The sequence below is a fragment of the Pteronotus mesoamericanus genome, unplaced genomic scaffold, assembly GCF_021234165.1.
Source record: "Pteronotus mesoamericanus isolate MK-2021 breed Mesoamerican mustached bat unplaced genomic scaffold, CSHL_Meso_final contig_74, whole genome shotgun sequence".
NCBI classification, from domain to species: domain Eukaryota; kingdom Metazoa; phylum Chordata; class Mammalia; order Chiroptera; family Mormoopidae; genus Pteronotus; species Pteronotus mesoamericanus.
In genome coordinates, this window is record NW_026555247.1 from 1,879,556 (window position 1) to 2,023,734 (window position 144,179).

General features: G+C 35.6%; 2 protein-coding genes and 1 non-coding gene across 4 annotated transcripts; 1 reads left to right on the top strand and 2 right to left on the bottom strand.

Annotated features, from left to right (window-relative positions):
• Positions 1–9,364: 9,364 nt before the first annotated feature.
• Positions 9,365–51,619, bottom strand: NDC80 (NDC80 kinetochore complex component). The gene is made up of 16 exons (XM_054583823.1): positions 51,510–51,619; positions 49,966–50,043; positions 47,048–47,171; positions 46,777–46,949; positions 46,021–46,123; positions 43,921–44,010; positions 41,657–41,750; positions 40,291–40,397; positions 39,414–39,558; positions 36,512–36,717; positions 28,529–28,681; positions 26,283–26,372; positions 17,980–18,072; positions 16,607–16,737; positions 13,641–13,743; positions 9,365–9,502 (listed from the first exon to the last, which is right to left on the bottom strand). Exons 1-16 carry the CDS (start codon positions 51,608–51,610, stop codon positions 9,365–9,367), a joined length of 1,929 nt encoding a protein of 642 aa, XP_054439798.1. The 5' UTR covers positions 51,611–51,619.
• Positions 51,620–52,513: 894 nt separating this feature from the next.
• METTL4 (methyltransferase 4, N6-adenosine) lies at positions 52,514–107,383 on the top strand. Of its 2 annotated transcripts, XM_054583415.1 has the most exons (9): positions 52,514–52,564; positions 54,410–54,810; positions 55,968–56,030; positions 79,941–80,310; positions 81,114–81,183; positions 97,274–97,448; positions 100,272–100,378; positions 100,763–100,842; positions 107,040–107,383. In XM_054583415.1, the coding sequence occupies exons 2-9, from the start codon at positions 54,415–54,417 to the stop codon at positions 107,183–107,185; spliced, it is 1,407 nt and encodes a 468-aa protein (XP_054439390.1). In that variant the 5' UTR covers positions 52,514–52,564; positions 54,410–54,414; the 3' UTR covers positions 107,186–107,383. The 2 variants fall into 2 exon arrangements, with proteins under 2 accessions (XP_054439390.1, XP_054439392.1); XM_054583417.1 differs by lacking the exon at positions 100,763–100,842.
• Positions 107,384–131,486: 24,103 nt separating this feature from the next.
• Positions 131,487–131,642, bottom strand: LOC129078928 (U1 spliceosomal RNA). The gene has a single exon (XR_008530005.1). It is a non-coding gene; the product is annotated as a U1 spliceosomal RNA (small nuclear RNA).
• Positions 131,643–144,179: the final 12,537 nt, after the last annotated feature.

The window sequence follows — 144,179 nt, forward strand, 5'->3', positions numbered from 1 at the left end:
CTCTCAAACTGTTTAAAAAATTCAGTAGGAGGGATGGCTCCCAGTCACACTGTATGAGGCCAGCATTACCCTGATTCCAGAAGCAGAGAAAGATATTTACAGAAAAAGAAAATTATAGGCCAATATCCCTGAAGAACATAAATGATAAAATCTTCAATAAAATATAAGCAAAAACAGATCCAGCAATGATGGGGGTATCCCATCCCTGTGGAGTCCCCCTTGGTCACCATGGATGGAGGGAAAATAAAATAAGTCATTCCAGACACTTCTCGGTCTGTCAGGGAAAAAGGGTGGCAATTCCCTCTATTGGAGAATGCCCCAAATCCTTCTTTTGGGTGGCTTTTATTGAGAATGATATGTGCAGAGGTATACAGCATGCATGCAAAGCTCATCAATCAATGTCAAAAGGCTGTGATTGAAGTAACGCAGAGATTTGCCACAGGTCAGGGTCTAGTAGACAGGGTGGTGCCTATTCGGCCCTGAAACCTGAGCGGCTGATCACATTCTATGCTCGAACCCAAACATTGGTACTCATTAACTCGAGGACATTCTTAGCAAAGTAGGTTTCATAGGATTTAATGCATTTCTTTTCCAGGCCTAATTTCCCCTGGGGAAAACTGCCCAATCCAGTTTAGGGCTGTACCTGCCTTTAGTATTGTTTCACTGACCCGGTCAGGCTGTGGGCAGAGAAGCCAAGAGATAAAGAGATTTCTTTCATATAGAATGAGGACTCCAGTCATAACAAAGCCAAGGGGTAAGGGTATTTTGTCTCTTCTCCGTGTCCCCCAAGTCCTTCCCTTAGAGCCCCCATGTGACTGTGCCTGTCTTAGGTTGCCTCTGTCATCAAGAGGTCTTACCCATCATTGACTAACCAGCCATCCTCTGGGGCCAAGCAGGGTGATGTGAGGGAGCAGCCCCTGCCAGGGGAACAGGTTTGTCTCCTCAGTGGCCTATTTTCCCAAGGGCTTCTTGCTCAGCTCCAGCCTGGGGGCCCTCTTGCCTGTCGGTGAGGCTATAGTTCCTGAAACCAGGCAGGATGGTTCCTTACCCAGCAATACATTAAACAGACTATACACCATGATCAAGTGGGATTTATTCCTGGGACACAAGGTGGGTTCAATATCTGCAAATCAATTAATGTGACATGACACATAAGTAAAATGAAGGCTAAAAATCATACAATCATATTAATAGATGCAGGAAAGCATTTGACAAAATCCAGCATCCATTTATGATACAGATTCTCAGCAAAGTGGGAATAGAGAAAGCATATCTTAACATAATAAAGGCCATATATGATAAATTCATAGCCAATATCATATTTAACAGGGAATATGAGGGGGACATCCCCCCAAAAACTGGAATTATCTTCTGCAGGTTGGGTGCCTTTAGTACAGGCTTCCCCTGCTAGGTGAGGGTTCTAGGAACCCACCTGTATCAGTGCACAAGCTGGCTTTGTTGTGAGAGACTGTGCTCAGCTTCAGTGGATTTTTTTTTTTGAAGATTCTTTCAACATGTATGCCCATTTCATGATGTGTGATTTATGAGCACATCTGCCCATGCTGTGCTGAGTGTTCAGTATTTTTAGACCAAAACCAGGATGACCCTCCATTTCCCCAACTCCCCATTCATCTGATCCCACCCTGAGTGTCTTTTTTGTTTGTTTCCTCGGGTGAAAAATGTCCTCAAATGGGAATGTTTTGCTGATGTGGAAGAGGTGAAAGAAAAATTGCAGAAGCGCTAAAAGGCATTCAAATTGGAGGTCAAAAACTGTTTTGAGCAGTGGAAAAAGCATCTCAAGTGATGTATTGAATCAAATAGAGAGTGCTTTGAAGGTGATTGAAGTTTAAGGTAAGTATACGTACACAATTTTTATAAATTCCATTTTTTGGTTTCCCTCTTGCAGCTGAAAATGTTTTCTTTAAGATAAGGAATAACACAAGGATCTCCACTTTCACCACTGGTATTGGGAGTTCTAGGCACAGCCACCAGATAAGAAAAATAAAGAAAGAAAAGCTACCCAAACTGGAAAAGAAGAAGTCAAACTATCATTATTTGCAGATGACATGATACTATAAAGAGAGAACCCCAAAGATTCTACCAAAAAAACCCTATTTTGACTGAAAAATTCAGTAAAGTAGCAGGATACAAATTCATATTCAGAAATAGATTATATTTTTATATACCAGTAACAAACAGGGTAGGGATTGATTGCAGGGTGAGGGGTGGGTGGGGCAGGGTAGAGCAATGGGAGAAAGTTGGGACAGCTGTAATCGAACAACAATTAAAAAAATAAAACAATCTTATTTACAATTGTATAAAAAAAAACCTAGGAATTTAATCAAGGATGTAAAAGACTGGTATTCAGAAAATTATAAGACACTGAAGAAAGAAATTGAAGATACAAAATTGAGAGTATATACCGTGCTCATGTATAAGAAGAATTAACATCATTAAAATGTCTATATCATCCAAAGCATTCTATAGATTCAATGCAATCCCTACTAAAATACCAATGGCATTTTTTCACAGAACTAGAACAATTTAATGGACCACCAAAGGCCCTGAATAGCCATATCGATCTTCAGAAAGGAGAAAGTTAGAGGTATTACATTATTATCAAACTATACAATATGGCTATAGTAATGAAAACATCATGGTACTGACATACAAATACATCATAAAACATGACATAAAAACAATGGAACAGAATAGAGAGCTCAGAAATAAAACCTTGCCTATATGGCCAATTAATCTATGAAAAAGGAGAAAAGAATATACAATGGGGTAAAAACAGTGTCTTCAACAAATGGTATTGGGGAAACTGGACAGATATATACAAAAAAATGAAACAAGACTATTTTTAAAAAACACTGCATATAAAAATAAACTCAAAATGAATTAAAGACTTAAATGTAAGACTCAAAACCATAAAACACTTAGAAGAAAACTTAGGCATAGTCTCTCTGACATTGCTCTCAGTAATACTTTTATGGAAAAATCTCATAGGGCAAGGGATACAAAAGAAAAAAAAAATAAACAAACGGGACTCCAAGAAAAAGTTTTTGCTCAAGAAAGGAAACCATCAATGACACAAAAAGGTAACCTATGAATCAGAGAAAATATTTGCCAATGATGCCTCCAATAAGGGGTTAATAATAAATTTATAAAGAACTCATACAACTTAACACCAAAAAGACAATCCAACTAAAAAATGCACAGAGGACCTGAATAGACATTTTTCTAAAGGGGACATATGGATGGCCAATAGACGTATGGAAAGATGCTCAACATCAGTAATCAAGGGAATGCAAATTAAAACCACAATGAGATATCACCTCACACCTGTCAGAATGGCTATCATCAATAAATCAACAAAAAACAAGTGCTGGTGAGGATATAGAGAAAAGGGAACTTCCATGAACTGTTGGTAGGAATGCAGATTGGTGGAGCCACTATCGAAAACAGTATGGGTGTTCCCAAAATTGAAAATAGAACTATCTTTAACCCAGCAATTTCACTTCTGGGTATTTCTCTGAAGAAATTGAAAGCACTAATTTAAAAATATATATGCATCTCTATGTTCACTGCAGCATTATTTCAATGACAAAGATATGGAAGCAACTTAAATACCCATCAATAGACTAAATAGATTTTTAAAAAATGGCATATTACTCAGCCATAAAAAAGAACAAATCCTATCACTGCAACAAAATGAATGAAACTAGACAGTATTATGCTAAGTGAAATAAGTCAAAGACAAATACCATATAATTTCACTTATGTATGTGAAATGTAAAAAACAAAATAAACAAAACAGAAATAGACCATAGATACAGAAAATAAATCATTGCTTGCCAGGTAGGAGGCATGAAGGGTTGGTTGGGTGATAAAGGTGAGGAGATTGAAAAGTATAAATTAGCAGTTACAAAACAGTTACAGGGATGTAAAGTACAGCATAGGAAACATAATAAAACATATTGTAATAGCTGTATGGTTTAAGGTGGATATTAGATTTATTGAGGGCTCACTCTGTAAGTTGTGTAAATGTCTAACCACTATGTTGTATACATGAATTAGTATAATTGTAAATGAAATATAAACTTAATGTATATCACTTATGTACAATACAGTTCATAATACTGTATTGTATATTTGATAGTTGCCATAAGTAGATCTTAAACATTTTCATTACAAGATAAAAAAATCTAAATATTGTGGTGAAGTACATTAACTAGACTGATTGTTGTTATTCATCTTTTTTAAATCCTCACCTAAGGATATGTTTTTTTTTTTATTGATTTTAGAGAGATGGGGGAGAGACAGAGAAAACAGAAGAGGCAGGGGAGAGAGAGAGAGAAAGAGAGGAGAAACATCAATCAGTTGCCTCCCATACCCTCCCTTTTCCCAGACGGGATTGAACCCACAGTGTGGGTATGTGCTCTGACTGGGAATTGAACCCATGACCTTTTGGTGTACGGGATGCTCTCCAATCATCAGAGCCACCTAGCCAGGGCTCATTCATTTTTTTAATATATACAAATATTAAATCATTACATTATATATCTGAAACTAATATAATGCTGTATATCAATAAAAATCATTTTTTGATATTTATGATGGTAACATCATAATAATAATTTATTCGAGACATAGATGTTAAAACCAGTAGGAGAAAGTTTGATCAGAATACTATATTTTGTCTCAAAGTATCCCCCCCACTTAATTATAAGGGGGGAAATAGTAACCTTGCAGATACCACCAAAATGAAGTGATTATGGTTAACATAAATGGGACCAAAAAACATGTACCTGTTGATGCAATGTGCTAAAAAGAATGTGACATCACTTCTTTGATATCCTCAGAGAATACATACCCTATCTAATCAACACATTAAACCAAAACCGGGCCCAATCTATAAATTACTAAAGTGTTAAAAAATACCAAGGTCATAAATGTTAAAAACAGAGTGAGGGAACTCTTCTGGCATGAAGGAGATTAAAGAGATTTGACAACTAAATGAAATGTGTGATCTTGGAATCTAGTCCTGGACCAAGAAAAGAATCCTAATAAAGGATATTATTGGAACAATTGACAAAATTTGAGTAATTTTTGTAGATTAAGTACTAAAGTACTGACACTAATTTCCTGCTTTGATAATTGTCCTGTGGTTATGTAAGAGATTTGCACTGTTTTTAGGAAATATACACTGAAGAATTTAGAGGTAAAGGGGTATAAAGTCTGTAATTTACTCAAAAACCAGTCAAGATAGATAGATGGGGAGGTAGGCCAGGGGGAGAAAATGGTAAATAAATGTAGTAACATATGAGTTAGGAAATGGACAGGGAGAATTTGTATTAGTTTTACAACTTTTAAAAATCAAATTGTTTCAAAATTTAAAAAAAGAAAATTTATTTCTGTAAAGACTTAAAATAGTAACATTGAAAGGTAAAATAAGAGATAAAAATAACTGGGGAGAGGTTGATTTAATCAGACACAGGCTCAAACATAAGATAAACAATACATAATTGATGCCCCTAAATGGAACTAGAAACTATGATAACCCAACTATTCTATGACAACTCAAAGTGCTGTGGAGGTAGATTTTAATAAGGTAAAACTTCTGGTCATCAGGTTATCAACCATCTAATGCTTTGAAGTAATAGTTTGGAAGCAGTTCTATCATTGGAAGCATTTAGACAAGAGCTAACTAACCATGTACAAAAAATTCATGAGAGTCCCTGCCCAGGTACTCCCTTGGTGAGAGCATTGTCCCAATACACCACGGTTCAGGTTCAATCTCTGGTCAGGGCACGTACAAGAAGCAACCAATGAATGAATAAGTGGAACAACAAATTCATGTTTCTTTTTCTCTCAAATCAATAAATACAAAAAATTTTTAAAATGCCATGAGAGGTATTCCTTACTGAGTGGTTGAAGTGTATTATCTAAAACGTTTTCTAACTCTTAGGATTCTTGGAATTTTTAACTGATATCTACCTCAATGGTGTTAGTTCTGAGGATAAAGCATATCCCTGGGAATTCAGAAGAAAAATTGTAGGTTGAGGTAAAAAAAAGTAAGTGAAAAATGCCCTGTATATACACTAATCACTTTTGTTTCTTGAACATGTTCCAAGTTCACTTTGTTATCACTTTGAACTTAGTATAATTTTCCTGTCATTCCTAAATTCACTATTAAATAGTATTACATTACAGAGAGTATTTAACTAGTGTTGACTTTTTTCTTTTAAAGTAATGCATCACAAATTTCAATGGGCAAACAGCCTGGGGACCTTTTTAAAATGCAGATTTGGATTCTAATTTTCATTCAGTAGTCAAAACTATAAAATTTCTAGAGTAAAACAGGTGGAAATCAGAGATTTTGGCAAAGATTTCTTGGGCATGGCAAAGATTCCTTAAATATTACACAAAACACTGGAAGTATAAAAAGCAATAAATTGAGCTTCGTCAAAATTTAAAACTTGCTCTTCAAAAGACACTATTAAGAAAATGAAAAGGTGAATCACAGACTGGGAGATATTTACAAAACATGTATCAAAGTACTTTTATCTAGAATATATAAAAACTCCTGCCAATCAGTAATAAGAAACAATCCAGTAAAAATATGGGCAGATATTTGAAGAGACATTTTCCCATAAAGATATACGAGGGACCCACCCCGCCAAAAAATCCAGAATTATCTTTAGGAGGGCGGGCTTGTAGTACCGGTTTCCCGAGCTAGGTGAGTGAGCATTCTAGGAATCCATCTGGATCAGTGTACCAGTTGGCTTTGTTGTGAGAGGTTGTGTTCAGCTTCAGTGAATTTTGAAGACTTTTGACACATTTGTCCATTTCATGATCAATGATTTATGAGCGCACCTGCCTGCATCTCGCTGAGTGTTCAGCATTTTTTGAACAAAAACAGCATGACCCTCATAGCCCACCCTCTCTGTTCACCTGGTCTCGCCCTGAGAGACTGTGTTTTTTTCCTTGGATGAAAAAAGTCCTCAAAGGGAAATGTTTTGCTGATGTGGAAGAGGTGAAATAAAAAACGGCAGAAGCACTAAAAGGCGTCAAAATCAACAAGTTCAAAAACTGTTTTGAGCAGTGAAAAAAAGTCTCGATAGGTGTATTGCATCAAATAGACAGCACTTTGAAAGTGACTGAAGTATAAACATGTAAGAATACACAATTTTTTATAAAGAAATTCCTGTTTTTGGGGGTCCCCTCTCATATGACTGACAAATAAGGACATGAAGATGCTTAACACCGCTGGTCATTAGGGAAATATGAGTTAATATTACAATAAGATAGGACCACACACACTTAGGATGGCTAAAATTAAGGAGACTGATCACAACAAGAGTGGGCAAAGATGTGGAGCAACTGGAACTCTCATACACTGCGGACAGAAACATGTATCACCATTTTAGAATACATTTTGTTTTATGAAAGTTAAATATGTGCCTAACCTATTTGAATGAGTCATTCCACTCACAGGTGTTTACTCAAGCGAAATAAAAATTAAGGTGGATCTTCCTAGCAATTTAGACCTGTCTAAAACACTTGTACATCAATGTTCACAATGACTTTATAAAGCCAAAAGCTTTATAAACGACTCAAATGTCAATCAACAGTAAATTGATATATTCATATAATGGGACACTACTCAGCAGTAATAAGGAATGAATTACTGATATACAGTGCAATATGGACCACAAAATATTTATAAAGAAGCCATGCAAGTGTACATGCTATATTTTACTCATATAAAATTCTAGAAAATGCAAACAAATTTATAGTAACAGAAAGGAGATCAAGCACTTGCCTGGAAATGGGTGTGGGACAGGTGTCAGGTGGGGCAAGATAAAAGATTGCAAAGGGCATGAGGAAACTTTTAGTGATGATATACTAGATCTACCGTGATTTTATGCGAGTATGTGCATATATATGTCAAAACCTATGAAAAGTTTAAATATGTACAGTTTAAATCAATACACTATAAAAGTGCAGATTCTGATTTAGTAGATTTGGGATGGGGCCAAGAGTCTGTGTTAACAAGCATCCGAGTGATGCTGATGGTGTTTCCATACGTTTTGAGTGGCAAACTTTGAGTAGTCTTTATTTTGTCATAGATATAACTGAGTACACAGTAAATACATATTGTGCCATATTGAATAGTGCAGATAAAATCCACCATTAGAGGAAGTCCAAGAGGATGTCAGTAGTCAAGATTCTTGAATACTTTGGAAATTATTCATCTTGTCCAATCTGCTAGATATCTCCAACTATGACCCATCTGCACTTTCAGACTGACTGCTCCCCCTCGTAAAGCTTTGCTGGAATTCCAGTTAAGTTTGTATAGTGTATTTCATTTTATCATGCTTTTGAGTTGCATCAGAGTTGAAATAAAGTTTAAAGAATAGAGTTCAACCGAAGGCAGCTGTACGTTAAATTTAAGGAGCTTCCTAACAATTTAGACTTGCCTAAAAATCTCATATTGTAACACAACTTCATCATCCAGCATATTCATATTTCACAGCTCTTGTGGTTGTCCTCAGGATTATGTACTAAGTCAAGTAAGTTCCAGTGTGGCTTTGATCACTAACAGCTGAGATAAATCAGAACTTTTCTAGGAATGAACTCTCATCTCTAAAATGTGGAGGTTGAACTTTATTATATTATTTCTTCTGATTCTTACATTCCGTATTCTTCAGCTTATTTCAGAGTAAAGATGGCAAGAAGCCAGAACTTTAGCTTCTTGGCTCTGAATAAGGAGTGGGTTAAACGACAGGTCCAGAGTCATTAAAAAGTTTTTTAGTTGGACAGTACCAACCCTGCATAGTTTGCACCAGGGACTGGCTTTTTTTTTTTTGGTAAAGGGCCAGAATAATACACATTTTTGATGCTGCAGGCCATATGGTCTCTGTTGTATACTAAGCACTGCCTGTAGTATGAAAGAAGTCATAAACAATATATCAATGAATGGGTGTGACCATATTTGGCCCACAGTCAGTTTGCTGACTCTTGGTTTAGATCAAAATACCTTTCTAGTCATCTGAAGATAGGCAGAAAATCAAGAAAAAACTTTACTGATAACATTTTATTAACTCTGTGTACATAAAATAACTGGTCCTCACATCTAAAGACAACAAACCAACAAATTTTCATAATGTCAGGTTATATATATCCTTTAAGTTAATCAACTAGATATATAAAAGCTATTTCACAGGCATGGGAAGAAGTGTTCATAGAGACTTCGTTGTAAGAAGAGGTATAGAATGATAGAGATTTTTCAAATCTACAAGGGACATTTCAAAATTTACACTGTTTACAAAGTTCTTGCTTGGATAACATTTTATCTTCATTCATCAGAAGACTTAATTAGAGCAGCTTTCTTCTTATACTTTTCTCCAATCTCTCTAATATTTTCCAAGAGATCTTCAGACACATAGTCTTCATACTCTCTATCAACTTTAGCAATCTGTTCCTCCAGGTGTTTCTGGTGGAAAAAATGAGCAATTGTTAATGTAAAAACATAAATTTACAGACAAGAGTACATCATTTGTAAGAAAAGGATTAAAAGAAATGCTCTTACATCCATCTTGGAGAACACTTTGGGCTCCTTCCAAATCACATCCTCTTTTCTCCCCAGAGTCAACCCACTCTCCTAAATGCTCTTCTTTTGTTTATAACACACACACACACACACACACACACACACACACACACACACACACACACACACACTCTCTCTCTCTCTCTCTCTCTCTCTCTCTCTCTCTCTCTCTCGTACAGATGCATGTAACTCTAAATAATACAGTTTAGTGGAACCTGGTTTCAACCTTTGTATTTATTGAATATATTAAATGTAATGGTCTATGACTTTTTTTCAGCCATTTTAAGATTCATTCATGTTAATACATACCACTAGTTAATTCATGTATTCTATACAGTATTCTATTGAATGAATATGCCATTTATTTAACCACTTTACTGTTAATGAATTCTTTCTTAAGATTTTATTTATTTATTTTTAGAGGGGAAGGGAAGGAGAAAGAAAGGGAGAGAAACATCACTCTGTGGTTGCCTCTCATGCACCCTCTACTCGGGACCTGGTCCACAACCCAGGCATGTGCCCTGACCGGTAACTGAACTGGTGACCGTTTGGTTTGCAGGCTGGCACTCAGTCCACTTAGCTGCACCAGCCAGGCCTGTTAATTAATTTTTGTTTGTTCCCAGGCATGGTAGGCTGAGTAGAAGCCTCTCCAAAGATGTCCATGTTCTAATCCCCAGAACCTGTGAATGTGTTATCTTACACAGCAAAAGAAACTTTGCAGGTGTATGTTAAGGGTTAGGGTTAGGGTTAGGATTATAAGAAAAGATTATTCTGTGTTACATTGGCAGGTTCAACATAATCACAACGGTCCTTGGAAGAGGGAATAAGTGGTGTGACAATTAGAGAGAAGATCTAAAGACAGAAGTCAGAGGATCGGAGATGCTGTGTTAGGAGGAAGAGGCCATGAGCCAAGGACTGCAGGTGGCCTATAGAAGGACCACAGTCAGAGGCTCCAGTTTATACTTCTGACCACCAGAAATAAAAGAAATAAATTTGTGGTGCTTTAAACTATTTAATTGATGATAATTTGTTATGGCACGAATAGGAAACTAATATACCAGGTTATGTTATTTTACTATTTCAAATTTAGTAATATAAGAAAGCACAACAAATTAGGTGGCTTACAACAACAGAAATTTATGCTCTCACAGTTCTGGAGCTAGGTCTAAAATCAAGTTGTTGACAGGGCTATGTTCTTGCTGAAGGTTTCTAGGGAAGAATTCTTCTTTGCCTCTTCTAGCTTCTACCAGTTATCCTTGGCACTCCTTAGTTTGCAGCTACATCACTGTATTTCTGCCTGTATCTCCACATGGACTTTCTATAGGATACCAGTCACTGGATTTTAGACCTACCCTAACCTAGTGTGACTGCATCTTAACTAAGTATATTCACAAGGACTTTATTTCCAAATAAGGTCACACTATGAGATTTCAGATAGACAGGTATTTTTGGGGTATACTGTTTAATCCAGTACAGTACTCCAGCAGTGTAAAAATTTAATTAAATACCTAGAGTGAAACTGCATAGCTTTATTAGGGATTGCCAAATTGTTCTCTAAAATTGTTACATCAATTTATAATCCCAGCAATATAAATGAGAATTCTCATTTTTGTAATTCTTGCTGGCAAATAATATTATTAAAATTTAATCTATTGCCAATTTATTGAGGGTGGGAATGGTATATCTTTTCACATGTTTTTGGCCACATTAGGTCTTTGTGAAATTCCCATTCAAGTCTTTGGCCCACTTTTGTATTTATTTTTCAGAGATTATATGTATCTAGATCCTTTACCAGTTGTTTAAAAATAACATCTTCTACCATTTTATTATCTTTCTACTCTCTTTCTATGTCTTTTGATGTAGAGATCTTAATTTTAATAAAGTTGAATTTAATTGAATAATTCATCTTTTTCCTCCTCTATTCTATAATACTATCTCTCATACGTCAGTTTCCTGTCTATGCTCAATCACCTGTCTCTGGACTCTAAGCCAGTGAGGCTGGTTTGTATGTATGAATACTACAATGTGTTGGTTAATTTTGCTTTATAATAATTTTTGGAACATCTAAACAGAAAAAAAAAAAAAAAAAGATTTTGTGTCCCTCAGGGAAGTAGGAGCCCAGAAGAGGAGTCAGTGACCTTTTTCTACAAAGGGCTAAGTAATAAGTATTTTATTTTAGGCTCTGCGGCCTGAAATATACCAGATGGCCTTTGTAGCACCTGTTGAGCCCTGGTGTTGTAGTGGGAAAGCAGCCATAGACAGTATGAAAGTGAAATGAAGTGGCTGTGTTCCAATAAAACTTTATTCACAAAATTCAGCTGTGGGCACAATCTGGCCTGCAGGCTGTAGTTTGTTGTCTCCTGGTCTAGAACATCAAGCTATATATAGGACCTATATATAGCTCCATCAGGAACTGCTCAAAGAAACACACTGTCCCATGGAAAATACAACATCTGAAGACACCATCAGATCCAAATTCCTGTTTTCTTTAGTACAACTTCATCACTCATAAAATTTCTCCACATTAGGTTTTAATGATAATTGATTAACTTTCTATGCTCTTTCTATACGTTACTGGCTAATTGTGAATCTTGCATTGTGCAAAGTAAATGCTCAGTAAATGTTGAATTCAGTCTGATCTTCTTGAACAACATTAAACTATACAGTAAGTAATTAAAAAAGTAATAATAGCCCTGCCTGGTGTGGCTCAATGGATTGAGTGCTGGCCTGTGAACTAGAGGGTCATCAGTTTAATTTCCAGTCAGGGCACATGCCTGGGTGGAGGGCCAGGTCACGTCTCCAGTAGGGGGTACATGAAAGGCAACCACACATTGATGTTTTTCCCCCTCTACAAGTAAATAAATAAAATCTTTAAAAAAAGTAATAATAATCTATCATTAGAATTTCAAATATAATTTTGTATTAACTGATTAAAACTTTAATAATTGTGCCTACCTTTCACATAAATCCATAGTAATAAATCACTACTGGATTAACACCACTAAGGACAGACTAATAATTATCTATAACAAAGGTACAAAGAATGTTGGCAATTATTTAGTATAATCCTTTCATTTTACAGATGAAGAAAGACCAAAAAGAAGTCAAATGATACATACAAGCAGACTTTCTCATTCTAAGCCAACAGTTGTATATTATGAATGAACATTTCACAAGCTATTACAAACCATACATGGGAGAATGAGAAAGTAATCAACCACTCAAATCATTTTCTAGTCTGTGGTTGAAAAAGGATTCATTAACGGTTATAGGGCCAATAAGTGGCTGAATTAGGAGAAGTGGGTAGAACCCAGGTTTTCTGAGGTATCCAAGGTGCTTTTCTTAGTTTTTACTAGTAAGCAGTGAAGAGCACTGGCAAATAAGAAAACAACAGATCAATGTCTTTCAGGAAAGATTAGGAAAAGTAGGGTATGCTCTGCTTTCAATATATGGAAGTCTATTAATGTAATATAATGAGCCTTCTTTTCTTAAACCATTCAAAACTGGAAATTTATTACCTGATAAATTACCTAGGAATTATGGAGTTTAGCAATTACCTTAGCTGTTGGGTTCTGTAGAGATGGTTGGAAGAATACTTTTATTGTTAAACTTTCAAGCTATACGTAAGGTGAGCATAAGGAAAACATCAGATTTCAGAAATACTGATTCTGTGTTTATATGAACTTAACAGAATGGAGGAGTATTTGTCATAACATGCTCTTTCATCTGAATGAAATCTTAACTGTATTACAATGTTTGCAGTATGTAGAACAAGGTTTGGCACCACATTCTATGCTGTAATAATCATTGTTTGTTGTTTATGTGAACAAAACAGGTTACTTTGTAAGATGCGTAAGTGTCCCCTTATACCACTCTTAGACAGGATTCTTCTGATAAATTTATACTAGATCATAGTTCCCATAGAAATAAAATTTATCATTTGATTTCTGTTGAAACAAAACAGAAATATATCAAAGTTTTAAAAGCTTTCTTAGAATGTAGAAAAGACCTTCACACTTACCTCCACAGACCCTACATGTGTAGCAACCATCTCTAAAAGACACTGCAAGTTATTTCCCACTTTTCGTCTTTCTTCAGTTGTGGTCTGTACAACTAGTTGGTATCTGTAGGATAAAAACTCTTGTTTGAGTTGTCTAGAGAAAAAACTTAGTATATCACCTCTAGTTAGTTTACTTGTCCTTTTCATATCCAACAAAACCAGGCTGTGATGGGGAAATGTGCTGCTTGTTATATGTATAATTAATTCACAGAGGTGCAGCTTTCAATCATTATACAGAAATAAAAACATTTTCAAATATCCTTTGTAAGTAACAAAACAAAACAGTAACAACAAATTGTTCTTTAACATACAAAGCTTGGAAGCAAATGGTCTTACCTGAGTCTCCAAAAGGATTGTACGCTTAATTGTTGATCTAATCTTTTCTTATGATTATCATGCATAATAGCTTTTATAGTAAAAATTCCTCTTTACATATGTTTTTGGGGGCAGAAATTAAATACACTTGAATGGAAGAGTAGGAGTCTTGTTTGAGATATTCAAATTCAAAACAAAAACTGAGAGCCAAAAAAAATCTTCAAACAAATTTTCCATATCTAGGCTACAAATAAGAAAATGAAGGACTGTGATTTTCTTAAGAGTTGTGCTTTCAATCTTAGAGTAAGATTTTTTAAAAGTTATTTGAAGGCCACTTGAGACTTAGAGAACCTGTGAATTAACTAATAAATGTATTGGCTTTATATACGTTGCACTAGAGAATTATACACATAAAGGCAGAATATTCTATAAGGAAGGAATGTCACTATTTTTAGCTACATTTATGATGTATCTAAAATGTTTCCTAAGAAAGTTTTAAAATAAGGGAAACCAAAAGGGAAAACTTGACAACGCATAATTTGATAATAAAGAACTTCTAAAAAAGTAACATAGTGTCCAGTTACTTCTGATAAAGCTTGTTTGGAAACATGTATTTGTTTCAACTGGATATATTAGGTAGCAATTTGAATATACTGCAAATTTTAATTTGTTTATGCCAGTTTCCTCGAGAAATGTTATGTGAATGCATACACTCAGCAGAATCCAAATGCAAAGCAATATATGAAACACAAAACACAAAATATAAGCATATACCTGACAGGGGCACTGGCTCCCTTAGTTCTTTAAATATGTGATGAGTCACATGCATCCATATCTGGTGTTACAATTTTCTATTTAATTTCAGATAAACCTCCTTCTACCTCTTCTCCTTAATTCTCAAGCTACAACCCTCTGAATACCCATTTCCCCATACAAACTTTAGGTCTTTTTAAGGTAGAGTATAATACTTACTGTAGTATTTAGGTATTTCTTAAAATATTTAACATGTTTACAATTGTGCTAACATTTTCATTGGGTTCCAGTCTTTGTTGATGAGTCACTGACAAAGTTTTGGAGAGCTGGGCCCCGATCATAATTTTCCCATAAGTCCTGTGATTTTTACTGCAGATTTTTTTTCATAGTGAAATGGGGTATAGACTGAGGGACCCTCAAAGCCCCCATAGCCCTTGGTTGGGGGATGGGAGGAGCACATGATATGATTTAAGATACTTTTCATAACAAAGGCAAAATAATAGCTGTGCTACCACCTAGGGGCAAGGTAGGCATAACTTTCAGGATATATCCTTACTCATGGTGTAGCCAGGAAGGTGGTCCCTCTCGATCACTGAGTCACTGTTGCCCTGACTGGGAATGGCAGCCGAAAAAATGTAAACTATACAGGGAAACTGGCAAATGTAGCTCATTGTGGAAAAAGTCGAAAAAAAGGTCATGCAGAAGGCTCTGGGTCAGAATTTAAAACTAATGGCAAGTAGCCACAAGGAAAGCCAGGATGAAGGGGTGTAAACAAGGCATGCTGTCAATAGGGAAATAGGAGCCATGCAAGAAAAAGGAAAGCCATGAGGCAGCTTATAGTAAGGGTAAAGGCATGCTGCCAGTAATAAGATAGGAGCCACGTAGGCTATAGAAGCCGGTCTGCCATGGGCTAGTAAGAAAGCAGGCATGCTGCTTTAATCATGCCCGCCCTAGCTGACTCCAAAGCCACCAAGGATCCTGCCTTGCAAAATGCTGACCCTCTGCCTTACAAACTCAGACTGTATCTGGACTCTTGAAACTTGTGTCTTTCCTGGACTTCACCATAATCCAGTGCACCAGGACATGTGTATTCCTGGAATATAACATGGAGGCTAGTGACAATGTACCCCAGATTATGAAGAAAAAAGCTGCTGTGAGGTTGTTTGCACAGCTGGCTTAAAATAAGAAAATGGGGAACTTTTGGAGCTTTTGGTTTACAGCCTTTTGGGAAACAAGGGAAGTGCTGGGTTTCGTGGGAAAGGAGGACTCTGAGCATAAGTGCTCTGAGTGCCCCCAAGGTCGGTATATAGTAAATAAAAACCTGTCCCTTCCAGCATTAATTGTTGGGTCATTCACCAAGGTACCACGCAGACATGACTGTTTGCTTGATTACAATAGTGTAGTGAATATTACGAAGGCACATGATGTGTTATAGCAGATTGACTCTATAATTTATAGTAAAATTACAGTTTATATATACCTAATATCTAGGAACTATATCTTAAAAATATGAGCTTCGTGGAGTTTATTAAAGCTTAGTGAAACTTTATTAAAATTTGCTAATAAAGAGCCAAAGTTATTTGAATTGTCTCAAAATTTTATGTTGTTTTCAGGGACTAAAAACCATTTATTAACTAGATCTAAAAATGAAGGGGCAATAGCTATAATAGCAGCAAAATGTATTTGTCTAGGGAAAGTACCTTCATATTATAAGCTATTCTGCTAAAGTTCTATTTACCACTCCCTCAACAACCAACACCTCTATAACACATATTAAAGCAAATAAACACAGATCTAGTTCTGTAGAATGTTAAATAAACTGAAAGTAAACATTATAAATCTTGGTGAGATGGACTTACTCCTGCTGAATAGAATCTAATTCATTCATAGCTTCACTGAGGCCCTCAGTAACAGCACTCTCCAGCATGTGCTTGTGTTTCTCCAAGGACTCCAGCTCATTGGCACATTTATTGTCCTCTTCCTCAGCTTCCTATCAGAATAGAGTCATGGTTATATATTATTTTGATATTCACCTTCTATATAATTCAGGTAGATTTTAAAAACTTTATGTAAGCATTTAAAAAAAATCAGGTTGTATCATCATTTGTATTCTCAGGATGATTACTGCTTTACATGTAAATGATATTAAATTAAGATACTCCTCCAAGAACCTTATACTATAAACACAAATGTGACTTTGCAATAGACTTGTATAAAATTCATTCAGCAGTGTTTTCAAGTCGGTACCAAGAGATATTTTATGATACTCTGATTTAAGATTTTTCCATGAACATCAAAGATGCTTTTTTATAGGTCAAAATGTGGGTAACTTTCACACTACCATTATTTCACACATGTATTAATTATGTACAGGCAGGTAGCCCAAATTCATCAATTCTTAGGTTTCTCAAGATGAAATAGAAAAGTCTTTTACTTTCACTTAAGTGCTTTAAAGAAAAAAAACTCAAGTGTTGTCATAGAGGACATATGAAAAAACAAAAATGATTACTAAAGGCCTCATAGTTCACATGTAGATCATATTATCATAGTGTATTTTCTAAAGATTTCACACTGCTTAAAAAAATGTATATGTCCTAAATATACAGGTCAGTAGAAAAGTTTCAATTCCTAATACCTTGTTGGTGTAACTAAGTAAAAAGTATTGTTGTGGTTAAAATTTTCACATAAATTGTGTAAGTGGTAATAAATAGTCATTCAAGTACTTCCCTAAGTATATGCTGGCCAGAAAGTGGATAGGAGGTGGTGGGGAATGAATCTTATTATTTTACCCATATTCTAGATACCATGTAAATGACCTTTGGAATTTGGCCAGGATAGTCAGTTTGCAATGATACTTTATATGCAATTACATACAAAAGGCCTTATTGGATAAGCTTTAGAAGTACATAAGACTAAGTGTCCATAAAAAGGTAGAAGAAATTATGTTTATAACATATTTCGGTCTTATAAGGATACTAAATCACATATAGAAGTATAAAAAATTAGTAAAAGAGTGAACATATTCTATGGTAAAATAGCCAAAGTCCAGAAATAGTCCCTTAAAAGAACAAATGAAAAAGCTCCTCACAATAAATTTTGAAATAGAAGACAAAACTAAAACACAAGTTGTAGGATATAGCTTAAATATTTCAGTTTGATGTCAGAACTGGTACCTAATCAATCAATTATGACAGTTTTGGCTAACTTATATAAACTGTGGCAAAGTTCTTACCTTAATCTTTTGTTGGTGGAGATCATCCAGCTTTTGAATTTCTTCTTTCAGACTTCTTACACTTCTCCTACTTTCTGTTATCATTGTATTTAACTTGGGAAATAAAGCTTTGGGTGAGAAATTGTAACTATACATAAAAAAATTTTTAACAAGTTATTTAACTTTTATATTAACCGACTAAATAAACCATGCTATTTCTTCTAGTTCTTTTGGACACTTATTATTTATCTTAAAAATTTACTATTCCCCAAATAGGAGTTAATTTTAAGAAAACTTCTAATTAATGTTTAAATGCAGAGTGGTATAGTAGGTCATTAGTTAGGAATCAAATGTATGGCTTAATTTTCAGTAAAATAAAGATACTATCATGTTTTTCCATTAGTAGCTATGGGAATACCTTTAAGCTCTCACATACATTATATAAATATCATGTACTATGTTTTTATACTAATGTATTAATATATATTATTTTTACTCTCTAGTTTCTTTAGACTTTAGTTATCTAGCTTTCCATTTATGTTCGCTTTCTGGGATATTAAAGAAAACTATTCATATGGATTTTATTAGGTAACATTTGCTAATTGGTTATAGTCAATGCATTCTTCCAAAGAGTAACCAAATTTAATCTTGTGCTTTAAGATCTGTTAAAACTAAAACTGAAGTAAAGGTGTTTCTACAGCTCATTTCATGTTGGTAAGTGCTGATAACAGGTGATATTAGTAATACAGAATGTGTCTCAGCTAGATCAAAAGGAAAATATTTCCCGCAGGAAACAGAACATAGTAAAAGGTATAAACTGACATCTTTAAAAAGATGATTCTAGATATACATAAAATTTTTTAAATTATATATACGTTTTGGGAAAACTTTAGTGAAGGTATTATTATTTAGCAAAAGACAGGATGGTAAAAGGCCTACACTTTTTAAAGAAAGTTGCATATTCTTTTCATTCAATTATCAAAAGTCCCTTGTAAGGGACATTCCTATTTTACAAGTGAGAAGAGTGGGCTGGAAAGAATGCTATTTACCCACGATCATGCAACTAGCATATACGCAGAACTAAAACCTAGATGTTCTTACACTAAGGACATTTTCTATGTCACCTGTCGTTTCAGTTATTTTAAAGAACAGACTTACTGAAGCTATAAACTTTGTTTTCATTCTAAAGATATTTTACTTCTAAAGTAATTACTAAGTTAAACTAGTTGTTTCATTAAATTCATCCACAATAAGGCCAATGGACACCCAAATTACCAGAACTTCCACTGCACTCTCATGGTAGGTCAAAATAATGTTTACTTATCTTCAACGAGCTTTTATTTTCCATGTCAGCTTCACTACAGTTTCATCAATTAATTAAACATTCTGATTTCTGGCCAGGATGAAGGCATAGGTAAATATACTTTCCCTCCTTGCACAATCAAAAGAAGGACAACAAATTTTAAAACAAAAAATAACCAGAACTTCCAGAAAATCAAACTGTGTGGAAGTCCAACAAAGGCACTAAAGAAGAAACATTCATCCAGATGGGTAGGAGGGGCAGAGACTGGCAGCTAGGGTGGAGAGGACACCCAGCAAGGCAGCAACTGGAGGACTAGGTGGGCAAGGTGGCAGCTGGTGGACCTGCTGTCCCACATTTGCATGCAGATGAACTGGGAGGAACAGCTGGGTAGTGAGAGACACATCACAACCCAGGGTTCCAACACAGGAAAAGAAATCCTCAAAACCTCTGGCTGTAAAACTCTGGGGGATGTGGCAGCAGGAGAAACTCCCAGCCTCACAAGAAAGTTTGTTGGAGAGACGACAGGGTCCCGGATCGTACACAACCCATCCACCCAGGAATTAGCAGCAGAAGGGCCCAATTTGCTTGTGGGTAGTGGGGGAAGTGACTGAAAACCCACTGAGAGCTGAGCAACTGTCATTGTTCCCTCTTAGACCTCTCCCCCACACACAGCATCACAAGGCAGGCTTGGTTGCCCCACCCTAGCAAATACCTAAGGCTCCACCCCTTCCAACGGTAACAGGCACAGTGAGAAAAATAAATATGGCTCAAATGAAAGAACAGGTCAAAGCTCCAAAAACAGAACTAAGAGATGAAGAGATAGCGATAGCCAACCTATCAGATGCATAGTTCAAAACACTGGTAATTAGGATGGTCACTGAATTGGTTGAGTATGGTTACAAAATGGAAAAAGTGAAGGCTATGCAAAGTGAAATAGAAAAAATACAGGGAACCAACAGTAAAGGAAGGAAACCAGGAGTCAAATCAATGATTTGGAGCAGAAGGAAGGGATAAACATGCAACCAGAAGAGAATGAAAAAACAAGAATTCAAAAAAATGAGGGGAGGCTTAGGAACCTCTGGGACAACTTTAAACATTCCAACATCTGAATCATGGGATTCAGGTGCCAGAGGGAGAAAAGGAAGAGCAAGAAATTGAAAACTTATTTGAACAAATAATGAAGGAGAACTTCCCCAATCAGGCAAAAGAAACAGACTTCCAGGAGATGTGGGGAGCTCAGAGAGTCCCAAAGAAGTTGGACCCAAGGAAGCAGACACCAAGGCACATCATAATTACACTACCCAAGATTAAAGGTAAGGGGAGAATCTTGAAAACAGCAAGAGAAAAGAAGACAGTTATCTACCTACAAAGGAGTTCCCATTAGATTATCAGCTGATTTCTCAAAAGAAACCTTGCAGGCAAGAAGGGGCTGGCAAGAAGTATTCAAAGTCAGGAAAGGCAAGGACCAACATCCAAGATTACTCTATCCAGTAAAGTTATCATTTAGAATGGAAGAACAGGTTGAAGTACTTCCCAGATAAGGTCAAGTGAAAAAAGTTCATCATCACCAAGCCTTTATTATATAAAATGTTAAAGGGACTTATCTAAGTAAAAGAAGATAAAAAATTATGAACAGCAAAATGATAACACACCCACAACCATTAATAACTGAACCTAAAGCAAAAACAAAAACAAACTAAGCAAACAACTAGAACAGGAACAGAATCACAGAAATGGAGATTAGCTGGGAGAGGGAGGGGGGAGAATGGGGTAAAAGTACAGGGAATAAGAAGCATAAATAGTAGGTACAAAATAGACCTTAAGGGGAGGTTAAGAATAGAGTAAATGGAGAAGCCAAAGAACTTATATGTGCGACCCATGGACATGAACTAAGGGTGGGGGGAAATGTTGGTGGGAGGGGGGTGCAGGACTGGGGAATAAAGGAGAGAAAAAAATAGGACAACAGTAATAGCATAATCAAGAAAATATATTAAAACAAATTTCCCTACCCGATTATGAAAATCGACATTTCCATTGTGGTAAACAGGAAAAATTAAAGAAAATAATGATCATTAATGATAATTTTGAAACCAAAAATAACCACTACTAGTATTTGGCATACTTCCTCTAGTCTTTCTTTCTTTTTTGTTTCTTCCTCCATTTCTTTCTTTCATTCAGTAAAGAGCTCTAAAGTTGCTTATAAGAAAAGAAGATAGAGCCACCAGACTAGAATTCTAGGACCTCTTGCTTCCAACCAACCAAGGTACTTGTATGAGACCTTTCCTTCTTATTTCCAGTCAGTTTCAGAATACAGGACACCCATTTTCCCTATGAAGAGAAGCACCCTTCCAGCTCTCCTCTCGATTCTATGCTTTCATATTTCTTCATGGAGTATATTCATATTGGTCAATCCCTTTTGCTCTTATTTTTTATTTTTTAACTTTACCTTCTTGCTCTTGAACCCTCCCTCTTATCTTTGTAATTAAACCCCCAAAACAAAACCTCAAAAAAACAAAAACTTCTCCCATGTACCACTAACTATAGTTTCATCTCCTTTTCTTAGAGAGAAATATTTATTATAGTTTAATATGCAGTAGTCCACAAAGAGTAGTCTTTTCATAGTATAGTATCTTCCATCTTCTACCATTTAAGATTTGATGCAGTTAATATGCTTTCTGGCTCCTCTGCTTTTGCAAATGTCACTAGTAACCATCTTAATGACTAAAGCCAACAAGCAACTTTCAGAGCCAATCTCATTTGACCCCTGAGTAATATCTGATGACTCCTTTCTGAAATCCCCTTCCTTGATTTTTAAGACCATGTAAACTCCTGGTTTCCTCTTCAAGTTTTGGGAGGTCCTTCTAATTCTTCCTCATAAGTTTCTTTTTCTCTGCTTGTGCTTTGGATGTGGATGTTCTCTCAGGATTCTGATCTTGGCTATATTCTCACTTGCTCACTTGGGAGAGCTCTCTCTCTCATTCTCACAACTGGGAGATCTCCTGGCTTAAGTAGCTGCATACTAAGAAATATCTGTATCTATCTGTATCTCCAACCTCCAACCGCCTATTGGACATTCTCCATTTTGGTGTCCCAGAAATCTAAAACCCAGCCTGAAATTCTCTTTCATAACTTTCTCTTGTATTCTTCATCAAGGTTCTAGAATATCACCACTGACAAAGATCCTCTCCTTGACAAAATTATTTATGCTCTCAACTTTCTTCTCAACTAGGCTGACTTTTGAGCTTCATGTTTGTCTCTGTATTGTCTAACTTTAGCAAGAATGCTGCTTAGTTATTTGAACCAGAATCCCCTCATCTTCACTATCTGATCAAGTCCTCATCGTCCAGTCCCCCTTAATGTTCTTGCCTTCAGTAAGAACTCTGTTAGGTTGGTTTAGCCAGAATCTTTCTTAATCCTGAGTTTCCCCTCAGTAATTTTCTACCCATTGAACTCTACTTTGCTCCTTGGCTATAAATTCCCACTTTTCTTTGTTGTTATTTGGTTGAGTCCAATTTCTCTTGCCTTCTACAAAACTCCAATGTAATAGTCCCCCTTGAATAAAGTCTGCCTTACTATCCTTAACAAGTATCATGCATAATTTTTCAACACCATATACCAAAGCTAGAGACCTAAACATTTTAAATTTCTCTCTTCCTTAAACTTTACATCCAAACAAACCCCTAAATTAGGTTGTTTCGATCTTTAAATCTCTTTTCATCTTCACTACAATAGCCTTTGTTTCAGCCCTTACCATTTAGTTTACTGTGAGGTCTCTTAATTGTGTGTCTCTACTCTTCAATATGGCAACACTGATTGAAAAGTTTTCAATGGTCCCCACTGCCTATAGAATAAAAATTCAGCCAGTAAGCAAGAAGTGATAAGCCCCTTCATAATTAGGTCCTTATTACTCCAGGCTTCCCCCTCATTCTTATACTCATGGTAATTCACTAACGTGCTATGCTCTTTGATCTCTGGACTTTCAGGGGGCTGTGCGTGTGTATCCTTCTGTGTAGTCCACTGGTCAATTCCTACGCGTTATTCACACTCAGCTCAACTACCACTTCCATCAGAAAAAGCCTTGTGCTTATTTTACATAGGTATATTATGAGAATCCACAGCATGCTGTATTTATACTACAAAAATATTATCATGAAAGTTAATGTTGTCAGGCCCTCCTTCCCACCTGAAATAGAGTTCACAAAGGCAGATACTGCATCACCAACATCAATTACAACAACACCAGATACACAGCACGCTCTCAAAAAAAATTGCAATAAATTTCAGTTGCTAATATTTAAACTTTACAGAAGTGTAACTGGTTAAATTTTCTTTCGTAATGTCTTTTAAGGTTGTGGTATGAGGGTCATAAGAGCCTTATAAATGAAATTTTTCAAAGATTTGTGTTTATACTGTACTACTTTGTAACTCAAATAAATTCCCTCTACCTTTGTAATATATTGATTTCTAATTTGCATTTTCCTATTTTTTCTTAAACAATTTTGGCAATTATTTTAAAGCACTTTTCAGATTGATTAGTTTTATTACTCTAATTTATTGATTTGTTTAAACTTTACTATTTCAAATTGGTATTTTACCTTATGCTATCTTAACTTGGTTAAACAGATTATCAAGTTGAAAAAATAGCTTTAGTCTTTAGTCTCTAAAGCATGACATTACTGACCGCTTTTCCCTCCAGTTTTATTGAGATATAATGTATAATGGTGTATAGATTTAGGGTACACAACACAATGATTTGATAGATTCATGTATTGTGAAATGGTTACATTTTGTCTACCTCCAACTATTTTGTCTACCTCCTTGACATATTTTTCCCAAAATCTTCTTCTTTTTCCAAGCCCTTAAGTGTTGTTCCTTCTCAAGATTCAATCCTCTGCCACATCCCTGTACACAGTCTCCCTAAGAAATATCACTCATACATATTCAACTATCACGTATATGCCAAAGACCCTGATACCTGTATTTTTGGACTCGATCTCTTTCTTATGTTCCGAATCTATTGCTTCAACTTCCTTTTGGATGTCTATGTTCCCGAAATAGCAAGCTCAACATCTTTAGCACTGTTCTGGCCACCCCAGCATTCACTTTTCTTCTGCTAGGTTGTCCACACTATGAAAATTTAAGTCACTGTTGATATTTCTCTTAGGTTTTACATTCAGCCATTAAATGCTTGGGTTCTACCTTCTTAACATTTCCTAAACCTGTCCCCTTCCTTCCATTTCTACTACAATATGTTAACCTCTTAACAATTTTAGCTGCTTCTCCTCTAACTCACTTTTCTCAATGCTCAAATGATTTTGAGCATTGAGAAAAAAAATAAAAAAATACAAATCTGATTAGCATAACTGTATATTAGTTTTTCCCCTCCAAATGGGAATTTATATTTCATGTCAACTTCAGTTATCTTTGGAACATTAACCAGCCCACAGTAGGCACCTTATAATCCTCACTCCTCTTCAGTTTTCTTTCATATAGACTTCAAAAAGTTTCAGTGTAAATTTGAAAGATATTGCAGTCATGAGATTTCTATCGCTTGCAATCCACTTGTTGAGTCTCTTGGTTTGGTGCACATCACAACAAAAGAAAGGTATTAAACTGAAGCAGGCTACAATAAAAAATCCAACTTAAACAACCACAATGTCTACAAAACATCTGTCAAAGCAGTCCTAATTCCTTATATTCTCTCTGTACTGTAATGTTACAGAAACCCCAAATTATAACAACATTGTATTATGAAACTCCTCACATGTTACAACTCTTTCAATATTTTTTGAGTGGAAAAATTCTTTCTAATACAAAGTAAGTCTTAACAGAATTTGTTAACATTAAAAAATGTGATTTACTTGCATTTGTGAAATACCATAGGCTTTATTTCCAGATGAGAATAAATAAATAAGTTTCTGTCCTGAGAAAACATAGGATTTCTTTTATACAGTAGTTCCCCTTTATCCGTGAGGGATAAGTTCTATGATCCCCAGTGGATCCCTGAAACCACGGATGGTACCGAACCCTACATATACTTACTTGAACACAAGCACTGCAATACTACAGCAGTCAATCTGATAACTGAGATGGCTACTATGCGACTAAACTGGTGGGTAGTGTATAAAAGTGTGGATAGGTTGTTCAAAGGGATGATTGACATCCTGCGTGGGATGGAACAAGATGTCTTGAAATTTCACCAAGCAATTCAGAACATGTCATTTAAAACTTTTTCTGGAATTTTCCATTTAATATTTCTGGACTGCAGTTGACTAGGGGTAACTAAAACTGTAGAGAGCAAAACTGCAGAGGGTGGGGCTGGCAACTGTCTCGAAATCTGTTAGCCAGACACATCAGTTCTTGGAGAGCTGAACTAACTAGGTTTTTCCTTTAAGTATTTACTGTCATAATAACAATACCTTTTGTTTGTATTACAGTAGCTTCTTAATTTTCCTTAATAAATTATAATAATGCTTACTCTAAAAGTTATTAAATACAATAGTAATGTTCTCTTTCAGGGATATTGTTGTTCACAGAAGCAGGAACTTTCTAAAAACTACTTTTGGAAACAGACTATCACAGACATTTAAATTGAAGTCTCCCTGAATTCTTCCATCCACAATGAAAAATTTGGTAAGAAGAAATTTCTTAACCTATCATAGCTAGTTAGCTTCTAAAGCCAAATGATACATACCTACTTTTATGGCAGCCACCTCAAATCCCTTTTAGCATAAAAAGGAATGTTATTAAAATATCTCAAGATCAAGGAGGAAATTCTCCATTAAAAACAAGGAAATTTAATCAGTTACATATATATCCTTTCATTATCAATGATATGTGAAGTGTAGGATGTTTAAGTTACTTGAAAAATTACTTCAAATGTTACTAATTCAAGGGTATTCTCAACTCTCATTTTTAATATTTTATTAAGAATTCCTTAGTAAATTAGAAACCACAAACTACATGCAATTTGAAGTTAAAAAATATTTTTTGCTTTTAATGACTCTGTTTTGTTACTTACTTGTTCTAAAGTATCATCTAATCCCATTTTTTTATTTAGAGCTTTATTACTTTCTTCTTCAGTTTGGTTCAAGAGTTCCTTGAGTGGTACCTAGAAAATACAGAGGAATGTGGGTTACATATGACATATGTAATTACAAAGTTTCTCTCATGAGGCATCTACATAATGTGATAGGAGGAACCACTTTTGGAGGAAAAAAATGAATCTGTGATAGTTTGAATCTAAATTAACATATTACCAATAAAAAATAAAACTATTTTAATGTAATTTTTATAACTATAGAATGTAACTTGCTTTTGGTTTTGAATACATGCAAAATCCTAGACTTGCGTATCTGTTCTGGAAATCCACTGCTATTATTTAAACATTTTATAAATATACTCAGCTTAATGCAGTCTCAAAAACAATTTATATGTTTTATGCTATAGATGTATCATTTTTTCTTAATCTTTTTCAGCTGTTTAGCCTTATAATTACTTGCTTGTACTTCTTTTTCTTTTTTGCTATTCATTGTAACTCTATTGTAATAACAAAGACTAGCAGGGACTGGTTGAATAAGTCATGTAACAGAAGACTCAGGCTGCAAAAGAAATGAGGAACAATTTCAACATACTACTGTAGAGGGATTCTTGGGGTAAATTATTCTCTGAATAAAGCAAGGCAGGTGTCCAGGATAAGTAAATGTTTACCAGTTTGTTTAAATAAGGATATAACTCAGGAACATAGAGCAAGGTATTTGGGAAGGGGTATGGAGCTTCCATGTTCTCTGAGCTTTGCCATTCTCCTTGCATCTCCACATATTCACCAACCTACAAGCTCTTACATTCTTGTATTTCTTATGTTTTTCTGCTATTTTCCTAATCTTATTTCAACAAATAACTTCATTGCCTCTCATTATTATTACTTTTTTAAATTGAGGTAAAACTTATACATTAAAATGGCTAAACTGAAATAATTAAGGCAAAATAAATTTAATGTAAAATTAACTTTCAAAGTGTACAATCCAGAGGCATTTAGTAATTCACAATGTTGTATAACCATCACCTCTAGTTCCAAAACATTTCCATCACTTCAGAAGAAAACCCTGTACGTTACTGTTTTCAGTAGACCTTTTGAAATTATTGGTGAGTTTTAACTTGGGCTGCTGTGTTTGAAAGATGTAATATCCTTTTTAACTTTTCTCCAAGTACTACTTATAAGAGTTGGCATGGTACCTTCTTGATGCTATTTGCTTTTTTATTGTTCTATTATTATATAATACAATTTCCAGAGATAATTGAAAAATGTTTTCTTTTCTGAGCATATGTATTCTTTATGTAATGGATGATCTTTTCTACAGTGGTTTCATTCACATACATATTTTCTTACACTAGTCATGTCCAACTACTCAAAATGATTCAGTAAAAGACTAAATGTTTACTGGGTGCATTTTTTTGGATAGAAAATGAGTCTTGCTTAATTTAATCCAAGTCTATCAACCAATAAACTGTAATCTCTGGGAAGACAGGGACTGTATCTTTCTGGATATTTTATTTCTAGCACCTAGCTAAGATGGAATGTATATCCTAAATTTATTAAAGACATAAATAGTTCTTAAGGGAAAAATATATAGCTTTAGCATTGAACTTTTCAAATTAAAAAATTAGGTATTTTGAAAACTAGTATTTTTGGAGGGCCACAAAAACATTGAAATTTATAAATAACAGAGAAGTTGTAATATGACAATTAAAAAATTTTCTTCCCCACATTATATCCATGGACATATTTAATTAGGTACAGATTTCTCATCATTGATTGCTGAAGTCACTTAATGCTCTATTATATTTCATGTGTTCACATGTGTCTTTGTGCCTGAAACTCTTTCTCATAGACCACCCCCATAAATCTTTCAAGGTTCATTGCAGGTTTGCCATCGCTGTGCATGCTTTTCTCTCAATTCTGGGAAGAACTGATCTTGTTAACATACCCTATAAAGACTTCTTCTAATAAAGCACAGGTTTTTTTTTTTTTTTTTTTTTTTGAACCAGATAGTTAAATAGATAAAATAGAGAGGAAGACATAATTCTAAGAGGACGGTACAACAGAGAGAAAATTTCTACTACCAAGAAGAAAGATGAAAACTTTGTGTTTTATTTTTACGTTTAGTGCTAAGTAATAGGCATGCTAAAGTTTAAACTTTTAATTATAGACATATGAATCAGACATCATATAATTTGAAAACCTTTGAAGCATTCATGATTACTTACATAAACTTGAGCTCTGTATTTGACAAGGCAGTTGGCACCAGCTTCAGGATTAAACTTAATTTCAAAGTCGTAACCTTTGGAATTCTCAGCACCCTTAGGTATAAGTTTTAATTTTCTAGCCAACTTGTGATACTCTGCTAATTGTGTTTCAATCTATAACAATAGAACAAAAAAATCAAACAGCCCCACTACAAATGGTTTCCAATCAGCATTTCTGTAATTTTACACAAAATTATATTGTCTGTATTTTTAGCAGGTTAACAATTTAGTATTTTTTAGTAGTAAGAATGGCAGTTTTAAAATACAAAGCATAAAAGACTTTATTCATACTAAATTTGTAGGATAATCATAAGGCTATAATTAATAAGCAATATATTACTGTTATTCCATTTATCTGACAAATAGTTTGGAAATAGAGTCCACACATAAGTATTAATAAAAATTCACACTCTTCACTTTAAAAATAACTTAAAGAACCAGTAAGTAGAACAAACATTAAGAAAAAATATGAAGCAAACCAAACTGAGGTACATATAGTCAAACTACTGAAAACCAAAGATAGTATCTTGCCAATATTTTGTTAAGGATTTTTATTTCTGTGACATATATTTGTTCATCACCACTACTTGAATATAAGCTCCATGAAAGTAGCTGAATTCCCAGTCTACAGAATAGTACTTGGCATACAGTAGATATCTAATATTTCATTAAAGAAATAAATCTGTAGCACCTAGGCAATTTATTTTCATACTGCTTCCTCCATTTAATACATACTTAGTTTTTCACTGCTGTTACCCATCTATAAAAATGAATATTTTGAGTGAAAGAATGTAATGGCAAAAGTACCCATCGGAACTTGCTTAAATAATTTGCCATTTCCAAAAATTTATTAGTTCTACTTAATTACTAAATTTAAGATTTCTTCTTAATGAATCAGGAAATCATCTCAACTACTAAAATTTGTTATATCATAGCTTATCATAGCTTTCTAGGGACTAGTAAGATTTATAGGTCCATTTGTCCTTGTACTAAATGGCCCTAGGGGTAGTTTCTTTTGCCATTTTCTAGCATTTAATTTATCTAATGAAAACAGCTTTCACAAGTCCATGTACTATATCATGCCTAAATGCAGGGACAGCAAATATGTGGTAAACGTGTCTTTACTTTCTCTTTTCCATAACCCATTCAGATAGTAAAAACTGATCATACCTTTCCTGATGAATTTAAATGCACTCTTGATGTCTATCTCAAAGAAGAGCCCAGAAGGCTATCACCAGTCAGAGGAGGCATATAGAATAAAAATTAGCTCAGAAAAAAATGATGAATGAAATATGTGTATTGAATTTTTGCATTTTCCCACCATTCATACTGTCTCTCTTATTTGCTACCTAAGAGCTTTGTTCTCAGTGTCCATGGATCTATTCTGGCTCCTCATTAGGCCACTGCTTATCTACTCCCCAGATTATTTTCTCCTTTCAGCCTGGTCCTCCAAATCAAAAGTAGCATTCTTTTTAGTACAGCTAGTTTAGCTAGTTAAACTCAGAGTTTACCTAGTCTAGAGATTCCTAACTTCTCCTTTCCCACATGGTATTTGAAAGATAAAAAATGCTCATTAATAACTGTTGAAGTAATTCACTTCGGATTCACCAATCTAGTTTAACCAAATTTCATTTTATGAATAAGGAAACTAAAGCAATGAGGAATTAGATGACACACTGAAGTGACACAGGCATGAGGTGGCAAATCCAGGGCTAACGCAACGGCTTACCAAATTCTATGTTCAAAAACTTTAGGGATCACCACCACAGGCTATTTCTTTTAAATGCATATTTTTCTCCTTAATACATGAAGACAGAGATTACCTAGAGAGTTAGGAGGATGAGGGAGTACAGATAGTTAAGGCCAAAGGTGGAGGAAATGCTTATTTTTCATAATGAACTGTCTATTCCATATTAAGAATTACATATATAGGTGTTAAAATACATATTTCTAATAATGAAACTATTATTGAAGTTAAGAAACTTATTAAGAAACTATTTGTACTATACTTAAAATATACTATATAATGTGATCAGGATGAAAAAGCAGTATTATCCCCCATAGACAAACATAACTGCATTTGAGTTACTTTCTCATTTTAACAATGGTGATAAATATATATAAGAAAAATTGTGCTAAGGAAACTGCTGGATGTAATAGAATAAAACAACGCCATTACTTTTGGACCCAAAGACAGCGACTAATACTGCCCTGACTGGTGTGGTTCAGTGGGTTGGGTATTGCCCTGCAAACTGAAAGGTTGATGGTTCGATTCCCAGTAGGGCTCATGCCTGGGCTGTGGGCCAGGTCCCCAGTTGGGAGCATGCAAGAGGCAATCGATCTATGCTTCTCTCACACATGGATGGTTCTCTCTCTCCCTTCCCCTCTCACTAAAAATAAAAATCTTAAAAAAAAAACACCCCAAAACACAAACCTGAAATATTAGTGTAAAAAACCTCAAATCAAAATTAAATATGAAACTCTCAAAAATAGAGGCTTTAAAAGACAGGCTTTCTTTTCTTTTCCTTAAAAAAAATTTTTAGAATTGAAAGAATCAACATGGCGAAGGAGAGGGAGTGACACTGATCTGCTCCCAGGACCATCCTGGAATTACAACTAAATTGTGGAGAAATCACCTGGAACAAAAGACTGAACAATAGTAAGAGAGGAGACTTATAATCTCGGACAGACAGGAGAACCAGCTTTAGCACAACCCAACTGGTAAGGAGTGGGGTAGAGACTCGAGAAAGTGGGTGGGGCGCCCATAGGAGGCAGCACCAGATGGATATTGAAACGGCCAGTTGGATCCCCCGGAGAAGTGCAGAGTCTAAACCATAAGCGGGGATCTCCAGCCTACAGCACTACAGCCCCCAAAATACACAGAAAACAGCCAGCTGCAAAAGGGGTAGGGTTGGTCTCTGCCAGAGACAGGCAGCTGGAGATGCAAAGATCCTTTTAAAGGACCAACGCTTAAATTTTTATTTGCAGCCACTTACCCTGGTTTCTGGCAAAGGCGGGGGCAGAGTGGGCTAGAGACACCTGAGGAAAGACTGTGGAAGGAGGCTTTGTGGAGAGAACTGAGAGAGCACCTGGTGGGATCCTGGTGTTGACTCATCCCCCATGTGGCAACAGCCATCTTGCTTAGAGAGACCATGTCCCTGAGTGGCAACAGCGTGAAAGGACACAATAACCCTGTACCCAGGAGGGGCTCAGCCCTGGCCCACTCGTGCTAAAGCCTCATTGCTAAACACAGCGTGGCAGTCACATATAGATGATCTCAGGCTAAACAGGGTGCAGAGTGGCCTAGTGACACTTGAGGAGAGACTGGAGATGGAGGCTTTGGGGATAGAATGGAAAGAGTAGCTGGGGGGTTCCAGGTGCTGACTCCTCCCCCATATGGCAGCAGCCATCTGACTCAGGCACACCACTCGCTTGAGCGGAACCAGTGTGAGAGGACCCAATAACCCGCGCCCCCCCCCCCCGCAAGGTGGGACTCTGCCCCACTCTGTGGTGCCTAAAGCCTGACAGCTGAGTGCAGAGGAACAAGATTCACAGCTGAAGGAAGAAGACAGCCACAGATAGATTCCTGGAAGTCTCAAACAGACTGCCTAAGGTCACACAGGGACAACATCTGACATCATCAGAGGCAGATCCAGAAAGAGAAAACAACTGTCTCTTGTCATAGAAGTTAACATCACAAAGTCAGGAAATCAAGACAGATCAATTTAAGCAAAAGCAAAAAAAAGAAGAGGCTCACGAATAATGGGAAGAAAAAGAAACACCCACCAAATTGAAGGGAAAGGAGGAATCCCCAGAAAAACTAAATGAAATACAGGAAAGTAACTATCAGACACTGAGTTCAAAACAACGGTTCTAAGGAAGCTCAATGAGCTCAGTGAGCTGAGAGAGATTTACCAAAAACTACAGGGAAACTAGGAAGAACTTACCGCAAACTATATCACCATGAAAAAGGACATAGAAACTATCAACAGGCAAGAAGAAATGAATAATACAATTTCTGAATTGAAGAACACAGTAGAAGGAATCAAAAGCAGGCTAGATGAAGCACAGGGTCGATCACAGAGCTGGAGGTCAAGGTAGATAAAACCTCCTAGAAAGAGCAAGAAAATGAAAAAAGACTCAAAAATAATAAAGAGGCATTTAGGGAAATGCAGGACAACCTGAAATGTAATATCTGCATAATATGGATACCAGTAGGAGAAGAAGAGGAGCAAGGGATAGAGAATGTGTTGGAAAAAGTAATGATGGAAAACTTCTCTAACTGGAGGAGGAAAAAAAGTCACACAAGTCCGGGAAGCAGAGAGGGTCCCATTCAAGAGGAACCCAATGAGGCCCACTCCAAAACACATCGTCATTAAAATGGCAAATATCAATGACAGAGAGAGAATCCTAAAGGCAGCAAGAGAGAAAAAGTAGTAACATATAAGGGAGCCCTGGTATGGCTAGCAGCTGACTTCTCAACAGAAACACTACAAGCCAGGAGGGAATGGCAAGAAATATTCCAAGTCATGACAAGCAAAGGCCTGCAACGAAGACTGCTCTCCCCAGCAAGGCTCTCAATTAAAATGGAAGGAGAAATAAGGTGTTTCCCAGACAAAAGAAGGCTAAAATAATACACCTCCACCAAACCAGCACTGCAAAACATGCTAAAGGAACTACTTTAAGAAGATGGAGAAAAAGAGTCTCTGAATACCCAGTTCTTTTCACAGTCACCAATCCTTGATATTACAAATAGTTTTAATACTTCTTATTATGACATGATATGATGTATTTTAATTGTTCCTTTATTATTTGTTGAAACTAAACCTGTTTTTGTATATTTCTTGCCTATTTCTATTATTTTTAAAAAAGCTTTAAATGACTTTTTGGTATTCTTTATCCATTTTTTGATTGTTTATAGGATTCCCCCCCACCAACCCCAAAAAACTATAAACCCTTTTCTAGATGTGTTGCAAATACTTTCCTAATTTATTACTTGTCCTTCAAGTTTTTTTACATGTTTATTACTATATAGTCTTAAATGTTTAATATAGTCATATTGTCAGTATTTTATATCAGGGTAAGAAAAATATTATTTTGTATTTTCTCCTAAAACTCCTTAGATTTTACATATTGATTTTTAATTCTCCTGAATGTTTCTTGTATGTGTGAAATAGGGCTCTATATTGTTTTATTTCAAGTAATAGTGGTCTATGCACCTTATCTGTTGAATAAGCCTTATTTTCCCCATTGATCTGAAATATTGAGTCATATATTACATTGTTAGACAGTTATATATGTTTGTTTCTAGAATGCTCATTTTATTTCATTGATCTACTTGATTATTTCTGTGCTAGTGTTATGTTGTTTTAATTGCTGAGACTTTATAATGGATTTAAATATTTAAATATTTTATAATGAATTTTGACATTTAAAATAACAAATAAATAAAATGAATCTGCATTTAAAAAAATAAAGAAAGAAGAAACTCCTACCTTTTGCTACAACATGTATGGAACTGGAGAATATTATGCTAAGTGAAATAAGCCAGTTGGTGAAAGACAAATACCATATGATCTCACCTGTAAGTGAAATCTATTCAACAAAATAAATTAACGAACAAAATAAACCACAGATGTGGAAACATGGAGCAGACTGAAAGTGACCAGAGATGATGGGGAAGGAGGACAATGGTGGAAAGAAGTGACTAGACAAAGAACATGTATGAATGACCCATGAACATGGACAACAGAGTGGGAACTGACCGTGGGAGAGGGTGGCAGGGTGGGATGGGTGGAGGGGGGGAAACAGGGAAAAACTCAGACAACTGTAATAGAATCAACATGACTTAAAAACAAAAAGTTAAAAGAAGTTTTATATAAGTTTTCTTAGGAATGCAAATAGTGTATATAGCAGAAAAGATTGCTGTGAAACTCACAGGAAAAATGTCCCCAGACAACCTATTAATTTATTATATTGTTTTAGAATACATTGGTGTCATGTACATTATAATGCTGAAAAGTTCATATACACTGAATGTTACATGAAAAAAAGGCAGAAGTATAGAACATTTATAAAACTGCCAATAATAATAAGGATAAATTTTGTCTAGAAATTCTTATGGTGAGTAAGCCCACTTTCTCAGCAATATTGGCTACAATGATAATGTACTATCTATAAGATTAAAATGAAGTCAAATAATTTGGTTTTGATGGAGATCACCACTATAAGTGAAACTGACAGAAACTTCTGAATCCTCTTATTGCATCTGACAATGCTAAGTAATTTCTATTCTTTTGACCTCTCTGGATAATCCTAGTTTCCTTTTAGGTCTGTCTTAGAGAACCTTTATCTGTCCAAGGTGTGTTCCCAGAGTTCTATCTTCCTATGTATTCTTCCTTGGTAAATTCATGTACCCCTGGTGGTTTCAATCACAACATTACTGAATACTGATTTTTACTGAATCTGCATTACAAAGCCAGATGATCCAGACCCATATAACAATAGCCTATTAGATATTTTCACTCGGATGCCCAATGAACACAACAGATCTGGCAGACCATCTCCATTCCTGACCTGCGACTTCTCTTTTATTTCAGGGTGATGAGTAGTACCACTCTTGCTCAATCATCGAAGCCAGACACTGTGACTGCTTCCCCTTTCTCTCAGCTCTTTTTCACTCTACTTCCTAGGTAGTCAGAATCTACCCACTTTGAATCTTCACTAGCATTATCCAAATTCAGCTTGTAATTTCTCACAATATTACTGCCACAGATTATTATTTGACTGTTTTGCTACCTTCTAATATATTTTTCACATTACCAAAACTGACATTTTTCTGAAATGTGATCATACCTTTTTAAAAATTTTAAGGGCTTCTTAAGAGTTTTTCAGGATAAAGTCCAAACTGCTAAATATGAGAAGAATCTTTACTGTTTCATGATCATCTCTTGAGCCTCATCTGTTTCTGTGTCCCCCTCACAGCATCAGCTATATGAAATGCTTAGGATACCAGAGTGCATCATGCTATTTTCTGTGTTCCCATATACTCTTTGCTGACTGTCCCTAATCTTGTCATGTTAACTCTTCCTTAGACTTTCCAAATCAGTTCAGGTGTTACCTCTTTGAGGAAGCCTTTCTAAAAACCACCATAGCCACCCTGGCTGGTGTGGCTCAGTTGACTGGCGCATCATCCTATACACCAAAAGGTTGTGGGTTCAATTCCTGGTCAGGGCACATATCTAGGCTGCGGATTTGATCCCAAGTTGGGGAGCCTACAAGAGGCTGTCAATTGATGTTTTTTTTCCCCCCTTTCTCTCTCTCCCCCTTCCCCTTCCTCTAAAAGCAATGAAAAAAAATGTCCTTGGGTAAGGATAAACAAAAACAAAACCCTCCCACCATATCCATCTCCCTACATAATGCACCCTAAATCTGGGTTAGATATACTACATGCTTCCTCAGTACCTTATGTAAATACCTATTAGAGGTCTGATCCCATGGTAGAAAAATATCTACTACAACAGGTTAGAAGTTTCTTGAGGGGAAAAAAGATAAGTTTTTTTGTTTTTATTTCCTCCATGCCCAGCATGATGAGTTGTACACAGAAGAAGTTAAATACATGTTTCAGTAGTTAATAGGTAAATTAAGAGGCGACTCATCATCTTCTAGAAAAAAGGCGTGGGACTTACAAAAATTATTCTCATGGTCTGAGAAACTTGCTTATTTTGTGGTTTACTGTTTGAAAACAACATCTACCTTAAATTTGACTGAAAGAAATTGGGATGTTACTGAATTGACATAAAGGGATGAGTGTGTTTCACTAAAATGTCAAAGCTAAAAATTTTACCTCTTTAGCCAATTTACTCTACACAATCAGTTCTTAAGTAGGACAGACCCTTACACAGGTCTGTTCTGGTGAGCGGCAGCTCTGGAAACACTACATACCGCCTCTTTGCCTCTGGCATATTTTAGCTCCTCATTCCACAACTGTTGTTGTTCATCCTCCAGGTCCTTGGTTAATTTATTAATGGTCTGCTGCAATTCATTTCTTTCATGATTTATTCTCTCAATGTCTGCAACTGAGTACTTCTGGTTATCAACAATATTCTGTAATCTAACATTCTCCTGTTTCATTGTTTCACATTCTAGTTCTGCATCAAGGAAAAAAAAACAAACTTGTTAAATTCTTACAATTCCTATAAAGAAATTATGCCATTATTTAACACACTCAATTAAGGTGTCTAAATATGCAAGTTATATACATGTATAATTTTCTCTTTTGACCCCACTCTGTTGATAACATTCTTGAAAGATGACAGTTTTATATGAACCTTATTTCCCTACTGCCATACTATGACTTTCAGAAAGTGCTACATGAAAAAATATGACCCTATACATAATGATTACAATTAAGAATTGTTACACTTAAAAGGGATAGTCTGTCAATATTCAGTTCAAATACTTTTAATACTGCTACACAATTTTCTGCAATAAGCTAGGAAACCCAAGAATTTTTCACAAACAAAAATATTTGTATTAAAATACATTAGTTTTTTCTTATTCCATTACATTTCAGTGGTTTTATCAGATATTACATAACCATAGAGATTAGGTTCTTGCTTTGTCTATTTCCCAAAATTTGTAATCAAGAATGACTATATTGTACCAAGAAAATATGGGACATACAAACAGCAAATCATTATGCAAAGAGGAAGTTATACAACTTGAAATATTTTGGGTTATACAGGATAGTGTTTTCTAACTTTCTGTGACTCACTGTTTATAAAGAATATGACAGCATTTTTGAGCAGGCTGGATAAATGGATGAGGATGCTCATGACACAAAGGGCCAAGAGAAATCATCGAAGGCTGAAAGGATCCAAATCTTGGCTTTGTTATAACTAATTGTAGCAGTGTTGTCAGAAGGCACTGCATCTGAACTCATAGATTAATTGTGGGCTTAGGTAAAATTTTATACAGGAGTCTACACAAAATAATCTGAAATGTACAATATCTATACAGTTTAGGTATGTCTCATTCGCTTTTGGACATGAATGGCTTTCAAAAATCCAGAAAGTTAAAATACCCAGAATGAAACCATCTTCGATTAAGAGTTGTCAAATCATTGTCTCAAACTAAATCATTCTGGGATGCAAATGATTGCTGAAGTACTTCCCTCTTACTAGGTTTGCAATTTTGGAAAAAAATTCTCACACAAAAAATAGGAGAATGAAAATTCTTGATTAAATACCAATAAAGAAGATAGAATGTTAATATTATAAAGTATTGATTTAATTGCATGATAAACATTGCTATAGTAAGAAATTAGTCTAGGATTCCTTGTAATGATGGAGAACAAGTATTAGGGACCAAGTGTGAACAAACTATTCAAAGAGTTGGTTTAGAGCAAATCTAGTATTATATAGAGTTATTTGGGGAAAAAGATTCAGCCAATCCCCCCAAAAATTATTATCCTTGACACATGGTCAATATTCCACAGGGTAAGAGTTAAATCAGGATGACAGCTAAGGTGGGGAGGTTAGGGGATGGAGGGATTGAGCAAAGAGAAAAAAGGACTCATGGACATGAATAATAGTGTGGTTGGTGATTGGGGGGTAGGGGCAGGGGGTATAATGGGACTGAATGGGAATGGAAAAAAAATACAATGAAACAAAACAAAACAAAACACAACAGTTAAATATTCTAAGGACAACCTACACAACTCCTATGTGGGACAGACACAGCCTTTAAAATCCAAAAATAAAATTGAAGCAGGCAAAGACCTGGGAAAATAGTAGAGTAGGTCCATATAGTTACTTACTTTGTAACTACTGTCCAGTGGCCCTGAGATTTGTAGTAACTTTCTTTGCTTTCCTTCTGGCATTAGAGAAGTATTGATCCAATCATATACAATAGGATTTTCGGTGTGTTATGATTAAGATCGATGTGTTTATGAAAACAAGGCTACGAATACACAGGCTACAAACAAGCTTTCTGTAGTTGGGCTCCTGCTTCATAAGAATTGTAGTACTTGCATCTTCTCATCATATTTTCTGTCAGCTTAAGCTGCTGAGTAGGAAGGAGGTAGTGATGGAGGGTAAGAGAATTATAGTACACTGAGGCTAGCAGTGGTTTAAGAATTTGGCTATTAATTACAAGGTGGAATAGAACATATATTTATAGGTAGGCAGGATATGTTCCTAGGTTAGGTCCCTTTTGGCTTCAAAAAGCCAGGTGCCTGAAAATGTTAGAAGGTATAGTAGGTTGAAGAATGGCCAGCCAAAGATATGAAGCCCTAATCCCTGGAGTTTGTAAACATTACGTTCTTTGGAAAAGGGGATTTTTTGCAGATATGATTAAGATGTGATCTATGTGGGCCCTAAATGTTGTCAAAAATGTCCTTAAGGATAGATGAAAAAAGAAACTAACACAGACATAAGAGAGACAGACACACAGAGAAGGTAATGTGAGAATGGAGGCAGAGATTGCGGTGACATGGCCACAAGCACAGGAATGCTATCAGACACTAGAAGCTGGAAAAGGCAAGGAATGGATTCCCCTCCATGGTCCTTGGAGCAAGTTGTTCCTGCCAGATTTCAAACTTCTAGCCTTTAGAACTGTGAATGAATAAACTTTTGTTGTTTTCAGCCACCAAGTTCATGGTAGTTTGTTATAGCAGCCTCAAAAAACTACTACAGAAAGCACTGAAAACTTGGTAGCCTGTTTAGCTATTTACCACTAAAGGAAAAATGATATAGATGACAAAGGTGTCTCTTTGTATGTGATAAATCCCACACAGGTCCCCATCTCATTCTGAATAACCTCTTTTAGCATTAGTGGTGCTTACCTATTCTAGTAATATCATCCTCGAGACCATTCAACTTCTGGTCCAGAATGGCTGAATGAGACTCCAAATTGCTCATGTATGCCTGATATTTTTGAACATCTGCTTGTAAGGAAGCTTTCAGTTTTCTCAATGTCTCCAAACGATTCTTTAAAATAAAAGAACATTAAATTAGTTATTCTCATCAATAATATTTCCACACTTTAGTTGAAATTAAAGCAAGATTACTTAAATTTATCTTAGAGAAAGGTAAATTAGAGTTTCTCTTTCATTTTTAGAGCCAGGGGACTTTACTGTTATTATGTAATTAAGATGTACTTTTTACGAAGTCATTTTGGGATAGAAAAAGTCAAGAGCCAGAGTGAAAAAGCACAAACATTTAAAATCTGTTATTTTACAGAACAGTCTAGGTGCTTCAATAATACACAAAATAAAATTAGATATCTGAATACTATCATTTAGCTTTTAGAATGTTCTTAGAATACAATGTATAGAATATAAACCCTTTTATTACCATTTCTTTTCCATTAACTACAAAACTCAGGGCTCTTGTAAATAGTACTCCCTCGAGGTATATAACATAGGGACCTGGTTCAAAATCTTTTCTGTCTTATGTAAATAGGTAGGACTCTTTCATCATATTCTGAACATCATTAGTCCAATACTGATAGATCACAAGGGAAAACAAAGCTCCAGAGACTCTAAACATGTTTTCACTGGGAGTTTTGTCCTATATAAAAAAAATCCTACTTTTAAGAAATTTATTTTGTTACTCTATTTTCTAAAAAATTTTAATAGCTGACAGTCAATAAGGAGACCCAATAGTCCAAAAGAGCTACGTAAATGTATAAGCTTATTGAAGATAAGCATGTTTACTAACCGGTTCTTTTTCTCTTTCTTGTTCCAATCTTGCAATCTGTTCATTCAGTGCTTTGTTTTTTGCTGCTAATGATTCCAGCTTGAAAGCATCTACATTAAATAAATCCTCTGGAGACAAAACCCAAAAACGTCGTAAGATCTCAAATCTGCCTAGAACATTGTTCCCCAGGTTTCTCCCATTGCTCTCACTTCCTTTTGGTTTCTGGCAAAACACTATCAGTGAAGGACATCTACCCTCTCTAAAATAGCAAATGATTCTTTCTTCACTATACTCTCTACCTCCTTGTCCTGCTTTATTTTTCTGCGTGGCACTTAGCACCCCTGACTTATAGTTGTTCATTTGATTATTGTCTCTGTCTAAAAGAATATAAACTCATAGGGCAGGAATTTTTATCACTTATTCATTACTGTATCCTCAGTGTCTAAATGGTAGCTGGCACAGAATAGGTATAGACTAAATATATACAATTAATGATGAATTTTAAAAAGAAATACCAAAGGACTCATCTATAGACGCTTTCTGTATTAGGTCACTATGAATTTTCCTCTTATAAAACATCATTTACTTTGCTCCCTTTCTCATGTGGAGAAGCTGAAATTACCCTGGTTACTCTTTAGGAAGGCACATCCCATGGGAACATAAAGGACTGTTTTCATCTTTTCTGCCAAAAGTGGCAAGGCAATATTTTCCTGTTTTGATTGATTTTATTGTCTTTGGAGGAAGAGCTATAAACAAATTGATCTACTTTACCCACTACTCTGGCATTTTATAAACAATGCTATTTCAATAAAAGAAATAAAAATCTAAAACTATACCTCTGGAACATTTTAGAGTTAGCCAGTAAGTACTGAATGTCACTAGATTATAGTTGAGTAGAAACATTTTTCTTTGGAAATATAATGGTCTGTTAACTTTGTTACCAATTTTGAAAGTGGCCTTAGGTCTTTTGACTAATTGGTGCTTTAATTTCTCAAATAGTAAAGCAAAGATATCACAGAAATAATTTCCTCCAAGAGGAATTACACTTGCTGATTATCTTCTGTGCTCCTGGTAGTGTGTTTGATACTTTATGTATGGCCATCTCATCTTGCAAAACTTTGTTAACAAGTAGTTTGCAAGGTCAGATAGCCAGTAAGGGGAAATGCCTAGGGTCTGACTCCAAATCAGTATTCTTTTTGCTTAATTGTTATGTCTCCTCACAAAAACAAACAAACAAAAAAAACAATGAAAATAAAAATCAGTAAGCATCCAAATGAATTTAAAGTCAGTAGTTTATATAAACACTGGGTAGCATAAGCTAAGCTACAACTCCATGGGCTGAGTTAAATAAATGACCAAAAGCAAACACATGAGGAATAACACTTACTCAGCTTTGACTGCAACTCTGCATTCATCTCCTCAAAGCTGTCAGCACCAGTCATGAAACTCTCATAGCATTTTATGGTGTAGTCCAAAAACAACTGATTGGGTTAAGCAGATTTAAAGACAAAACAATGATTCTCTATTTAATTTGTTTCACTTTTCTAAGTGGGAGTTTAAATCTGAATTTAAAAAAAACTCCAGAATACTAAATAGCTATATGAACTTCTACAAATGAGACACAAATGTGGGGTATATCATTAATTACGCTGCACAAATTTAGCCTGCTGCTTCTAATACTGAGGATAAAAAAAAAAATTAAATTTGGATAAAGGTGATATTTAATAAACAGTAAAACAAACCCCGTATCTTCAGAATTTGAGGTCCTACAAGAAAGCTTATTAATTCATTCTAAAATTCACAATTCAACAAAAAAATGCACAAACATTTATTTTTAGGGATAATCTACTTTATTAAAAAAATGAATCACTAATCATATAACTCCAGTTAAACTCACAAAGTCTAGTTGTGAAAACCAGAAATTACTGTATTTTGCTGCGTATAATGTGCTCCCACATTTCTGTGCATATTATAGACAGGATTATTACACCCATGACTTGCAAGTATTTTACCCATGTATAATGTGCATTCCTTATTTTTCCCTCAAATATTTGGGCAAAAAGTATGCACTACACATGGCAAAGTACTGTAATTAATAAAGGTTATAATTTCATTGTAACTTCAGATTAAAAAATGGCATGATTGGTAGAGATCTAAACAGTAGAATACTATCCTTACTTAAATACTTAATATTTATCCAGGAGAAAGTAACAATATATTTTGCAGTTATACGTTATTTTGGTCACAGAGGATGCATACTTTGTTAGGAGTTAAGGATGGCTGATCATAATTTTCCATAGCCTAGATGAAGTAGATATCCCTCAAGACAAACCAATTCCCTTTGCACTGATTCTGTGCTAAGCAAGCTTCTTATTATTTGGTTGATATGAAAGGAGTATTCTGAATAGGCAGAATATGTATTCCTGTAACTAAATAGGTGTAACACTCGTGGTAAATTAATATATTTTCATTTTACATCAGGTAAGTCTCTTGTGAATTCAATGAGAATGAATCAGTTTCCTTAAGCTTGGTCAAATTTGATATTTCAGATTAAAAAAAACAACATAAAAGAGTTCTGAACCCCACAAAGCAGAAGCTCAGAATCTGTTCAAGTTAAATACTCTGATAATTTTCTAAAAATAGCACTTTGTGGTTAACAAAGTACTTCTCTACATATTGACATTTGAAATAATAGCTAAAATAACAAGTATAACTTTTACTGGTTTAACCTTTAAAATAAATGTCAAAAATATAATATTTAGTAAGTGTTGTATTTACATTTGGGTGAAATCTGAGATACAAATAAATCCAATCCAGTACACACATTACAACTTGAGAGAACAGGGATCACAGCTGAAGTAGTAAAGGGGCATCGTTTTTGTTTTTGCTGCTTTTTTTAAAAGCAAGGATATCATGTCAGTCAGTTGATAGGAACTATTTCCCAGGTAGGAATAAAAAACATCTTTGAACTATTTCCCAGTTAGTAATAAAAAAGATGAGCCTGAAGTTATTTCTACATTCTTTTTATGAAAAATGCTCCGAAGAGTGATGTTATGAATTAGAGCACATAATGGGATAATGGTTTTTCTTCTTAGGCCTCTGTGTGGTGAGAGGTGTTTTACGCATGCCATGGGACATTAATGTTTAATCTCAACATTATAAATTTATTCCTTAGAGCTGTTTGCTCCATTTGGATACATGAATTTGTGTGTTTTAGGAAATAGGGTTAGGCTACTTACAAATTTTGGGCTCTGATAAGTGTGGTTTGGGAACCAATTTCAATTACCAGTTTACTTTTGGAAGTGGTCACTCTAAGTGGCGATATGTCTGACTGGGAGTCGAACTAGCGACCCTTTGATTTGCAGGTGGGCACTCAATCCGCTGAGCCACACCAGCCAGAGCCAATTGCCTTCCATTTTTTTATTTACTTAGTTAACATTTTCAAGTTTCTTCCCCTAGTTAATTTCAGGAAGTTACAATGTGACTCTAAGAGTAAATCCACTTACCACCTTTTTTTTAAAAAAAACTAATTTTAGAAGTGTTTTAGGAAGCAAAAAGAAAGCTCTACAAAAGAACATATTAACTTCAATAGTGACACATTCAGTTAATAATATCAAGATAAACACTAACGTTTATGGTAATGAAAGGTACCTTATTATACATAATTCCATCTTCAGTTTCTTCTCCCCAAGGCTGGCCATCATCAAATAAAGGTGAGCTCTCTTTCATGGCAGTATGTAACTAATTAGTACACAAGCAACATATTAAGTTTATGAGAAAAACACAAAGCCCTCAAGTTTTGTCCACTGTTTTTAGTCATTTTTAGATGCATTTACATTACTGCATGCTTGAAAGTCTGTTCAGAGATTATTGTATTGAGCTTTAAAACATAATCCTTTAGCTATTTTAGTAACTAAATCCTTTAGGATTAAAAAAGGATGGGTTTCATATTTAGTTCTATTCTATAGAGGAAAAAATGCTGATCTTTACTCTATTAACCCACTGAAAGCATATACACACATTTTAACGCAACTCTTTGAGATTCCAAAACATAAAAGGTGAACCAATAGTAATTACTTCTCCTTTATATAAACTCAATTTTAGTGCTCAAAAGTTACCTACTGACTCCTTCAGTATGTACAAATATGAAATTTAGATTGAATTTTACAATATAAAATCTTCAAAAATACAATTGTTTAAACTTCAAAGTGATTACAGATAATGATAACATTCAGATGTTTATAATTTCTAAGTTAAAAGAAAAATGGCTAAAAGTTTTTAAGGCATAGTAATTCCCTTTGGAATACTGTTTTTATAACTTGTTTTAAAAATATAACTTTTCATATTAAAATAATTAGAAAACTTAAGTGAAATTGCTCTAAATGTGAAGATATAAATGTATATCTAATATAAGGATCATTAAGCTTCTAAGAAAAAGACTATGCATTAGGTGTGTAAAAGAAGGTGGTTTCTGCTGAAAATATTTCATTAAATTTTCATATTGTAAGGATCAATATAAGAATCCTGCGTGAGGAGTCTCTCATTGATTCTTAAATTGCTATAGTTCAGTTTTACCACCTCAAGCAAACCAACCTATGAAGGAGGGAATTTCAACTTATATATAATAGACTTGGAGGCATCTCAAAAGCCCACTTGCTGATAGAAGCCAGAGTAGGTATTCGCAGACTTCCTGTAATGACTGTGAAAAATGCTATCTCCCAACCATATGACAATGACATAAACTGCTTAGGCTAAAGAAGAGTAAAGCATTATAGCAACAAGGGTATCTGGTGGTGCTAGCAGAGAGGTGATTATCCAATGTACATGGGTATCACAGAGGAGAAACAAACTGAATACATAAATGCTATATAAAGTTCAATAGAACTTGAGTTGCATTAGTGAACTGGGATATTGGATTTCTACTCCTTTTTAACAGTTGGGTGTATTGAACACAGCAGAATGTCTACTGGGTCAAAATCTATCCACCTAGTGCCTGACTACATTTAGTTAAGAGCTAGCTGATGGGCAAGAGAATGCCAAAGGGACAATATTGGTTTTAAGGATTTACCCTACACCAAATAGGGTAAAAAACTCAGAAGCTATAAAAATAAACTGTATTAGACTATATAAAAATTTACGCTTCTGAACAGTCAAAATACAGCACATGGAAAAAGAGGGAAAAAAATATTTGCACCATACACATAAGAGCTAATTCCTCCAATTAGACTACTGGAGCTATTTGTTGAGGAGCTTTTAACTAGTACAAGTTTTCTGGAGAGGAATTTGACAACATGCATCGAAAGTTTAAAAAATATACATAATTTTCACAGCAAAAATATACCTCAAGGAAATGTTTTAAGTTGTCTCTGAGCTGTGGGATATGGGTACCTCACTTTCCGTGTATACTTTCCTGCATCTTCAAAACTTTTTGAAATAAGTATGAATTTTAATTTAGAAAAGGGAAAGAAATAAATATTACAGGGGAAAAAATCTCCTATTGACTCACTTTCTTGAGCTGTAAAACCTCAAGAAAATCTTGAGGTTTTTCCTTGATAATGTGGTACTTCCTACCCCTCACCTCTGGAACCATGATTTACAGTTTAAAGAATTTAAAATCAGGTATGCTTTGAAAAATGAAAACTGATGTAGACTTTAGATAACTGGTAAAAGCAAGATTAGGAGAGAAATAGAAATACCTTGAGGGGAAAAAATGTTTTCTATGTATACATTTAAAAATGAAAAATCAAATACCTTGATGCAGTCTATTAGCCAAACCAAGGCTGCCACAATGTGAGGCCATGTATGAGGGGCCCCCACTGTATACATGGAGCTTTTGGATAATGCAAAAGGATACCTATAAAAATTAGAAAAAATAAACTAATTTAATAAATTGAGTTTGTAACAGTGATGTCTAAATTAAGCAATAAAATATATTTAAAAACTTCCACATATACGCCAACAGCCTTCACTTGTTTAGAAGATCTTTATTGAGATTCTATCCCTAGTCTCTTACTCTCAAAGGATTTTGTATATTTTTTTGGTTTCTTCTCTGCAGATTACTGGGTATATATATCCCCTATGCTGCAGAACGTGATTTACAACCAATATGCTGAACTTCTCTCCTAAAAGATGGTCTGTTTTCTCAAATTAAATGTACCCCAAATAAACCATATGTACACAACTCCTCATCCTCAAATCCATTCTTCCCTCTGTGTTTACAAAGCTTTTTAACTTCATCTCACCCCACTTTCACCAGGCCTTCAGTCCTGTCTTTTTTGCCTTTATGAACTCTGTGGTATCCAGCCCATCCTATTTATTCTTTATCATTTCAGTAGTTGAAGGCCTTCAGACCTATCATCTGTAGTTAGGTGAAAACCTCCAAAGAGTCGTTCAAGTTATCCTACATATGTTGCCCATAGTGATCTTAAAATATATTATTTCTCTTAAGTTTGATTCTTCTGTGTTCCAACATTCTGTCTAGTCTAATAAGAAACATAGTATACTAACCCAAGTCCTTTAAAGATTCTTGGAACCTCTTCTTCAAACTTTGTGTCAGGAAATTCATACGAAGGACAAAGGAAGCCATATAGAAAAGTGAAGATCTTTAGGAAGTCTTTAACAGAAGGAGCTTGAAGAGATTTCATGGACACACTATATGCATAACCGTTTTCTGTAAGAAACTACAATAATTTTTATTAAATACCAAACATTTTATGATAGAAAAATTATTGAAAATACTAAGGAAACACAATTCAGACTATTTAAAATTATAAAATACCTCACAGAGTAGTCGAATACACTGCTGAATGAATGCTTTGTCATTAAGTGGTCTTGGGTCCTTGATTTTTTCAGAACAGGAAAATATTCCAAATTGACTATTCCGGGATCCAGTTCCACTAGTTCTGGAAACATTTTTAAAAACCAGTCAAAACTATTTCCTTCTGTGGTCAAGTCTACATTATTTCAAGGTGATTTTATATTTTAACGTAAGTATCAAACATTAAAGTTTAACAATTCTTTAATTTTTATTTAAGCAAACAGAATTCTCTTTAAACAGAAAAAAAGAGCAAATAACGAAGAGTAAACTATTTTAAAAAATACACTTCTGGTGCTTTGCATTAGATCTGTCCTCTAAGTATGTGCATTTTGAGTCCACTAGATCTTCTGCACGAACTGTTCTCCAAGCCTATTCAATAACCTAAGTCCCTTCACCATCCTATTTTCTCCTCCATGAAGGCTCCTTCACTCCCAATCCCTGTATTTGCCATTATTTCTTATGGAAAGACTGCCATTGAGATGTTAAATAGGTTGTGCATACTTTTATCGCTGAACATTTTAATGTCATGCAATATTATGTATCTGATTGTTAATCTACCATAAATATGTTGTGATTTTTTTAGTCATTAATGGCTATAGCATATAAGTTCCATTCCAAGCCTGTCTCCCAAAAAAGTAACTAATTTATTTAAATCTTTAGCATGGTTTCTTTTTCCTACCTATGTGATCCAATTAGCTCACCATTGTAGTTTATTAAACTATAACTTTCTTTAATGGACAGATGCCACAAAACTGAGTTACAGTTGGCTCTCCATATCTGTGGGTTCCACATCCACAGATTCAACCAACCGTGGATAGACAATATTAACAACAAAAAAGTTATGTTGTTGACGACATGTACTATGTAGTTAGGTTTATGATGGTTGTGTCTGTACTGAATACGTACGGATTTTTTTCTCATTGTCTCTAAACAATATGGTATGGCAACTATTTACACATTATACTGTATTAGGTCCTATAAATAACCTAGAGATTTTTAAAGTATACGAGAGGATATGTGTGGGTCATATGCAAATACCATGAAATTTTGTATAGGGGACTTGAACATATGCAGATTTTGGTATATGTAGGGGCTCCTGAAACAAATATCCAGAGGATACCTAGGGATGACTGTACGATGAACTTTGCTGTGATATCTGAACCATGTTCATCAAAACTTCATTTTTCCCTGTGAGTTTGCCTGCTGTATTCAAGTTCTCTCTTGCCCAGGTTCTAAAGTTCTTTTAGCTTATGTCCTCACACTCCACTGTCCTAATTAGCTAATTTGTTCCCTTCAGAACTTGCTAATTTGAGAACCACTTTTCTCTGTACTGCTATTGCTTAACCCCTAATACACATATAGTCTCAGCTCTTACTCTACACTAAACTATATTAATAGATACCTTTTTCGAATTATAAGAGAATTTCCCAGTCAAAATACTGCATCATTAACTTATACTTTAAGAGCGTAGGATCTAGTACAAGGGTCTGATAAATTCTATTACTAGTTGTATGACCTCGGGTAAATTAAATTCTCTGCGCTTCAATCTCCTTATTTGTAAAATGGAGACAATAATAATACCTTACAGGACAGTTCTGAGGACTGATTAAAAGAGTTAATATAAATAAAGCACTTAAAACAATGTTTGGTTTATAAAAGTATTCTGCAAATGCTAGACTTTATAATTATCACTAACTCTGAAGTTCAACTCTGAGATAAAAGCTACATTACAAAAATGCCTGGAGATTTTTCATCAAATGGAAAAAGTTTAATTTGGTTTCACGGCCAAGACTTTTCCTAAGATAACAAATATTTCATCTCTAAATACTTTCAAAACAATTGAACAAACAGATTTATCTTAAAACATAGTTATATTTTGTTTTGGTGAAATAAAAAAAATTATTTTCTCAATTTTGGGGTTGAACATTTCTTTAAAAAATCTACTTTACTGAGGTGCAATTTTCTTAGAAAAAAATGTGCAGTTTAATGAGGTTTAACAATATATACACTTGTGTAATCTCTACCACAATAAGATTGAACATTTCTATCATCCCCAAAGTCTTATACTTCTCATTTAGTCAATCCTGCTCCACCTTCAGGTCACGCAACCAATAATCTACTTTAGACAATGGCTCTCAAAGTGTGACCTAGGAAATATGAAAAGCCAAAAGTATTTTTATAAAAAAATTAAGATGTTACTTGCCCCATTCCCTCATGATTTTACAGTGGAGTATCTAGAGGCTGGCTGTATGGTGTACGATATTGTAAAAGATTAAATGCAGAAGCAGATATGAGAATTTAGCTCTCTTCTCTTAAGTCAGACATTAATGAGATTCGCAAAAATGTAAAACAATGATACTCTTCTTATTGAAATAGTTTTGCTTTGAATTTTTTAAAAATTAAAAGCATGTTCTTTATGTTATCATGTAATATGTTGTTATTTTAAATTGAATTAATACATATTTTAAAGTTTCCTCAGTTTTGATTTCTAATATGGTTAATAACAACAGGTAGTACAGCCCACAAAACAAAAGGTCTTTGGAGTCCTTAATATTTAAGTATATAAAAAAGTCTAGGCTTAAAATATTGAACTAGATGATGGTTCCTCCTAATTGTAAATGCTATGATTCCATGGTATCTGAAAACTAGGTATAGAATTTTTAGTTAACTATTTACTTGTAACAATGAAATAGTCTGATTGTGCTGATATGTCTTTAGCATATTGTAAAGCAGATATAACCATTTAAACAAAGGAAAACTAGATTAAAACTTTCTCTTGAAAGGGACTATGCTATCTAATTTTTTGTACCCAGAGAGCATTTAGCCCAATTCATGGCTTTAAGAATCCCTTCATTAGAACTAATGAAAAAGATCATTACCTTTTACCAAATACAGAGACTTTTCTTTCAGATGTAGGCTTGTTTATGTTCAATTTTCCGAAGGCTGGTTTCTCTTTGCTTTAAGAGGGGAGGAAAACAACCTCTTTAAAATATTAGTTCAAGAAACTTTTGGAAATATGTCAGAACCAAACATTTTCCCTATTACCTACAAAAATAATTCAAAATTATGAACACAGTTACACTTAATATAAATCATCTAAATTACAGACCCAAAACATTGACAATTGGAAGCCTTTTTGCTTCCAATACGAGTCAAGACAAATCTTTTGGCATATGTAATATACAACAATACAAATAATTTTTCTTCGGAATAAAAATATATAAATATTTCAAATTTCTAAAAATAGAGGCTCATACTATGTAACTGTAATTTAAAAACAGTTAGCAAGAAAAACTTACACCTTGTGTTAAACAAAAAATGTTAACTTAATGGCTGAAAGTCTTTTTTAAAAGAAAAGATTTATTAGGCCATTGCAAGCAAAAATGTCCAGGTCCTTGGCCATGAAATCTTAACCACCAGCAGTATGGCAAGGTAAAAAGACAACATGTCTTATGTCCTGGAGTTAAGCTATTTTATACATCAAATGTAGGGGTGGGGAGTGGGAGATGTAAGCTGTTCTGAAAAATTTTACATTAGCTATAGACATAATTGGGGGAGAAGCTGAAGTGGGGCTACCTCTGGGATAGGTGCGGAGTTTATAAGGAAGAAGTGTCCACTCCTGTGGCTGAGCTGTGGGCAACAGAATAAAAAGTTTATGTGTAAATAACAAGTAGAGGCTCCTGGGGTTCTACGGCACCTGGCTATTGTCTCTTTTAGATATTCACAATAATGGCCATCTGGAAGTTAATCCTAATTCCAACAGGTATACAGAAATGTGAACAGTATTTTGTTAGAGCGGGCCTGCAGCTATTAACAGGTTAACAGTCTCTTCTCTCACTCTGAGGCCACTATAAGCTGTAATTTTATTTCAGAATTTTTTTGTCACTTGGTGTAAGAAAAGTATCGATACAGCCCTACAGTAACTTACTAAGAGCCCACTCTTAATTGGACGAAAATGACTCATAGGTGAAAACTATGATAGTAAGTTCGTTACCCAGGGAATCTTGAGAAAATACGTTTGGAGAAGTGGTGTTCTGTAGGCTGCTACTCAACTGCAGCTTATCATCAGTGCAAAAAATTCCTTTCAGAACTTTGGTAGTTGAATACATCTTAGTAAATTGAAAGTTATTGCACAGAGCCTGCTCAAACAAGCAGTTCTAGAGTAAAGAAGGAAAAAAGAAAGAGTGCTGAAGGGAGTTAATTTTAGGAGTTGCCTTGCAAAAGACATGACTTTGGAAATTTAAGGATCAAATGAGATAAAACACAACACCTAGTAATAGGCCCACTTTTAACATTCATTGACTCAAATTAGGTTACCACGCAGAACAGGCAAGATTCATCACGACATCACTCATGTTACAGCTTTGTATTAACTACCTTTAAAGATTTTTTTGTCCAAGATGAGAAAGCACGAAGTACTTACGTTTGAGGGGTATAAAGGCCTTGTTTATTGAAGTCTTGGGATCTTAACTCCTGCATAGAGAGGCGGCCAGCACCACCGGTAGACACTGAACTGCGTTTCATGCTTATGACCTGTATTCATGAATTCAGTATTAAAAAATCTTTTCAGGCGGCACTACTAAGCACCAACTATTATCTTTATCCTCAAACAGAAAGGAAGCTAATTCTATTGTTTCTTCAGGATAATCTTTTCCCTGAAGTTAATCCTAAATTCCCACAAAAATACAGGAATCTGAGCAGCCTTTTGTTAGCTCGTCTATAATATTACCAGGCTAACTGTTCTCTTTCTCTCCCTCTCTGGCGGCTGTAATTTAATTGGGAACATCTCAGAATTTTTTTCTTCTTGGTTTGAGCATCTATTTCTTCTTCAATATATGCTTCTGCATTAATCTACTTTTACAGTCTAACCCATGTGCCCACTCCTAATCAATACCTGAAATGTACTCTTAAGATTAAGACTTTCAGATGTACTTACACGGACACTAGAATGTTACACTAGTATCTCAAATACACCAAACAGTTCCTATCCCTGCTCCAATCAATTCTTCCTCCTCTCTGGTATCCAGCCTCTCTTCTTCCCTTCAGCGTCCCCCAAGTCTTCCCCTTTCCCTTTTTCTGGTAGAAATTTACTGGACTCCGGGAAACCAGCGCCTTGCAGATTCGGCCCGGACGTTAAAACGTTGGCCCTGAGGGCCTCTAAGTTGTGGGCACTCGTCGCCTTCTCCCTCCACACCAGTACTGCCGCCATAGAATTAACCCGAAGTAATTATTTACCTTCTTCCAGTTTCCTGACACGATCCAGAAATCGAATTTCCGTAATCCGGGCAATCACCCGCTTGACAGGGTGGCATCAGCCAAAACACCAACTCCTTGGTCCACCCGCCAGCGCCGTTAGAATTTTAAAAATTTCCGCTGATGTGACGTCATCACGCGCGAGGTGCTCGCGCGTGCGCATTTCTTACGGGGAGCTGCTCGTCGCCGGAAATCTGCCCGTGTCGCGCCCTGCTCTTTTTCCGGGTACGTTGATGTCTCCTAGGCACTGTAAGCGTGCCCCTGCGAAGTCTGGTCCAAACCCTAAGTTTATCTCTGAAACGCGAACCCTCTAAGTCGCTACGGAACGGGCAAATTGCACTAAGTGCCCAGGAAATGCTTTGTCCGTACAGCAACATGGCCGCGCCTGTTAACTCTTAGAAAAGGAGAATTTTTTTCTTTTGGGCTGAGAGGGGTGTCTTTCTTGACCACTGTTTAGATGGGTGCTGTTTCATGATGCAAGTCGGGGAAGGCGGCTTGCACTTTTCTGACATGGGAAGCGGTGGGGTTCGAAACAGTGACTGCAGATTTTGGACGCAGTCGGTTCCGAACATCGCGGTGGTGTGGCCGACGCTAAGGTTCGGGCTCAGAATTTGCTGTCTAGGATTTTACGACCTTCTAGTCTAGTGGTGTCCTGTGAGAAGGACGAATCCAATGGTTAGGGGTAGGGCTGGTGTGAAGCAGAGAAGTAGCAGAGAGGTTCAGTGAGCATAGTTTGCTTTGCTAAATAAAATCGGACACTCGCGCTTCCGCGAGTTTGAACTCAGAGACAAACACTGCCTAATACCTAAAGAGAGGTGGGGGTGGAAGAAGAGCTCAGAGCCAAAGTCGGGATACCTGGATCTTGTATCAATTGTACCAGCCTAGCCTAGAGTTCTAATTTTGGGCACGCCATTCCTCCTGAGTTTCAGTCTTCCTATCTAAATTTCTAGCTCTCACTAGCCATTGCAGGACCTCCTCACCACGAGTGGCGATTCTGAAGGGAGAACCAATACCAGCATTACTATCACCAGTAGCGTTTATTTGAGCAATTGCTTTGTGTCAGGCACTGCACAGCACTTTATGTTGATCGTCTCATTAAATTCTTTAAACTGCTCTCTACGATGTAATAAAAAATGGTGAAATTGTGACTCGGTGGGATCAGATAGCTTGTCCATGGTAATAAAGCTAACACATGGAGTTAGACTAAATGATACTAGTATTAACTGTGCTGAGTCACTTATGTATTTCTTAGTCTGCCCTCGTCTTAAAGTGCTCCACTACACTAGATTTAGTAAGCGATATCCAGAACTGAAAACCATCTTTGAAAAAGGATTAGGAAGTTCTGAAAAACCTAGTTGTTGGAGGGGGACTGCTCAGAATCAATACACATCTAGACTCTGTAACCTTGCAATTTTGCTATAGTTTAGTGCTTCTAATGTGCTGTTAAAATTGCATCTTGCTTTGCTTTTACCCTTTTTTATACTTCATTGGTACCAGTGATTAAGTAGGGCAATGATATTGGAGAATGGGTTGATTTACTATGGCAAATGTAGTTTGAGAAAACAAGAGCTGACATGCTAATAACTCCTGGAAATTGTGACCTTATGTAGGTTTATCTCATTAAAAAGGGTAGATTCACATAGGGAAAACAATATTCTTTGCTTTGACAGGACACTTTGTTAAGGATTCATTGACTGTCTCTTGGAAGATGTAGACTTAGTGGCAAGATCCAAGTACCAAGCAGGGCCCAGGAAGACAGGAGGATCAAATTTGGATTCAAGAAATTAGATCAGGTTTTAATACTCTTTGGCCAAGTTGGCTGGAAGTTTCAAATTAATCAACCCTGAAATTAAAAGTTTATATGAAAACTATAATTTTCCTTAGACCTGCTATATATCATAAATATTAAGTTCTCTCATGTGTGCATGTCAAGTTTATTTACTTGCACATCAAATCTACCCTTGTGTATGAAGTACATTTTTATTGAAATATAGGGCATCTAAGAACTTGATGTGGAAAGTTGGGTTTTACTTCTGATCTCTAATTCCCAGTTTTGTTTTGTTTTTCAAGAAAGAATGTCTGTGGTGCATCAGCTGTCACCAGGATGGTTACTGGATCATCTTTCTTTCATTAACAAGATAAACTATCGAGTTCACCAGCATCATGAGCCTTGTTGCAGTACAAATGAGCCCACTACGTCTGTCCACCTTGATTCCCTTCATGTGGATTCTATGTCTTCTTTTGGATCCTCTGCTAAATTTATTGTTTCTGAGTCTACTGCTAAGCCAGAGAATGATGATAGGGGAAATTGTGAAGCATTCATAAAAAGATATATTTTTCGGTCTGAATTGTTTGATATCACTAAACCTCATATAATTTCAGCTATTCACAAGGAATGCCAACAAAGTAATGAAAAGGAAGATCTAATGAATGGTATTAAAAAAGAAATCTCCATTTCTACTTTTAGGAAGGTAGAAACTTTTAAGAAATTTTTATATTTCTACAGAAAACAGAAGAAATTTGTTTTTCTAATATCTCAGCTATCTTGTGATTTACTAAGTATTAAGAATAAAGCATAAGAATCAATAAAGCATAAGAAGGCTTTAGTATATCTAGAGTAATTTTTAATTCTTTGCTAACAATCTTTGCTATATGAAAAGTAGTAATTTATTACATTGTTATAGGTTCCTGAAGTAGAATTTTTATATTCTTGTGATTTTTTTGTACATATTTTTTTCTATTTCAGCAACTATTTATTGTCTGCTATATGCCAGGCACAGAAAAGAATATTTCTGCACTTTCAGTAATATAGTATGTAGGTAATTTATCATTACTACTACAAATTCAGGCAAATAATAGCCCGCAGTTGTAAAGGATTTTACTAAGTATGGACATTGTATTTTAATGTTTAGATATTTTAGTATTAGGTTTTTTAATGTTTAGGTATCTTATATTGGGTAAGTTTCTCATTTTAATATGGAAAAATAGGGATGAGCATATGTAATGAATGTTATCTTGACAAACAGCTTATTTCTGATATGCTATGGCAGATTGTACAATTAGCTTCACCTTAAGTCCATTTATTAAAAATACGTAGTTCCTGCACTGTATTTCACTGTCTTACATGTTTTTTGCTACGCAGTTATTAGATATATTTGATTTGTACCTACCCTCAAATCAGTCATAAACAACTATTAAAAATATATTGGGAAATTTTTAGGTGATAGTACATGTACGATAGTTCAGTACTCTTCAGAAATGAAGTTCAGAATAATTATACCATATATGTCAACTGATGACACTGATGACTAATTATACAATTTCACAGTTTTCTTGTGTTCCATCGATGTCAGTGCTACATTTTATCAGTTGGTACTATTTCTTACTAATAGCAGATACGGCTGAAGTGACCTTTTGTCACCTATTAAATTTGTAGTAAAAGTAATAATTATTATTATTTGGGAAAACTTTGGTACTTTTTATCAATACCCTCTGCACTGATTTTGTCCTTAATAGTCAATTATTACCTCTTAAAGGCCAAGATGCACAATATGGAAAATGATAAATTCAAAATAAGAATATTATGATAAGTAACAATATAATTTTCTCTCTGTAATTTACTCTTTAGAAGCGTAAAAGGTGTGTCAGTTTCAATCAAGGTGAATTGGATGCTATGGAATACCATGAAAAGGTAAGGTGTGAAATGTTCATTGTTGACACTATTAGATTAATGTGAAGTGTAAATAAATAGACAGTATAAATAGGGATGTTCTTAAAACTCAAGCAATCATTTGATCAAGGTTAGAATTTAATAGTGGAGTTGATTGTTCATTGTTAATTTTATAGTAATGAACAATTTAAACTAGTTTTTATTAAAACTTCATATACTCCTATTTTATATGTTTATATGTAGGTAAACGTAGGCTATATTGGTTTAAGTTTAGAAATTTTATAAGTTATAAAAAAGCCTATTGTCCATAGCTAAAACATCTTAGAAAAGAGGGGCAAAAGAAAGCACGAATAATGTGAAGGATGTATTTCTGGAACTTAAAGTAAATAAGATCCAGGAGTTAAAGAAATGAGAGAAAACAGAGGGCACACAAGCTTAACTCTCTAAGGAACACCTTTTATTGAAAGGGGAAATGGTGTTGAAATTTGGCTTAGGAGGCATGATAGTAAGTACAGTTTTGGACATATTGAATTAATATTATGGAAAGACAATAGATTTTTTCCTATCTTTTTTGTGGTAAAATATACATAAGAAAATCTACTGGTTTAACCTTTTTTAGATGTATAATTCAGCCTTAATTACATTCACACTGTTGTGCTATCATCACCACCATCCATCTCCAACCTTTTTATCAATCCAAATAGAATCTGTATCTGTCATCCCATTCCCCACTCTCCCTATCCCCTGGAAACCTCTGTTCTGTTCTCTGTCTCTATGAATTTGCCCATTTTAGTTGTTTCATATAAGGGGAACCATACAATATTTATCTTTCTGTATATATATGATTTATTTCACTTAGTATAATGTCTACAAGGTTTATCTATATTGCAGCATGTATCAGAATTTCATTCCTTTTTAAGGTTGAGTAATATTTTATTGTGTGTATATACTACATTTTATTTATCCATTCATTTGTTCATTTGAGTTGTTTCCACCTTTTAGTTATTGTGAATAATAGTGTTATGAGTATTGGTGTATAAATATGTATTTGAGTCCCTGCTTTCAATTCTTTTGAGTACATACCAAGAAGTAGAATTGCTGGATCATATAGTAATTTTATGTTTTAACTTTTTGAAGAACTGTCAGACTATTTTCTACAGCAGCTACACCATCTTCCATTCCCACCAGCAATGCACAAGGGTTCCAGTTTCTGCACATTTTCACCAACACTTGCTCTTTCCTTTTTAATACTAGCCTTCTTAATGGGTGTGGACTGGTAGCTCATTATGGTTTTCATTAATACATTGGATTTTAAATGTATTGACTGTAGCTAAATATATAAATGTTAAATCCTTCAGTGCGAAAAGTCCACTATGTTTTGTTAATTTTGGAAATACACTTATTGCCTGGAAATGCCACTTGAAAGATTAAAGTGTGGACATATGCAAAAATTCAGGGTCTGATATCATACAAGAAAGATTAATAATTTTACTTTAAGATGTTAAATGGAATTAGGAAACAGAATTTAAATTCACATGTATTTTGATTGTTAAATTCTTTTGGCTATTAATGATAGCTATAAATTATGAAACAGTTGTATGCTATAGAATGTAATCAAATTCTTAAAAAGTCAGAATAGAATACCTACAAAATCTAATGTAGAGCTCTTTTAGTTTCAGTAGCAAATTTGAATAAACGTACTATTTGGCCATTTTATTATCAATTAAAATTTTATAGAAATTAGAATTTCTATCTGCTGTAATGTAATGTTCAGGAATTAACAATTAAAAAAGTCCATATAAAAACTATTAGATATGTAGGTAACTTTAAGGAACATGTATTATGGAAAAGCCTAGAGCAGAACTTGCCTTCACTGAATCTATCTGTGCCTCTCACTTTCTTCCAATGTAAGTTCCCTTATTCATTTATTCATTACTCGCTCATTCATTATTTAAAATTAAATCAATATAATTTATTTAAAAATATTTGTTGAATACCAACTGTATACAAACTGTGTCAGCCCTAGGACTTCAAAAGATTGTATCTACTGATTAGCACATTAGAAATAGATAATTTTTTTTTACCAAAAAATTTATTTCAAATCTGAATGTAGTAAGAGAGGCATTAAAAAATCACAAGGATTATTCAAAAAGTAAAAGTCCACCTCCATTTGAAGAGAACCAGAAAATAACATATCCCATCACTACAGTTCTGTGTTAAGGCATGTGACACAAGATTTGCTTCTTTAACCAGGGAACACTAACAATAATAATAACAACAATAACAAGGGTCTATTAATTATTAGTAATCAATTTATGATTTGAGAGCAATATCTAGAGAACTTTGATTATGAAACAGGAAAGTTTTCTCTTCAATTATGGCTGACATTCAATATTAGTTTCATGTGCCAAGTTTTAATATGGCTCTAAAGTAGAGACGAAGAGTTTGGATCTTAAAAAACATAGAAGGCCAGTTTAAAGGGTTATTGTGGTAAATGCTGAGTTCTTAGGGATATAGCTTGAAATGATATAAAAGATTGAATTGTAAAATTAGATTCACAAAGATCAGGGATGTTATCAAGATTTATACCACACTAACAATTTCAAGGAGACAGGAGTCCTAAGCACAGGGAAGGATGCAGGTGTCTGGGACAGCCAGCATCCCTCCCCAGGCCCTTCTGTGCAATGTTAGTACAGCTCTGGCTTGGCTTTGACATATGAGCTTTACGGGATGCCTGCAGGAGCATTACATAAAAAGAGGTAGTTTTGTTGTGAAACATCTCCATTTTCTTTTACACAGATGGTTATATAGCTTATGTGATATTTTCTAGGTAACTATGCCCCATAAGTTCACATATTTCCAAGTTTAATACAAGCAATCCTAGACAAACCAGATATATGTACTAAAAATTTCCTAGGTATAAAAATTTTCCCACTAGTAAATACCACTACTGTCTTTGCCAGGAATTCTGTCTTTAGAAAGTTCAAGAGGTTTTTATGTATCTTTCCTTCCAGGTGCATCCTACAGCAAAAGGAGAAAATGACTTGTAGGTCTACAACGAACATTTTCCTTTCTAGAAATAGATAATTTTGCCTGTTTCCCCACATCCTTACCATCATAGTTATTGTTTTTGATCTTTGCCACTATAAGTAAAAATAGTATTTTAGTATGGTTTTTATTTTATTATGAGTGTAATTAAGCATTTTTACATATGTTTAAAATTCATTGGTATTTTTTTCAGGTGACTGTTGGTTTCTTTTGCATGCTTAAAAAATTGGGTTGCTGTCTTTTTTACTAATTTTAGAAGCTTTTAATATGTTAGGGAAGTTAGCTCTTTGTCTATGATATAAATTGTAAATATATTTCCCATTTTGTCATTTAAATTTTAATTATGATTTTTTTTGTTTTTTGCCATACAGATAATATTGTATTTTATTTAGTCAAATTTATTTATTTTGTTCTTTTATGACTTCTGAATTTTTGAGCAATAATTAGGTATTCCTCTTAAGGTTTTAAAATAATTTCCCTATGTTTTCTTCTAGAACATTTATGGGTTTATTTCATATTTATATCTTTGGTTCATTTGGGTTTTGCCTGATGTGAAGTGTGGTCTATGGATCCAATGTTGTTTTTTTTCCAGATCACTAATTCCATTTGTTCCACCGTCATTTATTTTTTTTCTTGCTGAGTTGAGATGCTAGATGTACTAAATTTGCATAGGTATTTGAATTTATTTCTGGAGCTTAAGTCTTAATTAATTTGTTTGTCTATGTATTTGCCACTCTCCTTTGAGATTTTGCAATATGAATGTTTTAATGTGGTAGTACTTGTCCCCCTGCCACATCTTCTCATTGCTTTTCTTTTACAGAATTTTCCTGGCTTTAAAAAAGAAAATCCCCATTTGAGTTTCAGGATTGATATTAATGTTTTGTTAGGAAAAAAAATATTGAAATTTTTATGGCATCCAGTTAAATTTATAAATTAGATTAAAGGAATTATTGACATCTTTAAGATGTTGATGATCCTGTCTCTAAACATGAATGTGTCTTTCCATTGTTCCAGTTTCTGTTATCATTCTGTAAAATTTTCTTTATAAAGGTCTTGCAAATTTACTGTTGCAGTTAATTTTTGTTTTACTGAATTGCATGTGTTTTCCAGGTAATAACTTTGACTCATGCAAGGAGTAATAGTTTTATTTATAACCTCCTAATTAATTATATCTCTAATTGATTTCTCTTTTCTAATTATATGGGCTGGAAAATATGATACAATATTAAATAATATTTATAAGAGGAGCTATCCTTGTTTTTTAACTGACTTATTGGAGATGATTTCCTCATGAAGTATGATTCCATTGATAGTTTTTGGACTGAGTTAGAAATAGCAAGAAGTTTACATCTATTCTTATTTATTTAGTGTTATTATCAAACATGGTGATTGAATTTTATCACATGTTTTTTAAGCATTAATGGAGATTGAATAGGTGACTTTTCTCCTGATACTTTATTTTTTTCTCACATATAACCGTCCCAGCATTTATTTGTAGTATGTATTCCACATGACAATGATGTATTATTTTTAAAATATTTTACTGGATTTTATTAGCTAGTATTTTATTTGGGACAGTCATAAGTGAGATTGGTCTTTTTTTTATATATATAATTATTTACAGGTAATTACATATATTAGTGTAGGAAATTGCAATCCTTTTTTCCTCCCCACTTCTCTGGAGTAATCTCTTTAAAAGTTTGGCACAGCTTCCCTTTGTATCCATCTCAGTGTGTTGCTTTTTGTGGTGATACTTCCTTGACATTTTCTTTTGCCCCTTTGGAAATCAATTTTAGATTAAAAATTTTTCTTTCGTAGTCAATCTTGGTAAATTGTATTATTTTAAAATATTATCTATTTGACTCAATTTTCAAATTTATTTATGCAGTCTGTTTCTGTGGTTATTTTGCCTTCATTATTTATGTTGAATATTTACTTTTTTTTCAGATTTGTAATATGCTGTTTTATTTTCCCTTAAATGTTTTTTAATTTTATTTTTTAATTACATTCAATATTATTTTGTATTAATTTCATATGTACAGTGTAATGGTTAAACAATTATATAACTTACAAGTGGTTCCTCCCAGTAATTCAAGTACCTGTCTGGCACCATTTATAGTTATTACAATATTATTGACTATATTCCCTATGCTGAACTTTACATCCCCTTGACTATTTTGTGACTGCTAATTTGTATTACTTTTTTAAAATTATTGTTCAATTACAGTTGTCTTCCATTTTCCCCCAGTTACTTTACCTTTCCCTACCCATCCTGACCTCCCATATTCAATTCCTCCCCCTCTCCACATTGTCTTCATCCATAGGTCCTTATACATGTTCCTTGGTGACTCTTCCCCTACTTTGCCCTCTTCTTCCCCTCCCTCTCTCCTCTGGTTAATGTCAGTTTGTTCTTTATTTCCCTGTCTCTGGTTCTATTTTGCTCACTCATTTGTTTTGTTAATTAGGTTTCACTTACAGGTGAGATCACATGGTGTTTGTCTTTCATTGCCTGGCTTATTTCATTTAGCATAATGTTCTCCAGTTCCATCCATGATGTTTTGAAAGGTTGGAGTTCCTTCTTTTCTTTCTGCTGTGTAGTGTTCCATTATGTAAATGTACTACAGTTTTTTGATCCACTCATTTACTGATGGGGCACTTAGACTGTTACTAGCACTTGGTTATTTTAAATTGTGCTGCTGTGAACATTGGGGTGAATAGGTTCTTTTGAATTAGTGTTTCTGCGATTCTTAGGGGATTGCTGGATGGAAAGTCAGTTGCATTTTTAGTTTTTTGAGGAAATTCATACTGTTTTCCACATGGCTGCACCAGTCTGTATTACCACCAACAGTGTAGTAGGGTTCCCTTTTCTCCACAACCTCACCAGCAATTGTTTATTGATTTATTTATGATGGCCATTCTGACCATTGTGAAGTGGTATCTCATTGTGGTTTTAATTTACTCTCTTTCTTGATAGATTAGCTAATGGTTTTATCTAATTCATTAGCTATTTTTGAAATTAATTTATTCTTTAAATTTTCTGACTCATTTCTGCTTTAATTTGTCTTTATTTTTTCTGACTCTCTGAGTTATCTCTTTTAAAATTAAATTTATTGGGGTGACATTGGTTATTAAAATTATATAGGTTTCAAGTATACAATCCTATGATATGTCATCTGTATGTTGCATTTTGTGCCCATCACCCAAAGTCAAATCTTTTTTCCATCACCATATGTTTGACTCCATTTACTGTGTACTGTCCCACCGTCCCCTCTTCCTGTGGTAACCAGCGTATTGCTGTTTCTGTGAATTACAGGTTTTTCTTCTTTTTTGTTCATGAGTTGCCTTCAATTTTATACCCTGGATATGAATGAAATCATATGGTTCTTAACTTTTTCTATAGGACTTACTTTGCTTAGTGTGATACTCTCAAAATCCATCTATGTTGTTGCAAATGGCAGTATTTCATCTTCTTTTGGCTGAGTAGTATTCCATTGTATACATGTACCACATCTTCTTTATCAAGTCATCTATCAAAGTACATTTAGGTTGGTTTTCCTGGTGTTGGCCATTGTGAATGATGCAGTGAATGTAGGAGTGCATATATGTTTGTAAATAAATGTTTTCAGATTTTTCAGATACCCTGAACAGGGATTGCTGAGCCATATAGTAACTCTATTCTTAATTTTTTATGGAGCCTCCAGACTTTTTCATAGTGGTTATACCATTTTACACCAGAAGTGAACAAGGGTTCCTTTTTCACCACAACCTCTCTAACACTTGTTATTACTTGTCTTGTTGATAATAACCATTCTAACAGATGTGAGGTGGCAGCAGGGAATCCTTTGGTGGGTTATAGCTGTTCAAATAGTTGAGACTACAAGGGAGAGACTGAGGGGGCCTCTCACGTCACTGTTTCTCTGATATCACCTGAGCTGTATTAGTTCATTTCTGTTGTTTTCTTTTTTTGCCCACAGACGTATTCAATGTTATGAATTTTTCTCTGGACATAGTAGCATCCCATAGGTTCTGACGTATTTTAATTATAATGATACGAAATTTCATAGAAATACGGTTTTTTATGAGATTTGCTTAAGTGTTATTTGTAATAGAGTTTTAAAATCTCATGTTGGAGTGGTATTGCTGGATTGATGGTAATTCTTTACTTAGTTCTATAAAAAATGCAAAATTATTTATCAAAGTGTTGTACTGTTTTTCATTTCCCACCAGCAATGTATGAGAGTTCCATTTGCTTCATATCCTTGCTAGCACTGATATCCTCAGGTTTGGATTTTAAGAATACTAGTAAGTATGTAGTGGTATCTTATTGAGGTTTTAATTTGCTTAATGACTAACAGTGTTGAGAATCTTCATTTTCTAATTGACATCCATATACATTCTTTGTAGAAGTTTGTGTAGATTCAGTGTCTTTTTTTTTTCCTCTGGAATATTTGATATAATTCACCAGTGAAGTTATCTAGGCCTGGAGTTTCATTTTAGGGAAGGTGTTTAGTAACAAAATTAGGTTCTATAGATAACGGATTTTTCAGGTTTTCTGTTTACCGGTTATGTTGATTTTGGCAAGTTGCACTTTCCAAGAAATTTGTCCTTTTATCCCAAGTTCTCAAATTTTTTGGCATGAAGTTATTCACAGAATTCTCTTATGATGCTTTTAATGTCTGTAGAATCTGGTGAATGTGAAAACCTCTTTCATGCCTGATAATAATGATTTTTTTTATAGTTAGGTGCTATTTTGTTGATTTTTTTAAATTTTATTTTCAAAGAACCAGCTTTTTTTTTTTTTTTTGGCAGTTTCTTATTGGGGTAAAGTGTTCATAACATAAAATTTACTTTAGCCATTTTTAGGTATACAACTTAGTGGCACCAAGTACATTCACATTGTTATACAATTATCACCATTATTCATCTCTAGAACTATTTTATCATCCCAAGTTGGAACTTTACCCATTAAGCAATAATGCCCCAGCTCCTCTTGCCCCTAAATGCCACATATTGTTTGTCTGTTCATTTGTTTTTGACCTTTGGGTTGTTTCCACCTTTAGGTTATTGTGAATTATGCTGAAATAAATATGAGTGTATAAATACCAGTTTGAGTTCTTGATTTTAGTTATTTTGGGAATATATGCAGAAGTGGAATTACTGGATCATATAATAATTCTATTTTTAATTTTTTAGGAAGTACCATATTATCTTCCATGATGGTTGTACTGGAAAGGAAAAAAAAACTCAACTTTTTCCTTTCTATGTAGATAGAGGAAACCCAGATCTTTCCTACAATGTTTTTCTTCCTTGTGAGTCTTCTTTACTACTCATATGGAACACTTCTAACACTTCTGGTCACCAAATGTGTGGAGGTATTTTTCCTACACTAAACAATTTTCTTTGGCACCATCTTGGTGTTCAAGAATTCAACTCAGTTCTGACACTCCATCTATAGATAGCATCAGATTCCATAAATTAAGGGATCAGTCCCACAATCCCTAAAGGTGCCAGTCGCAAGCCCAAGTTTTCATTTGTGCTTCTGATCAATCTGCTATAGATTGTAGGTTCCCACAATCCCCCTCCTTAGATTTGATTAGTTTAATAGAGCAGGTCACAGAACTCAGGGAAATACTTAAGTTTACCAGTTTATTAAAGGATATGATAAAGGATGCAGATGAACAGCCCAATGAAAAGACATAGGGTAAGGTCTGGGAGGGTCCTGGTGCAAGAGCTTCTGACCTTGTGTTGTTGTGGTATGTTATCCTTCCTGTATGGGTATGCTCACCAACCTGGAATCTCCCTGAACTGTGTACTATGGGAATTTTAAGGATGTTTTCTCATGTACACATGATCAATTATAAACTCCATTTCTAGCCCTTTCCTCTCTCTTGATAAGCTGGAGTGGGGTGCTGAAAATTTCAAGCTTTAAATCATGGCTTGTTCTTTCTGGTGATCAGCGCCCATCCAAGAGTAGTCCAGGAGCCCATTTAGGGTCGCCTTATTAGAACAAAAGATGTTCCTAATGCAGTTATCACTTAGGAATTTACAAGCGTTTTTAGGAGCACTGTGTGAGGGACAGGGTCAAAGACAAATACTAGAATAAAAGATGCTCCTAGTGTTCTTATAAGAGAGTAGTTCTGTGCCAGCAACCTGAAGCAGAGACCAATATATACACTCTGTTATTTCACATGCATCATTTCACTTTCCCACCAGCAGAGCACAAGGGTTCCAATTTCTCCACATCCTCGTCAACACTTGTTGTTTTCTTTTTTTTTTTAAATAGCCATTTTTAATAGCCACCCTAATGGGTGTGAGTGGTATCTCATTGTGGTTTTCACTTGCATTTCCCTAATGGTTTGTGATATTGAGCGTCTTTTGTTGTGCTCTTGACCATTCGTTTATCTTTGGAAAAATGTGTGTTTACATCCTTTGCTCATTTCAAAGTTGGGTTTGTTTTTTGTTTGAGTTTTAGAAGTTTTCAAATATATTTTTGGGTATAAATTTTTTATCAGACACATGATTTCATATCAAGTATATTCAAAGAACCAGCTTTTAATGCAGTTAACGTTTTTACTGTTTTCTGTTTTGTTGTTATCTGCTCTTTTTTATTTTCTTCCTTTTGGTTTACTTTGTTCTACTTTTTCTCACTTCCTAAAGTGGAACCTTAGGTCAGTGAATTTAGATCTTTTTTCTTTTCTAATATAAGCACCTAAGTTGTAGGTTCTTTTGAATCACTGCTTTCATTGCATTCCACATATTTTGATACATATTTTATATTTTCACTTTCATTCACTTCCAGATATTTTCTAATTTTCCTTGTGATTTAATTTTGACCTACGCGAATTATTTAGAAGTGTGCTATTTCATTGCCAGAGGATTATATCTGTATCTTCTTGTTATCAATTCTAAATCTGTTGGGTTATAAGATTATACTCTGATGATTTCAGTCCTTTTAAGTTTCTTGAGTCTTGTTTTATGGTCCAGCATATGACTTACCTTTGTGAGTATACCATGTGCTGTTTTTAAATCATTTTGTATAGCTTTTTGAATATGTATCATATAGTTGTTTGATGAAGTATTCTGTGAATATCAGAGAAAGTTGGTTGATGGTATTGTCCAGAACTTTTGTCTTTAGAGATTTTTGGTTTAATTTGTTTATCAATTGTTGGGTAGATTTTTTTAGGTGAGTTTAGAATTGTGTTTAGTCTAAGGCTGATGTTCTCTTTTACTGATTCAAGATCTGTGATCTACCTAATACCCTGTCAAGAACTGACACAGGTGTGAGCTTTTCCCCTATTTGGAAGCTAACAAGTTAGATGTGAGATTTTATTTAAATAAGGATTTTTTTTCCTTCCTGCATATGTGCTTTATGTTCATGGATTTTTCCTTGTACTCCAGGTCCCATGGCGACGATGCTGGCAGCCTTGTGGGATGCTGTGAGTGCAGTAGATTTGATTCATGGCTAAAGAACCCAAGCTTAGGGAACCCCAATCTTTTAAATGGGTTACAAGCAGATTTGGTCAACCTTTTCCCCAGAAGGAGCCTTTACTAACCTGAACAGCAAATATATCTGCCCTCTGACTTGGAGGGAGACTTAATCTTCATCTTCTGTGCTATACAAATGTCCCTGAAAATATATTCTGGAACAGAATTGCTTCTGCTCACATTGGGAGACTCATGGTGAATTGTCTCCCAATTGCTGGGTGAATCTTAAGTTTTCCTATCTGAGTGGTGAAAACAGGCACAATTTTTGGTCTTGTGGGAGCTCCAGGCACTGTTTCTTCTTCATCCTTTCTGGTGGTCCTTTTCCTGGCCTCAAATAATTCCCTTGCACATTTTTGGTGATCACTACTTAGAGCAATTTCTCTACTGCGACTATGTGCAAATCTATGAAATTTTCTCTCTGTGCAGTTTTTTTTTTTTTTTTTTTTAATCTGTGGTACTCTGTCCTGTGAACTCTTATTGTCCTGACCACTCCAAATTCTCAGCTCAGTCTCCTTACCTGTGGATTTCTTCTAGGTTCTGCCCAGATTCCTCCTTCCCGTGGCCTGGAAACTCTCCGGGCAGTCTGTAGGGGCAGCCATAGGGTTTACCTATGATTTCTTTCACTGTCCTTTGTTGCCTTAGAGTCTTGAAAGTTGCTGTCACTGTTACTTCATCTTGGCTGTAGGTGGAAGTCTCTGGCTGTTTTAACATTTTCTCTTTATCATAGATTTTCAGCAGTTTGAGTATTGTATTCCTTTGAGTAGTTGCTGCCTTCTCCTCCTCCTCCTCCTCTACCTCCTCCCTTCGTTGAGCTTCTTGGATCTGTGATTTCATAGTCTTCAGCAAATTTAGAAATTTTTGTCCATTACTTCCTCAAGTATTTTTTCTCTTACCTTATTTTGGACACTTTTATCGTGGTGTTTTTAAGTGCATCAAACTCTTCATCAGTGTAATTTGCTGTTAATTACTCTAGTGTATTTTTTATTTCCATATTGTAGTTTTTTTTCTCTAGACACTCAATTTGATCTTTTTAAAATAGTTTCCATGTCTCTTATGTGCTCGTTTTTTCTTTACATTTTGAACATATGGATATGATTATAAGTGCCTTAATATCTTTCTCTCTTTTTTTTCTAATCTTTTTTTAAATGAGCTGCAAGTAAACTGACCCAACTTTTCCCACTTTGTATCATCTGTGTCATTCCTATGTGTTTCTGTTGCGCGACTTATCCTCTTATAATGTGTTGTATTTTCCTACTTTTTTATATGCCTGGTAATTTTTTATTCTTTGTAAGGCATTTCAATTTTAGGTTGTTGGATATTGGATATTTTCATATTCTTATAAATATTGTTGAGCTTTGTTCTTGGATAAAGTTACTCTGAAATTGGTTTATTCTTTTGAGACTTCCTGTAAGTTTGTTTAGTTAGGACCAGCGCAGAATTTAGAGGGTTTTTTTTTTTTTTAACCGTTATTGAGGCAATATCTGTGAATAATGAGATTTTTCATTTTGGGAGCACTAACTGTTCCAGGCCTGTGTGAACTCTGAGGGTTGTTCTCTGATCACTTTTGGACCTTTTCTGATGTTGGGTAGTTTCATCACATGTATATGCTGATCATTACTCAGATGGAAACTTGACCCTTTTGCAGCTTTTAAAACCTCTCTCTCTATGTAGTTCTCTTATTTTGGAATCCTATGCTGCATACTCTACCTGCTTGGCCTTTTCAGATTCCCAGCTTTCTCTCTTCAAGACTCAAGGAGACTGTTGGACTCTGAATGAGTAAAAAGTAGTTTTTAGAAGTAGCTTCAGATGTAATGTACTCCATCTTGTCCAGAAGTAGATATTGGCTTTTATTTTTATAATTATTGTAGTTGTATTGTTACAAAACTTGTTTATATATTCATTGTATAGTTACTTTTTTAATAATTTAAGATATTTTATAAAATCAAAGATATGTTTATTTTCAAATTAAGTCACTAGAAAAATTTAAGATTAAGCCTTGTGATTTTAAACTTAATTCTTTTTATAGATTAGAGATTACACTTTTTTCTAGAAAAATTATCAAATTCACTTTATAACTTAAAAGTATATTTTCTTATATATACTGTTTTGTCATTTGTTTATGAATAAATTTAATATATTAGCTTATTTTAAAAATGTTTCTATATTTTTATATTATTACGAACTCTTTCAACTGATTTCTGCAAAAGGAAATAGAACAAGATTATTTTAGAAAAATCAGATGACACAAAAGTAAAATGCAAAAAGAAATTTACAGTACTACTATACAACTTAGCAACAAATAAATTTTAGCTTCTTTATTTATCCATTATATCCCAAAGTATGTTTCAGCTATATTAAATTTTAACTATTTTTTCTCGGTGACATTTATATTTCTTCAAAAATATACATAAAACATTTTTAGTTTATATATGTCATAATGAAGAGAATATCAGATCTGATCCACTACCACATTAAAACACATAGAGAAAAATCCTTATGAACAACAGAGGTAATTAAAGGAAAATTAAATGTCAATACACAATATGCTTAGAAATGAATTTGAGTGTTCAAAATTCATTGGAGGATGACATGATAATTTTGTGCTACAGAATCCACTAGTGATTGTTTTCCTTCATTTTCTTTTTTACATTTTTTTAGCTCTCTGAATATGTCTGAATAATAAGATTTTGAGTGTCTTCACTGTTCTATACCCTCTATCCCAGAGGGCAGGCAAGAAATAAGAGGAGAAATTGACTTATAAAAAAACTTACATTTATTTATTTATTTATATTGAATTTATTGTTGTGACACTGGTTAACAAAATTATACTGGTTTCAGGTGCACAGTTCCACAACACATCATCTGTATACTGTATTGTGTGTTCACCACCCCAAGTCAAGACTCCCTCTAGCACCATTTATCCCACTTAAACTCTTTTTCACCTCTCTCCATCCCACAATCCGGCAAGTCACCACACTGTTTTTTATGTCCATGAGTTTTTTCTCTTTTTAAAATTTTTGTTCAATCCCTCCACAGCCCACATTTTTAGCCTCTCTCTATGAGTTTGTCACTATTTTGCCTGTTAGTTCATTTTGTTCATTTGATTCCACATATAAGTACTTGTCTTTCTCTGATATACTTATTTTACTTAGCATAATGCTCTCCAGGTCCACCCATGCTGTCACAAATGGCAACATTTCCTTCGTTTTTATGGCTGAATAGTATTGCATTGTGTAAATTTACCACAGCTTTTTTATCCACTCATCTACTGGTGGACACTTGGGCTCCTTCTAAATCTTGGCTATTATAAATAATGCTGCAATGAACACAGAGGTGCATATAATCTTTTGAATTAATGTTTTGGGTTTCTTTGGAGGAACACCTAGAAGTGGCATTGCTGGGTCATAAGGCAGTTCCATTTTTAATTTTTTGAGGTACCTCCATACCACTTTCCACTGAGGCTGCACCAATCTGCATTTCCTCCAATAGTGCACAAGGATTCTCATTTCTCCACATCCCTTGCCAACACTTGTTTGTTGATTTATTGATGATAGTCATTCTGACAGGTGTGAGGTGATATCTCATTATAACTTTAATTTGCATTTCTCTGATGATTAGTGACATTGAGCATCTTTTCATATACCTATTGGTCATCTCTATGTCCTCTTTGGAGAAGTGTCTGTTTATTGCCCATATTTTAATTAGATTCTTTGTATTTTTGATGTTAAGTTTTCTGAATTCATTGATGAATATGTTTTCCCATTTAGTGGGTTGTCTTTTCATTTTGTTGAGTGTTACCTTTGTTGTGCAAAAACTTTTTAGTTTGGTATAGTTCAATTTGTCTATTTTTTTTCTGTTTTCCTTGCCTGAAAGGAATGTCAGAAAAAATATTGCTACATAACATGTCTTAAATTTTACTGTCTTTATTTCCTTCAGGGATTTTTATGGTTTCAGGTCTCACATTTATATATTTAATTAATTTTGTTTATCTTTTCAAAGAACCAGCTCTTGGATTCATTGATCTTTTATATTGTTTTTTAGATTTTGTTTCATTTCTTTCTGCTTTGCTCTATATTATTTCCTCCCTTCTACTCATGTTGGGCTTTGTTTTTTGTTCTTATTCAAGTTCCTTTCAGTGTCAAGTCAGATTGTTTATTTGAGCTTTTTCTTGTTTTTTGAGATAGACTTATAGTGCTATAAATTTCCCTCTTAGAATTGCTTTCACAGTGTCCCACAGCTTTTGGATTGTTGTATCCTCATTTTCATTTTTTTCAAGGTATCTTTTGATTTCTTCCTTGATCTTGTTGACCCATGGATTTTTTTCTCAATTTAATTATTAATTTTTTCAAATACATTTGTCTCTGCCTACCCCCCTCCACTTTCCCTTGCCTCCTTCCTCCTTCCCTCCCTCAGCTCTTCCCCTTTGGTTTTGTCCATGAGTCTTTGCTATATGTTCCTTGACTTTCCCCTTCCCTTCCTTTTCCCCGCCCCCCCCCCCCTCCTTCCCTCTTGTCTCTATTGATTTCTTTTCCTTTCAGTGTTGCTGGTCTTTTTTTCCTTGCATCTTTGTACTGTTGGTTAGGTTCCACTTATAGGTGAGATCATATGGTATTTGTCTTTTGCCCCCTGGCTTATTTCGCTTAGCATAATGCTCTCCAGTTCCATCCATGCTGTCGCGAAGTTTAGTAGTTCTTTTTTCCTTTCTGCTGTGTAGTATTCCATTGTGTATATGTACCATCACTTTTTGATCCAGTCATCTACTGATGGGCATTTAGGTTGCTTCCAGTACTTGGCTATTGTAAATTGTGCTGCAATGAACATTGGGCTGCATAGGTTCTTTTGTATTGGCGTTTTGGTATTCTTAGGGTGTAGTCCCAGCAGGGGAATCACTGGATCAAAAGGCAGTTCCATTTTCAGCTTTTTGAGGAAATTCCACACTGCTTTCCACAATGGCTGCACCAGTCTGCATTCCCACCAACAGTGTACTAGGGTTCCCTTTTCTCCACAGCGTCGCCAGCACCTGTTGTTTGTTGATCTGTTTATGATGGCCATTCTGACTGGTGTGAAGTGGTACCTCATGGTGGTTTTGATCTGCATTTCTCTGATGGCTAGTGATGTTGAGCATCCTTTCAAATGCCTCTGGGCCCTCTGTATCTCCTCCTTGGAAAAGCGTCTGCCCAGGTCCTTTGCCCATTTTTTGATTGGATCGTTTGTCTTCTTGGAGTGGAGTCGAGTGAGTTCTTTATATATCTTGGAAATCAAACCTCTATCTGATGTATCATTAGTGAAAATATTTTCCCATATGGTTGGCTCCCTTTTCATTTTGCTGATGTTTTCTTTAGCCATGCAGAAGCTTCTTATTTTGATGAGGTCCCACTTGTTTCTTCTTTCCTTTATGTCCCTTGCTTTATGAGACATATCAGTGAAAAAATTGCTGCGTGGGATATCTGAGAGTTTCCTGCCAATGTTCTCCTCTAGGACTTTGATGGTGTTGCGACTTATATTTAAGTCTTTTATCCATCTTGAGTTTATTTTTGTGTATGGTGTTAGCTGATGATCCAATTTCAATTTTTTGCATGTAGCCGTCCAGCTCTCCCAACACCATTTGTTGAAGAGGCTATTATTGCTCCATTTTATGCTTCTGCCCCCTTTGTCAATATGATCGTATTGGAAGACCCATGGATTAATAAAACATTATTTAGCTTCCATGTCTGCATGTTTTTCAGTGTTCTTGTGATTGATTTCTAGTTTCATAGCATTGTGGTCAGAGAAGATGCTTGATATGATTCCAGTCATCTTAAATTTATTGAGACATGTTTTGTGTTCTAAGATGTGGTCTACCCTAGAAAACATTCCATGTGTACTTGAAAAGTATGTATATTCTGCTGCTTTGGGATGAAATGCTCTGAAGGTATCAATTAAATCCATTTGATTTAGTGTGTGTTTAAAGCTGCTGTCTCCCTGTTGATTTTCTTCCTGGAAGATCTGTCCATTGAAGTCAGTGGGGGGTTAGAATACCCGACTATGACTGTATTCCTGTTGATCTCTCCTTTTATGTCCATTAAGATTTATTCTACGTATTTAGGTCCTCCTATGTTGGGTACGTAAATGTTTACTGGGGTTATATCCTCTTGTTGGATTATTACCTTTATCATTATGTAGTGTCCTTCTTTGTCTCTTACTATAGTCTTGGTTTTAAAGCCTATTTTATTGGATATAAGTACTTCCACCCCAGATTTCTTTTTTCCATTTCTACAAAACATCTTTTTCCATCCCTTTACTTTTAGTGTATGCATATCTTTCAATCTGAGATGGGTCTTTTGGAGCAGCATATATATGGGTCTTGTTTTCTTATCCATTGAGCTACCCTTTGTTTTTTGTTTGGAGCATATAAGCCACTTACATTTAAGATGATTATTGACAGATACATATGAAGTGCCATTTTATTGTTAGACTGCCACTGTTTTGTTTCTTTTTCTCTTCTTTTTAAAGCAAGCCCTTTAACATTGGTTGCAGTACTGGTTTGGTGTTAACAAACTCCTTAACTTTTTCTTATCTGGGAAGCTCCTTATTTCTCCTTTGATTTTAAATGATAGCCTTGCTGGGTAAAGTAGCCATGATTGTAGGTAGGTGCTTTTCATCACCTTGAATATTTCATGCCACTGCCTCTGGACTGATGTGTTCCTGTTGAGTAGTCAAATGCCAGTCTAATTTGTGCTCCCTTGTAGGTAACTATTCACTTTTCTTTTGCAGCTTTCAGGATTCTCTCCTTGTCTATAAGCCTTGTCATTTTAATTATGATGTGTCTTGGTGTAAGCCTCTTTGGGTCCAGCACGTTTGGGACTCTCTGAGCTTCCTGAACTTCTGTGTCTTTTTCCTTCACCAGATTAGGAAAGTTTTCAGTTGTTATTTCTTCAAATAGGTTCTTGATCCCTTGCTTGTTATCTTCTGCTGGTATTCCCATGATGTGGATGTTGTTACGTCTCATGTTGTACAAAATGTTTTTTAAGCTTGCCTCACTTTTTAAAAATCTTTTTTCTATTTGCTGCTTTGCCTGGGTCTTTTTTTCTAACTTGTCTTCCACAATACTAATTCAAACCTCTGTTTCATTTAACCTACTGTTTATTCCTTCCAGTGAATTATTTATTTCAGATACTGCATTCTTTATTTCTGACTGGTCCTTCTTTATGGTTTCTATATCTTTTTTCATGCTGTTGCGTATGTTTATAATCTTACTCTAAACTCTCTATCTGATAAATTGCTTGTTTTTATTTCACCTAGTTGTTTTGGAGAATTCTCTTGTTCTTTCATTTGGGGTCTGTTTCTTCGTCTTCCCATTTCGGCTTGTTCTTTGCATTTTCCACCTTAGTTGTTAAACCACTCAAGCTGTAACAAGCAGCCTGGTGTAAACTTCACAGGATGGGGCAGAGTAATTCCGGTGGGTGGGGCTATTGCTTCCCCTCAGGTTGACACCATTTAGAGAGGAGTCCTCTGCCTGGGAAAGATGTCTTCTGCAGTATTCCGAAAGACTCAGCACAGGGATCCTGATGGCTGTTCCTTCAGTTCTCTCCCCTGAGCCACCAACCCCAGACTCTCCTCAAGTGTTTCTAGTCCACTCTGCCCTCCCTCTGTTGGAGCCCATTGTAAGTGGCTGCAAATGAAATTTTTTGCATTGCCCTTTAAGAGGCTCTCTGTATCTCTTCCCATCTCTCCCTGGCAGACACAAACCCACTGCTTTTCACAGCTGGATGTTATCTGGGTTCCTTTCTGGCTCTGGTGTTGTAGGTCAGAGAGCCCAGCTTGGGGCTTAGATCCCATACTTCTCAGGGCAACCCCCCAGCTGCTGAAATATCCTTCTGGAACTTTGCTGCCACCCATGAGAGCCCAGCCAGCACTCTCACGCCTCTTCTGTGCTCCCTACTAGTCATGTTGTGGCGAAGTGGTTTCTTCTGTCTGTCCCTGGTTATAAGGCTTCTCTCCAGCTAGTGTTCTGTTGGTTATTCTGGATGATTTCTCAACAATTTAGTTGTAATTTCAGATTGGTCCTGGGAAGAGTGTAGTGTAGTTCTACTTACTCCTTTGCCATCTTGAATCTCTCTCTATTTTGAATTTATTCAGTGTATGATATAAGATGATGGCCTAGTTTCATTTTTTGCATGTATTTGTCCAATTGAATAGAATGTCTTTACCCCATTGTATATTTTTGCCTCCTGTGTCAAACACTAACTGACTATAAAGACATGAGTTTATTTCTGGGCTTGCTATTTCATTCATCTATGTGGATGTTTTTATGCCTGTACTATGCTGCTTTGATTACTGTGGCTTTGTAGTATAGTTTGGTATCAGGTATTGTGATTCCTCTAACTTTTTTCTTCATTCTCAAGATCATTGTTGCTATTTGCGGTCTTTTGGGAGTCCATATAAATTTTTGGAATATTTTCTCTAGTTCTGTTGATACCTTGATAGTAATTGCATTGATTCTATAGATTCCTTGGGTAGTGTGTATATTTTAACAATGTTAATTTTTCCTATCCATGAGCACAGTATATCTTTTTCAGTTTCTTTCTTTAGTGTCTTCTAATTTTCTGAGTACAGGTCTTTTACATTCTTGGTTAAATTTATTGCTAGGTTTAGAAGGAATTGAGAATTGGTTTTCTTAATTTCCATTTCTTAGAGTTCACTTTGGTGTATAATAATGTAACTGATTTCTAGATATTTATTTTGTGTACTGCTACTTTATCAGTTCTAGTTGTTTTTTGGTGGAATGTTTAGGCTTCTCAATATACAGTATAATGTCATCTGCAGTTAATGATGATTTTACTTATTCTTTTCCAATTTGGATGTCTTTTATTTCTTCTTCTTGTCTGATTGCTGTGGCTGGGACTTCCAGTATTTTGTTGAATAAGAGTGGTGAAAGTAGACATTCCTGTCTTGTTGTTGACCTTAAATAAAACACTTGTAGTTTTTACCCATTGAGTATGATGTTGGCTGTGGGTATGTCATATATGGCGTTCATTATGTTGAGGTACATTTCCTCTATTAACATGTTCCTGAGAATTTTTTTAACCATAAGTTGGTGCTGGATTTTATCAAATGCTCTCTCTGCATCTATTGATATGATCATGTAGTTTTTTATCCTTCATTTTATGTGGTATATCATGTTTATTGATATGTGGATATTGTACCAACCTTGTGTCCTCAGAAAAAATTCCACTTGATCATGTTGTATGATCTTTTTAACATATTACTGGATTTGGTTTGCCGTCTATGTTTATCAGGGATATAGACCTCTAATTTTTTTTTCTTTATAGTGTCTTTACTTAGTTTTGGAATTAGAATAATGCTGGCCTTGTAAAATGAGCCTGGGGATCTTCCCTCTTCTTGAATTTTTTGGAATTGTTTGAGGATAGATGTTAATTCTTCTTTGAATGGCTGGTAAATTTCACCTGTTAGGCCATCCAGTCTAGGCCTTCTGTTTGTTGGGAGTTTCTTGATTCCTGCTTCAATCTCATTAGTTGTAATCATTCTATTCAGATTATCTGATCCTTCTTGATTCAGTTTTGGAAGATTGTATGTTTCTAGGAATTTATCCATTTTGTCCCAGTTATCTAATTTGTTGGCATATAGTTTATTAATGATATTTTCTTACAATCCTTTGTATTTCTTTTGTGCCAGTTGTTACTTCTCTTTTATTTCTGATTTTATTTATCCGGATCCTCTCCTTTTTTTTTTAATGAGTCTGGTTAAAGACTTAATCAATCTTGTTTATGTTTTCAAAGCACCAGCTCTTGGTTTCACTGATCTTTTGTATTTTTTTTCCCAAGACTCTGTTTTGTTTATTTCTGCTCTGATCTGTATTATTTCCTTTTTTCTACTCACTTTGGGCTTTGTTGAATTTTTTCAGTTATTCTTAAGTGTTTGAGATTTGCTTTGTTTTTTGAAATAAGCTAGTAATGCTATGAATTTCCCTGTTAGGACTGCTTTCACTCTGTCTCGCAGATTTTAGGTTTTTGTGTTCTGATTTTCATTTGTTTTAAGGTATCTTTTTATTTCTTCTTTGATCTCATTGTTAGCCCATTTATAATTTAGTAACATGTTATTTGGCCCCCAAGTCTTTGTTTCTTAGTTTTTTTAAAATTATAATTGATTTCTAGTTTTATACCACTATGTTCAGAGAAGATGCTTGTTACGATTTTAATCTTAAATTTATTGAGACTTGTTTTGTGTCATACCATGCAGTTTATCCTAGAGAAAGTATCAAGTGCATTTGAAAAGAATGTATATTCTGCTGCTTTGGGTGAGATGCTCTGAAGATATCAATTAAATCGATCTTGTCTAATTCATCATTTAAGGTCGCCATTTTCTTGTTGATTTTCTGTCTGGAAGATCTATTCATTGATGTCAATGGCGTGTTAAAATTCCCTGCTATGACTGTATTACTGTGAGTGTCTTTCTTTATATCATTCAAGATTTGCTTTACATATTTATGTACTCCTTTATTGAGTGCACAAATGTTTACAAGGGTTATGTCCTCTTGTTGGATTGCTCCCTTCATCATTGTGTAGTGTCCTTTGTCTCTTATTATAGCCTTTGTTTTAAAGTCTGTTTTGTTAGATGTAAGTATTGCTACCCCAGCTTTTTTTCATTTCCATTTGAATGATAAATCTTTCTTCATACCTTTCCTTTTTAGTCTGTATGTATCTTATTCTGAGGTGCGTCTCTTGTAGACAACATATATATGGGTCTTGTTTTCTTATCCATTCAGCTACCTGTGTCTTTTGATTGGCACATTTAAGCCGTTTACATTAAAGTGATTATTGATAGGACCTATTTATTGTCACTATATACTTTTAACTATGTTCCTCTGTTTTTTTCTTCTCCTTTTCTTCTCCCCATTGTTGTCCTTCTCTTCCCTCTTCTTCATGGGATCTTTTATTTTGTAATACTGGTTAGGTGAGAACAGATTCCTTTTGCTTTTTCATGTGTCGGAAGCTCTTTATATTTCTTTTTAAGTTTTAAATGATGGCCTGCTCAGTAAAGTAGCCTTGGTTTTAGGTCCATGCTTTTCATCATTTTGAATATTTCATGCCATTTGCATCTGGTCTGAAATGTTTCTTTTGAGAAATCAACTGACCATTGTGGGGGCTCCTTGTAGGTAACTAGTTTTCTTTCTCATGCAGCTTTTAAGATTCTCTCTTTGTTTTTAACTTTGAAAATTAAAAAAATGATGTGTCTTGGTTTGAGCCTCCTTGGGTCCATCTTGTTTGGGAGTCTGTGTGCTTTCTGGGTTGTGTGGCTTTTTTCTTCACCAGGTTATGGATGTTTTCACTCATTCATTTCTTCAAATAGGTTTTCAATCAGTCCCTTGCTCTCTCCTCTCCTCTGGTAGCCCTATTATGTGGGTGTTGTTATGTATCATGTGTACCAGAGGTCACTTAAACTATAATTATTCACTTATTTTTTTATTTTTGCTACTCTGATTGGGTGTTTTTTTCCTACCTTGTTTTCCAAATCACTGATATGATCCTCTGCTTCATTCAACCTAATTTTATTTCTTCCAGTGTATTCTTCATTTTAAATATTGTATTCTTCATTTATGATTGGTCCTTTTTTTATGGTTACTATGTTCTTTTCATATTGTTGAGCATCCTTATAACAATTACATTGAACTTTCTTTCTGATAAATTGCTTCATTTCATTTAGCTCTTTTTTGGAGAGATTTCTTCTGTTCTTTTATTTGTGACCTATTTCTTTGTCTCCCCATTGGCTGCCTTTTTGTGTTTGTTTCTATTTATTAGGTAGGTCTTCTATGACTCCCAGTGTTTGTGGGGTGGCCTTATATAGTAGGTGTTCCGTGGCCCAGTGGAGCAGTCTCTTTGATCATCTGAGTTGGGTGCTCAGGAATGTGTTTTGTGTGGGTTTTGTGGACCCTCTTGTTGTAATCAAGTCTTGATTACCGTTGGCCTATTCATGCCTGGATTGACCCTCAGGCTATCTGACAAGGAGATTGAACCCTGACTGTGGTATGTGTGCTGCTATGCAGGTGCTGACCATGTGAAACAGAGTTCCTCTTGGCATAGTTTGATGCCTGCGGAGATCTCCCTTTGAATAAACTAGTTGTGAAGCTTATTGGATCCTGCTCTGATGTTGTCTAAAGCTGGCCACTGGATGTTTTGGTTCTGGGAGTCTTGAGAGGGTCTCTGGTGCAGGCCAATGTCAGACCCGGTTTGTGACTGGCCCTTAGCAGTCTGTTTGGAGCTACAAGTAATCCATAATTTGTGGCTGCTTCTGTTGGGCCAGGATGTGCATGGGAAGTACAAAGATGTGCATAAAAGTTGTCTGTTACCAGCACCAGGTTTGGGGGCAGGTCAACCAAATTCCCAAGACTCCTTGATGAGATTCAGTGCCATCTGCCTCCATTTGCCAGCTACCTGTTAGGCTCAGTCACTTTAAGAGCCCCTGGGTGTACTCCTCAGCAGGGCATAAGCTTCACAGGGTGGATTGAGAGGGAGTCCAGAGTGTGGGACTATTACTTTCCCCCAAGCTGATGCCTCACTGAGCGGAGTGCTCCAACCAAGAAAGATAGTGTTTTCCGAATGGGTGAAAGACTCAGCTCAGGAATCCTGGCAGCTGTCCATTTAGCTTTCTCCCCAGAGCCACAAACCCAATATTCTAGTCTGCTCTGCCCTCTTTCCACTGAAGCCCAAGCTGAGTGGCTTTGAATGAAATTGTGTGTGTTGGCCCTTTTTCTCTAGCAGACTCCTGCCTCTCCCTGGCAGAAAGGAACTCCCCTGGTTTTCACAGCCAGACTTTATATGGGCACCTCTTTCCAGCTTTGGTTCTCTGGGATGGAGTGCCTAGCTTGGGGCTTAGATCCCATGCCTCTCAGGGAGAACCCCTTGCAGCTGAGCTATCCCTCTGGAGCCACAGCTGCCACTTGTACAAGTCGGGCCAACCCTGTTCATGTCTTCATCTTTCCTATCAGTCTTGATGTGGTTTCTTCTATAAATCCTTGGCTATAAGGCTTCTCTTCAGCTAATCTTCACTTAGTTATTCAAGATGATCATTCTATAATTTAATTGTAATTCCAGTTTTGTCCTGGGAGGAGTTGAGTGTAGCTTCCACCCACCCTGCTGCCATCTTGGATGGTGTTTCATTATTTAATTTTTAGTGAATTTATGAGGTTTGTATTCCCCAATTAGAAAACTGGATTTGAAAAGTATACTTGCACATTCTTATCTTTTCATTGTAGTATAATATTATCTTCCTGTAAGCATTTAGACGTTGATTTCAATCCATAAAATTCACATATTCAAAGCACAATAGGAATTTCATTATTTAGAAAATTGCTTTTATGTCAGTGACCTTTTAATATGCTTTAAAAATATTCTCTTACAGATCAGAGGGCTGATTTGGAATGGATCTTCACAGATAGTCCAAGAAGGCTTAAAAAGTGGCTTTCTTCATCCGCTTTCTGAAAAACAGAACAAGTGTAGTGAGCCCATTACTTTACCACTTGATACCTGCAATTTGTCAGAATTATGTGAAATGGCAAAGCATTTGCCTTCTCTGAATGAAGTGGAACTTCGGACATTACAATTGATGGAAAATGATATGTCTGTTACAGAACAGGATTTATTTTTACGGCTTGTTGAAAACAACTCTAGCTTTACAAAAATCATTACTTTAATGGGACAGAAATACCTTGTGCCACCAAAAAGCTGTTTTCTTTTGTCTGACATTTCTTGTATGTACCCACTTCTGAATTGTAAGTAATTATTATGTGTATTACTAGAAAAAGATAATTTTTCTTTGGCCTCAGAAATCAAAACCTTGTCTGAATAGGGTAAACACTGAATTTTCTCTGTAATTTTGCTTTCAAATTCAATTTTGAAATGTAGACTTTAGGTTTTTTTAAATCCTCATCAGAGATGTGTTTATTAATTTTTAGCAAGAGAGAGGAAGGGCAAGAGAGAGAAGTTATAAGACTGAAAGTTTATTTCATATAAAAAGTTTAAAAAATAAAGCAAAAAACCCTGAGGTTTGAAAGAACCGTATTAACGTTACTGTGAAGACTTTCAGGGCATTTAAAATTATTAGTATCCAGGCCCTGGCTGGGTATCTCAGTTGGTTAGAACATCGCCCTGATATACCAGGGTTGTGGGATTTGATCCCCAGTCAGGGCATGTACAAAAAGCAACCAATGAATGCATAACTAAGTGGAATGACAAATCAATGATTTTCTCTCTCTCCCCCCTCTCCCTACAAAATCAATTAATTAAAAAAAAAATCATTGGTGTCCACCTAAGTGAGTTGTAGTTATTTTCAGTAGTCTATGTAAAAATAGTGGTAGGTGAAATCATGTTAAAATCCCAGCAGTACTAAATTAAAGGGAAAATCTCTTAATATGTTTAGATAAGTTATTCTGTTTGAATAAATGCCACAAATTCTTTGTTGCATTGCATTATATTTATGTTTATAGTGAATGCTCTCCAGTTTTAAAGAACGTGTTTAGTTTTTAAAGTGATCACATGCAGAAGGTAGTCTCTAGAAGTGTGTTTTTGTTCTTAGGTGGGAAAACATATGATGTGATTGTGATAGATCCACCATGGCAGAACAAATCAGTTAAAAGAAGTAACAGGTAGGTATAAATAAGTTTTTTGTTAGATACATTTTTAAAGGCTATTGTTCTTTGTACATTTTATTTACATATGCTAACACATGTTTATGACAGTTTGTCTCAAACTATTAAACACTTTCTTTTTAAAATTTTAATTTCCTTAAGTAGATAATTCTCCTGAACTAGAACTATACAGAGATTGGCAAAAGTAGGTTTACAGTTGTGAGTAAGCAAAACAGAGTTTATTCTTGTGTTATTATTTATTAATCATTGTGTTATTTATTTGTATTAGAACTGTAAACCTACTTCTGCCCACCCCTGTATATAAGTAAAGAATGACTGAGGTTACTGACTGAACCAATTCAGGGATATTTCTGTAACAGCAAAGAGCAACATTTTACCCTTCTTTGATATCACATTCTAAAGTTTATAAACACTATGTGCCAAAATATAGATAGATTTCCTTAATAATCTGACCATTGCCCTAAGCTCTTGGAGGTGATCTATGTCATACCTAGTAGGATTGTCCTTGTGTAGTGTATGTGTGTGTGGGTAGGAGTGGGAGAGAATGGGCATCATTTGTTGAAAATACTGCTTTTTCTCCCTTGATTCTCATTATTACAGTTAAGTGTTAAATTCAAAAGAATCAGAGAATCCAATTTTGTAATATTCTTTGGTAATATGTAATTTTGTAATATTCTTTGGTAATGTGTTCTAGTGTTCTCCAAGAATTTCTTTTTAATTTTATTTTTTTATTGTTCAAATACATTTGTCTCCACCTTCCCTCCAAGAATTATTTTTAAAAATATATAGCTTAAATTTCATTTGCTTCGTTTTATTTTAATGAAAATTGATAGTGTTTTACATCTTATTCTTGAATACTCTGTAGAAGTTTTTTTTTAATCCTCACCTGAGGATATGTTCATTGATTTTAATTCATTTATTTTATTTTTCTGTATCCTTACCCAAGGACATGCTTATTGATTTTAAAGAGAGGGAAGGAAGAGAGAGAAACATCCATCTTTTGCCACTCCTATGGTCCGCGTGCAGACAGAACTCTCAACCTAGGCTTGTGCCCTGATTGGAAATGAACCTGGGACCTTTCGGTTTACCAGATGATGCTCCAACCAGCTGAGCCACACAAGCCAGGGGTATTCATTGATTTTATTCTTTTTAAAGATTTTATTTATTTATTTTTAGAGAGGGGGAAAGGGAGAAAGAGAGGGAGAGAGACATCAATTGGTTGCCTCTCGAATGCCTTCAACTGGGGACCTGGCTCGTGACACAGGTATGTGCCCTCACTGGGAATTAAACCAGTGACATTTCAGTTTGCAGGTCAGCACTAGATCCACTGAGCCACACCAGCCAGGACCTGTTCATTGATTTGAGAGATAGAGGAAAGGAGAGAGAGGGAGAAACATCGACGTGGCAGAGAACCATCAATCAGTTTCTTCCTTTACACATCTTGACTGGCGATTGAATACCAAACCTAGGTATGTGCTCCGACCTGAAATTGAATCTGCAACCTTTTGGTATATGGGATGATGCTCCAACAAACTGAGCCACCTGACCAGGGTACTTAGTAGAAGTTTTAAAAAACTAAACAAGTATTTGATCTTGTTACAGCATTTTTGAGGGACAGATTTTTATAATTCTGAATAATAGATTCCTTTGTTTAAAGCATTTTATGATAGCCTGGACTGGTGTTGGTCAGTTGGTTGGGTATCATCTCACAATGTGAAAGGCCACTGTTTGATTCTTGATCATGGCACATACCTGGGTTGCAGGTTGTCCCCAGTAGAGCATGTGCGAGAGGCAACGGATTGGTGATTCTCTCTCACATAGATGTTTCCCTCTCTTTCTCCCTCCCTTCCCCTCTCTCTAAATTAAATAAATAAATATATAAATATATAAATAAATATTTTTAAAAATAAAGCATTTTATGATAGTTTTACACAGTGCATTTTCAAGCGTTTGGTTTTCCTTCCCATTTATCTTGTAGATTTATAATTCTGATCTCTTCATTGTGACAGTTTGCTTTATTGTTTCTTTACATTAACTTTTTTTTTTTATTGTTCAAATACATTTGTCTCCATTTTCCCGCCACCATTCTCCCCTGGCACACCCACGCCCACCTCCCACCTGCAATCCTTCCCCACTTTGGCTTTGTCTGTGGGTCCTTTATACATGTTCCTTGATTCGACCCTTCCCCTTCTTTTCCCTGTTACCCCCCTCCCTCCTTCCCTCTCATTACTGTCGGTTTCTTTTTTATTTCAATGTTACTGGTTATATTTTTTCTTCTTCGTTCAGTTTATTAATTAGGTTCCACTTACAGGTGAGATCATATAGTATTTGTCTTTCACTTTCACCCTTTGGCTTATTTCGCTTAGCGTAATGCCCTCCAATTCCATCCATGCCATCACAAAGAAAAGTAGCTCTCCTTTTCTTTCTGCTGTGAAGTATTCCATTGTGTAAATGTGCCCTAGTTTTTTGACCCACTCATTTACTGATGAGCACTTAGGTTGCTTCCAGCACTTGGCTATTGTAAATTGTGCTGCTAGGAACATTGGGGTGCATAGGTTCTTTTGAACTGGCGTTTTGGGATTCTTAGGGTATAGTCCCAGCAGGACTGGATTACACTGGATCAAAAGGCAGTTCCATTTTCAGCTTTTTGAGGAAATTCCACACTGCTTTCCACAGTGGCTGCACCAGTCTGCATTCCCACCAACAGTGGACTATGGTTCCCTTTTCTCCACAACCTCTTCAGCACTCTTGTTTGTGATTTGTTAATGATGGACATTCTGACCAGTTTGAAGTGCTATCTCATTGTGGTTTTAATTTACCTTTCTCTGATGGCTAGTGATGCTGAGCATCTTTTCGTATATCTCTCGCCCTATGTATGTCCTCCTTGGAGAAGTGTCTGTTGAGATCCTTTGTCCATTTTTAATTGGATTGTTTGTCTTCCTGGAGTAGAGTCATATGAATGCTTTATATACTTTTTGACATCAAACCCTTGTCCGATATATCATTGGCAAATATATTTTCCCATACAGTTGGTACCCTTTTCATTTTGCTGATGTTTTCTTTAGCTGTGCAGAAGCTTTTTATTTTGATTAAGTCCCATTTGTTTATTCTTTCCTTTATGTCTCTTGCTCTAAGGCACATATTGGTGAAAGTATTGGTGCGTGGAATATCTGAGTTTCCTGGCTATCTTCTCTGGGACTTTTATGGTGTTGCAACTTATATTTAAGTCTTTTATCCATTTGGAGTTTATTTTTGTGTATGGTGTAAGCTGGTGGTCGAATTTCAATTTTTTGCATGAGGCTGTCCAGATCTTCCAACACCCTTTTTTGAAGAGGGTATTTTTACTCCATTTTATGCTTCTACCTTCTTTGTCAAATATTAATTGACCATAGAGACATGGGTTTATTTCTGGGCTCTCTATTCTGTTCCATTGATTAATGTGTCTGTTCTTATGCCAGTGCCAGACTATTTAGATTATGTGACCTTGTAATATAGTTTGATGTCATCTTTGTGATCCCTCCTACTTTGTCCTTCTTCCTCAAAATTGTTGCGGCTATTCAGGTTCGTTTATGGTTCCATATAAATTTTTGAAATGTTCTATGTCTGTGAAATATGTCAGTGGTATTTTAATAGGCATTGCGTTGAATCTATAAATTGCTTTGGTATTATGGACATATTGATGATGTTAATTCTTCCGATCTGTGAACATGGAATATGCTTCCATTTATTTGTGTCTTCCTTAATATCTTCAGTGTTTCGTAGTTTCCTGAGTACAGGTATTTTACCTCCTCGGTTAAGTTTATTCCTAGGTACTTTCTTTTCCTGTTGCTATAGTAAATGGGATCTTTTTCTTGATTTCTGATTCTGATATTTCAATGTTGGTGTACAAAAATGCCTTCAATTTCTGAATTTGACTTTGTATCCCACTGATTTGCCAAAATCACTTATTAGGTAGCTTAGTTTTTTGGTGGAGTCTATGGGGCTTTCTGTACACTATCATGTCATTTGCAATGAAAACAGTGTTACTTCCTCCTTTCCAATTTGCATGCCTTTTATTTCTTTTTCTTGTCTGATCACTGTGGCTAGGTTTTCCAATACTATGTTGAATAGAACATTCTTGTCTTGTTCCCAGTCTTAGTGGGAAAGCTTTTAGTTTTCGCCTATGGAGTATGATGTTGGCTGTAGGCTTTTCATATATGGCCTTTATTATGTTGAGGTATGCCCCCTTTATTCCCACTTTTCTGAGTGTTTTTATCATAAACGGGTGCTGTACCTTATCAAATGCTTTTTTTGCATCTATTGATATGATCATGTGATTTTTGTTTTCCTTTTGTTCATGTGATGTATTATGTTTATTGATTTGTGAATATTGAACCATCCTTGCATCCCTGGGATGAATCCCACTTGATCATGGTGGGTGATCTTTTAAACGTATTACTGGATGCAGTTTGCCAATATTTTGTTCAGGATTTTAGCATCTATGTTCATCAGCGACATTGGCCTCTAGTTTTCTTTGTTGTGTCTTTTTCTGTTTTTTGGATTAGGATGATGCTGTCCTCATAAAAAGAGTTAGGGAGCCTTTCCTCTTCTTGGACACTTTGGAATAGTCTGAGAAGGACAGGGGTTAGCTATTCCTTCAATGTTTTGTAGAATTCTCTTGTGAAAGCATCCGGTCCAGGGTTTTTGTGTGTCGGAAGTTTTTTGATTACTGCTTCAGTTTCATCAGCTGTTATCGGTCTGTTCAGGCTTTCTGCCTCTTCTTCATTCAGTGTTGGAAGATTATATTTTTCTAGAAGTTTTCCCGTTTCATCAAAGTTTTCAAATTTCTTGGCATATAATTGTTCATAGTAATTTCTTACAATACTTTATATTTCTGTGGTATCAGTTGTTATTTCTTCTCTTTCATTTCTCATATTTATTTGGATCCTCTTCTTTTTTTTTTCTTGATGAGTTTCTTTAAAGGCTCGTGTATCTTGTTTATCTTTCAAAGAACCAGCTCCTTTGTTGATCCTTCAGATTGTTCTTTTAGTGTCTATGTCATTCAGTTCTGCTCTGTTCTTATTTCCTTCCTTCTACTTGCTCTGGGCTTTGTTTGTTGTCATTTCTCCATTTCTTGAAGCTGTAGGGTTAGGTCGTTTATTTGAAATATTTCTGTCTTTTTTGAGGTTGGCCTTTATTGCTATGAACTTCCCTTTCAGGACTGCCTTCACTGTGTCCCATAGGTTTTGGACTGTTGTGTGTTCATTTTCATTTGCTTCCAGAAACTTTTTGATTCCTTCTTTGATATCACTATTGACTCATTCATTGTTTAGTAACATGCTATTCAGTCTCCAAGAATTTGAAAGTTTTTCAGTTTTTTCTTTGAGTTTCGTTTCTAGGTTCAAGCTCTTGTGGTCTGAGAAAATGCTCGTTATGATTTCTATTTTCTTGAATTTGTTGAGACTTGTTTTATGTCCTGTTATGTTACCTATCTTTGAAAACCTTCCGTGTGCATTTGAAAAGAATGTGTATTTTCCTTGTTGGGATGAAAGGTTCTATATATGTCCGTTAAGTCCAGCTGATCTATTGCATTGTTGAATTCTACAATATCCCTGTTTTTGGAAAGTTTTGTTTGGAAGGTCTATCCATTGTTGATAGTGGGGTGTTAAAATCCCCTACTATCAGTGTGTCACTGTCTATATCTTTCTTGAAGTCCTCCTGGAGTTTCCTGATATATTTGGGTGCTCTTATGTTAGGTGCATATAGGTTGACAATATTCATGTCTTCCTGATGGATTCTTCCTTTGAGTATTATGAAATGTCCTTCTGGGTCTCTTTTTATGGCCTTTGTTTTGAAATCTATCATGTGTGATATAAGTATGAGTATCCCTGCTTTTTTTTCCTGTCCATTTGCTTGGAATATTTTTTCCCATCGCTTTATGTTTAGTCTGTGTAGGTCCTTTGTTCTGAGGTGGATCTCTTGTAGGCAGCATATGTGCAGGTCATGTTTTCTTATCCATTCAGCTACCGTATGTCCTTTGATTGAAGCGTTTAATCCACTTACATTTAAAGTTATTATAGATAGTAGTTATTAATTTTTCCTTTTTGTATCTGTATTTCTGTCTTTCTCACTCTTTTTCTGCATCTTCTTAAAGCACTCCCTTTAGCATATCTTGCAGTGCTGGTTTGGCAGAAGTGTATTCTTTCAGCCATCTTTTGTCTGGGAAATTCATTATTTCTCCTTCCATTTTAGTTGAGAGCCTTGCTGGGTAGAGCAGTCTTGATTGCAGGCCTTTGCTTTTCATTATTTGGAATATTTCTTGCCTTTTCCTTCTGGCTTTTAGGGTCTCCCTTGAGAATTCAGCTGATAGTTATATTGGGGCCCCCTTGTACATTACTTCCTGTTTCTCCCTTGCTGCCTTAAGGATTCTTTCTTTATCTTTGATATTTGTCATTTTAATGATGATGTGTCTTGGAGTGGGCCTCATTGGGTTCCTCTTGAATGGGACTCTCTGTGCTTCCTGGAGTTGTGTGTCTTTTTCTCTCCTCCAATTAGGAAAGTTTTCCATCATTACTTTTTTCAAATAGGTTCTCTATCCCTTCCTCATCCTCTTCTCCTTCTGGTATCCCTGTTATATGGATATTATTATGTTTCAGGTTGTCCTTCATTTCCCTAAATGCCTCTTCAGTATTTTTGTGTCTGTTTTCATTCTCTTTCTCTTTCTGGGAGTTTTTTCCTACCTTGTTCTCCAGCTCAGTGATCGACCCTGTGCTTCATCTGTACTGCTTTTGTTTCCTTCTACTGTGTTCTTCAATTCAGAAATTGTATTCTTCATTTCCTCTTGCCTCTTGATAATTTCTATGTCCTTTTTCATGCTGATATAGTTTGCAGTAAGTTTTTCATAGTTTCCCTGTGTTTTTTTGCAATTCTCTCTGAGATCACTGAGCTCATTGAACTTCCTTAGAACCATTGTTTGGAACTCAATATCTGATAATGCACTTGTCTCTATTTCTCTTAGTTCTCTTTCTGGGGATTCCTCTTTTCCCTTTGATTGCGAGGTGTTTGTTTGTCTTCCCATTATTTGTGAGACTCTTTGTTTTGGCTTCTGCAGATAAAATTGATCTGTTTTGACTTCCTGACTTGTGGTGTGAACTGTTATGGTAGGAGACTGCTGTTTTTTCTTTCTGGATCTGCCTTTGATGATGTTGGATATTGACCCTGTCTGACGTTTGGTAGTCTGTTCGAGACTTCCAGGAATGTATTGTCTGTTGGTGTCTCATTCCATTGTTAATCTAGTCCCTCTGCATTCAGTCGTCTGACTTAGGCACCATAGGGTGGGTCAGAGTCTCTTCTGGGTCGGAGTTATTGGGTCCTCTCACATTGCTGCCACTCAGGGCAGTGGTCTGCCTGAGCCAGATGGCTGCTGCCATATGGGGGAGGAGTCAGCACCAGGATCCCGCGTGCTACTCTCTCAGTTCTCTCCTGAAAGCCTCCATCTCCAGTCTCTCCTCAAGTCCTTTTAGATCACTCTGCACCCCTTTTAACCTGGGATCTACCATCTGTGACTGCCACTCTGTACTTAGCAGTGAGTCTTAAGCACCACCGAGCCAGGGCAGAGTCTCTCCTAGGGGCAGGGTATTGTGTCTTCTCACGCAGCTGCTACTCCGGGGAGTGGTCTGCTTGAGCAAGATGGTTGCTGCCATCTGGGGGATGAGTCAGCACTGGGATCCCACTATCTATTCCCTCAGTTCTCTCTCCAAAGACTCCTTCCCCAGTCTTTTCTCAGGCATGTGTAGCCCACTCTGCCACCTGAGTTTGCCGGAGACCAGGGTAAGTGGCTGCAAATGAAAATTTATGCATTGATCTTTTAAACAGCTCTTTGTGTCTCCAGCTGCCTGTCTCTGGCAGAGAGTAATCCTAGTGCCTCTTGTAGCTGGCTGTTACCTGTGTCCTCTTTGGGCTCTGGTGTTGTAGGCTGGAGATCCCCGCTTATGGTTTAGACCCCACACTTCTCAGGGGAATCCAACTGCCCGTTTCAATATCCCTCGGGTGCTGCCGCCTGTGGGCACCCAGTCCACCTTCTCGAGACTGTACTGCACTTCTTACTGGTCAGGTTGTGCTAAAGCAGATTCTTCTATCTGTCCGACGTTATAAGGCTCCTCTCCCGTTATTGTTCAGTTATTTGTTCCAGGTGATTTTTCCACAATTGGGTTGTAATTCCAGACTGGTCCTGGGAGGAGGTCAGTGTGACTCCACTTGTCTGCCATCTTTCCTTCACCTCCTTACATTAACTTTTGATTTAAAAACATTCCAAACTTTGAGAAATGTTTAAAGAATAGTACATGAATATCAAATTACTTTTACCCTTATTTACCCGTTATTAATATTTTACCACATTTGTGTGCATTATGTCTCTGTCCATGTTTCTGGTTTTTTATCTGATTTTGCAGATGTAATTTCACATAAAATTTTTTTAGCATTCTTTCCATGATAAAAAAGGGCACTCTCCTACATAACTTTCTGTACCGTTTTCAATCCCGTGAAAGTTAATATTTATTATTTCTATAGGTTTCTCTTATTATTCTCCAACTTTTCCTAGTGGTTGTTTAATATTCTGCTCTTTAGATCAAAGATCTGATCAAGAAACACTCATTGCATTTGATCTTCAAAATTTTTAATTTTTTAAATGTAGAACAGTCTCCCAGCAATTTTTTTTTTTTAAATCTTTAGGACATTGACTCTTTTTAAAAAACATTGTAATGTTTTTATTACAGCTTTGACAAATGTATTACAAAGACACAATCTGACTAAAAAATATGTGACCTATACTCCAAAAATTATAAAATATTTTTGAGAAAAATTAAAGTGTTTAAAAATTTATTTAGAATTATATTTGACATACAATATTATAATACTTTCACGTGAGGAATATAGTGATTAGACAGTCATATGCCTTATGTTGTGATCACCCCAATAAGTCTGGTACCCATCTGGCATCATACCTTGTTATTACAGTATTACTGAATATATTCGCTAAGCAAGGAGAATCTCAATAAGAGAGGATGCCACATATATAAACTGTAAGACTGAATATATAAAAAATGTCTTTTTTTCTCCTTGAATTTTCTAGGTTTTGTACAATCTCAAAATAATCTCAGAAGAGATTTTATTTCTGGTGAAAATAGACAAGATGAATCTGTAATTTAAATGGAAATGCAAAGGGCCAAAAATGGCCAGTGCAATAAAAAAATTTTAATTTAAGTATACTTGGTATATAATCTTATATTGGTTATGTTAGTTTCAGGTGTACAACATTGTGATTAGGCACTTTTAACCTTACATTGTGATCACCGTGATAATTCTAATGATCATCTGTCACCATGCAAACTTTCACAATATTATTGACTATATTCCCTTTTCCTTTTCACTCGTCCTCCCATCTCCTGCCTTTTGGTAATCATCTCTTCTTTTGGTCTCTGTTTCTATGAGCCTTTTTGCATTGTCTTGTTTGTTTTGGTTTTTTAGGTTCCACATATAAATGAAACAATATGATATTTGCCTTTCTCTGTGTTATTTCACTTAGCAAAATACTCTTTAGATCCCTTCATGATGTTGCAAATGGCAAGATTTCATTCTTTTTTATTCCTGTATATATTCCATTGTGTATGTGTATATTACATCTTTATCCACTCATCTGTCAGTGGACACCTATGTTGCTTCCATGTCTTGGCTACTGTCAATAATGCTGCAGTGAAATAGGGGAACACATACCTGTTCAAATTAGTGTTCTCATTTTCTTTGTGTAAGTAACGCAAAGTAGAATTGCTGTGTTGTATGGAATATCTGTTTTTAGTTTTCTTAAGGAATCTCTATACTGTTTTCCATAGGAACTGTACCAGTTTACAGTCCCAGCAAAAGGGTTCCCTTTTCTCCACATCTTCACCAATACTTGTTATTTGTTGACTTTTTGATAATAGCCCTTCTGACAGGTGTGAGGTGTTATTTCATTGTGGTTTTGATTTGCATTTGCCTGATGGTTAGTAATGTTGAGCATCTTTTCATATGTCTGTTGGCTATCTGTATGTCTTCTTTGGAAAAATGTTTTTTCTTGTCCTTTGCCCATTTTTGTATCAGATTGTTTATTTTTTATTATCAAATTGTATGAGTTTCTTATGTATTTTAGATATCAACCCAGATCAGATATATCATTTGTGATTATATTCTTTCAGTAGGTTTATTTTTCTTTTGTTGAAGGTTTCTTTCACGTGAAGAAGCTTTTTAGTTTGATAAAGTCCCATTTGTTTATTTTTGCTTTTGTTTCCCTTGTTCAAGAGGATATATCCAAAAAGGTATTACTCAGACTGATGTCAAATCATTTGCTTCCTATGTTTTATTCTAGGACTTTCATGATTTCAAGCCTTACATTTAAGTCCTTAACCCATTTTGAGTTTATTTTGAGTTTATTTTTGTAGCCAATGAAATTTTGAAGGCATCTGTCAAAGTTGAAAGACTTACGCTACCAATTCTAAGACCAATTAAAAAAGCTACAATAGCTAAGATTGCATTCTTATGGCAAGATAAACAAGTGGAACAATGACATATGATAGAAAGCAGAAACAAATTCTCACATGTACAACATTGTAGTTAGACAATCACATACTCTACGAAATGTTCCCCCTGATATTTTCAGTATTCAACTGTCACTGTGCATAGTTTTACAGTATTATTGACTATATTTTCTGTGCTGTACTTTACAGCCCCATGACTATTGTGTAACTGCCAATCTGTAATTCTCAGTCCCTTCACCTTTTTCACCCAATCCCCTGAACTCCCTCCACTCTGGCAACCATCAGTCTGTTCCCTGTATCTATGTGTCTGTTTCGTTCATTTATATGGTTCTTTAGATTCCACATATAAGTGAAATCATATGGTATTTGTCTTTCTTTTCAGCACTGACTTTTTTTAAGTGTCTATGCCCCTTGTTTGTAGGTATCCCACAATTTGGAATTCTCTGATTATTTTTTCATGATTAGATTCAGACTAAACCTTCTGGGAAGGATATTACATAGCTGATGTTGCATACTTTCTTTTTTTAAATTATATTTTACTGATTATGTTATTACAGTTGTCTCAATTTTTCCCCCTTTGCCACCTTCCACCCAGCACCCTCCACTCCCTCTGGTAATCCCCACACCATTGTTCATGCATGTTGGTTCTTTGGCTACTCCATTTACTATTCTGTACTTTACATCCCCGTGGCTATTCTGGAACTATATATTTATTTGTACTTCTTAAACCCCTCACTTCTTCATCTGTTTCACCAACCCCCCTCCCATCTGGCAGCCGCCAAAATGCTCTCTGTGTCCATGATTCTATTCTCTTGTTTGCTTAGTTTGTTTTTTAGACTCAATTATTGATAGATACGTATTTATTGCCACTTTATTGTTTATGGTTTTGGTCTTCTTTTTCTTAGATAAGTCCCTTTAACATTTCACATAACAATGGTTTGGTGATGATGAAATCCTTTAGATTTTTCTTCTTTGGGAAGCTCTTTCTCTGCCCTTCAATTCTAAATGATAGCTTTGCTGGGTAGAGTAATCTTGGTCGTAGGTCCCTGCTTTTTATGCCTCTGAATATTTCTTGCCAATCCCTTCTAGCCTGCAAGTTTCTTTTGAGAAATCAGTTGACAGTCTTATGGGAATTCCTCTGTAGGTAACTAACTTCTTTTCTTGCTACTTTTAATATTCTCTCTTTATCTCTTTGGCCTCTGAATTATGATGTATCTTGGAGTGGACCTCTTTGCATCCATCATAACTGGTACTGTCTGTGCTTCCTGTACTTGTATGTCTATTTCCTTCACCAAATACGGGAAGTTTTCTTTCATTATTTTTTCAAATAGATTTCCAATTTCTTGCTCTTTCTCTTCTCCTTCTGGCACCCCTATGATGTGAATGTTGGACTTCTTGAAGTTGTCCCAGAGGCTGTTTATACTATCGTCATTTTCTTGGATTCTTTTTTCTTCTTATTGTTCTGATTGGTTGTTTTTTGCTTCCCTTATGTTCCAAATCTTTGATTTGATTCTCCGCTTCATCCACTCTACTGTTGTTTCCCTGTAAATTGTTATTTCAATTAGTGTATCTTTCGTTTGTGACTGGATCTCTTTTTTACACTGTTGAGGTCCTCACTAAGTTCCTTGAGCATCCTTATAACCAGTGTTTTGAACTCTGCCTCTGCGAGTTTGCTTGTCTCCAGTTTGTTTAGCTCTTTTTCTGGAGTTTTGATCTGTTTTTTTATTTGGGCCATGTTTCTTTGTCTTCTCATTTTGGTAGCCTTTCTGTGTTTGTTTCTATATATTAGGTAGAGCTTCTTTGACTCCATGTCTTGATAGTATTGCCTAATGTAGTAGCTATCCTGTAGGGTCCAGTGGCACAGCCCCCTGCAACCCCCATTATCTGGGCTGGGCATGTGGGGTGTGCCTTTTTGTGGGCTGAGTACACACTCCTGTTGTAGTTGAGCCTTGATTGCTGTTAGCAGGGTAATGGGAGGGATTTACTCAAGCCACACAGCTACAATGATTGTCTGTGACCACCAGTCTCCTCCCTCTGTGGAGGATCAGCTGTGCAGATGCTGGACGGTGGTACTCTGACATGGTCTGTAGCTCTCCACTGGGTATGTAGGCTCTGAGGTTTCCTGGGTGGTGCCGGCCAAGGTCAGCCCCCACCTGTGTTTTGCGTGGGGTCACCCTGCCTGAGTTATAAAGCAATCTGAGATGGCTGCTACTTGTCCTGGGCTTGGAAATTCCCAGGTGAAGCTAAGCTGTAAATCTAGGCTAGCTGCTGCTAGTAATGGGTCTGGGGCCACTTAGCAAGAGGTATGGGGACTAAGGATTCGCTGAGGCTTGTTTGTTTGTTTGAGAGGATTTAGGAAGTTGTGAAGCATGAGCCCAGACCAGCTATTTATATTGAAAAGCAGCTTTGGTGGGACAGTGAGTTGCATGGGACTGAGTCTCTGGGGAATCTCTGGGGTGGGACAAAGAGTGTTAGCCAGGCTGATGGAGTCTCAGATATGACCAGCCTGCCAGCTCTGTGACTCTTTTTGGGGAGACTTCAGAAAAGGGACAATGGCCTCTGCCTGCTTTCCTTTCTGGGAGAAAGCTGTCACTCAGCTCTTGCCTTGATGCCAGACACTTCAGTTCCTCCCTGTATGCCACTGGTGCTTTTTAAGCTGCTACCCTGGTGCTGGAGCACAGAGGGAGTGAGCCTGAATAAGTCCCTGTATGGGATCTTTAAGAGGAACTGCTTGGGACTTCAGAAGTTTCTTCTACTAACTCAATCCCTGCTGGTTTTTGCAGCCAGAAGTAATGGGGACTTATGTTCCTGGCATTGGAACCCTGGGCTGGGCGGCCTCATTTGGGCTGCGACTCCTTACCCCTGAGATATCCTTCTTGAATTTTTTCCACCACATGTTATTGTGGGACCAGCTTGTTCTGCATCTCTACCTCTCCTACCACTCTGGTTGGCTATTGTTTTTTAATTCCATAGTTGCCAGACTTCCATTTAACTAGACTTCTGATGGTTATGAGTGATGGTTGTTCTATATTTTAGTTGTAATCTTGATGTGGTTGTGCGAGGAGGTGAGCCGTGTTTACATATGCCACTGTCTTGACCAGAAGTCCCCATACTTTGTATTACAACACGAAGATGGACTTTGTGGTTTTCAGGAGATTACAACTAGAAAATGAAGTGTGACTCTTTATTGCTTCTCCTTCAAAAATCAACCCAATTATATAAAATTAAGGCAATTAAGAAATCTGCATTAATGGAGGCCACTAAGCTTCAAGTTTTTGACCTATGTTCTTTGTACTGTGGCAAACTTAGTCTTTTAAAATCATCATTTTGATTATTAAAAATGGTAGTCTACTGGAAGACCACTGGTCTAGATGGCAGGAAACTGGGTGCTTGAGATCAGAATTGTTTTACTTATTTATTTGTTTATTTAGGAAATATTTGTTGACTACTTCCTGACATCATACAGTTGCCATGTGTTAGAGTTGTATCCCAGTGTTTATTGCATTTGGATCTTACTTACTTTTTCCAGAGCAGCTATAATAGAAGCCTCATTTTAGTCAATTGAGCAATAAAGGAGCGACAGCAGAAAGACTAAATGCATACCAGTCTTTACTTTAGCTAAAGACGGAAGGAGACCAAGTTGAGGGACATTTTCTCCTCTTTTTTCTTCGTTTTTGTCTTCTCTCCCTTCTCTCTTTCTTTCTTCACAATTGAAAAATATAAACATCTTTATAGGCTGATGGTAAGGAGCTAGAGAGGTGAATGTACAGAAGGAAGGAGTGTTTAGTATAACAAGATGCTAGAAGGTGGGATTAAGAGAACACACCTGGGGACGTAAGCTTTAGATAGGTGAAGCCATGCCATTTCTCTTAAGAGGAAATGTATAGAAATATGTAAGTGAAGTAGTACAAGAGGGAAAAGGTTATGTTGTTGAAGGAGTCTGGTGGCCTTCCTGTCAGTAGTGAGTTTGGGCAAGGGACTTGAAAAGAGATGAAAGTTTATAGTAGTTGACCAAGGATAAATAAAAGAACTGAGTAGTTTTGAGAGCCTGAGAATGGGTTTAATTGACTAAATTCTTTAGTTCTCTATTTTTCTCCACCTGGTTTCCTACATATGAAGAAGTTGAATTGTGTTGAAGTTGAATTGAATTTAAGTTTGGAGTTTTGCAGGAGCTGTGGGTGAAGTGTAAAAGTGGGATGGGAGGAGGTGCTATTGAGAAGGAAGTGAAGCGATGGATAGTCTGTGGGGAAGGAGGAAACTGATAGACTCAGTAAAATTGAGGAATGGGGCATTGACTAGATGGTTTGATAAGGTAAAGGAGTAGATAAAGGATAGGGGATTATAGCTAGAGATTGATGTTCATGGTTTCAGAAATGGAACAAGTATGAGTGATGGCAAGGTCTAGGTAATGGCCATTTGAATGGATTAATGAACTGGAGTGAATGCAATTGTATTTATTTAAGGGAAGAATAGTTGAAGTGTGTATATTATACAGATTTGTGCTTTGAAATTGCCTGGGATAGTAGTAAGATTTGTATTGGTGAGGTAGAGGGTCTCTGTGCTTAAGTCCTCATTAAATATGGAGAGTGAAGATGAAAAAGGTTCTGTAAGAAACATTAGAGCCCTGGTTCATGTGGTTCAGTGGATTGAGTACCAGCCTGTGAGCCAAAATCCTGGTCAGAGCACATATCTGGGTTTTGGGCCAGATCCCTAGTTGGGGGCGTGTGAGGGACATCCAGTCGATATATCTCTCACACTTTGGTGTTTCTCTCCCTCTCTTCTCCTCTCTCTAGAAATAAATAAATATTTTTCAAAAAAGAAACAATAGAGGCTAGCATACCTCTCAAAGTGAAGGGGATTTTATTGAAAGGTATATGAGTTATATCCTGGAAGCAGCAGGAGGGGAGCTAGGAGAATGCTGATCTCTCCTCTCCCTGTTGTGTGTATTGAGTGTTGGAGAAAGGGCCACATTTATTTGATTGAATTTTGTAGGGCAAGTAGTGTTCTAGAAATAAAAACTAGACTTCATACAATTAATGCACAAGAGAGATGCAAGACTATGCTTTTTATTTTTTTTAGTAATGAAAGCATGAGAGTTTTAGAGAGATGAGTGGAATTGATTGGGAAGGAAGAAGGAAGCAGGTTGATAGACTGAGGGTTGAAAATGTGGTAGAATATTGAGACATAGTGTCAGGACTCACTGTGATGGGTTCCCTGTTTAATGTACAGATTATGAAAACCAAACAATGGTAAAAAACATATTGTAAATATTAATAAAATTATTGAAATGTAATGCACTTAGAAATGATAAAGAAAGATAGCCTGACAATTTTAAACAATAAAAACAAAAAATGAAGTTATTTCTGACTTGCGTGGAATAATGTGTCCACTGGATGTCACTGTGCCTTCATATTTAGTAATAAAAATAAATACCTAATGGGAGCTTTGTAAGATGTGGAGTCAGTATGTACAGATCTTCTTCCTGTTTATTTGTCTTTTTTGCAGCAAGTTTTGCTAATATTTTTTGTATTTATTTTTAGGTATAGTTATTTATCACCACTGCAAATAAAGCAAATACCTATCCCTAAACTGGCTGCTCCAAACTGTCTTGTTATTACTTGGGTGACTAACAGACAGAAGCACCTACGTTTTGTAAAGGAAGAACTTTATCCTTCATGGTCTGTGGAGACAGTGGCTGAATGGCACTGGTTAAAAGTAAGTTCAGATGTTAACTTTTTTTTTAATATAGTGTGACTTATTAAGTCACATTAAGGTCGCATTTAGTATTTAACATGTAACGTCACTGATGTACTCCTTCAACAGGAAGTACTTTTACTTTGCTGCTAAATACTTTAATTTTTTTATTCTTAAGGCTTTGTTTTCTATATGTTTTGTAATAGAGTCCCAAACTGCTGGCCTTAGTAAATCATTCAAGGAAGATATTAGGATGACATTTTAAAAAGCTTTGACACCTATAGTTTAAAAAACAGCAAACAAAAACTTCGGGGAATCTGTCCATCACTAAACATAAAGGTAGCCTTACCCTTCATCTTTTTCCTTTTTATACATCCATGATTTTAGTCACCGTTTTTGACTTTTTTCCTTTTTTCTTTCTTTTTCTTATGTTGCTGGAGATGGGAGGGAGAATAGGAAAGTAAACCAGTGTGGAAAAGGTAGGAAGGAAGATGCTAGAGCCAAAAACTTTTCATTCTTTAAATCCTAACTTAGGCCCTCCAGTGCCTTACGAGCTGCTTGCTTATTTTGGAAAGAACTGATTGCAACTCTCAAATTGGTTGAGTGATCTTTACTACCGTGCTTCTATAAGAATGCCAAAAAATGCAGAAAAATTAAGGTATCAGTTTAGAGTTCACCAGACATCCTTTTAAAGATACATTTTTTTACTTACATGAATTCCACAAAGCCCTTCTAACTTTTAAAAGTATAAGCCAAATTATTAATTGAATATTTAATATTTATATAGTTGGTGTATTCATGTTAGACACAGGAGAGTTCCGTTTTTATGTGCTTTGTTCTTTGTGGTCTACTGGAATATCTTGTAAAAGCTGTGTATGTTATTATTTGCACCTATTTTATGGGACTTTGAAAACAAACATTTACAGTTATATCTTTGCTGTCATGATGTGTTTGAGCTTTGCTTTCGTTGATTAGGTATAGGACGATAACAGGAATATAAAACTCCATTCCATCCTGTCCATTATGACGGTCCTTGAAATAGTCAGAGAGTAGGGCCAAAGTCAGGGAAAGTTAACCTTCTGAAATCAAAACCAGTAAAATGTTAATACGTAAAAACTAAGACTATTCAGTTGTAGTAATAATCAGTTGTGAGAGATGGTCTGGTGACACCAGAGTTTAAAACAAAAATACAGTGTATTATATGAAACATTATTAGGTAATTACACATATTGTTATAACAGAAGGAGTAGTCTGCATTGAGCATAAAAATATCCAAAGAATGAGAATTTCCAGTGCTTTTACTTACTGAAAAGGTGTGTAGATGTATTGTCTCTCATGGACACTAAGAGGTGATAAAAAGATTTTACTGATTTTGTTTTTTAGGTACTTTGTTATGGGGTGAAAGTTTGCATAGATGAAAGATACGAAGGGGACTCAAAAAAACCATGGAATTTATTTATAAAAAATTGTGTATTTATTCTTATGTGTTTAAACTTCAGTCACCTTCAAGATATTCTCCATTTGATGCAATACACCTTTCGAGACTTTTTTTTCCCATGGCTCAAAACAGTGTTTGAACCTGTCGATTTTGATGCCTTTTAGTGTTTCTGCTGTTTTTTTGTTTTGCCTCTTCCTTCACCTCTTTCTTTTTGAGGGCATTTTCATCTGGGGAAACAAAAGTCTCTTGGGGTAAGGTTGGGTGTATAGGAAGTGTGGGGCATGGGTGTCATGCTGTTTTTGGTCAAAAACTGCTGAACACTCAGTGTGATGTGGGTAGGTGCGCTCATAAATCACCCATCATGAAATAGGCAAATGTGTTGAAAGAGTCTTCAAAAATATTCACTGAAGCTGAATGCACCCTCTCACAACATTGCCAGCTGGTACACTGATACAGATGGGCTCTTAGAACATTCATTTAGCAGGGGATGCCTGTACTACAAGGGACCTACCCTCCAGAAGATTATTCTGTTTCTTTGGCGCTGCCGCCCCTCCCCCCGCCCCATATGGATATTCTGATCATGAAAATGTATATTTTCATAGTTAATTAATGAATTGATAGTCTTATTATAAACTGTGTTTTGAATTTGATTAGCTTGAGTCTTTGAGAGTCTGATCACTCCAGGGTGAAATGATAAAATTGATATCTGGATTTGTAATGCCAAAGGATTGGACTCCTATCTATCTCATCACTCCTGAGCTTCTTTTGTTATTGATTTTAGTTTTGACAGTATTAAATGATACTCTTTCCTATAAATAAAGGGAAATATTACAATCTACTTAGTCACATTGCCAGTAATCATGAAATATTATTTGAATAAATGAATAAATTAGTTAATGATGTCATGGTTTCCAGGAGTAAATGTTAATGAGAAATAGAGATTTTTGTGGGCAAGATGACAAAGTGATATTTAAAATATATTTAGCCCATTATAGCAGCTCTGTCCAATATGGCAGTTACTATGTGGTTCCAAACTGAGATGTGGTATTAAGTATAAAATACTGGATTTTGAAGGCTTATTATGAGAAAGAATATAGCATCTCAGTAACTTTTTGAATTGATTACATATTGAAATGATAATGTTTTAGATATGTTAAATTAAATTAAATATATAATTAAAATCAATTTCACTGCATTTTTAAACTTTTTTTAATGTTGCTACTAGAAAATTTAAACTATATATGTGGCTTGCATTTGTGGCTCACATTATATTTTTATTGGACAGTGCTAGCCTGGAGGTTTAATAATTTCTTTTTCTTTGGTGGAAACTGTAGGGGAAAAGAAAAACCCTTTCTGGGATATTTACAGATTTTTTTTTCTTTTTTTTTGTGACTCCTTCCTGTCAGATAACCAATTCAGGAGAGTTTGTGTTTCCATTAGATTCTCCACACAAAAAGCCTTATGAATGTCTTATACTTGGGAGAGTTCAAGAAAAAACTACTTTACCATTAAGGTAGGAAAGGTGATTTTTCAAAATTATATAAATGCAGTAACTTTTAGGTTTTTAAAAATTATTAACAAAATGATCATTGATTGTCCTTAAGTTTTACATTTTTGAAAATCTAAAAATGTCCCACACCAGAAAAGTCTGAACAATATGGCACATAAAATTTTATATTATGTTTTGTTTTATCTAGTATGTAATTGTCATTATTGTTGAAAAGGAAATTATTGGAAATGTCTCAATACTTAAATTGTTGCTATTCATTATTGTTTCTATTAAATTATTTTTAAATTCAGATATTATTTGAAAGGCAAAAAAGTTAAAGGCAATTGTAGCTTATATTTAAAAATGTTCTTTCAAATGTAGTTTACTTTGTTGTTCTGTTTTAATTAGGAATGTGCTCCCCATTCCAGATCACAAGTTAATTGTCAGTGTGCCCTGTATTCTTCATTCACATAAGCCACCTCTTACTGGTATGTTTTTATAAATGAAATTGTTATGACTTCTGTCAAATTGAAAGTAGGATTGAATTTAGTATTTGAATAGTCTCGAGATTTGGGAATTAAATCAGATACATTATTTTAATTAATATTCTAAAATTTTATAACAATTTATGAATAGGTTAGTTTTTAAAAATTTTTTTGTTTGTTTTATTGTGTTTTTTTTTCCTGCAAAAAGATTTATTGTTTTCATTTGGTTCATGGCTTGGGAGAGGGCTCTATCTAGGTGGTTAAAAAGCTGCATAGTGGCTTCAGGGAGAGGCTCAGATAGAAACCCTTACACGAGTGTGATGCAGATGGGCCCCTTAAAGGCCACCAGGCTCAGATGGCTCCTTGTGCTCAAGGGTGACTTTTGTAGAGATGCTCATGCCCTGACTGGTGTGGCTCAGTGGATTGAGCACCAGCCTGCAAACAAAAAGGTCACTGGTTCGATTCGAATCAGGGCACATGCCTGGGTTGTGGGCCAGATCCCCAGTTGGGGACATACGAGAGGCAACCAATTGATCTTTCTCTGACACGTAGATGTTTCTCTCTCCCTCCCTTCCCCTTTCTCTGAAAATAAATAAATAGTCTTATAGAAAAGAAAAAGATATTTGCTTAGCCCAGCCTGGGTATGGGCCAGCCTGTAGAGGTTGTCTGTTCCCATCTTCTCATCTAGGAAGTAGCTCTCCAAGAAGGCACAGACAATGGGGTCTTTGCTGGTAGAACCCAGGGCATGCAGATCCAAAAGGGCCTGGTTCAGGTCCTCAAGGGCCAGGGTGGCTTCCATGGCATCCACTTATCTTGGAATGGCTTCTGCATGTCCTGGAATAGGGCTCTGCCACCCTGCTGGTTTTGCATCTTTAAGAGATACATGCCAACTTGCACAATAAGTGGCCCCTCACCCTCCAAAGCCATGTTTGTAATGGTGGAAATAGAAGCAAGAGTGAGGCATGTGTAGGAGGCCAACAGATGTAAGGCAACCAGGCAGCTGATGGAGGCTTCTACCTGGGTGCAGTAACTCTGAGGAATCTGAGAGCTTGTGCTTTGTGGGCAGTAGGAGCTAACCATGAAAAATGATGTTTCGTGGTCCCGGGGGCTAAGATTGGAAAGGAGGTTGGAGGGTGGTCACAGGGCTGGAAGAAGGGGAGACCCCTGGTTTGTTCTACCTAAATGCTATTAAGGCAAGAGACAGATCAGTTTTATATTACCTCATCTTTTCTTCTTAAAGCATTTTTTAAGTTTCTTTTACTGTTGGTTGCTACCCCATCTCTGGCCTGGACAGAATAAAGATTGATGGGGCCTCTGAGGAATGTAGTTCAACTAGGAGCTTTGTTTTACTACTAGGGCCCTTATCCTTTGCTTGTTCTAAAACCAGGAGCTCAGGACAGCAGTGATAAGGTTAGAATTCTCTTGATATTTGCTAGAGACTCTCAGAATTTTAAGTTGAGGGAGTGTTGCTTTTCTGAACCATTGGAAATGTAATTGCTGGAGCTGCAATTCTTACAAGTCTTAATGAGTTAATATAATGTTCATTATTCAATGAAACTGAGTAGCAAGGAATAGTGGAAAGTTTTGGCTTTGGAGATTGACTTACATGAGTTTGAATCCTGGCTCTACTCCTTGAGTTACTCTAATCATTTTCCACCTCAAAGTCTTCATTTGAAGAGGAATAATGATATTTAACCTTTCAGATTTGTGAGAATTATATTTGAAATTCTGTAGCAGATAGTAGAAGCTCATGAATACTAAATTTTTAGTGAGAGTTAAAAAATAGAATGTAAGTCCTTGAGAAATACTGAATTTGATATGCAAAGTTTACTATTCAAATAATTTCTTCAGTAATACGTACTTTATTAATTTGGTAATCCCTGCTTTAAAAACCTCAAACTTTTTAGGATGTCACTCAGTAACACTACAGGCTGCCATTCTATCAAATTATTTTGCAGAAAATGGCATAGTTTATGAGCTAGAATATGTAGGAGAGAGTGAATAAAAACTCCTCAGAGAATTTTTATTGATAGCACTTAGGCATTCTGTTATCTTAAATTGGTTATGGAGAAGAAACATTATAGTGTTACTTCATTTAAGAAATATTCATGTCTACCTGATAATTAATTCTTTGACTTACAAGGATCTTCAGTGAATAATCATCTTTAAACTTTGGACCACCATAGATTCTTCAATGCATTAAATATGTGGCTTACATGAAAAGTGAGATTGTATTGTTCTCTGAGAAAAAATTGTTTGGCATGAATTATATTTGATGGAGAAATCTAAATTGGATTCTTCTCATTTGAATTTATCAGTCAGTGAGTAACAAAGCTTAATTTAGTATTTGCCTTAGGGCTTATTATTATTTTTTGACTAAATTTCAAAAATCCAAAAGCCAACACCCATAACCTTTTATTCTTAAATGATAATTAAACTATTGATAAATTACTTTTAAAAAGAATAAAATTATGTTTAAAGATTAGTTTTAAGAGGTAAAGTTTTAAACTATTGAAAACAATCAGTCTTTTATTACTACTAATAGAAATTAGTATTACAGCATGTATCTATGAAATGCAGTTCTGTCATATTCCCAGTAGAGAGCAGAACAAGCACATTTTAAAGACTGAGAACCATTTAAAAACAAAAGTTAAATTATTTTGGAAAAAAAATTTACATTACTCCATGTATGTAATCCTTATGCTTTGAGTAAGTAATGGTAAACAGGAAATATTTGTAATCTTTTATTTTTGAGTTCATGTTATTAAATAGCAAGTGTGTGTATTTTAGGTGTAGAACTGTACAAATTAAAGGTACCACAAAACAACTTTCAAATTTCTGCCATATATTTTACTCTGAGTTCAGAACTCTAGGATTTGGGATAATATGTGTTCTGTATACAGTGCTTAGAACTTTTACATGTAAATGTTCTTAAACTGCAAATTCATAAAATGAAATGTTCTCTTTTGCTTCTGGAAACACCAAAAATATTTTAAAACAATATAATTTGTTATTTCTGCTGCAAAATATAAAAGAAGACATCTCATTTCAAATGAGATACATTTACTCTAAGTTTTGAATTTCCACCTTAGATTGAAAGATAAGTTATCAATAGCTATGGTCTACAACCTAACATTATAAATATATACTCTTAAGTTTAAAGATTTAATAGGAAAATTATGAAATAAAAGTATTTGAATCAAACTTTATTTTTTACATTTACTTTAGAGGAATTTCCACTCCTCTTTTACTACTTAACTCAGTAACACTTTTTATCTGAAGAGTAAAACATAGTTTGCTGAGATTCTATACTGTTTTGAGCAACTTCTTCCCCAGCCCTGCTCCTTGCTCCCAGAGCAAAAGGGGAGTGACCGGCTATGCACAGATTACTTCCTCTCTGTTGGGTAGAAGTATATTTACTAGTGCCAGATGTTACTTAGTTATCTTAGTATGAATTGTACATGTTATATACATTTAAATCTATATATTTGCATTTTAAAAAATTAAAATAGAATTGATGTATTAGTTTCAGCTGTACAACATAATTCTACACACACACACACACACACAGCTGTACAACATAATTCTACACACACACACACACACACACACACACACAGTCCCCAACTAACGATGTTTCTACTTTTTGACCTTACAATGCTGCCAAAGAGATACACGTTCAGTAGGAACCATACTTTGAATTTCAAATTTTGATCTTTTCCTGGGCTAGTGATGTGCAGTACCATACTCTTCTCATAATGCTGGGCTGCAGTAGTGAACCACCACTCCCAGTCAAACCACCCAGTTGCCAGAGTAAACAGTCACTGTAACTACTGTGCACTTATTGTGTTAGATGATTTTATCCAACTGTAAGCAAATGTGAGTCTTCTGAGCATGTTTAAGATAGGGTAGGCTCAGCTATAATATTCACTAGTTAGGTATATTAAATGCATTTTTGACCTATGATATTTTCAACTTGTGATGGGTTATTAGAACGTAACCATCATAAGTTGAGCATCTATTGCAAAATGATCACCAACAATAAGCGTAGTTAATATCCATCACACATAAGTTATAGACTTTTTTCTTATGATGAAACTTTTAAGATCTTGCATTTATTTTTAAATTAATATTTAAAATTAGAATAAAACATTTTTTATTAATTTGCCTTTTTTTTGCTTTGTTTTGAAATTAAACAAGCATTTAACATTATACTCTATAAGACATTACTCCTGGATTTTCTATTTTTGTTAATTAGGAAGAAAAAAACCATGGAGTAATGTGTTACATTCAGAAAGTAGGAGGTGATAAATGGGTTTAGGTTGTATGAATTTTTCTACTCTAGGTACCTGGTCATTTTTTTCTATTAGATTGTAAACTCTGAGAAAACATGGGTATCTGTTTTTCTTGTTAAATCTCATAACACTGATTATAGTGGATGCTTGGAATGGTAAACATTTTTGACTGGCTGACTTTTAGACTCCAGTTTACCAAAATAGAGTTGCTAACATCTTTATACTGAAAAACTTAACAAATAAGCAAAAACAAAGAGAACTTTGGTTCATTATAATCTTAGGCAACATTAAAAGTAAATTGAGGATGGTAGGGCATTGAATTCATGGGGGAAAAAATGGAAAAATGATATAGGGTTATTGTCCGCTAAGACTGGGGAAATCTTTCTCTTTCAAATTCAGTAATTCAATTGTATACTTATGAAAGGACTAGACATCTTCGTATCACCAATATTTAGAAGCTAGCAAAGCCCAAATTTGAATTCAGTTGAGTTATAGATAATAATTTTAATTCTTTGATTTTTGATAAACAGGACCAGTACTTTCAGAAAAATAAGTATTTTGCTGTGAAAGCAATTGAAGAACATTCTAAAACATAAAAATTTTCATCTGTTGTCTTTTAAACTTTTCCTACATCAAGTATACCTAAAGAACCATTCCTATTCCTAAAGAGAATTTGATAGATTTCTTCCAAGCTCAATTATGTATAGCAATTAAGAGTATACAGGGGTGGGCAAAAGTAGGTTTACAGTTCATGTGGAAAAAGACATGCAGGTTATGATTATTTACATTGTTTATACATTCTTGTAGTCTACTCAACTGTAAACCAACTTTCCCTAGCCCTGTAGTTTACCTGTCTAGTGACTTTCCATCCCTGAATTGTTATTTTCATACTCAGTTTCTGTAATTGGTTAATATAGCTAACTTAGCAACATGATCAAGGTTAAATTGACTTAAGTATTTGTAATCCAAATGAGCATGTACTTTAAAAAAAAAAAAGCTCCTGGCGGGGAGGAATAATGGGGGAAAAGAAGGGTGGTCAAAGGACATGTATAAAGGACCCATGGACAAAGCCAAAGCAGGATAGGAATGAGGGTGAGTAGTAGGGGTGGGTGGGGCAGGGGAAAGTGGTGGGGGAAAAATGGAGACAACTGTACTTGAACAACAATTAAAAAATACAGCTCCTGTGATATTCTTTTCTTTCTGTTGGTGTTGATCACAGCTTTTTAGCCAATATATATGAGGTACCTTTTTTCCAACAAAATACAGTTTTCAATATTAATGAATTGAATGAAGAATACTTAACTGTGGAGATAGTATGGTAAAGTTTTAGGCAAATAAGGATCTATAATTTGGAAGTGAAGAAATGTTTTTAATACTACTAATTTATAGCTAAGGGCATATAGTTATTTGTTAGTTATATGTTCTGAATATTTATATCTGTGTCAAACTCTTCATTTACTGCACTTTCACTAAAGCATATGTTTGCAGAGACTTATATTTTATCTTAGTTTTTTAAGTGGGCTGTCTTTATATTGTTACTATAGACTTTTTTCATGCATGGATTACATTTATTAAAAAATAAATTAAGTTTGTACTCAGGAGATACGGCAGCAGTATTGGAAAACCGAAAAGTCATCTGTGTAGGTGTTAAAATTCTCATTTCTCATCTACAAATGAAAACCGATAAATCAGGCCTACTGAAAGTTCTCATGGTGGTGTTCCCAATCTCAAGGGTACTTATTTCAAATGACTTTCTACCTATAAATAGTAAAGCCTGTAACAAAACCCCTGAAATTAATTTGCTCTCCTTTTTTTTTTTTAAGGAAATATTTTTACTCTTTACTCTTAACTTCTGAAAAGATATTGATTGCTTTCTTAATAATAATTTTTTCTTTTTTTTGACAGAGGTTTTAAAAGACTATCTCAAGCCAGATGGGGAATGTTTGGAATTGTTTGCTCGAAATTTACAGCCAGGTTGGACTAGTTGGGGCAATGAAGTTCTCAAATTTCAACACATGGATTATTTTATTGCTCTGGAGTCTAGAAGCTGACTGTGATTTTAAAGTTGTGATTTTCTGCAGTTTCCCTTCATCTCTCTCCCTCATTGTAACTGATTTTTCCTTTCATTACCAACCAGTAGCTTAGAAGTATAAACAGGACTTGGTTGTTCAGCAGAATGGCCAGAAGTGTCTAACCTTCATGTAATTTTGATATGAATTTTACTTCAGTTGCACTAGTATTGTATGTTATGCTAGGTTCATTACAAATAAAGATGTAAGCCTTTAGAAAGATGGCAAGATTTTGTTATTGAAAAAGTCACAAAGCCTGCACTGTGCATCAGAGGTCATAATTCTGCCTATGGATATTTTGTTTGGCCCATTCAACGTTATAAAAATATTTGAATTGTCATTCTAAAAAAATCAGGAAATGTCATATAAAAGTCCAGATTTCTGCTTCTCTTTAAACCGAAGGTACTCTAGCTACACTGGGGCATGTGTTCTTTCCTTGTGTCAATCTGTAGGACTCAGTGGTGGCAGATCTTTTGGGAGGGGTCATGTACTCTCCAATTTATAAGAGTACCTCTTGCTCCATGTCACTCACTTATATTGTCTACATGGCCCTTGTGCAGCTCGAATATACAATCTCTGTTATACTGTTACATTGTGGGAAAAGCACTCAAAAACCTGTCAAGTTTGTATTAAGTTTAGAAAACATTTTTGGAGGATTTTAACTTATGTTCAAAGTCACTTTTCAATTATATGTTAGTTTGCTTGTTTTCCTAGGAAACATTTTTTTAAAAGATTTTATTTTTATTTATTTTTAGAGAGGGAGAGAAACATTGATGTATAAGAAAAACATTGATTGGTTGCTTCTTGCATGCCCTCAACTAGGGACCTCACCTGCAACCCAGGCATGTGCCCTGACTGTGAATGAAACTGATGACCTTTTTGGTTTGTGGGATGATGCCCAATCCACTGAGCCACACCAGTCAGGGATGTAGAAAAAATTTAAAAAATATTTCTTATAAAAATGTCAGAAGTGGATCCAAGATGGTGCTGAAGTAAATGGAAGTTATACTTACCTCCTCCCAGTACCAAACTGGAATTACAACTAAAATATAGAAAAATCAACCTGAATAACCAGCTGAAGACCAGCTGAACAGAAGTCTTAAAAAGATTAACAGAAGAAGCCACATTGAGACTAGGAAGAAGGGAAAAGTGAAATGGGCTGGCACTGGTTCTACAGGTGGGAGTGTCCAGAGGGATATCACAACTGTAAACGTTCACCATGAGGAGTGTGGGGTCTCAAACCTAACCCAGGCACCTCGGCACAGAGCACCAGAGCCAGGAAGAGACATCCACATAACACTTGGCTGTCAAAATCAACAGGGATTCTGGCCAGCAAGGAGAGATGAGAGTCTGCTGGAGACACAGGCATTCTCTGCAAGGGCCAACACACAAAATCTCAGCTACTCACCATGGTCCCCAGTGGAGTGAGGGCAGTGCAGACTAGAGTTATGTGAGAAGAGACTGGGGTTTGTGGCTCTGGGGAGGGAGCTGAAGGAGCAGCTGCTAGGATCCCTGTGCTGAGTTCCTCTCTCACGCTGCAGATGTCATCTTTGTTGATTGGAGCACTTCCCCTCATACAGCATCAGCCTTGGGGAATTCCATAGTCCCACCATCTGGATTCTTTGTCACCCTGCCTTGCAGAACTCACATCCTACTGATGAATCAGCTGCCTGGGCTGTGGTAGAGTGGTCCAGGCAGACTCAGGGTGTCCGTGACTGAGTTGCATAGCTTTGGTGTGGGGGCCATTCCCCCCACTTTCTTGAGAACCTGATTGGTGCCTCCCCTTCATGGGAGAGCCAGTAATCCTCCTATGGGCTCTGGCAGCCCAACCATCCTGACTCCTGGTGGCCCCAACCTGCCAAGCATGGGCTCTCCAGGAGGTCTGGGCAGAATCTAGGACAGACTGAGTTGTGTGGCTTTAGTAGGGGGACCATTTTTCTCCTCACAAGCTTGAGTGGTACAGTCATTCATTCACATGGTCAAACCTTGGTCTATTTGGGCTTGATAAACTCTGCTGGCTTCACCCTGATGACTCCCTGAGACCCTGCCCCAACAACAAAGGTGTGTGAGCACCCAGGGAGTGGCAGCTAGACTTGGTATATGCTGTGGCATTTGCTAAGTGACCCCAGACCCAGCACTGACACTGAGTTGGAACAGGTATGAGTCTGGTGAATAGCACTTGCCCCTTACCTAGTGACTCACTGATTTACCTGGTTACTTACCCCTTCCTAGTGACTTACCTGGTGAGGGTATGTCAGTGACTGAGCCTAACAGTCCTCCGTAGGTGGAGGTAAGCAGAGGCAGAATAGGGGTGTCTTGGGCCTTTCCTGACTTGCCCCCATCTTTGGTTCTGGTGGAAGCTGGCCTTGGTTCATAGCTTGGTCCTTCTCACTCACACTCAGTCACAGCAGTGACAACCACAAACTGTAGATTGCTTTTTTCTGCAAATAGACTGCTCAGGGCCAGTCCCAGGCAACATCTGATATTGATCAACACCAGAGTTTCTTTGAAGAGGCCACAGAACAAATGTACTGAGTGGCCAGCTTCAGAATACATTAGAGAAGGATCCAGTTAGCTTCACAAGCAGCATATCCAAAAGGAATATCTTGGCAGATACCAGACATTTCTGAGGGTAATTTCACTTAGTGTGGGCAGCACTTACACAACTCAACACACTGTGGCCAGGGTTGATCCTCAGTCAGCCTGAGGGTTGAACCCACACACAAATGGGCCAATAGCATTCAAGACTTAATTACAACAGGAGGGCTTGCATAACCCACACAGGAGACATTTCATGGAGTGATCAAGTAGACTGTGCCACTTGGTACCACAGGAAACCTACTACATAAGGCCACCCTACCAAGACAGGGAGATGTAACAGATCTACCTAGTTCATAGAAACACAGAGAGGCAGCTAAAATGGGGAGACAAAGAAACATGCCCCAAATGAAAGCACAGGAGAAATCTCCAGGAAAAAAAAGCTAAATGAAATGGAGGCAAGCAATTTTCCAGATATAGAGTTCAAAAAAATGGTTAGAAGGCTGCTCAAGGGACTTAGAACTTCAAGGAAGTTAGAACTTCAACAGCATGAAAAAAAGAGAAGCCATGAAGAAGAACCAATTAGAAGTGAAGAATACAGTATCTGAAATGAAGACTACATTAGCAGGAATAAACAGATTGGATGAAGCAGAGGATCTAATCAGCAGTTTGTAAACACAGTAGCAGTATACAACCAATCACAGTAGCAAAAAAAAAAAAAAAATTTTTAAAAACGAGAATAGTTTAAGGAATCTTAGGGGCAAAATGAAACATAACAACATTTATGTCATACAGGGACCAAAAGGAGAAGATGGCAAGGGATCAAGAAACTTTTAAAAGAAATGACTGAAAACATCCCTAACATGGCGAAGGAAAAACCCATGCAAATCTAGGAAGTGCAGAGTTCCTAAGAATATGCACCCAAAGAGGCCCACACCAAGATATATCATAATTAAAATGGCAATGATTAAAGATAGGTAATCTTAAAGACAGTAAGAGAAGGACAGTCAGTGACCTACAAAGGACCTTCCATAAGAAGTATTTCATGCCAGAAGGGATTGGCATGAAAAACTAAAATGATGAAAAGCGAGGACCTATAACCAAGACTACTTTATCCAACAAGGGTATAGTTTAAAATTGAGGAGGAAATGAAGATGTTATCAACAAGAAAAAGCTAATGGAGTTCAGTACCACTAAACTAGTATTACAAGATATGCTACAGGGTCTTTTTTTTTAAGAAGAAAAAGAAGGAAAAGACAACAGAAGAACGTAGTTATAAAGAATAAAATTGCAGTAAGTAGGTACCTATCTATAATCATTTAAAATGCAAATTGCTTAAATGCTCCAATAAAAAAAAAATAGGGTAACTGAATAGTTAAATCATCAAGACCCATATATGTGCTCTCTACAAGAGACCCACCTTAGAATGAAAGGTACACACAATCTAAAAGTAAAGGCATGGATAAAGATACTTCATGCAAATAGAAATGAACAAAAAGCTGAGGTAGCAATCTTTATATCAGACAAAAAGGACTTTAAAACAAAATAATAAGAGACAAATAAGGACACTACATAATGATCAAGGGAGCAATCCAACAGGAGCTTAGACACCTTGTAAACACTTACGCACCCAACACAGGAGCACCTAAATATATGAAACACATCTTGATGGATGTAAAGTGAGAGTTAGATGGTAATAGTAGGGGATTTTAACACCCCATTGACGTCAATGGGTAGATCTTTCAGACAAGAAAATCAGAAAAGAAACAGCGGCCTCAAATGACACATTGGATCAGATAGGATTAATGATATCTTCAGAGCATTTCACCCCAAAGCAGCATATTATACATTATTTTTAAGTGCACATGGAACATTTTATAGGATAGACCACATGTTAGGACACAAAACAAGCCTCAATAAGAAGATTGAAATCATATCAAGTATCTTTGAACATAATGGTATAAAACTAGAAATGAATCAATAAAAAAACCTGAAAAACACACAAGGTTTGGGAGGCTAAATAACAAGTTACTAAACCAGCAATTTTTAACCAGTGTGCAGCAAGAATTTTTAAAACATGCAATACCTGACTATGGAGTCAGGCACACTCACCTCTTTTTCCTTAGAGTGTATTAAAAAAAAAAGAAAAAAAGACAGCAGCCAACCCAATAATAGCTGTTCAGTGTGAATAATTCAAAACTGTACCTGCTTTAGGGGGTCAGATCAGCAACAAATATATTTTCTGTGTGCCATAGACTTTTATTAATTAGTTTATGTGAAAATTGCCGTACTAGGCAATGAATGGGTTAACAGTAAGATCAAGGAAGAATTCAAAAGAGACCTAGAAACAAATGAAAGTGAAAACACAACCTATAATCTGTGGGACACGACAAAAGCAGCCCTAAGAGTAAAATTTATAGCATTACATACCTACTTGAAGAAGCAAGAAAAATCTCAAATAAACAATCTAACTTCACACTTAGAGGAAATTGAAAAAGAAAAAGCCGAAAGGGAATAGAAGGAAGGACATACTAAATATTAGAAGAATAAATGAAATAGAATCTAAAAAACAATACAAAAGGTCAATGACACCAAGAGCTGTTTTTTTTGGAAAAGATAAGACTGAAAAACTAACCAGATTCATCAAGAAAAACAAGAAAGAGGACGCAAATAAATCAGAAATTTAACGAGAAATAACAACTGAAACTATAGAAATGCAAATAAGTGTAGGTAAATATGAACAATTATATGCCAACAAATTGGACAATCTGGACAAAATGGATAAATTCCTAGAAACATACAATCTTCAAAAATTGAATCAGGAAGGATCAGAAAATCTGACTAGACCCATTAAAACTAATGAATTTGAAACAGTAATAAAAAAACTACCAACAAACGAAAGTCCTGAACTGGGTGGTTATACAGGTGAATTTAACCAAACATTCAAAGAACGAACACCTATTCTTAAATTGTTCCAAAAAATTCAAGAGGAGGGACCCTCCCAATCTCATTTAAAAGGCCAGCATTATTCTAATCCTAAAATCAGACACTACAAAAGAAGATTATCAGCCAATATATTTGATGAGAAAAAATGCTAATTCCTCAACAAAATATTACCAAACCAGATTGAGCAATTCATTAAAAAGATCATATACCATGATCAAGTGGGATTTATTCTGGGGATGCAAGGTTGATACAATATCCACAAATCAGTAAACATGATATACCACATAAAATGAAGGATAAAAATCCCATGATCATATCAATAGTTGCAGAAAAAGCATCTAATAAAAATCCAGCACCCATTTATGATAAAAACTCTCAGCAAAGTGGGAATAGAGGAAACACACCTTAATTTTATAAAAGCCATATATGACAAAACTACAGCCACCATTATATGCAACCAGCAAAAACTAAATTCTTTAAGGTCAGGAACAAGACAAGGGTGTCTGCTTTCACCACTCTTATTCAACATAGTACTGGAAGTCCTAGCCACAGCAATCAGGTAATAAAAATAAATAAAATGCATCTGAACTAAAAAGATAGAAGTAAAACTGTCATTAATTGCAGATGTCATCATTGTATATAGAGAACCCTAAACATTCTTCTGAAAAACTACTAAAACTGGTAAATGGATTCAGTGAAGTAGCTGGATATAAAATGAATATCCAGTAATCAGTTGGATTTTTATATACAAATGACTATCAGAAAGAGAAACTAAGAAAACAGTCCATTCACAGTTGCTTCCAAAAACAAAAACAAAAACAAAACCAAAACCAAAAAACAACCTAGGAATAAATTTAACCCAGATGTAAAAGGTGTGTGCTCAGAAAATTATAAGACACTAGAGAATGAAACTGAAGAAAATACAAATAAGTGTAGACATACTCTATTCATAGATAGGAAGAATTAACATCATTAAAATGTCCATGCTACCCAAAGCAATCTATAAATTTAATACAATTTCTATCAAGACACCAATGGTATATTTCACAGAACTAGAATAAATATTCTAAATATTTATATGGAAGCACAAAAGACCCAGAATAGCCACAGTAATTTTGAGAGAGAAGGACATAGCTGGAGGAATCACGCTACCTGATGTCAAACTTTACTACAAGGTCATACTAATCAAAACAGCCTGATAGTGGTATAAAATCAGACATATAGATCAATGGAACATGACAGAGAAGAAAGAAATGAATTCATGCCTTTATGGTCAATTAATATTTGACAAAGGAGGCCATGATATACAATAGGTTAAAGACAGTATGTAGTAAATAGTGTTAAGAAAATGGACAGACACATGCAAAAAAAAAAAAAAAAGAAACTAGACAACCTCTTACTCCATGCACAAAAATACACTCTAAATGGATTAAAGACTTAAATGTAAGACTCAAAATTATAAAAATTGTAGAAGAAAACATAGGCAGCAAAATATCGGTCATTGTTTGTAGCAATCAATATTTTTTCAGATATATTTCCTAAGACAAGGGAAGAAAAAAATAAACAAACGGGACTGTATCAAACTAAAATGTTTTTGCACAGCAAAGGAAATCATCAACTAAATGAAAAGACAACCTACTGAATGGGAGAACATATTCACCAATAATACATCTGAAGAAATTAATATCCAAAATTTATAAAGAACTCGTAAAACAACATCAAAAAACCAAACCTATTAAAAAATGGGCAAAGGACCCGAGTGACACTTCTCCATAGTGAAAGAACAGATGACCAATAGACATGAAAAGATTCTCAGCATCACTAATCATTAGAGAAATGCAAATTAAAACCACAATGAGATATCACCTCACATTGGTAAGAATGGCTGTCACCAATAAATCAACAAACAAGTGATGGTGAAAAGGTGGAGAAAAGGGAAGCCTCCTGCACTATTTATGGGAAAGAAGATGGGTGCCAAAAAATAAAAAGTGGAACTGCCTTATCACCCAGCAACTCCACTCCTTGGGAATATATTTGAAGAAACCCAAAACACTAATTTGAAATATATATATATATATATATATATATATATATATTCCTATGTTCATTGCAGTACTATTTACATTAGCTAAGATTTGAAGGCAGCCCAAGTGCCCATCAGTAGATGAGTAGATAAAAATGCTATGGCACATTTACACAATGGAATACTACTTGGTCATAAAAAGGAAATCTTAACATTTTTGAACTGCCTAGATATACCTGGAGAATATTATGCTAAGTGAAATATGACAGAGAAAGACAAACATCATAAGAATTCATTTATGTGTGGGATATAATGAAAAAATAATCAGGAAAAGAAAATAGAGACGGACTCGTGGATACTGACAGCAGATTGATGGCTGTTATCAGGTAGCGGATGTGGGGGGAAGGGTGAAAAATTTGAAGAGATTAAGAAGAAACAACTAAGAGATACACACACAACAGTGTGGTGAGTACCAGAGGAAAGTTGAGGTATAAGGTAATGAGGGGTCAATGGTGAGGGAATGGGACTTAACTTTGGGTGGTGAACACACAATGCCATATTACATATGTGTTATAGAACTGTACATTTGAAACCTATACAATTTTATAACAATGTTACCATGATTCAATAAAAATAAAGATAAAAATGTCAGAAAGTAAACATGACTGTGAGAAAATATTTTACAGATTTTCTACAAATTAATATTTGTTTACCAAATAGTTTTTACAGAAATGATTCTTTGAAAAGTCTTCTGATTTGTTATTTGTTATCTTAAAATTTTTGAGATATAATATTATAATAAAATATTTCAATTTACATTGTAGAAATTAAGTGAGTTTTGAAAACATATATAGTTGTCTACCACTATATTATGGTATAGAATATTTCTTTCTCCTTCAAATTTTATATGCTTTTGCAGTCAACACTCTTTTCCCAACCTTGGCCCTGTAAATAATAACTTGTTTCCTGTCATTACTTTTGTATTTTAGAATTTTATATAAATGGAATCAGACAATGTAATCTATTGTGTTTGGCCTCTTCCACTTGGCATTTTGAAGAAGTATACTATTTATAGACTTTTTACAAATAATTCTCCATTAAGTAAAATATTAGATTAAAATGATTGACAAGATTGCCAATTATTTACATTTTGCCAAAGAAAAATGTTATTTTTATTTTATTTTTTTGAGTTTTAAGTATTTATTACTTTTCTTTTTATTTTAACTTTTCTTTTTTAGTGGCTAGCACATTGTTTATTTCAAACACCTATTTTTTATTGAGATTTTTTTCTCTGTATTTTTAAATTTTTTTAGTTTTTAAATCATGTTTATTCTATTACAGTTGTCTCAATTTTTTCCCCTTTACCCCCGTCCACCAATACCACCCCCAACCCCAGGTCCCACAGTCAATTCTCACTCTGTTATCCATGTTCATGGGTCATTCATACATGTTCTTTGTCTAGTCCCTTCCCCTTCTTTCCACCATTGTCCTCTTTCCCCATCCCCTCTGGTCACTTTCAGTCTGCTCCATGTTTCTATGCCTGTGGTTTATTTTGTTTGTTAGTTTATTTTGTTGAATAGAGTCCAGTTATAGGTGAGATCATATGGTATTGTCTTTCATCAATTGGCTTATTTCACTTAGCCTAATATTCTGCAGTTCCATCCATGTTGTCACAAAAGGTAGGAATTCCATCTTTCTTCCTTCCTTCCTTCCTTCCTTCCTTCCTTCCTTCCTTCCTTCCTTCCTTCCTTCCTTCCTTCCTTTCTTCCTTTCTTCTTTCCTTCCTTCTTTCTTCTTTCCTTCTTTCTTTCTTCCTTCCTTCCTTTTTTCTTCTTTCTTTCTCTCCCTCTTTCTTCTCTCTTTCTTAAATGCAGATTGATTTTATTTTTTTAAATGTCAGAGTTAATTATAAAATATTAAAAAATTTAAAACCATTATAAAGTCTCAGCGATTAAAACAACATGACACCAGCACAGAAATAAGCAAGTAGTCAATGAAATATAATGAACATTCTAGAGACAAACGTATATATCTAATAATGTAATATATGATTCAATTGATATTTCAAATCAATGGGTAAAATAAGGTTTATTCTACAAATGAGGTGCATGGACCACTATTACTTGAAATAAAACAAATATAGAGCCCTATTTCACACATTATACAAAAAATATTTAGGGAAGTTAAAAATCAATATGTAAAATCAAAGGAGATTCTGGAGAGAATACAAACTAATATTTTTCTTACCCTGAAGTAAAATATTCAGACCCAGAAGGTATAAAATAAAACATTGGTGATATGACTACATTAAACATGTAAGACTATATAGTAATAGACATATAAAAAAGTTACATGACAAGTAATAGAATAGGAAAGTATTGGCAACACATCTAAAAAAGGATAATCATATTTTTTTTAGGGAAAAAATTCTACAAACATTTAATCAAAAAGTGGATAAAGAACACAAAAAAGTCATATAAAGCTTCTTTAAAAATAATAGAAATAGGTAAGAAATATACAAAAACAGGTTTAGTTTCAACAAATAATGTAAAATAACTTCATTGTCACAATCAGATTAATAAGTATTAAAAATATTGGTAATACCAAGTACTGGTGACTGTGTATTCATAGACTCTTTTTCTTCATCTTAAAGCAGTCCCTTTAGCACATCTTACAGTGCTGGTTTGGTGGAGGTGTATTCTTTTAGCCTTCTTTTGTCTGAGAAGCTCCTAATTTCGCCTTCCACTTAAACTGAGAACCTTGCTGGGTAGGACAGTCTTGGTTGCAGGCTTTGTTTTTCATTACTTAGAATATTTCTTGTCATTTTCCTCTGGCTTATTGTGTTTCTATTCAGAAGTCAGCTGCTAACCATATTGGGGCTCCCTTATATGTTATTACCTCTTTCTCCCTTGCTGCCTTTAGGATTCTCTGTCTGTCTTTGATATTTGCCATTTTAATGGTGATGTGTCTTGGAGTGGGCCTCATTGAGTTCCTCATGAATGGGACCTTGTGTGTTTCCTGGACTTGTGTGACATTTTCTCTCCTCCAATTAGGGAAGTTTTCCATCATTACTTCTTTCCAACAGGTTCTCTATCCTGTGCTCCTCTTCTTTTCTTCCTTCTGGTATCCCTACTACACAGGTATTATTTTGTTTCAGGTTGTCCCGCATTTCCCTAAATGCCTTTTCATTCTTTTTGAGTCATGTTTCATTTTCTTGCTCTTTCTGGGATCTTTTTTCTACCTTGTACTCCAGCTCACTGACTGACCCTGTGCTTCATCTAGCCTGCTTTTGATTTCTTCTACTGTGTTCTTCAATTCAGAAATTGTATTCTTCATTTCCTCTTGCCCGTTGATAGATTCTATGTCCTTTTTCATGGTGATATAGTTTGCAGTAAGTTCCTCATAGTTTCCCTGTAGTTTTTTGTAATTCCCTCTGAGTTCACTGAGCTCATTGAGCTTCCTTAGAACTGTTGTTTTGAATTCAATATCTGATAGTTTACTTGCCTCCATTTCATTTAGTTCTCTTTCTGGGGATTCCTCCTTTTGTTCCATTGAGGGGTGTTTCTTTATCTTGCCATTATTTGTGAGACTCTTCTTTTTTCCTTCTGCTTCTTAAATTGATCTATCTTGACTCCTTGGCTTAGTGGTGTGAACTTCTATGATAGAAGGCCACTGTTTTTTCTTTCTGGTTCTGCCTCTGATGATATTAGATGTTAGAAAGTCTTTTAGAGACTTCCGGGAATCTACTGTCTGTGACTGTCTCCTTCAGCTGTTAATTAAGTCACTCTGCACTCAGCAGACCTGCTTAGACAGCTCAGGGCAGGGCAGAGTCACTCCTGGGGGTGGGGTTATTGGGTCATCTCGTGCTGCTGCCACTCAGGTGAGTGGTCTTCATGAGTCAGATGGCTGCTGTAGCATGGGAGAGGAGCCAGCACCAGGATCCTGCCTGTTACTCTTTCAGTTTTATTCCCCAAAGCCTCCATTTCCAGTCTCTCCTCAAGTGTCTCTAGACTACTCTGTGCCTCCTTCAGCCAGGGATCTAGTATCTGTGGCTGCCACTCTGTACTCAGCTGTCAGGCTTTAGCATCCACGGGCCAGGGCCGAGTCCCTCCTGGGTGCGGGGTTATTGTGTCCTTTCATGCTGTTGCCAATCGGGGGTATGGTCTCTCTGAGCAACATGGCTATGGCCACATGGGGGATGAGTCAGCACGAGGATCCTGCTTCCCACTCTCTAAATTCTCTCCCCAAAGCCACCTTCTTCAATCTCTCCTCAGGTGTCTCCAGCCCACTCTGCCCCCCGCCTTTGCCAGAGACCAGGTAAGTGGCTACAAACAAAAATTTATGTGTTGCCCCTTTAAACGGCTCTTTGTATCTCTAGATGCCCATCTCTGACAGAGAACAATCTTGCCACTTTTCACTGCTGGTTGCTATCTGTGTACTTTTTGGGCACTGGTGCTATAGGCTGGAGATCCCCTTTTGTTGTTTAGACACTGCTCTCTCAGGGGGATCCAGCTGGATGTTTCAATATCCTTCTTGTGCTTCCACCCATGGGTGCCCCTCCTGCCTTCTCTATTCTCTACCGCACTCCTTACCAGTTAGGTTGTGCTAAAGCTTATTCTTCTGTCTGTCCTAAGGTATAAGGATTCTCTCTAGCTATTGTTCAGTTGTTTGTTCCATGTGATTTCTCCACAATTTAGTTGTAATTTAAGGTTGGTCTTGGGAGAAGGTCAGTGTGATTTCCATTCACTCCTCCACCATCTTGATTTTTTTTGAAAAAATGTTATTTTTAAAGTTTGTTCATTATTTGTGTATGTGAGTATCAGAGGCTTAATGGTGTATTTGTAAAGGTGTTCTCACTTGTCATTTAAAAGGAATAAGGTATTAAACATGAAACAAACTTTCTAATCTCATTTGACACTCTTTTCAGCTTCTTATAATATTTATAGATCTATATAGTTTGTGGAAATATTTTATCTTCACAAAATTCTTAGACCTTTATTTTTGCATCATAAGATACTTGAGTATAAGAGAGCATTTTATTCATTGAGTTTGGTATTCCAAAGGGAGAAGTTGCAGTCTTAACTTTGCTCTTAAGTTGTACATCGTCTGGGCCTTGTTAATAATACCTATTTAATTGGACTCTTTTTTGAACAAAGAATGAGCTACAAAATAAAACTAACAAATGTGAGAACAAAATGCTAGGTTCAGAGCATGGAACTTTGACTTCATTATCACAAAGTTTTAGCCAACTGACCTAATGAACTTTATTTTTCAATTTATATAACAAGATATTTTTATTAACAGCTTTTCATTTTAATTTTAAAACTTCTGAGAATTTTTTCTATTCTATTCTTTTTACAGGCATAAGGTGCTTTAGGACTCTTGGAAATATCCAGGAAAAGGGATAGAGCTAAAAAACGTTTGTTCAATAGTATGTTCTATTCTTTACCATACTTTTTAAATATACTTTATTGCATTTAATCCTTACATAGACCTCAGAAATATTATCTCTATTTGTTAGTCAAGAAAACTGAGACTAAGGAGACTATTTTCTCCAAAAATATGTATTAGGTATTGAAAGTAGGATTAGAATGCATGACTCCTTGACTCCAAATTCCATGCTGTATTCTACATGAGAATGTGGAGAACTAAGCAAATGACTATGAATTTCTAAAATATATCATTTTATGCTAGCATGCTCTCTCAACCCTAGATTTTGGTTTAATTTGGACCTATCCAAGAGGCCAAGTAATCACAATGGGCATCCTGGACAACCCCCACAAAAAGCTTTGCAGCCATTTCATCTCCACATGGTTAAGGACTGACACCACTCAAGAAACTAGGAATCTTACTTCCCAGATTGAATCCTTGGAATTCATGGCCTTTCCCTTAACATTCTTTCACTTTCTCAATAGAATCCGTTAGAGTAAATCACAGAACATTTAATTACTCTTTTGGAAGCAGATTCTCTAACTTGTTCCTTTTTGTCACTCATTTTCTTGTTCAGCCTTTATTTGTACCTTCTAGTCAAAGTTTGAATTAGCTTGTTTTAGCAAAGTTCTCTTGGCCACTGTAGGCACAGGGTCTTTGTGCATGCACACCAAAGGCTTCTGTTAAGTTTAGTGTAGCAGCCAGTGCATTCTGAAGTCAATCTGTCAAGGTTTAAACCACAACATTTTTACCTCCTCGCTTTTGTTTTGGTAAAGTTAGTTAAGTCCCTAAGCCTTAGTCTCTCCATTTGCAGATACGGGCAATGGTAATACTTACTTTATAAAGCTGTTGTGAGGATTAAATGAGTTAATACATGTAAGTCACTTGTAACAGTGCTTAGAATATTTTGAGTACTCAATAAATATTTAGATCCCTTGCATATTTTTCAGTTTCAGGCCAAAATTTTCTGTATCACAATCTATATTTTAATTTGTGGGTTTTCCTGAATATTGATTACCCATAGAGGTTTTCTGTCTAAGCATCTTATTGTCTTAATTCTTTTCTTGATATCCAATTTCTTAGCCTGAGACTGATTTCATACATGAAAAAGCTTTGAGATCTTTTTTCTTTTGGGGGTGGGGATTGTGGTTCTCATTGTGGTTCTGCCTGAAAACAAGTAATTAAAAGCAAATCAAGGCCATTTACATCGACAGTGGAATTCAGTTTTGTTCCTTTGCAGGGTGTCAGCAGAGTCAACTCTCAACCAATAGTAGCTCCTTTCCCTGCACTTGCTCATGGCTTCCTTCATCTTCAGTGTCACAATAGTACAGTTAGTTGTTTTCACCCTTTGATTTTCCCTGATTTCCCCTTGGACTGCCACCTAGAAACTCTGCTTTTAAAATGACAAATAGTGACAATTTTACTTCTTCCTATTCGATCTAAATACCTTCTGATTCAATTTTATGATTATGGTGGCTAGGACTTCCAGGACTGTGTTCAATAAGAGTGGTGAAAATGGACATCCTTGATCTTAGAAAAAAATCTTTTAGCCTTTCACTGTTGAATATGATGTTAACTGTAAGCTTGTCATATGTTTTGAGGTGTGTTTCTTCTATACCCACTTGGTTGAGAGTTTTTTTTTTAATTGGAAATGAATGTTAAATTTTGTCAAATGCTTTTTCTGCATTTATTTAGATGACATGACAATTCTCCATTTGGTTTATGTGGTATATCACTTAGGATAATGCTGGTCTTGTAGAATGAATTTGGAAGCTTTCCTTCAAATTTTTGGAACTGTTTGGGAAGGATAGGTATTAACTCTTTGAATGTTTTATAGGATTCACCTGTGAAGCTGTCTGGTTCTGGATTTTTGTTTTTTGAGAGTTTTTTGATTACTAATTCAATTAGTATGTGTGTGCTTTTATTTGACACAAATCTCTTATAGGCAGCCTATGTGTGGTAGATGTTTTTCTTTATCCATTCAGCCACACTATGTCCTTTGATTGGAACATTTAATCCATTTATATTTAAATTTATTGTGGATAGGAGTGTACTTATTGTCATTTCATTAATTGTTTTCTGGTTGTTTCTTCTCTTACTCTCTTTTCTTGTATATTGATGGCTTTTTTGTTTTCCAGTGATCTGTTTTGGTTCTCTTTACTTTGCTATTTTTGTATCTCTTATAGGTTTTGGTTTGCAGTTACTATAACATTCATATAAAACACAAGCTACATTTGTAACATATAAAGTTTAAGTTGATGGTCACTTAAATTAGAACCCATTCTAAAAGCACTACATATTTCTGCTCCCCCATCAAGTTTACGTTTTTCGACATCATATTTTACGTCTTTTTTGTGTATATTCCTGAATGTATTATATGATCTTACTACTTTTTTCTTTTAATCTTCATATTAGCTTTCTAATTGGTTGATCCACTACATTTACTAAATATTTGCTTTTATCAGTGAGATTTTTATCTTTAAAACTTTAAAAAATTTTTTTAAACCTTACCTGAGAATATGATTTTTATTGGGACAGGAAGAAGGGAGGGAGGGAGGAAGGGAGGGGGTGAGGGTGGAAGAGACGGATGTGGGGTGGGGGAGAGAGAGAGAAAGAGAAAGAGAGAGAGAGAGATTGGAACTGGTGTTAGGGAGAAACATTGATTGGTTTCCTCTCTCACGTGCCCTGATGGGGTCAAACCCAAAACCTAGGTGTGTGCCCTGACTGGAAATTAAACCCTCAACTTTTCAGTTTATGGGATGAGGCTCCAACCAACTTAGCCACCCAGCCAGGGAGAGATTTTGTTTTTTTAATATATTTTTTATTTTTAGTTATGGCCTTGTCTTTTCCACATAAAGAAGTCTCTTTACCATTTTTTGTAATGCTAATTTAGTGGTGATGAACTCCTGCTTGTCTGTGAAATTTTTTACTTCTTCACTTCTGAACAATAATCTTGATGAATAGAACATTCTTGGTTTTAGGTTTTTCTTTTTTTATTTTGAATATATCATGCCATTCCTTCTGACCGCTCACGTTTGTGCTGAAAATTACCTTATAATCTTATAGGAGATCCATTGTACATAACTAGCTGCCATTGTACTGATTCTTTTTTTAAACTTTTTTTTATTTTTTAGAATTTTTGTAAGTTTATTTGAGCCAAGCTGATGACATATGCTGGACAGCCAAATCTCAAATGCTCCTGTTGTGCTGCTTTTAAGATTTTCTCTTTAAATTTTGGCATTTTAATTACAATGTGTTTTGGTGTGGACCATTAAATTTTTTTATTTGGGGTTCTCTGTGCTTCCTGGACTTAGGTCTGTTTCCTTGACGAAGTTGGGGAAGTTTTTAGCCATTATTTCTTCAAATAGGTTTTCTGTCTCTCTTTTCCTTCTGGAACCCCTATGATTTGAATGTTATGTTTAATGTTATCCCAGAGGCAAAACAAACTTTTCTCATTTTTTAGATTCTTTTTTTCTTTTTATTCTTCTAATAGTATGATTTCTACTGCTTGGCTTACAGTTCACTAAATAATTCTTCTATATCATCTAATTAGTTATTGATTCTCTCTAGTATGTTTTTCATTTCAGTTATAGTATTCAGTTCTGTTTGCTTTTTTTATTTTTTTACACAGGAAAACAAAATGAATATTTATATTTTCCATTATGTTGTTTTTAAATCTACATTGTCTAGAATTTTATGTCATGGAACATATTATATACACTTTTTAAATAAAGTATATTTTTAAAATAATATTTTAAAAAATAGATTTTATTTTTAATTTTTAAATATATATTTTATTGATTATCCTATTAGAGTTGTCCCACTTTTTCTCCCCTTTATTTCCTTCCTCCCTGCACTGCCCCTCCCTCCAGCATTTCCTTCCCCCCAACTTAGTTCATGCCCATAGGGCATACATATGAATTCTTTGGTTTCTCCATTTCCTATACTATTCTTAACCTCCTCCTGCCTATTTTTTACCTACTATTTATGCCGGTTATTCCCTGTACCTTTACCCCCTTTTTTCCCCCCTCTCCATCCCCTCTGATCTCCATTTCTATGATTTTGTTCCTGTTCTAGTTGTTTGCTTAGTTTTTGTTTTTGTTTTTTTTTAGATTTAGTTAATAGTTGTGAGTTTGTTGTCATTTTACTGTTCACAGTTTTTGATCTTTTTCTTAGGTAAGTCCCTTTAACATTTCATATAATAAGGGCTTAGTGGTGATGAACTCCTTTAACTTGACTTTATATGGGAAGCACTTTATCTGCCTTTCCATTCTAAATGATAGTTTTACTGGATAGAGTAATCTTGGATGTATGTCCTTTCCTTTCATGACTTTGAATAGTTCTTGTCAGCCCCTTCTTGCCTCCATGGTTTCTTTTGAGAAATCAGCTTATAGCCTTACAGGAACTCCTTTGTAGGTAACTCTCCTTTTAAGATTCTCTCCTTATGTTTAATCTTGGGTAACTTAATTATGATGTATCTTGGTGTGTGCTTCCTTGGGTCCAACTTCTTTGGGACTCTCTGAGCTTCCTGGAGCTCCTGGAAGTCTTTCCTTGGCCAGTATGGGGAAGTTCTCCTTCATTATTTGTTCAAATAAGTTTTCAATTTCTTGCCCTTCTTCTTTTCCTTCTGTCACCCCTATGATTCAGATGTGGGAACATTTAAAGTTGTCCCAGAGGTTCCTAACCCTCTCATTTTTTTGAATTCTTGTTTCTTCATTCTGTTCTTGCTGAATGTTTATCTCTTTCTTCTGCTCCCAGTCATTGATTTAAGGGCCAGTTTCTTCCCTTTGTCATTTTACTGTTCACAGTTTTTGTATATTTTCTTTATTTCACTTTGCATAACCTCCACTTTTTCCTCTATTTTGTGACCATACTCAACCAATTCTGTGAGCATTCTAATTACCAGTGTTCTGAACTGTGCATCTGATAGGTCAACTATCTGTTGATTGCTTAGTTCTGTTTTTGGAGTTTTGATTTGTTCTTTCATTTGGACTGTATTTCTTTGCCTCAGCGCGCCTGTTACATTGGAAGAGGCAGAGCCTTAGGTATTCGCCAGGGCAGGGCAACTCAGGTAACTGTGTTGTTATGCTGTATGTGGGGAAGGGGTTGAGAGGGAGCAATGCCACTTGCTCCTCTCTTAGCTGGCTTTCAGTCACTTCCCCACTACCCACAAGCAAATTGGGCCTTTCTAGTGCTGATTCCTGGGTGGGGTGAGTTTGCGTATGTTCTAGGAAGGACCCTGTGAGTCCCTCCAATGAATTCTCCTATGACGCTAGGAGTTTTTCCTGCTATCACAACCGACACAGGTGTTTACCTCCAGAGATTTTGAGGCTTTCTTTTCTTGCATTGGAACCCTGGATTGTGTGGTCTGTCTCGCTCCCCAGCTATTCCTCCCAGTTTATCTGCATGAAATGTGGGACCATCTGGTCTGCCAGCTGCTGTCTCACCCACCTGGTTTTCTAGCCTTCACCTTGCCTTGTGTCCTCACTGCCCCTCCTACCAGTCTGGATGAATGTTTCTTCTTTAACTTCTTGGTTGTGGACTTCCACAGAGTTTGATTTTCTGGCAGTTCTGGCTATTTTTTGTTTTTAAAATTGCTGTTGTCCTTCTTTTGGTTGTGTGAAGAGACAAAGTGTATCTACCTGTGCTTCCATCTTGGCCGGGACTCTTACATCTCTTCCATCATTTTCTTTTTATCTTATTTATGTCTCTATATTTAAAGTGGATTTCTTGCCCTGGCTGGTGTGGCTCAGTGGATTGAGTGCTGGCCTGCAACCCAAAGGGCTGCTGGTTTGATTCTCAGTCAAGGCACATGCCTGGGTTGCGGGCCAGATCCCCAGTAGGGGGCACCTTAGAGGCAACCATTCATTGATGTTTCTCTCCCTCTCTTTCTCTCTCCCTTTCCCTCTCTCTGAAAATAAAAAAAATAAAATCTTAAAAAAAATAAAGTGGATTTCTTGTAGAAAAAGCATTGTTGGGTCATGCTTTAAAAAATTTTTCTGCAAATCTCTTAATTATTAGGTTTAGACCATTTATATTTAATGTAAGTTTTGATATGATTGGGATTATATTTATGTTTTGTTATTTTTTCCTATTTGATTTATCATTTCTTTTTTCCCTCTATCCTAGAACATAACTTCTTTTGGATTAATTATTTTTATATTTCCATTTTATCTTAACTATTGCTTAGAGCTATGTTTCTTTTTTGGTAGTCATCTAAGGTTAAAGACATCTAACTTTAGTTGCTTATAGTCTACTTTCAAATGATATTATACTACTTTATTTTTTCAGCTTTGCGGAGGTATAATTGACTAATAAAATTATTATCTATTTAAAGTTTACAACATGATAAATGATATATGTCTACATTGTGAAAGTATCCAACACCATCAGGTTAATTAACACATCCATCATCATATTTATTTATTTATTTATTTTTGGTGAGAACACTTAAGCTTTACTCTCTTAGCAAATTTCATTTATACATTACAGTATTATCAACTGTAGTCACCATGTTATAAAATAGACTCTTAGACCATAGTCATCTTATAATTTAAAGTTTGTACCTTTTTACCATTTTACCAGCCTCTCCTTACTTCCCCCAACCATAGCCCCTAGCCATCACTATTGTACTTTGTTTTTCTATAAATTAAACTTTTTTTTTTTAAAGAGATTCCACCTATAAGTGATGCTGTGCAGTATTTGTCTTTGTCTGGCTTATTTCACTAAGCATAATGTTCTCCAGTTTCCTCCATGTAAACATAAATGACAGAATTTTCTTCTTTTTTTAAAAGCTGAATAATATTACATTATGTAAATATATAATAAATATATTTATATAAATAATGAAACATTATTTAGCCTTAAAAACATGGGAGTACAGATAGTCTTTGAGACAGTGATTTCATTTTCTTTGGGTATATATCCAGAGTAGTATTGCTGGGTCACATTGTAGTTCTATGTTTAACTTCTTGAGGAATCACCTTATGGTTTTACATAGTGATTGTACTGGTTTATATTACCACCAAGAGTGTACAGGGTTTTATCCACATCCTTGCTAGTAGTTATTTCTTGTCTTTTTGATAATAGACATCTTAACAGGTATGAGGTGATGCTCATTGTGGTTTTGATTTGAATTTCCTTAATGACTAATGATGTTTACCCCTTTTCATACACCTGTTGGCTATTTGTAGGTATTCTCTAAAAAAATGTTTATTCAGTTCTTTTGCCCATTTTTAATTGAATTATGAGTTTTTTATGTATTAATTCCTTATCAGATCTGTTGTTTGTAAATATTTTCTCACATTTTTATTTTGTTGATGGTTTCCTTTGCTCTGTAGTTTGATGTAGTCACACATTTAAAAAAAAATTTTTGTTCTTTTGATGTCAAATCCAAAAAAAATTATTACCAAGACTCATGTTTTCTTCTAGAGTTTTATGTCTTCAGGTCTTACATTCAAGTCGTTAATCCATTTTGAGTTTATTTTTGAGTATAGTATAAGATATGAGTCCAGTTTCATTTCTTTGCCTGTGACTCTCCAGTTTTCCAACAGCATTATTTGAAAAGACCTACCTTTCCCTATTGTATATTGTTGGCTCCTTTGTTTTAAATTAATTGCTTATATGTGTGCGAGTGTCTTTCTAGGCTCTCTATCCTCTTCCATTGATCTATGTGTCTGGTTTTTTTTGTTTGTGTGTGTCAGTATCATATGTTTTTATTACTCTAGCTTTGTAATAGAACTTGAAATCAAGAAATGTGACACTGCCAACTTTGTTGTTTTTCAATATTGCTGTGGCGATTTGGGATCTTTTATGGTTTCATACATATTTTAGGATTGTTCATTCTATTTATGATAAAAATGCCATTAGTATTTTGATAAAGACTGCATTGAATCTGTATAGAACTTTGAGTAGTATGAACATGTTAAACATGTTATTCTTTTGATTCATGGTCATGGAATATCTATTTATTTATGTTTTCTTCAATTTCTTTTTCAGCATTTTATAGTTTTCAGCATACAGATCTTTTACCTCAGTTAAATTTTTTCCTAAGCACTTTGTCCTTTTATAAATTGAATTATAAATTGGATTGTTTTCTTAATTTTTCTTTCAAATAATTTGTTAGTGTACAGAAATTAAAATGATTTTTTGTATTTTGATTTTGTATCCTGCAACCTTACTGAATTTGTTTATTAGTTCTCACAGGTTTTAGGTGAACTCTGTAGATATCATGTCATCTACAGACACAATTTTACATCTTCTTTTATGATTTGGATGCCTTTTATTTTTTTTTCTTGCCAATTGCTCTGGTTAACAGTATCAGTGCTATGTTGAACAAAAGTGGTGAGAGTGAGCATTCTTATCCTGTTCCTGATCCTAGAGGAAAAGCTTTCAGCTTTTTACCATTGAGTATTATGTTAGTTGTGGGCTTGTTGTATCTGGTATTTTTTATGTAGAGGTATGTTCCTTCTATGCACAAGTTTGTTGAGAGTTTTTATTATGGATGGTCATTTTGCCAAATTTTTTCTGCATTGATTGAGATGATCATAAGATTTTTTTAATCTAAACTTTATTTTGTTAATGTCGTGTATCATATTGTTTGATTTGTGTGTTGAACTATCATTGCATCCCTGGAATATATCCCACTTGATTTTGTTGTGTAACCTTTTTTATGTACTGTTGAATTTAGTTTGCTAATATTTTGTTGAGGATTTTTGCATCTGTGTTATCAGGAATATTGGTCTGTAATATTCTTTTCTTGTACTGCCCTTGTTTGGCCTGGTATTATGGTAATACTGGATGTAAATGAGTTTCAACATGTCCCTTCCTTTTCTATTTTTTGGGAGAGTTTGATAAAGATTAGTACTAACTCTTTTTAATGTTTGGTAGAATTCATCAGTGAATCCATGGATGGACATAGAGAAAGATGTAGTGTTTTGAATTTATGGATTCTGGGAACTATTGTGGGATGCCATGGGGGGTAGGTGGATGAGGATGGTTGTTTCTAGGGAATGTAAGTTGAATGGCTGTGGAAGGACCTAAATAATAAGCTTAGTAAGAGAAAGATATGAAAAAAATGTCAATCATCTTTTTTAATACTGGACTTATGATTAGAATACTATAAAAATGGCTTGGGTGTTGTTTAGGAACATTTTGTTTCATACGCATCTCTGATTTCACTCTGTCTCTCATTTCTCCCTTTCTTATTGGCTCATGAAGTGCCTGATAAGAACTCCTCCTTATCAGGTCAGCCATCTAGTCTTGTAGATGCTGAAAACTCAGCCTTGACCTCAAAACTAAAATGAATTGGCTTCTGAGTAGCAAATTGCTGCACCCAATTCTTAATTCTTCAGAGAGAGTAGGCCCTCATGTGGCAACAATAAAAAAGGCATAGGATTTTGGAGTCAGGAGGTTGACTTACTAATCCCATTTCTACCTGTAAGAATACCTCAGTTGGAGGCAAGACCAACTTTATGTTATTGGGGAGTTTGAAGGAGAAATTCTTAAGAAAATGCCTCATAATTTCTATAGCTATTAGATGTATTTTATTTTTTTATTTTTTGTATTTCTTATCTTTGATTAGTGTGAGATCCTAGTAATGTAGCTAGGATTATTTTAGCTACCTGGAAGTCCTTGAAAAACAGATATTAGGAAGAAAAGATTTACATTTTTGGTGATCTTTTGTAGTTAATTATGATTTAAAGTTATCTTCAATTTCTTAGCATGTGGAGAAAGAGAAACCTTTTTCTCCCCCAACTTGGAGGTACCCAAGGAAGCATTTAAATTGCTTAACTAACAGGATATCAAAGGAATGCGGTCTCCTACCTCTGCACTGCAATAATAGGACCCAGCTGAAACCTGGGCAGGAAAGTGAAAGGAGGTAATTGGTTACCTCCGTCCTTTCTGGGTGACCTGAGCTTCCAAGCACAGGATTCCATGCTTTAGGTTAAGAACCAGGCAATGAGGCAAAGCACAATTGCTGCTCTAAATCATGTTATTTGTGGCACAGCCCTTCTTCTGGATTGCTTTTTATCCCTCCAAGATGGAGGAACTGGAAAGAGCCTGACCTCAAGTGTTTTTCTTCAAGAAGAATGTGAAAACTAGGTAAAACTGGTAAAAACTAGGATAGAAGCTGTAGGTAGTCCCTCTACAGAGATCTTCTTTTGGCTCACGACATGTGGTTATCTTGGTTTGCTCCAAAACTGTTGTCTATTTGTTTTGGACATCATAGGTTAGTAAGTGATCAGTGTGACAGTTTGAAATGTTGAGACACAACATTTACAAGTCAACAATGTGATTTGCATTGTATTTAAAGTTCTCAGGGAAATGAACTTCTTATGGTGCTTTGCAGAGTCATCTTTTTTTATTCTTCTTTAAAAAAAATCCTCACCCAAAGATATATCCATCGATTTCAGAGAGAGAGAAAGAGAGAGACAGAGAGTGAGGGAGAAGGAAGTAGGGGAGGGGAGAGAAATCAATGCATGAGAAACATCATTTGGTTGCCTCCTGAACAAACCTTGACAGGGGACCAAACCTGCAAGGTGGGCATGTGCCCTGACTGGAAATTGAACCCATGACCTTTTGACTTATGGGATGCCATTCCCATCAACCGAGCCACACCAGCCAGGGCTGCGGAGTCATCTTGAACTGAGCTGTGGGATGGGTTTCTGAGAGGACAGATACAGTTATTGAAGGAATTGGGTATATGAGTAGAGGAATGATCAGGACAGGAAGGAGAAAGCCTCCAAACTGCCAAGAGTCTCATACAGATATTCTCCAGATTATGTTGTTCACATTCCTTACTGTATACATAAGTCAATGAAAAAATGATTTAAATATGGGAATATATTAAGATTGCATCCTAGAGAAATATGAGTTAAGATAATAGAAAAGAAATACATAAGAAGCTAAAAACAACAAAGGGAAAGGCAAAAGAATTAGGATAAGTTAAAAATTCCCACAATTATATTTACAATTTTAAAATGGAATAATGACAAAAGTAGAGGAATAAAACCATGTAAAAGGTAAAGTTAGATAAAAAACTGAAACTGAGTCCAAATAGAAGTAGTTAGACTCCAGCCATGCCTCTTATAACTGTTAGCCTTCTTCTAGCCACCTCTCTTCTCCAAGTGGTAACCATCTGCTTATCTCTTTCCAAGACCTTTCCTTTGTGCTTGAACCTGCTAAATTCTCTTGACTTCTCACTCTGTCTGAAGGCCATTCTCTTTCTCTGTGGCTAACTCAGGTTTATTCTTCAAGATGAATGTATGCTTCACCTTCTCTGGAGAACCTCCCTTATCCTAGTCTGGTTTAGGGATCCTCTCTTATATACTTTTTCTTTGTTCTTAGAGGAGACCATGAATGCAGTCCCCCACTACCACACGTTACACAGTTGAGTTCCCCACATTTTGCAGGGGTCAGTACACCTGGAGTGCAATGGATAAGCCTCGCCCTGGGAAAACCACCTTCGTGATCATGGTATCTCCCCTGCCAGGTAAGTATCTTCTATACTCTTTATATAGTTTTATCATAACACTTATGATAGTGTAAATTGATACATAATAATTGCTAAAAAATGCTATTATTATTACTACCACTACTATTGTTTTGTCTATTTGTAAATTTGTCTGCCCAAATAGACTGAACTGCTTGACGGCAAGACCTATAACAGTTTTATCTCTGTATTCTGGCACTTACTACAGTACCTGACATAATATGCTAGGTTTGCTAAATGAGTAAATCAATGAAATGGTCTAAATAATGCAATCTTATAACCACTAAATGCACAGGAAACTGCTTTACATATTTTACTAAGGACATTACCTAAAATGGGCATTTAATGTATCTGATAATGTAGCTCTTAAGTATCAGATACTTACCTGTCTTATTAAACAAGGAAATAACCATAACTTGAGAGTTCCAGTAAGAATAATAAAGGTGCTAAACTTTACATTCACCTTTAAGTAAAACCTTATTAATGACAGGAAACAAGGTCTTGCTATAGAATTTCCCAGCTCCCTTTCTTTCTGTTTCTGATATTACTTTTATCTTAGAACACTTCTTTTTCATTTAATTCCATTTTAAGATGCTTTTCACTCAAATAACTAATGCTACCAAAGAATATGTAAGGTAATTTTGTTTGACTCACTTTGGGACCAGTCCCTACATTAAACTGGAATCTTTTTAATGGTAATATTATTTTTTCAAATGCTTTATGGTCCTTTAGAGTATTGTCAGAAGAGTATGTAATCATCAAATATATCTTACTCTAGTAACTCCTCTTAAATTATTAAAAAAACTACTTACTTGGATTGATTCTTGTGGAGAATAATATTTAATAATGAACTTTAAGTGTCAGTATAGAGTTGCTAGATTTCTACCTAACCTTATTTTAAAAAAGCTTGGCAGTGCTATTTTTTATTAGCTTCATATAAAAATTGTATTAGGGAAAATATTAATAATTACAGTTGAAAAAATATTTTCCCCTTATATAAACTTTATGCTTGAATATAATTGACTCTACTGAGAAGTGTGATAGGATAAGTTCCAAAGTTTTTACATGACATATATTTGTACTTTCAGCTAAATAGAAGAAAGTGTGGAGTAAAGTATATATCTTGCCCTATTTTTTTAAAGGGATTATAATACTAAATTGAGGGGATTAGTTTCTCTTGGTGGCATTTGTGGCACATGACTCAAATGCTGTTTTGTTTAGTAGTACTGGGATACTCTCTACACCATGACTTTGCCATTGAACTTTCTGCAGGGGTGAAACTGTTTTATAGCTGTCTGTTCAAATAGTAGCCACATGTAGTTTTGAATGCTTGAAATATGGCTAGTGTGACTGAGGAACTGGATGTTTCATTTTATTTCATTTTAATGAATTAAAATTTAAATCATATTGCTAGTGGCTACATTATTAGACAGACTCAATTTGATTTCTTATTCACAAGTAGTATTTTGTAAGAATATAATAATGAAAAATTTTGATATAGAATAAAATATTGTAAGTATACACAGGTTCTCTCTGTCTCTATGTAGTGGGTTCTGTTAAAACGTTTTTAGAAAAGAGGCAGTAAAGTATTATTGAATGGGAAGACTTGTGTTCACTTTGATATGCCATTAAGCATTATGGATCCGGACCTTTCCTTGCCTAGAAAACGAGGAGTTCATTAGTTTTCAAGTTTATATTTAACAATGGGACTCCTTCCTTAAAAAAACTGAGCAGAAACCTCATTGGTGGGACAGAGCTGAAAGTTAGGGGTGGGCTGGGATGGGACAATAGAGTCCTGTCCATTAAACAATCCCTTTATCTCTCAGTAATTCCCAAACTCCTCCACTACAGTACAGAGTGCAATTTGTAAAGCACCGGGGTTCATGAAATTCAGAGTTCCTTACAGCGCTAATAAAGTATGCTTCCAGTAGGACTGCATATGGAGTTTTCTTTCTTTGATATCATCTTTGTAGCAATTAGACATCAAAGGCAAGGCTTCACATGTGTTTTACCCAACTCAATTCATTAAAATTGAGCTTGAGAGATACTAAGGTCATTTAATAGGGAGAGGTCTGTGTTCTCTTAGCTCACCAAAAATGAAACTAAAACAAGAGCTTAATTGATATAGCACATATAGGCAGCTCCAAATAATATTTGCATGCAAATTAAAAATATAGCCATTTATATTTCCCTTTTGTAAATGGCTTTATCATTATTTCTGGACTGAGTTTCATAAAAGAAAACATGATTGAAGTGGTTAGACTGGTATTTTAGTGGCTTACTCTGGACACTCTGTGCCTAAGGAACTTGTCCTTGCCTGTCCCTTCCTTCTAGGGAAAAGTAACTGATTCATAATGGAGTCCTCATGTGTATACACCTAGAACTTGGCATAAAGGGGAAAGTTTCCGAGGGAAGTATAAAGAAGTGGAAAGTGCTCTTTTTTCCACATGATTTTTATTGGGAATTGTCATCTATTTTGGATCTTTTTCTTTCCTCTTCCTTTTTCTTCCTTTCCTTTCCATTTCCCTCCCTTCTTTCAAATACAGCTGGTAAGAAACGTCTGGGGCTGTTTCTCTTTTCACCCTTGGAAAACCTAGCAGGCCCTAGGCTAGGGTACAGAGGACATACGGAGTCTGACTCTAATTTTGGCAAAGTAGTTATGCATGCATTTTACACTGTGTCTTTCCAAGCTCACCTGAAATAGGTGAAGTCTTGGGGCTTAGGACCAGGAACATGCTCTTACGGATTTCTGATAGAGTTAGGCAGTCCATGGAGAAATCAGTGACTTGAGAGATTCTGTCAACCTTTTTGTTTATTAATATTAAGAAATATTTATGTTCAATATTATATTACACCATGATTTTAAATGTGTTGATGGGAATGATTGTTTATTGTCTCTGAGGGTACAATATTCTATAGCAAGTTCACGAAAATTTTTAATTGAATGAAATACATGTTTCCTCTCTTGGCATTCTTGAAATTCAGCAAGTCAAAGGACATAAAGAGAGAAAAATGAGAAAAAGTTTAGGTTAAAAAAATGTCAAGGATTTTGATTATACTTGTGCACAACCTGTTCCAAGGTTGTTCTATTCTGTTAAATATAATGGGACAGCTGAGCCTATAGGACTTTCTCCTTTCTCTCTGACTATTCCTTTTTGGATCTTTAGCTGCTAGCATAGTGCTTCATAAAAGAAGGAACTCAATATGTATTTTTAATGCTGGATTGGAGATGTTTCCATAAAAGTTGAAGATGAATGTAAGGAAGAGAGACCTTTGACAGGCTGAGCTGAAATTATTTGCCAGATATACGTTAATGTATCTATAAAGCAAAGGACTGCTACATACAGTGTCTTATTTTTTTCTCACAACAACCCTGTAGGGTAGATGTCATTGTTTCTCCTCTACTTACGCAGCTCAGAAAGGTTAAGTGACTTGTCTGTTGTCTTACCCACAGGCTGAGTAAGGTCTCAAACCCAATAGGAATACAGAGCTGCAGAAATATTAAGGAAGATATAATTTTGCAATAATGTTCATAATTTTCCTGAGAAAAAGTCATTTCAGTGAAACAAAAAGATGGGAAGACATTTAAAGATGGGTGGAATAACTCCATTCGCTATTCTATAATATTAGCTGAATTGTAAATATATAGTTTCCAAATACTTTGAGGTTGCTAAAGTGGTAGAACTTATAATACTAGGAGAGTAATGGTCCATTTTTTTTTGCACTTAGAAGTAATTATTTTCTGAAATGTTTAAGGGCTACAAATTTCTGCCCCACTTCTCTAAGGTATTCACAAGCATTTTCTAAAAGACATATATTGGTAAGAATTTTATTATGCAAAATATACTTTAATTAGAATTTTACTGATTTCTATTCCACAATGTATTGCTAAAGTTTCTGTGGAAATTAATATTTTAGAAACCTTTCTTCTATAAATGTCAAGGCTTTTCTGTTTAAAATTATACAACCTGTATCACCCCACCCCTGCCCCCAACCTCCCAAGTAACACCCCTGCCCAAATATAGCAAAGTGCATTCAACGGATAGAAACGTAGTACCCATAGTGAAATGAATGTCTGGAGCTTGTCCCCGCGTCAGTGAAACTTAAGAGATTTCATGTACTGATATATTTCTTTTTCTAATATTCTTAATATCCTATTTGTAATTTCATTTGTTAGAGTTTGCCCTAAATCCTTAATCTATGACATAATAGTTTTGTATATAACTAAGAAAAAGAGTCTGCTCCTTTTTTGGCTCTTTTTTCTTACTTCCTCCCAAACCACACCTAGGATTTTGATACTGGAGAGCCAAACAGAAGGAAATCTTCACTATAGCATCTGGCTCTCCTCCAAAGTCCTCACCACAATACCATCCTGGCTAAGTGACTGTGCCCCTCCTTTTCAGTGTGGTGAACCACAGACCTGGGGAGGGGCGAGGCCAGCATCCATTTTGTCCTTAGTACCACTTCAAATCCTTTGTTCTCCTTCTATGCTGGTCTTCCTTTGGGGCTCTTGCCAGATGGCTAGAATACTATTTAACACATTCTAGCTGGGGTTCTTTACTAAATTGCCTCTCTTCCACATTTATTAAAAATGTCATACGGCTTACTATCCTGCTCACTGTTCCTAGGTCTACCTTTGTCCTGAGTAGTGATCTTAATTTATTTATGCACTAGTCATCTAACATTATGACTTTATGATTAAAGTTGGTCTTACAGCTGAATTCACAGTAAGAATTGACCTTAATTTTTATCCTATCGATAATTCTTAAATATGTTAAACTGAATTTATAATTAATTCCTTCCAACCTGCCTCTATTCCTGAATTCTCTGTTAATAGCATCACTTTTCTCCAAGTTTCCCAAGCCAGAAATCAATGAGTCACTCTGAACCCTCTCCCATTCTGAGTACTTCACACATAATCACACACAATTACTGTAGGTACAACCTTCTTAAAATCTCTTCAGTCCATTTCATGTTTCTAATTGTCTTATATTTGCCTTAGAACAAGTTTAGATTTTTTAAGATGTAGATAGTTTCAGCATCCTTCTACCTGATTTCTATTTTTTTTATTCTATCACAGTTGTCCCAATTTTTCCCTTTTGTCCCCCTCTGCCTAGCCCACCCCTCTCTCCCACAGTCTTTCCCTCTCTATTGTCCATGTCCATGAATAATTCCTAAATATTCTTTGACTAATCCCTTCCTCTTCCTTCTTCCATTCCCCTCTTCTCTCCTCGCCACCTACAGCTATCAGTCTGTTCCACGTTTCCATGTCTCTGGTCCTATTTTTCTCATTAGTTTATTTTGTTCATTAGATTCCAGTTATAAGTGAGGTCATATGGTATTGGTCTTTCACCAACTGGCTTGTTTCACTTAGCATAATTCACCTCCAGTACCATCCATGCTGTCATAAAAGGTGGGACTTCTTTCTTTCTGCTGTGTAGTATTCCATTGAATAAATGTACCACAGTTTTTTAAATCCATTCATGTACTGATGGGCACAGGGGCTGTTTCCAGCACTTGGCTATTGTAAGTAGTACTGCTATGACCATAGGGGTGCATAAGTTCTTTTGAATTGGTGTTTCAGGATTCTAAGGGTATATTCCCAGCAATGGAACACTGGGTCATAAGGCAGTTCCATTTTTAATTTTTTGAGGAAATTCCATTCTGCTTTCCACAGTGGCTATACCATTCTGCTTTCCTACCAACAAGGGTTCCCTTTTCTCCATATCCTTGCCAGCACTTGTTATTTGTTGATTTATTAATGATAGCCATGCTGACAGGTGTGAGGTGATATCTCATTGTAGTTTTAATTTGCATCTCTCTGATGGATGGTGATGTTGAGCACCTTTTCATATGTTGATGGTCCATCTGTATGTCCTCCTTAGAGAAATGTATATTAAGGTCCTTTGCCCATTTTTTTAAATTGGATTGCTTGTCTTCCTGGTATAGAGTCATGTGAATTCTTTATATATTTTGGAGATCGAACCCTTGTTCAAGGTATCATTGGCAAATATGTTCTCCCATACTGTCGGTTCCCTTTTCATCTTGATGATGATTTCTTTAGCTGTGCGGAAACTTTTTAATTTGATATAGTCCCATTATTTATTTTTTCCTTTATTTCCCTTGCCCAGGAGATTTAGTGGCAAAAATGTTGCTATGTGGGATGTATGAAATTTTAATGCCTGTGTTTTCTGCTAGGACTTTTATGGTATCATGACTTATATTAAGTCCTTTATCCTTTTTTATTTCATTCTGGTGCGTGGCATAAGTTTGTGGCTTAATTTAATTTTTTTGCATGTACCAGTCCAGTTCTCCCAACACCATTTATTGAAGAGACTGTTTTTACTCCATAGTATACTTGTGCCCCCTTAGTCAAATATTAACTGACCATAGAGACATGAGTTTATTTCTGGGCTCTCTATCCTCTTCCATTGATCTATGTGTCTATTCTATGTGTCTGGTACTCTGTGGCCAGTACCAGACTGTTTTGATTACAGTGACCTTGTGATATAGATTGATGTCAGGTATTGTGATTCCCTCCTATTTTGTTCTTCTTTCTCAAAATTGTTACAGCTATCCGGGGTTGTTTATGGTTCCATATAAATTTTTGAAATGTTTGTTCTACATTTGTGAAATATGTCATTGGTAGTTTGATAGGAATTGCATTGGATCCATAAATTGCTTTAGGTAATATGGATATTTTAATGATGTTAATTCTTCCAGTCCATGAACCTAGTATATGCTTCCATTTATTTGTATTTTCCTCAATTTCTTTCTTCAGTGTTCCATAGTTTTCCAAGTATAGGTCTTCTACATCCTTGGATGAAGATAGTCCTAGGTACTTTATTTTTCTTGTTGCAATATCAAATGGGATTTTTTCTTAATATCTCTTCCTGGTAATTCATTGTTGGTGTACAAGAATGCCATCGATTTCTGAATATTGACTTTGTATCCTGCTACTTTGCCATAGTCACTTTTTCGGTTGGGTAGCTTTTTGCTGGAGACTATAAGGTTTTCTATGTACACTATCATGTCTGCAAATAATGACAGTTATACTTCCTTCTTTTCAGTTTGGATGCCTTTATTTCTTTTTCTTGTCTGATTGCCATGGCTAGGACTTCTAACACTATGTTGAATAAGAGCAGTGAAAATAGGTACATTTGTGTTGTGCTGTTGTGTGAGTTAAGGGAAACACTTTTAGTTTTTGCCCATTGAATATGATGTTGGCAATAGGTTTTTCATATATGGCCTTTAATATGTTGAGGTGTCATCTCTCTATTCCCGCTTTTCTGAGTGTTTTTATCGTAAATGGTTGCTGAATTTTATTAAATGCTTTTTCTGCATTTATTTATATGACCATGTGATTTTTGTCTTTCATTTTGTTTATTTGGTGTATTACATTTATTGATATGTGAATATTATACCATCCTTGCATCCCTGGGATAAATCCCACTTGATTGCTGTGTATGATCATTTAAGGTTTTGCTGGATCTGGATTGCCAGTATTTTGTTGAGGATTTTAGCATCTATTATTATCAGAGATATAGGCCTGTAATTTTCTTTCTTTGTTGTGTCTCTGCCTGTTTTTGGAATTAAGATAATACTGGTTTCATAAAAAGAATTTGGGAGTCATCCCTCCTCTTGAATTTTTTGGAATAGTATGAGAAGGACAGATGTTAGTTCTTCTTTGAATGTTTGGTAAAATTCGCTCGTGAAACCATCTAGTCCAGGGCTTTTGTGTGCTGGGAGTTTTTTGATTACTGCTTCAGTTTTACTGGTTGTTATCAGTCTGTTCAGGCTTTAGGCTTCTTCAGTTTTGGGAGATTGTATGTTTCCAGAAATTTGTCCATTTCACCCAGGTTGTCCAGTTTCCTGGCATGTAGTCATTCCGAGTAATTTCTTACAATACTTTGTATTTCTGTGGTATTGGTTGTTACTTCTCCTCTTTCATTTCTGATTTTATTTATTTGAGTCCTCTCTTTTTTTTCACAATGAGCCTGGTTAAAAGTTTGTAAAATTTTTTTTTTAATCTTTTCAAAGAATCAGCTCCTGGATTCATTAATTCTTTGAATTGTGTTATTGGTCTCTATGTCATTTAGTTCTGCTCTGAGCTTGATGATATCCTCCTTCTACTTGCTCTCAGTTTTGTTTGTTGTCATTCCTCTAGTTCTTTTAGATGTAGGGTTAGGTGTTAATCTGAGATGTTTCTGTCTTCTTTAGGTATGCCTGTATTGCTATGAACTTCCTTCTCAGGACTGCGTTAACTGTATCCCATAGGTTTTGGGCTGTTGTGTATTCATTTTCATTTGTTTCCAGATATTTTTTTATTTCTTTCTTGATCTTGTTGTTAACACAATCATTATTTAAAACATGTTATTCAGTCTCCATGTATTTGAATGTTTTTGAGTTTGTTTCCTGATGTTAGTTTCTAGTTTCAAGTTACTGAGATCCCAGAAGATGCTTGATATGATTTTAATTTTTTAAGGCGTGTTTTGTGTTCTACCCTGAGGTCTATCTTTGAAAATGATCGATGTGCATTTGAAAAGAATGTATATTTTGCTTCTTTGGGGCAAAGTAGTCTATAAATATCAATTAAGTCCATTTTATCTGGACTGTAGTTCAATGTCACAATATCCTTGTTGATTTCTTTGGAAAATCTATCCATTGTTGACAGCACGGTGTTAAACTCTCCTACATTTACTATATTGCTGTCAATCTTAAGTCCTCCAAGTTTTTCCTTATGTATTTAGGTGCTCCTATGGTGGGTGCATATCTATTTACAAGGGTTATATCCTCTTGTTGGACAATTCCCTTAAGTATTATGTAGTAATATAATACTTTTTTCTCTTCTTGTTGCCTTTGTTTTGATGTCTGTTTTGTCTGATATAAGTATTGCTACCCCAGCTATTTTTTTTATGTCCATTTGCTTGGAATATCTTTTCCATCCCTTCACTTTCAGCCTGTGCAGATATTTAGTTCTGAGGTGGATGTCTTGTAGACAAGCGTATATGCAGATCATGTTTTCTTATCCATTCAGGTATCCTATGTCTTTTGATTGGAACATTTAATCCATTTAGACTTAAGGTTATTATGGATAGGTACTTGTTCATTGCCATTTTCCCCACTTTCTACTTTTGTTTCTCTCTCTCTCTCTCTTTATTTCTTCTTCTTCTTAAAGCAGCCCCTTTAGCATCTCTTGCAATGCTGGTTTGGTGGAGGTATACTCATTTAGCTGTGCCCCCACCCGCCTTTTTTTTTGTTTTGTTTTTTTTTTTGGGAAGCTCTTTATTTTACCTTCCATTTTAAATGAGAACCTTTTAAATGCTGGATACAGTAGTCTTGGTTTTAGGTCTTTGATTTTCATTATTTGGAATATTTCTTGTCATTCCCTTCTGGCTTGTAGTGTTTCTGTTGAGAAACAAGCTTATAGCTGTATCAGAGCCCCCTTGTATGTTACTAGCTGTTTCTTCCTTGCTGCCTATGAGTTTCTATTTGTCTTTAAATTTTACCATTTTAATTATGATGTGTTTTGGAGTGGGCCTCTTTGGGTTCATCTTGATTGGGACCCTCTGTGCTTCCTGAACTTGTATGACTTTTTCCCTCACCATGTTAGGGGAGTTTTCTATTATTTTTTTCAAGGTTTTCTATCCCTTGCTCTTTTGGTTCTTCTGATATTCCTACCTTGCAAATTTTGTTACATTTCACGTTGTCCTGAAGCCCCCTTAAACTATTCTCATTCTTTTTGAGTCTTTTTTTTTTGTTTGTTTGTTTAGTTGCTCTGAATGGGTGTTTTTTCTACCTTGTCTTCCAGCTCACTGATTCGGACCTCTGCTTCATCTAGCCTACTTTTAATTCCTTCTAGTGTATTCTTCATTTCAGATGTTATGTGTTTCACTTCCTCCTAGTTCTTATTCATAGTTTCTATGTTCTTTTTCATGCTGATGTAGTTCCTACTAAGTTCCTTGTAGTTCTTACTGAGTTCCTTGAGCATCCTTATAACCATTATTTTGAACTCCATGTCTGATAGATTGCTTGTCTCTATTTCATTTAATACTCTTCCTGGGGATCCCCCTTTTCATTTTGATTGGGATTGTTTCTTTTTCTCCCCATTTTAGGTGACTCTTTGTTTCTGCATATCAGATTGCTCTGATTTGACTCTCTATCTTAATTGGGTGGACTTCTGTGGTAGGAGTTCTGTGGGACTCAGTTGTGCAGCCTCTTTGATCTCCTGAGCTGTATGCTCTAGCAATGCCCTTGATTCAATTTATGTGGACTCTCCTGTGATGCTTGGGCTTTGATTATTAATGACTCATTAGTTAGTGGGTTTTCCCCTCTGGGAGGCTGACTGAGAGTCACAACCCCCACCATGTCTTGTATGCGGTTGCACAGTTGCTGGCAGTACAAAGCAAAACTAAACCAAAACAAAGATACCCCCCTACCACACCAGCAATATCAATAGCAAATGAGCAAAGATTAATACATGTGAAGAGGTTAAGAAAATTATAATATAGGAAAAAACAATATGAAATGACTAAAAGGAAGAAAAAGGATTTTGAGAGGGAAGTGGGAGGAGAAATAATAAGAGCAGGGAAGAGAAACAAAGCAAAGAAAGGTAGAAAATAAAATTTAAAATGTAAGCTAAAAAGGAAAGGTAGATGGCAAAATGGAATAAGAAAAGGAAAGAGCATAATATGCTGTTTGAAATAAAATAAAAAAAATAGCAAATCAATAGGAACAAAACTGAAGAAAACCCACAACATGGTCAATAATAATGACAGATGAGCAAAGATTAATAAAGGTGGAAAGAGAATAAGAATGTTATAAGAAAGAAAAGAGAATATGAGATGTCTAAAGAAAAATGATTTTGAGAGGATAGAAGGAGGAGAAATCATAAGAGTAAGGCATAGAATCCAGGCTAAGAAAGGGAAAAACAAGTTCAAACTGAAATAAGCAAGTGTAGGAGGAAGAAAAAATGGAGTAAGACGTGGGCAGAGTAAATTATGAGATTTGAAATTAAAAAAAGTGAACAAATGGGAATAAAATTGAAGAAAAACATCAATAACAGCAATATCCATACCAAACAAGTAGTGATTAATAAAGGTGGGAAGAAAATAAGAATATTATAAGAAAGGGAAAAAGAATGTGAGCTTACTAAAGGAGAGAAAATGACTTCAAGAGGCTAGAGGGAGGAGAAATAGTAAGAGTAAAGAATAGGAAAAAGACATAGAAAGGGGGAAATAAAATTTAAAATGAAAATAAGAAAGGGCAAGACACAGGCAAAATGGAGTAAGACAAGGGAATGGTACAATGTGAGATTTGAAATAAAGATAAAATAAAAAAGAATAAAAAATAAAAGACAAAAAGGGGAATTAGTTGGAATGCAATTGAAGAAAAAAAAATGTTAAAAGGCTATGCAAATTACAAAAACACAAATACTGAAGAAGAATGAGGTGGAATTCATCTCAGCAGAGTTTGGTTTTGCCTTCTGTTTTCTCCTTCTGGATCTGCCTCTGCCTCAAGGTCCAGGGGTGGGTCATCAACTTATGGCAGCACTGCATGTACCACATTTACCTGACTTTAGAGGGGGCTTCTATTGTGACTCGGAGGGTGACATCCCTGGGTCTCCCCTGGGAGGCACTGTTCAGTTTTATGAGAAAATTGTGGGTTTGTCCCCCTGCCCCTATACCCCCTGTCGTGGTCTGTCTCAGCTTATTTCCAATAATGCATAATTTCTGATGAACTAGCTGTCCATTTTGAGGGAGGGGCCAGTCTGTGTCAGAGGGTCAGCTCTTTCCTGCTTGGTGCTAATGGCAGCTCTGTGTAAGAGCCAGGGCTGGGCAGGGCCCTGATTACTCCTTGCTGCACCAGTTTCTGACCTCCCTGACTTCCTGGCCTCAGTGGAATAGGGCCCTCGGAACCAGTGTATTTTGTCTCCCTGAGAGAAGTTCAAAATGAGCCCTTTTGGAGTTTCTCTTTCTGTCTTTCTCTTGTGGCTATGCATGCATCCGGGGGTTCTTAAGCCTGGCCTGACTGTTCTGCAGAACTTCCCTGTTGAAATGTGGTTCTTGCAATCCTGCAGGAGGTCGGGGGCTGGGTATGTCCTTTCCTTCCCAGAGGTCTGAACTCTGCTAGGGGAACAGGGTTCTTCGTGGCTGTAAATAATCTCAGGCACTCAATTTCTGCCCATCTAATTCCTAGCCCACTGCCCTTGCAGGAGACATACTCTTGAACTCTCCGTTTTGCATAGCCCCTGGCTTGCTAGCCACACTGGCCTGGGGCCCAGAAATCCCTTTGCTGTGCAACATTCTGATCTCCCTGTCAAGCTGTATTCAGCGGGAGCAAACTGCACTTTCAGTCTTGCCTCTTTGCTGGCAGGACAGCTGCGCACAGGGTCGCTGTCCAGTATGTTTCAGCTCACCTTTTAAAAAGTCTCTCTGTGGCACTCCCACTGAGGTACCAAATCACTGTCAGTTCTCCGTGTACATCACCTCCCCAAAAAGCCAAAAATCTCTCATGATCACAGCTGGCCACAGCCTGCTTCTGCC

Bases quoted from the DNA above. Each gene is read 5' to 3' on its own strand.
- NDC80 (XM_054583823.1), bottom strand. From the start codon at position 51,610: ATGAAACGCAGTTCAGTGTCTACCGGTGGTGCTGGCCGCCTCTCTATG. The intron at 28,682-36,511 runs GTATGTAGTGTT...CTATTGTTATAG, and splicing joins ATGCCAGAGGCAAAGAGGCG to ATTGAAACACAATTAGCAGA. The intron at 26,373-28,528 runs GTAAGTAATCAT...TGTATTTTCTAG, and splicing joins AATACAGAGCTCAAGTTTAT to GTACCACTCAAGGAACTCTT.
- METTL4 (XM_054583415.1), top strand. From the start codon at position 54,415: ATGTCTGTGGTGCATCAGCTGTCACCAGGATGGTTACTGGATCATCTT. The intron at 80,311-81,113 runs GTAAGTAATTAT...TTTTGTTCTTAG, and splicing joins TATGTACCCACTTCTGAATT to GTGGGAAAACATATGATGTG. The intron at 100,843-107,039 runs GTATGTTTTTAT...TTTTTTTGACAG, and splicing joins ACATAAGCCACCTCTTACTG to AGGTTTTAAAAGACTATCTC.